The sequence below is a fragment of the Pan troglodytes genome, chromosome 3, assembly GCF_028858775.2.
Source record: "Pan troglodytes isolate AG18354 chromosome 3, NHGRI_mPanTro3-v2.0_pri, whole genome shotgun sequence".
Lineage (NCBI taxonomy): Eukaryota > Metazoa > Chordata > Mammalia > Primates > Hominidae > Pan > Pan troglodytes.
In genome coordinates, this window is record NC_072401.2 from 162598510 (window position 1) to 162742688 (window position 144179).

Below are 144179 nucleotides of genomic sequence, written 5' to 3' on the forward strand. Positions count from 1 at the left end.
GGTTCTCGCTCAGAATTGTCTTGATATTATGCCCTTATATGCATTTCAAACACAGTGCCCCATTGCAGACTCTCATCATCACTCACCTGGCCTCCCCATGTTTTCCTGGTCTTACATGTCTTCCATTTATACTAACTGATACTAATTCAAAATAATAGAAATAACTAATACATTCCTTTCCTCAAATATTTTTATTGGCTCTCATTTTGGTATCAAGTGCAAAACTGGTCAACTCTGGATTTAAAGGGCTTACAATCTAAGCACACCCTAAAACACTGGTAGTTCAGCCCCTACCAATTACAACGAACATTAGACATTATTTTTATCAAAGTTCTAAACTTTTAAAAATTTACTTAGCCTATTTCCAAATATTCTAAATTTTCTTCACCATTTCTATAATTCTATAAACAAAACACTGATTCATTTTTTTGTTGTGCTTTTGCATTTCTCCCATCTGCCAAATCCACTTTCATTTATGTAACCATTCCTTTCTTTCTTTCTTTCTTTCTTTTTTTTTTTTTTTTTGGCGTAGTCTCGCTCTGTCACTGGAGTGCAGTGGTGCGATCTCGGCTCACTGCAAGCTCCACCTCACAGGTTCATACCATTCTCCTGCCTCAGCCTCCTGAATAGCTTGGACTACAGGCACCCACCACCATGCCCCGCTAATTTTTTGTATTTTTAGTGGAGACGGTTTCACCGTGTTAGCCAGGATGGTCTCGATCTCCTGACCTCGTGATCCGCCCACCTCAGCCTCCCAAAGTGCTGGGATTACAGGCATGAGCCACCATGCCCAGCCCCAATCCTGTCTTATAGAGTCACTAGATAGCATTCCATTAGAAAAAAGTCAAATAGACTAAATATCTATATAATCATATATTCATATAGCTAATATGTATAAAATGATATCTAATCATAATGCCATTCATTGTCACTGATATTTAAAGACAGTGCCTTTAATTACACAATTACACTTGTGTTCAAGGTAGTTTAGCATCTCATTTTTACTTGTCTCCCTCTTGAACGTTTATTGTAGTGACAGTGAAGAAGTGTGAATATAAATAGACTGAAATGAGGAACCAGCAGTAGTTCCATGATTACAATAAATTTTGGAAGGTTGTTTCATGGTGGGATTATATAGATAGAAAAAATCACAGCAGAGAGTCACATCTTTGAGCATATACAGGAGAATGTTACAATAAGGAAGGGGCTGTTTTTAACTGAAGAATGCTTTCAGCATAGATCACACTGTAAAGGTATGCTGAGTTAAATGAAGTTACAGAAATCATGAGAATTAACTGAATACCTATGTATACATTTTCTTCAAGTATTTCCCACCTCTAAAATGGTGGCCAGGCGTGGTGGCTCACACCTGTAATCCCAGCACTTTAGGAGGCCGAGGTGGAGCTCAAGACCAGCCTGACCAACATGGTGAAACCCTGTCTCTACTAAAGAAACAAAAAGTAGCTGAGTGTGGTGGTGGGCACCTGTAATCCCAGCTACTTGGGAGGCTGAGGCAGGAGAATCCCTTGAACCCAGGAGGCAGAGGTTGCAGTGAGCCGAGATTGTGCCATTGCACTCCAGCCTGGGCTACAGAGTGAGACTCTGTTTCAAAATAAATAAATAACAGAAAATAAAATAAAATGGCATGTGTATGCTACAGTTGTACACAAGTAGACAATGGTCTCCAAAGTAAAGCTGCAGAAATACTGTGTTTTAAAAATCCTAATGGGCTATATGATCTATTTCCCTAGGAGATACCAGATCTTCAAAAATGGGATTTGGAGGCCAAATGTAGGAACTTTCTGTTATATCTTTTTTCTTTCTTTGTCCTTCCTTTTTCTTTGTTCATATTTTTTCTTCTTTTATTTAAATAGGACTAGTGCAGCCTACATGCCATTCTGCATGCAAAACTTAAATGAATCTTCCTATTTAAACACCACCATACTCATAATAAACAAGTATCAATCGGGGGTGATGCATTCCTGATGACCCACTAGGAGGCAGACAAATTCCTAGGCAGACCAGGATGAGTACCTGGTGACACTCGAACTCCAAGCAAGGACAGCCTGAAGTCTGAACACCAAACTACCAGTTCCCAATAGAATCCATGGACCATGGTGAGAACGTCCATTCCTGTTCACTGCCCTGTTTGGTCCCGGGCCAAGGTCAGAGGCCAAGCTTTCACTTCAGCCCCCAGCTGGTTCTTAACACTATCTTACCTCTTTGTGAATGGCAATTTTCCAAGCTTACCCATAAAACACATCAGCTCATATTTCCCCATTCTAATCCCATAAAATCCCCAGACTCAGCCTCACAGCTGGCAACCCACTTTCCGGTCTGTCCCCTTTTGCTGCTGAGAGCTTTATTTCTGTTGCTCAATAAAATTGTATTCTGCATTACTCCCCAGTGTCTGCACATCTAATTCCTGTTGGTCATGAGACAAGAATTTAGAACTTGCCCAACTGTGAGAGTGAAAGAGCTGTACCACTCCTTTCCACTCGCTGAACTATGGGAGTGAAGAAGCCTCCACGCTAATGGCAGTATAAAATCATTACCAGCAATGGGCAATAATCAACCTAATTTTTAAACTTAAAAGTAACCATGAACTAGTAGATATCAATAAATACTTATGCTAGATAATCTCAAGAAGAGAGAAGAACATCAAAAGAAAATAAAATTTCAATATTCTGAAAAATTTTTTTGTATATTTCAATTTTATGTGAAAAAAGATAGATAAATATTAAGAGAAACATAAATGTTCAATAATAAAAAATATATAGGTTTACAAATATGAGGATTTTAATACATAAAAGAGAATAAAAAGTATGAGGAATTTTCCTGCCTGTAGAACAAAAACAAAAAGATAAAAAGTAATAAATGGGAAGATACATGCAAGATCTGTCAAGGAGTGCTACAAAAGAAAATAGGAACATACAAAATTTATAAAAGCACATCAAGTACAGAGCTAAATGAGTCACAAAAAACAAACATTATGCCTACACAAAATCCTGCACAGGGATGTTTTTAGCAGCTTTGTGCATAATTGTCAGAACTTGGAAACAACCAAGTTGTCTTTTGGTAGGTGAATGAGTAAATTAACTGTGGTACATCCAGACAATGGCATGTTATTCAGAGCTGAAAAGAAATTAACTGATAGCCATGAAAACTCATGCAGGAACTTTAATTGCTTATTAGTAAGTGAGGGAAGCCAGACTAAAAGGCTGTATACTATATGATTCCAACTATATGACATTCTGGATAAGTCAAAACCATGGAGACAATACAAATATTCATGGTTGCCCAGGGTTAGAGGAGAAGGAGGAATGAATAGATGGAACACAGAATTTTTAGGACAGTGAAACTACTCTGTGTGATACTACAATGGTGAATACATGTCATTATATACTTGTTCAAACCCATAAAATGTACAACACTAAGCTTGAGGCCTAATAGAAGCTATGAACTTTTGGTGATTGTTATGTGTTAAAATAGATTCATCAATTGTAACAAATGTGTCACTCTGACAGGGCATGTTGACAATGAAAGAGGCTGTCAATGTGTGCTGGCAGGAGGTTTATGAAAAATCTCTGTAAATTTCTCTATTTTTTTGTTAGCCTTCAAAATACAAATCTATTAAAAACCACATTACTTTGGGAGGCCAAAGCAGGTACATCACTTGACATTCAGGTGTTGGAGACCAGCCCTGGCAACATGGCAAAACCCAATCTTTACTAAATATACAAAAATTAGCTGGGCGCGATGGCGGGCACCTGTAATCCCAGCTACTTAGGAAGCTGAAGCGCAAGAATCACTTGAGCCTGGGAGGCGGAGGTTGCAGTGAGCCAAGATCACACCACTGCAGTCCAGACTGGACGACAGAGCGTTACTGTCTCAAAATAAAAAACAACAACAAAAACACCACATCACATTAATACTTGGAAAAATTCACCAGTTATTAAAAGAAAATCATTAAAAATTATTCCAGAGATAGATAAGAGAGAGCAGATTTTTATGAAACTTACTCTCAAAATGTGATCGTAAAAAATATTTGGACTTTTGTTTTCAAAATTTTCAGAAAATAATACAGATATGGTGACATAGTGGAGAAAAATTTTAATGCCTAGGTTAGTGCTGCCAATTACTAATTGTACCTAATTTTGATCTAATACTGACTTTATCTGTTATTGAATTGTATCAAATACCAAATAAACTCATTGACAATGACCAGATTATATAGAATAAAATAACTGAATCTCAGCCTATGCCGCAACGAGCTCAGAAAACCAAACTATCATCTTCGCAAAAAATTGGCCCAGAACAGTCAAGACTTGGTCAGTGACTCCCCACTTTCCTATTTTTTGCTGCTTCCACTCAAGACCAACAAGAGAAAGCCAGATATGTTCCCCAAACCAATCATATACGATGCCCTGCCTCTAGCTAGCCTGCCTCAAGCTTCATCAAGTCAATAATCTCCAAATACGCCATATCTAAAGGCCTCCGTTTCCCCTTTAGGGGGAAAAACTTGCTTACCTGACTGCCTTTGAGCATCTGCCAAACGCAAGTGATGGTAGTAAGCTCTGAATAAATGGCTTCCGTTTTTTTCTCATTTGCATGGTCTTCATTTATTTGTATCCTTTTTTTTTTTCCACACAATTCTCTAGCAGAAACTACCCATTAAATTGAGAGCTGTTACATCTCTTAGGTTACCAAAAACACATTTTACAAATTTCCTTTTCCACTTTTATCTCACAATGTTGGACATATTTATATTGATTATATAATTGATTATATATTGATTATATTGTAATAAAGTAAAATCTTTACCTCTTGTACTCTTCCGTTTGCCCAAAACATTTTCTGATCTGCTAGATAGATCACATCTACTTACTTCTACGTCCTTACAGTAAGCACATACTGCATGTCTTTTAGAGAGATACAGCAAGTCATCACTTAACATTGTCCATAAGTTATTGGAAACTGCGACTTTAAGTGAAATAATGTACAGCAGGTTGGAGGCAGGAGGCCTTGCAGGACTTGTTTTCCACTCACTGCTATGCTGGTCTGGTCACAGCAGGGTCTGGTCAAAACAATGCAGTGAAGAGGCTGGCCAAAAACAGCAGATGGTGACAAAAGTGACCTCTAGCTGCCCTCACTGCTCATTAGCATAAAGATTCTCCCCTGGTACCATGACATTTTACAAATACCATGACAATGGGCCATGGCAATGGTCCAAACGTTACCTTATGTGATGTGGAAACTCCCCTCCCCTTTTCCAGAAAGTTCTGAAAAATCCAGCAGCCCTGCGGACTCTGGGCACACTATCTTTGGCTTGGCCCTGTTCTACAGGGAGCAAAATCACTTCAGTGAAAGTTGTTCTCCTTCACCATTAGCTCATTCTCGAATTCTTTCTGGGAAAACCTAGGATGCTCTAGGGCTAGGCCCCACCATTGGGCCTCATCTATTCTGCAGTGGGTCCTGAAATAAGGTTCTTTTCTTCAATGTTGCTTCATTATAATGTAGATGAAAAAAAAAATTGGTTTCATTATACATCTTTTCACTTAAATCTGCAGTTTTTAAGAACCTTTCTAGCATGTTAAGTGAGGACTTGCTGTACTAATGATAATGTTAAAATAATTTTCTTGCAACTACTCATGTAATCCATATGATTTATCAAATTCTTCCTTTCCTGATAGAAACTTAAGACTGGAATCTATGTTTCCCATCTTTAGATAAAAATTAAAATATAATTCCTACTACTATTGCCTTGTATTTTAGAGCAATGATGCGTGCTATTTCATTTAATATTATATTTTATTAGGAAAATATTTAATCATACATAATTCTAAATATTAAAGTAAAAAAATAAAAAGGTCTTTCTTAGGGGAAAACAGAAGCTATAATTGTAACTCAGTTGTACAAGAACATATTCAAAATATATTATTTTAGATTTTCTTATTTATGTTACATTTGCTTTTTAATGCAACCTTATATTTTGATACTGTTCTTTTTTAATCTTCCTGCTTTCACCTGGGTTTTATACAAGTACTAGAAATGATTATTTGATGACTCTTTCAAACCTTCTTTTTGTGCTTGCTGGTTGCTTTTGACAGTTAATTTTCTTGAAATTTCAAATTCTGTGCTACATCCTCTTTAAGTCACCTGCTTCTGTGATTTATTTTATACCACTGCCACAGTTTCTCTGGACACTCAGTGTTTCCCTAGAGTCAGGGTCTTGAAAATCGTATTTGTCACTGTGCCCCTGTGCCTAAAGAAGGATCTGATGCTACTGCTCAGAACCTCTTTGGTGAGTGAAATAATTATCTTCTTAGCATGCATTAATATCATATGTGTCCCATGTTGTCATTTTTATTTCCCTATGTTTTTTCATTTTTACTCTTATGTTTCTCCCAAAACTTCCCAAAATCTTTATTTTAAAATAGACCTGACTTTTTTTTGCAACATTACGTCACCTTTAATTTTTTTTCAACATCTCTACATATGTAATAGTTTACCTATTTTCTTTTGTTTTGCTTCTTAGTGTTATTTAGCTCCACACACCCCACCCTTTATTTCCCCAGGTAGTTTTAACGTACAGCTTTGTTCCTATCTGATCCTGTATTTCCTAAATCCTACTGATTGGACAAGTTGCACATTGTCTCACTTGTATATGGCATAATTTCAAATGTAGATAATTCCATGGCCCCACAGAAGTTATTTACATATCAAATTCTATTTGATAATTTTTATTTCAACATCAAATTTGATTATTTTTCATATGAATGATAACATTATAAGTATGGTGTTTCCTCAAAAAATTAAAAATAGAACTTCCCTGTGATCCAATGATCCCACTACTAGGTATGTCTCCAAAAGAAATGAAATCGTTAAGTTGAAGAGATACCGGCACATCTGTGCTTACATATTTGCAATAGCCAAGATACAGGATAAACCTAAGTGTCCATCAATGGATGAATGGATATAAAAAATGTGAGACATGCACACACACACACCCACAATGAAATAATATTCAGCCACAAAAAGAATAAAATTCTGTCATTTGCAGCAACATGGATGAGCCTAGAGGGCATTATGTTAAGTAAAATAAGCCAAATGCAGAAGGAAAAATACCACATGATCTCAATTACATGTGGAATTTGAAAAAGTTGAGGACAGAGAAGTCAAGAGCAGAATAGTGGTTACCAGAAGCAGGAGAGGGGAGGGAGGAGAGGTGAGTGGGGGAGAGGTATGGCAATGGGTACAATGTTACAGTTAGATAGGAAAGATTAGTTCTGGAGTTCTATTGCACAGTGCTGTGACTATGGTTAACAATAATGTATATTTCATAATAGCTAGGAGAGAGGATGTAAATGTTCTCACCACAAAGAAATGATAAATCTTTGAGGTGATGAGTGCTCTAATTTCCCTAATTTAATTGTTACGTGCTGAAAAAATGTATCAAAGTTGTACTAGGCTGTTCTCATAGTGCTATAAAGAAATACTTGAGACTGAATAATTTATAAAGAAAAGAGGTTTAATTGGCTCATGGTTCTGTGGGCTCTATGGGAAGAATAAGGTCAGCCATCTGCTCAGCTCCAGGAGAGACCTTAGGAAACTTAAAATCATTGCAGAAGGCAAACAGGGAGGGAGCACATCACAAAGCCTGAACAGGAGGAAGAGAGAGATGGAGGAAGAACTACACACTTTTAAACAACCAGATCTCATTTACTATCATGAGAGCAGCACCAAGTGGAAAATTCACCCCCATGATCCAATCACCTCCCATCAGGCCCCACCTCCAATATTGGGGATTACAATTCAATGTGAGACTTGGGTAGGCAAACAGATCCCAACCATATCAAAAACACCATGCTGTACCTCATAAATATTTACACTACTTATGTGTTGATTAAAAATAAAATAAAACAAAATATATATATATATAACCTTAATAAAGTGACTTATGTCCTGAATGGTATTGCCTAGATTTTCTTCTAGTGTTTTTATGGTTTTAGGTCTAACATTTAAGTCTTTAATCCATCTTGAATTAATTTTTGTATCAGGACATAGGCATGGGCAAGGACTTCATGTCTAAAACACCAAAAGCAATGGCAACAAAACCCAAAATTTACAAATGGGATCTAATTAAACTAAAGAGCTTCTGCACAGCAAAAGAAATTACCATCAGAGTGAACAGGCAACCTACAGAATGGGAGAAAATTTTTGCAATCTACTCATCTGACAAAGGGCTAATATCCAGAATCTACAAATTTACAAGAAAAAAACAAACAACCCCATCAAAAAGTGAGCGAAGGATATGAACAGATACTTCTCAAAAGAAGACATTTATGCAGCCAAAAAACACATGAAAAAATGCTTATCATCACTGGCCATCAGAGTAATGCAAATCAAAACCACAATGAGATACCATCTCACACCAGTTAGAATGATGATCATTAAAAAGTCAGGAAACAACAGGTGCTGGAGAGGATGTGGAGAAATAGGAATACTTTTACACTATTGGTGGGACAGTAAACTAGTTCAACCATTGTGGAAGACAGTGTGGTGATTCCTCAGGGATCTAGAAAGAGAAATACCATTTGACCCAGCCATCCCATTACTGGGTATATACCCAAAGGATTATAAATCATGCTGCTATAAAGACACATGCACATGTATGTTTATTGTGGCACTATTCACAATAGCAAAGACTTGGAACCAACTCAAATGACCATCAGTGATAGACTGGATTAAGAAAATGTGGCACATATACACCATGGAATACTATGCAGCCACAAAAAATGATGAGTTCATGTCCTTTGTAGGGACATGGATGAAACTGGAAACCATCATTCTCAGCAAACTATCGCAAGGACAAAAAACCAAACACCACATGTTCTCACTCATAGGTGGGAATTCAACAAGGAGAACACTTGGACACAGGAAGGGGAACATCACACACTGGGGCCTGCAGTGGGGTGGGGGGAGAGGGGAGGGATAGCATTAGGAGATATACCTAATGTAAATGACGAGTTAGTGGGTGCAGCACGCCAACATGGCACATGTATACATATGTAACAAACCTGCACTATGTGCTCATGTACCCTAGAACTTAAAGTATAAAAAATATATATATAAAATAAATAAATAAATAAAATGAGTTTTGTCTCTGATATTTTGTGGTTTCAGTAAGTAAACAAAAAACAGTGATTGACAATCTGATTAGCAGAGTTGCTACAAATTTCTTGCAGAAATCTCAGTCATTTTTATCAACTTATCTTCAGTTTGTATCAAGGTTTTGTTTTGAAGAATCTAAAATATGGAAACATATGTTCCTTGACTTGTATTGACAATAAAGCTGGCTTCCAAGTAATCTCTTTGTGGGCAATTACTTTGTTCTTTATGTAACAGCCTCATACAACAAACTTTCTGGAAAAGTTTTTTCCCTTGATTTTCTCCTCTCATATATGCTGCTTATGTTCCTCTTCCATTTTTCTTCCTCTCATCACTTTTGTAAATCATACATAAATCAACACTATTTGTTCTGTCTTTCTTCCTGTCTCCTAAATTTCATAATATTAATTCTTTCAAAAAACACACTAAAACAACAGCATGCATCTGGGACTATGTTAATTTCTAATTATGTAAAGATTAATAAAAGCATGTTCTCTGTTCTTAATAATCTCACTAGTGGGTACATAGGCAATTAAACAAAAACTGCAATAAATTTATTAATTGCTACAATAAAAATATTATGAAAATCCAGTAGAAATTCAGAGTCTCTAGAGAAACTGATTGCTCACAGGACAATTATAAACATTTGATAAATTTTTACAATTGGGTTGAATACTGAAAGTAAATATGTTTTGCTCAATACAAATTGACTAGAGCATCCAAAGCCAAAGAAAAATAATATATAAATACATCATAATGTGAAATAGCCTAGAAAGTGATAAGGAGTTTAGTGTAGCTGAAGTGTAGAGAAAAAACAGGAGACTGTTAGGATATGAGACCTCAGGAATTCTTTATAACCTTTCAAATTGGTGATTAAACTTTGATATAGCTATATTCAACAGATACATGTACAAATGAGCACAGTCATACACAGCTAGCCGGGATGTCAATTATTTTAACCTTTACAGAAAACAAATTTTCAAAAGACACAATAATTTCCTTAATTATTCATATTCATTAGATCAGACCCTCCACAATGATAGATTATATAAAAGTTAATGTGTATTTGCTCTAGCATTCAGTTGCAAGAATGTTTGGTTAAGTATTGAAGTGTTGGAAAGTAAACTGGTACTCCAAGAAAATGGGAGTACCAATATATTGGTACCCAGACAGCTTATGATGATTTGTATAGTATATTTAACAACATGGCAAGCTATTAATTATATATTGTTAAATAAAACCTGTAAATAATATGAGTATAAATGGTATATTTTAAATACTTTTATCTATACATCTATGTATATATTATATAGCAAGTAGGGATAGATATGTCAAAATATTAATTATGAATATTTTAGGTGGTATAGTATTGTGTCCGGAATTTATTCCCTCTGGTGGGTTCTTGGTCTTGCTGACTTAAAGAATGAAGCTGCAGACCTTGTGATGAGTGTTACAGCTCTTAAAGATGGCGCGTCCAGAGTTGTTTGTTCCTTCTGGTGGGTTCGTGATCTCACTGACTTCAGGAATGAAACCACAGACCCTCACAGTGAGTGTTACAGCTCTTAAAGGTGGTGTGGACACAGAGTGTGCAGCAGCAAGATTTATTGTGAAGAGCGAAACAACAAAGCTTCCACAGCCTGGAAGGTGACCCAAACAGGTTGCCACTGCTGGCTGGGGTGGCCAGCTTTTATTCCCTTATTTGTCCCCGTACACATCCTGCTGATTGGTCCATTTTACAGAGCACTGATTGGTCCATTTTACAGAGTGCTGATTGGTGCATTTACGATACTTTAGCTAGACACAGAGTTCTGATTGGTGCATTTTTACAGAGTGCTGATTGGTGCAGTTACAATCCTTTAGCTAGACACAGAGTGCTGATTGGTGCATTTACAACCTTTTAGCTAGACACAGAGCACTGATTAGTGCATTTACAATCCTCTAGCTAGACAGAAAAGTTCTCCAAGTCCCCACTTGACCCAGGAAGTCCACCTGGCTTCACCTCTCAGTATAAGGAATGTAAATATTTTTACATGTGTAATATTTCAAAAGAATACATTTTATTGTTTTAATAGCAAATACGAATACTACATTAAATAGACTCACCATCAAGTAATTGTTATTATCTTCATTGAAAGTATCCTTAACCATTTGAAATAGAGATTTTGATGCTAGAAGGCATTTTAAGATAATATAAGTAAAGAAAGGTATATGAAGTGGGATAAGTAGCCAAAGCAATCACCATGAATAACAACACCATGTCAATGACATGCCAAAGAAGAGGGACAGAAATGGACAATAAAAGGAAACAAGACAATAACAATAAGTCTGGGATCCATATACGTGTTTCAAAGATCCACTTTCATGAATCAATTCAAATGTTCTATAAAATAAATATATACTGAGGAGTAGAAATAGTTCCTTGAGCAATTATTTTCAAAATCTTTTGAAAAATAACGTTAGCTGACTTGATTCTAAAATCCATGTGAAGTAGATACGATTCTCATTTGTTTTAATTTTTCTTCTTTCACAAAATTCTCCTTCAGCCTTGAAAAACTTATGTGTCTTCTACTGACATAGCATCTTATATAGTTTAGAGTTTCATATTAATATCAACATATAAATGGTTCAAGTAGATAACAAAATATTCAAAAGATATGCTGATACAAATTTCCAGAAGCCTGCCATTGTTGATTTTTGAAGTGCCTTCTCTCTTACTCTGTCTGTGTGTGTGTGTGTGTGTGTGTGTCCGTGGGTGTGTTTGTGTGTAGTATGTATCTTCAATTAATTACAACAATAAAATCATTGACTCTTTTGGATTTAATTTCTTATAAATTTATCATTTTTATTTATTGATATTCATTTTCTATTTTTTAAACTTAATCTTGATAATTAACTGAGAGAAAATAGGAACATATTCTTTAAGATTATTGTTGCAGTGTGCTTAGTCCCTAGTTCAACTAGGTCCAAGTTCTTGTCCCATGACCAAGAAGAATGAGGCACCCAGGCACAAGAGGGTGAGTAGAGTAGGATTTGTTAAGCAAAATGAAAATTCTCAGCAAAGAGAGGGGCCTGAAATCAGGTTGCCAGAAATGTGGCTGAGTTCTGGGTCTTTTATGTGGCGAGAGCAAGGAAGTCTTCTGTGGGCTCTGCCCAAGTGGAAGGGATAAGGTTCTCTCCTAAGGGTGTTGCCTCTCTGCATGCCTGGGTTTGGCCAGAGTGACTCCATCTTGGCTATTACCCATGAGTGCCACAGAAGGGCTGAAACCACAATGCTAATGTCATGCTAATGATATTAAAAGGAGTTGGGTCAAGTTAAGGACATTTAGGTTGATTTGTTGCACCTGCACCTAGTTTGGGACACTACCTTTTGAGCAACATCCTGGCATTAGAGGAGGTTCTTAACCACATTTCTTCCTGCTAGCTACAGTGGTGGTGCAGGTGCAGTCCTGTGGGTATTTTTTCCACTATCAAGACCCTCCCTCTCCATCTGCCTAACCTCTAACTGCCAGCCTCTTACTGCCTCCTGTCTCATTACTATGTTTGATTTTTCTCTAAATGTGGGTACAGGAAATAATTTAATACTTTTCATTGGAGTTTGGCCCATTTTGAGAAACTCAGCTTAATAAGGAACTCTGTGTATTAATGCACTTTGAGCAGGCTAAGCCTTGATGTCAGAATCTTGGTGATTACTAACAGTAATTTTGTTCAGGCAATCCACTTTACCCTAATAGAACGTTGCTCAAATATTTATTATCTTAATAATTTAAATATTTGAAATATTCCTTACAGTATACTAGCCCCAACAATAAGTTACTTTGTTTTGTTACTTACTACATAAATAGTATATGTAGCTTTGTGTATGTATCTACATCTATATAGATACAGATACATACACATGATATAGTTCAATTTAGGTTGAAATATTTATTAAAACCAATTAAACTGTGAGTTACGTATGTTCAAAAGCTGTGTTATTTTCACCCTCTTAAAGAGCATCTATTTTCAGATTAATTAAGAAGCTTGGAGAAATAAAACATGCTATATAAACTCTAAATTAGAGTAAACAAATACACATTAAAAGGCAATCAGGAGAATTATTCTTCAATTTTAAATCAAAGAATAACCCTTTGAAAATGACAAAATAATGTGTGCTTTCAATCTGAAAGTTGAGTATTATCACTTTTGAAATTTTATCTTACATTTAATGAGATTAATATAAATATCAGTTTTCTGATACTGAATGCAATAAATTGAGCTCCTTTGCTTTGCACTGAACTCCTTTGCATATCATTGATGATCATCAATCATATAGACAATAGTTTCTTATTTTAGAATTAAAATTGGATACTGTTATCAACAGATTTCTGTGGAATAAACTGTATTATTTTTAATGAGGGGAACTTTTCATCAATAGCCCGAGGGAATGATGAAGTCTCACTAGTCACGAACAAACAGATTCTATTCCCTAAGAAAGCTATTAGTCAACCCGTGAATGTATCCATTTGCTGATACTGATGATTACACATATACACTTAGGAAAGTACAGATTTATTCTGAATTACTGGCACAATAGTGTTCATAAAATTTTTGCCCATGTTTATGGGACTCAACATTCATTATGTGTGCTCTATCACACCATTCAGGGTCAATAATTAATCAGGAGATGAAAATACATATCTATCTATATATACATATATATATTCTATTTCAGAACCATTATCATTTCAGGTATAAGTTTAATTACCATATGTTTTAAAATTAGAATGATAGCATATTAAAGCAAACACAATTATCAGAACAGTATTTCCTAATAGAAGATGCAAAATTGGAAAAAAGTGAAGAAAGTAAGCAAAGGTGACAATATGTAAGGTGAATTTTTTGTTTATCCTATTTTCAAGCACTCATATTCACTGGTGTATTTTACAGAAAAACTAATAATTTTAGATTAAAATGATTCTCAATTCTAACAAAACTTTTCTTATAAAATGGAAAATAAAATCCAAATATCTTACATAATCTAAAGGTTTTTCTCAAAATTTGAATTGGCATGCATTTATTATTCCATGCACAATTGGAACCACTCAAATGTTTGAATAAAAAAGAAACATGAGTTTATTTTAGATTTTATATAAATAAATCTCTCACCAGAATTAACTCTTAAATCTTCTTTTAACTTATGTGAGGGATCATCCTAATGCAAACACCATCTAATGTTTTTTAAAATAATAAGGAAAATATATGAGCTGGCTTGTGTTTCATAACCATGCAGCTTTATTATTAATCAAGTAGGAGGAAATGGAACCCAAACAGAACAGCAGAATTATTTGAGTATAAGAGAGGACCAAAACCAAGGCATATATAGAGTAAGACTGTAGGAAACCATGGTAAAAATATAACTGAGGTTTTACAAACCTAACTAGAAATATTATTACTCACATAGTGATGAAAAAACAAGTTGGGGTTAAGTCATAGTAAAAAAGAGAAATATGATAATCATCATTTGCATTTTATTTGAAATATAAAAATGTTCAAGCTTGAATTTTAAGGGAAAATGAAAATAATCTACTGCTTATAAAGTTTAAAACCAAGCCTATATATAATCAGGGTGATATGGCAACAAATTATCTACATGTTATAAGAAAATAATTCAGCCACTTTGAAGGAAGATATAATTTCAAAGCCTCAATATTTTTTCAGTGATAAAGCAGGACATCTCATTTTGAACTACAAAAAATGCAGAAGCAAGAGAAAGAAGGAAATAATACAAGAATAGCCTATAATTTCATTATTTTAGTGACAAGTAAATAAAACAATGAAGAAGTTGTGTAAAAACATAAAGAATTTAAACAGAAATTTCAGGAGATATAAAAATAATTCAGGTAATTCAAATCACAGAATTTCTGAAACTAAACGTTCTTTGGATAGCTCTAATAGCAGATCAGTCACGTCTTAATACAGAATTAATGACCTGGAAAATCACGCAAATAATACACTTTGAAAAACATTAAGAATAACAATGAAAGGAAGAAAATTAAGAAATAAGATAGTAAAAAAGGCTTGTTGAATATAGCCAGAGGCTTTAAAGTTGTAACTGTAGTTCAAAATGGAAATAAGGGGGTAGGAGAATATGATAAAATGAATATTAACATATGCAATGGCTGAGAGTTTTCTAAAACTGATTAAACACTTTACTAGAGATTAAAAAAATACATCATCTCAAATAGGATTAAAATAAAGAAAATAAAACTTAGACATCTTATAGTTAAGCAGACAAAGACAAAAATTTGAAAAGATATCTTAAAAACAACCAGAAGACAAATGAGTTTAAAGAGCAACAATAGGACTGAGAGCAGACATTTTAATATGAAATGTGAGAGCAAGAAGACAATGGATTATTTATTTTTATTTTTTAAGACACAGCCTTGCTCTATTGCCCAGGTTGGAGTGCAGTGTCATGATCTCGGCTCACTGTAACCTCTGCCTCCTGGGCTCAAGCGAGCACATGCGGCTAATTTTTTTTTTCATTTTTAGTAGAGACAGGGTTTCACCAGGTTGACCAAACTGGTCTTGAAATCCTGACCTCAAGTGATCCACCCGCCTCAGCCTCCCTAAGTGCTATGATCACAGGCATGAGCCACCATGCCCAGCCTGGACTAGTATTTTTAAAATGTGAAATATGTACCTGTGAATACTGCAACATAATATTCTACAATAAGAAAAAATAATGTCTTAAAATTAACAGGAAATTAATATGCGTTTTATGAAGAATTTTTTTTCTTTTCTTTTTTTAGTTTCCACCAGGACAACTTATAGAATGTTGGTGGGAATGTAAATTAGTTCAGCCACCTGGAAAGCAGTTTGGAGATTTCCCAAAGAATTTGAAACAGAACTACCATTCGACCCAGCAATCCCATTACTGGGTATATATCTAAAAGAAAATAAATCATTCTACCAAAAAGACACATGCATCTTACATTCATCGCAGCACTATTCACAATAGTAAACACATGGAATCAACCTAAGTGCCCATCAGTGATGGATTGGATAAAGAAAATGTGGTACATATATACCATGGAACACTACACAGCCATAAAAATGAATGAAATCATGTCCTTTGCAGCAACATGGTTACAGCAGGAGTCTATTATCCTAAGCAAATGAATGCAGGAAGAGAAAACCAAATACTGCGTGTTCTCACTTATACGTGTGAGCTAAACTTTGGTACTCATGGACATAAACGTTGGAACAATACACACTTGGGACTACTAGAGGGAGAGGAAGGAAGGAATAGGGGCAAGGGTTGAAAAACTACCTATTGGGACCTGGTACTATGCTCAGGACCTGGGTGGTGGAATCACACCTATCCCAAACCTCAGCATCACACAATATACCCATGTAACAAAACTGCACGTGTATACCCTGAATCTAAAACAAAAATTGAAATTATTTTAAAAAGTAAAAAAAAGAAGTACTTCATATATAACTAATAAATATGTGTTTTTATCTACTGTAATTCTTTAAAGACTTTATACAGTCCAAAAATTTAAAAAAATCTAAAATGTAAAACAATCGAACTCATGAAGATAGAGAGTAGAATGATGGTTACCCAGAAGGGTAATAGGGTGCTGGAGGGGAAGGGGGAGTGGATGGTTAGTAGCTACAAACTACAGTTAAATTGAATGAATAAGATGTAGTATTTGACAGCACAACAGGCTGACTACAGTCAACAATAATTAATTGTACATTTTAACAATTTAAAGAGTATAATTGGAATGTTATAGCATAAAGAAATAATAAATGCTTGAGGTGATGGATATTCCTTCCATTTACCCTAATGTGATTGCTACACATTGTATGCCTGTATCAAAATCTCCCATGTATCTCATATACACCTACTATGTACCCATTAAAATTATTATATTTATTTTTTGAGACGGTGTCTTGCTCTGTTGCCAGCCTGGAGTGCAGTGGCGCTATCTCTGCTCACCACAACCTCCGCCTCCCTGGTTCAAGCAATTCTCCTGCCTCAGCCTCCAGAGTAGCTGGGACTACAGGTGCCTGCTACCACGCCCGGCCAATTTTGGTATTTTTAGCAGAGACGGGGTTTCACCATGTTGGCCAGGATGGCCTCCATCTCTTGACCTCATGATCCACCCGCCTCGGACTCCCAAAGTGCTGGGATTACAGGCATAAGCCACCGCGCCCGGCCAAAAATTTTAAAAAAGAAATAATTGGCGTAAATAATTGGCATAAAAATTTGTCAGTATTTGAAGATGACATACTGTGTACATTATAAACATAAAATTTCCAGAACTGATAAATGATAATCTTAGCAAGCACTGAATAAAAAGACATGAAATCGCTTATATTTCAACAGTCATCCATAAAGCAGCTGTCAAAAAATATATTTGAAAGCACTTCAAAAGAATCAAATATCTATTAATTAATTTCATGAAAGTAGACAAAAATAACTACACTGAAACCTAGCAGTCTACTGTGTTATATAAAAGAGACTGGAAAAAATTAAAAGACATTAGAAGATTTAAGATTAAGATATCAAATCTTATTTAAATGCCAATGCTTACCAAATATATTAATAGAATTAATAAAATACTCAATGTGTGTGTATGCACTGATGCATTTGGACAAGCTGATTCTAAAATGTATATGATGATACAAAATATCTAGGAAAGTCAAGACAATCTTCAATAAGAATAACAAAGTTTAAGGATTCCAACTATCTGATTTTAATGTATTATATAATAGCAATAAAGTGTTATTAATAAAAAGATATAAGAACACAGAAGGTCTAGAAATAATCCCACCTATAAACAATCATTTTATTTACAACAAAGGCATTGCTGCAATTTAGTGAGGAAATCATCAACCTTCCATTAAATAAATGGTGTTAGAGACATTAGTTGAAAATATGGATCAAAATCATTCATTTCCTCAGTACAATTATTATAAATATACATTCTGGATTTTTTTTTTTTTTTTTTTTGAGACAGAGTCTTCTACTGTCACCCGGGCTGGAGTGCAGTGACATGATCTCAGCTCACTGCAACTTCCACCTCCTGGGTTCAAGCGATTCTCCTGCTTCAGCCACCCAAGTAGCTGGGATTACAGGAGTCTGGCACCATGCCTGGCTAATTTTTTGTATTTTTAGTAGGGACAGGGTTTCACTATGTTGGCCAGACTGGTCTCAAACGCCTGACCTCGTGATCCACCTACATCGGCCTCCCGAAGCGCTGGGATTACAGGCGTGATCCACCGCGCCCGGCCACATTTTGGAAATTTGTATGCAAAAATAAATTTAGTGGATTACAGGTATGTATCCATACGCCATACCAGTATATTTTTGGAAGAAACAACAAGAAAATATATTAGCAAGCAAACATTGCACAGGTAAGATTTGAAAAAGAACTAATCACTAAAAAAAGAATTGGAATTTATTAAAACTAAAGAAATTCCGTTATATTTTTATTAAGAACATGTGTTTTTCTGGGTTCTCTGAGAAGCAAACACTAAAATGAATTATACATGCAAGAAATTTATTAAGGAAAATGGCTGTTTAAAAAAAAGGGAAGGAAGGCTGGAGAAGCCCTGAGACCTTGATTTAAGTTTGACTCAGGGTGAACAAGAGAGAAAAGGAAAAAGAAAATGTTGAGGTTGAAATATCTTAAACTGCAGTGTGATTTTAATGAAAGTCAACGAGGTTGTCAAGGTGTCCTGAAGTCAGTTAGGAATCATAGGAGTCACACATCTCTCAGAAACTGACCTGCCTTAGTATCACTGCTATACTCAATTACTCAGTGGCTAGGAGCAGGTGATGAGAAGTGAGAGTTCATGGAAAATGAAGTAATGGATTTCCGAAGGTGGCAGCTGAGTTCTACAATCAATTATGTGCCTTGCAACCATAGATATGAGAAGTACATTCTCATAGCCAGCATAGGATGTGAAAACAATAGAAGTCGTATATACATCTATGTGTGTACATATACATACACACAATTACATAGACTACTCTGTATAATACATAGAATACGACATATATAATCAAAAGCAAAATAAAACTAAAACACAAGATATGAATTTATTGGTAATAAAAGATACATGCAAAATTGCAGAAATCTTGTCCATCTTTAAAAAATGATTTAAAGAATAAACAAATTAATGGATACATAGTCTTCAATTTTTGAATGGTACTGATTCCTATTAAGTAGATCATAGGGTAAAATAAATTCAATTAGAATCAATGAGAAACCCAAAATACCTTTAAGACAGTCTACAAATAAGCTAACTGCTAAGAATATCTATGGAACGTGGGGAAAAGAAACAAACGGGGTATTTCATGCTAAATGATAAGACTTATTACAAAGGCACAGTAATTCAATTAAGGTAGAAGGATGATGTTTCAAAGGATAGGCTGAAAAAAAAACAGACTTGTGCATACATAGAACATGATTTATGGCGACGTGATACTGCAGATTAATGGAGAGAGGACAAACCTTTCAGAATTTAGTGGTAGGACTATTCATTATCTTGTATTAATTATCTACTGCTGCATATAAAGCCCCCACACTGAGATGGGTTTAAAATAACAAATTGATTCAGATCTTTTTTTTGTAGATAACCTAATGTGGTTATGTTCTTAGCTGGTTTGGCTGATCATTGTGGTCATTTAGTAGCTTAGCTATAACTGAGGGGTCTAAAATGTCTGGTTAGAATAATTGATGTAGGGTACCTCTACTAAGCTCATTTTTGCTTACACAGGACAAATCTCCAGTAGGGCTACCCTGGGCTTCCAAGCATGACGGCAGAAGAGATTCAGCAGCATGAGCCAAAACCCACAACGACTAGTACTTTTTTAAAAAAAGCTAAAGTATATAGTTTATTTTTTTTTTTTATTTTTGCAACAGAGTCTCGCTCTGTAGCCCAGGCTGGACTGCAATGGTGTGATCTCACTCGCTGCAACATCTACCTCCCAAATTCAAGCAATTCTCGTGCCTCAGCCTTCTGAGTAGCTGGAACTACAGGTGTGTGCCACCATGCCTGGCTTTTTAAAAATTATTATTATACTTTAAGTTCTGGGATACATGTGCAGAACATGCAGGTTTGCTACATAGGTACACACGTGTCGTGGTGGTTTGCTGCACCCATCAACCTGTCATCTACATTAGCTATTTCTCCTAATGCTATCCCTCCTCTAGCCCCCCACTCCCCGACGGGCCCCTGTGGGTAATGTTCCCCTCCCTGTGTCCATGTGTTCTCATTGTTCAGCTCCCACTTATGACTGAGAACGTGCGGTGTTTGGTTTTCTGTTCCTGTGTTAGTTCGCTAAGAATGATGATTTCCATGTTGGCCTTGTTACAAAGTCTGACAAATAAAACAAAAAACTCATATGACAACAGCAGGGGTTTAATCAACCTCTGCTTATCTCTAACAATCAAAAGCAAAACAAAACAAAAAACACAAGATATGAATTTATTGGTAATAAAAGATACATGCAAAATTGTGGAAATCATGTCCATCTTTAAAAATGATTTAAAGAATAAATTAATGGATACATAGTCTTCAATTTTTGAATAGTACTGATTCCTATTAAGTAGATCATAGAGTAAAACAAAATCAATTAGAATAGTTTGTTACTCTTTATTTTTTGAACCTCTCCTTATCCCATGTAAGCTTTTTGTTTTATTGTCAGACTTTTAACAAGGCCAAGATCAGTGTTGATGTATGAGGAGAATATTGAAGAGCTTGCATAGAGGGAGTAAAGTTACTAGTTTTCCAAAAAAAAAAAAAAATCACATACACAGACATGCACACAGACACACATATTATAAGGGAAAATATGACATTTCAACCCAAGTAAAATTAATAAAAATAAAGGGTTTAAATTTGAACTCAAACCTTAAGAACTTTTAGTATGAAATATGGAAATATAGAAAAAATATTTTAACTCTAAAATGACCAATTCATTAGTGTCATTAAATTAAAAGTAAATTGTGATTCAAAAAGATGAAATAAGGAAAATGGAAGAGGAATACAGGAATTTGGAGGGCCTATTTAATACGCATAAGAGGCCATTGAGTTATATATTGTGAACTATTTAAAAATCTTAAAAATAAGTGTTTATTTCAGCAAAAGGAAAGGTCAGCGGACATTCTAACATAAATAATTAGAAAACTGAAAATCACAAATTTCTATCATGACAAACTGAGAAAAGTTAGAAATCTGGTAATTCTACTCACTTTGGTAAACATTTAGAGTGTAAGATTTTTTATGGGATAAATATGGTATTCATGAAACTTGAAAATGTTGATACCAGTGACCCAGCAGTTCTACTAATGGATATATCCAATAGTAAAATCTCTCATGCATGTGCACCAAGAAACGTGTAATTAAGTGTTCATAAAAATATCGTTTATAAGAAGTTGGGAAAAATTTGAATATTCATCACAGAAGATTGTATAATTGAATTAGTATATTCTTCATTCAGTGGAATACTACATTGCTATAAAAATGGTTTCTCTATAGCTGTCCAGCCACTTTCACATATCCACACATATAACTTTTAACAATCTCAATGTGGAGAAAAAAAAAAAACATTATGACTGTGGTTCCAATATATAAATGTTTAAGCAGAAAAACACCTGAAAATAAATTAATGTTCAGTAAAAGGTATAACGAGAAAAACTTGGGATTGTAAGTTCACCCAGCCCCATATCCCTTGACCCTACTTAACACCCTGAGAAGGTGCTAAGAAACCAAAGCGCAACTGGGACAAGTTCAGCTTGGCAGGTAGATTAGCTTATTAGGACTTAGATATGTGGCATTCCTGGACAGCATTGGGACGGCTCTAGAGATCCATGCCACCTCCGATCTCTAAGCTGCTTGTAAGTTAATTTTCTGGCTCTTTGCCTACTGTGTTTGTGTGACGGTACTATTTTCCTTTGTAGGTTCTCAGATACTCTCTAGGATGTTTGGGTTCTTAAAGTTGCCTGCTCTTTGGCTGGGCACCATGGCCTTGGCTCACCGCCCAGCCTCAGGGTTCTAATCGCAGACACACATTTAGCATGGGACTCATCACACTACAAAAGGTATGTGAATAATATTAATACAATACTCATGAACAGCATGGTATTTACCTTGTAAGAGGAGAAGTCTGCGATAGAGAAGTATGTAGGAGGCCTCAAAGAATGTAGCGGAATTATGATTCTCAAGCAATAGGTTGTACACAAGAGTGTTCATTTCATTTATCTTTACCTCATATACATATACGTTATATAAGATTAATGTACGTAAAATATTTTTATAATATAATATTTTTTAATAATGATAGCAAAACTGATCTAAAATTTATGCATTTAAATTGTATGTTATTTAAAAGTCAATGTAATTTAAAAGAGAATGAAGTATAAAAAAATTAAAAATCAATAGACCTAGTAGCTTGTACCAAATACTTTTTTTCCCTCATGAAGACGTTAAAGCTTTCTCATACTGTATAATCAATTATTAAGGCTGAAGGTTTCAGTACCATATAAACTATGGAGTCCAACTTATTTCTTAAATTATTGATTTTAAAAAATTTAGCTAATATTGCAAAGTCTCTCTTCTGTCATGTAAAAATGAGAGTATTAATGGTAAATTTCACCTGAATTAGTTTGGGGACATAAATATGAGAGTGAAAATGTTTGGTACAGTGCATTATAATCTAATAAGTGGTCAATAAGTACTCAATAGCTATAGTTAATAGTTATTAGTACTATTTATCTCACTGTTATACTGAATGATAGAATCACTCCATAATTAATGTAACTCAATTTTAATTGAATATCACATAAATGCATAGCAGATGAAGAATCAATTATTCTTTATAATCTTACTCAGATGCTCTTCAATTAACATTCATGAAATTTGAAATTTCATGAATATGACTGAAGTATGTTTTGGTATTTCTCTCTTATTAGAATATCAATGATATTCCTAATTTCTGTAAAAAAGTTGCATTTATTAATATGTGCATTTTTTGGTTACAGATTTTATAACTTTCTTTGGATTATCAAAGTGATCTATTACTCATTATCAAAAATGAGATACTCTTCTAATTAAAAATATAAATAGTTAATATTTCTATGTTCAAACTAAAATCCTTAGTACATTTTTGAAATAATACCTTACATGTTGAATAATACAAAGAAATCCAGAAAAAGGCATGACATTGAAGATGAACAATACATTTTATTTCTTTGAATGCAGATATAATAATTAGGATAAGTGACAAATATTTATCCTGGGGGTGAAAAAAATACTTTTGCTTATACTAAATTGTCATTCTTTTTATTTATTGAGTGACTAAATTATTTAATAAAAATAACATAGACTATGGGGAATATGCACGGGAGGTACAAACTGTAGGAGAGTAAAGTTTGAGTTTTATTCTGTGCCAGCATTAGTTGTGATAGTCAATTACAAAGTAAATACTGTTTTTGTTTTTTGACTGATATATCCATTTTAAAGATTATATCTTTATTGCCTGGACAACTCTCCATCGGGCTTCAATGTACAAACATTTTTTACCCTAGGAACATTCTTTTCAGCTTTAAAATAAAGGCATCACTTACAATATCTTGTTACACTGTGAAAAACTGAGAATTGAATAGAATCTCCTAATATTATGTTTTTCTAAATATAAATATTGGCGAGAAAAATCCAAATAAATGTATTAAAATCACATGAATGCACACAAATATCTCTCATCACTATCCCCACAATTTCATCCTCAAGCATTCATTGTATGATGAGTTTTCACAATTAACCCTAGGCCAAATGTTGATACTGGTATTGGCAAGCAATGTTCACAAACCATTTTGAGTGTATTATGTTTTTGACTTGATTTTAGTGTTTCAAAAGAGCAAAAATCTAGACACATAGTCATTATGCCATTTGCCAAGATTACCAAATATAAATTGTTTTTTTGAGGCTCACAGGTGAAAATAAGAAGGTTAAAGTTGCATATGATAAAATACTTTTCAAAAACAAAAAAAAAAATTTAAGCACATTAGAACACATTATGTACTCACATTATATTTTCAATGATAAGAGCAAGCAAACACTTCTGATTTTCTTTTCCTGCATACCAATGATTGTTTCAGGGGTGAATAAATAATAAGCCCCTAATTTTTATGTACTGTCTACCTCTGAGGAATTACTTCCAACTTTTTTTTACTATGCTTTCTCCTTTTGCGAGGAAAAATTATGTTCTTCTCATACTGTTTCTGGAGAAGTGCCACTTTAATGATGGGGGGGTAGATTGGAAATGGGAAGGTACATGAATTAAACATAACCTTAGTGTTCAGTGAAAATACATTTTTTAATGAACTTGAATAAGTACTGAGCTATGTTTAGAAAGATATGTATTAGAGCTGAGGGTTTTTTTTTAATTTTGGTGTTTGCATTATATATATAATCTTAGTACTATGATGTGAGTGACTGCTCGCAAGAAGGCAGCTGAAGTCGATATCAATTAATCTGTAAGTCTTATCAATATTTTTGTAGGCTGACAAAGAAGCACATGCTGAGATAGAGTTTTGACATGCATGGTGTTCACCAGGCATCAACAAGTGTGGCAGAGAGGGAGAAGTAGATTTGGGGAAAAGGTAAACGTCTACCTAAAATATAGGCCTAAAAAGTCTCAGCTAACCTAACAGAAAGCTTAGAAATATACATGGCTCAAGACCGATGACCTTGCTCTGCAGGAATGACCAGTCTTTCCATCTGCACCCAAATCAGTCAATAGTATGGGCTGCTCTGGGAGCACAAGGTAAGGGAATACTTAAAGAAACTGGCAGCTGCAGTATGTCTGCAGACAGCTAGGGAAACAGATATTTACTTAAAGGACCCTAATTGTTAATTATATTTTTAAATTTATCAGTTTGTATAATTTTTTGACATTTTTCTTTTGTCCAAATCTGATCTGTCACTATTTTTTAAATTTATAATTATACTGAATCTTTCAAACTTAACTATCATCTGCTTGAAATATTAAGCATAGTTTTAGAACAGTCTATGAGTCAAATTGTAAATCCTAGATTTCATTAAGTGCTAAATTTTCACAAATTATTTTTGGAAATTATTTGAGAATAAGCATGAAGATTTATTCATTCAGAAATGACCAATCAGATTTGGACCAAAAGTAGCCAAGAAAAATTATAAAAATTGATAAACACAGAAATAATCATTAACTAGTCAATGAATTTAACAGATTATATACAGTGGGAGAGAGAATTAATTGCCTGGAAGATAGGTCAAAACAACTGGTACAGGAAGGCCTCGGTGGCTCATGCCTGTAATCCCAGCACTTTTGGAGGCCGAGGCGGGTGGATCGCCTGAGCTCAGGAGTTCGAGATTACCCAGGACAACATGGTGACACCCTGTCTCTACTAAAAATACAAAAAAATTAACCACGTGTGGTGCTGCACACGTCTGTCCCAGCTACTTGGGAGGCTGAGCCAGGAAAATCACTTGAGCCCCAGAGGCGAAGGTTGCAGTGAGCTGAGATCACGCCACTGCACTGCAGCTTGGGCTACAGAGTGAGACTCCATCTCAAAAAAACAAACAAAACAAAACAAAAACAAACAAACAAAAAAACAACTGGTACAGAATGAGAAATAGAGAGATGAAGTAATGGAACATTCAGATCAGTAGAAAAAACATGTGGTGGATCCAGACTAACAAATATTTAATTGGAAACTTGGCCAGCAATAAAAGAGAGAATAGGGAAAAATTTGAATATTTAATGGAGATATGTGTATTTAATATTGAAGAATTTTCCAAAACATTTAAAAGTCATAAATCCAAGAAGCTGAAATGATTATAAATATGATAATCATAAAGAAGCTCAAAACCAATACATCACAACAAAACTGTAGAAATTCAAACAAAGAAGATTAAATGTTAATATCATTAGAAGAAAAGAGAGATTTTATTTCAAAATCTAAATTTAAAAAAAATCTGACTTCTTAGAAGAAGACAGAAGACAGTAGACTAACTACAAAATGCTCCATAAGTAAATCATTGACAGCCTATTAGGAAACATATACTTCAAGAATTCAGGTGAGCCAAAATATATTTTCTAACAGCTTAAAAGAAAAAATGTTCTACCAGCAGAATCAAACGAAGGCCATTCTAAAGGTGCTCTTCAAATTTAGGCAGAAAGAAGATGGCTGCAAATCAAAGATTATAAATGAAAAAATAAAAAACAGTACATATTACAAAAATGTTGGATAATCGAAGTGATTATTGGTTATAAAAAGCAATCAGAATATTATCCTTTGGGCTAAAACATTTTTTATATGATAAATTAAATCACATGCCAAAAATAGCAAAAACATTTGGGATGGAGATAAATAAAGTTAATATGCTCTAAGCTCATTTCATTGTCTGTGAGAAGAATGAATGTGTTTGTCGATTTCATTCAGTGAGAGATGTGTGCTGTATTTTTTAGTTAATCACTGCAAGAATGAAATAAATAAAATACAGTTTCTAAGCAAATATAGGTATATGTGGAATAGCAAATGCAGAATATTCAAGGTCAGCGTAACATAAACAAGCAGATAATATCACAAATAAAATAGACATTATGGAATACAAATATAAAACTGATCCAATCTAAGAATTGAAGAATATGTACTATTTTCAAGATCATATAAAATATTTATAAAAACTTATAATATCAAATAACAACTAATTGCAAACAACTGTACATCAATTGCAGTATGATCAACTACAGATATCTATTAAAGGTTTTTCAAAACAGCAAATTAGTACAAAAAAAGCATTTCCTTTCAGTGTATCCTTAAAAAACTTACAATAAAACTCGAGTTGAAAATAAGACATCCTTTGCAATGGTTAATATTGAGTGTCAACTTGACTGGATTGAAGGATGCAAAGTATTCTTCCTGGGTGTGTCTGTGAGGGTGTTGCCAAAGGAGATTAACATTTGAATCAGTGCACTGGGAGAGACAGTCCCACCCCCAGTCTGGGTGGGCACAATCTGATCAGCTTCCAGAGCACCTAGAATAAGGCAGGCAGAAGAACATGGAAAGAGTGGACTGGCTGAGTCTTCCAGCCTCCATCTTTCTCCCGTGCTGGATGCTTCCTGCCCTCAAACAGCGCACCCCAAGTTCCTCAGGTTTTGGACTCTCGGACCTACACCAGTGGGTTTGCCAGGGGCTCTCGGGCCTTTAGCCGCAGACTGAAGGCTGCACTGTCGGCTTCCCTACTTTTGAGGTTTTGGAACTCAGACTGGTTTCTTTGCTCCTCAGCTTGCCGACGGCCTATTATGGGACTTCACCTTGTGATCATGTGAGTCAGTACTACTTAGTAAACTCCCTTTTAATACATACATCTATCCTGTTAGTCCTGTCCCTCTAGAGAACCCTAATACATCTTTCATGTAAACTGAAGGAAAAAAAAAAAAAACTTACATTCCCATTATCACTCTTACTACTTCATGGTGTAGTACAGATCCTTTGGAGCACAGCAAGTCAAAATAAAAAAGTAAAAACTTCAAAGTATAAAAAGAAAACAAGTTCTTGCTATTTGCAAAGTTATGATTGTGTACATAAACAGTTATACAAATTACTAGAAATAGCATGGTTACTAGAAATATCATTAGATATAATTGAGAATTTAGCCAGGCAGCCAGATATAGAAAAATAATCTACTAAATTTTTGTACAGTGAAAATGAAAGTTCACTAGTTACATTCAACAACACCGGTGAATCTTTGTGAAGCTTTGTGTTAAGCTGACAATATGCATTTCATGGACATACAAACATATAGGAAATTTCAAGAAATATAAGAGAAAACTACACAGAAAATTTAGCATAGGTTTAAGGTGGAGAATCATAGTCAGGCCAGGGATGGCGTAAAGAAGAGAATCATTATTAAATGGTACATTTCGGAAAAATTATTTTTCATGGATTAGTAGATTCCCAGCTCTTCATTTTATCATTTTCATGTACATTATATTTACGTTTTATTTTCTTCTAAATTTGAAATTCCATAATAGGCATTAAGATAAAATAAGATTTGGAAGGTTGATAAAAGAAAACAACCTAAGATACAGTAACGGGAAATAAAGAGGGGAAAATCAACTAAATAAACAAAGCAAGCAATTACATAGTATGTAGATAAAACAGGAAGTCTCAACAAAGTCTACTTGGAATTTGACAGTATAAGGGAGAAGCTTTATCCAAAGCCATGATAGCGAATAGTTTTTATGACTAGAAAAAGAATTAAAAAAATACGTAAGAAAACCTTAATAAAAGCAGAGCTGGCTATTCAGAAACGTTGTGATAAAACCGGCAGTCATAAAATAAAAAGTAAACAGGCTTAAAGACACTCACAAAATATATATTACTTATGAGGAAAGAATATTGGACTGACAGATTTGTTTTCATCAGCAACAATATCCTAGGAGAAAAAGAATAATAACTCTAAAATATGAAAGAAATATTACTTTTATTCTATAATTTATCTAGCTAACAGAAAAAAATTATACTTACAGTTGACTTCTATCAACAGTAAATATTGGAAAAATTGAATAATGATATTAAAGTTCTGATGAAAAAATATCCTTCATGCTACAATTCTATACCCCGCTGTATTCTCATTCAAGCATAAGAATTGGATGGGATTGAGGTACGTGATATTTTTAGAATATAATAAAGCAGAAACATTACTACAGCAAAACATTCCTAACTACTTTTATGAATTATTTAACATTTATAAAACTCGGTCTTTGCACACATAAATTTGGAGGAGGAGGAGCTTACATTACACTTATATTGTGTACAAATTGCATGTTAAAATGTGAGTATTAAGAACAATGTCTAGGCCAGGTGTGGTGGCTCACACCTGTAATCCCAGCACTTTGGAAAACTTAGGCAGGCAGATCACTTGAGGTCAGGAGTGGGAGTCCAGCCTGGCCAACATGGTAAAACCCCGTCTCTACTAAAAATACAAAAATTAACCAGGCGTGGTGGCATACGCCTGTAATCCCAGCTACTTGGGAGGTTGAGGCACAAGAATCCCTTCGACCTGGGAAGCCGAGCTTTCAGTGAGCCGAGATCGTGCTACTGCACTCCATACTGGGCAACAGAGCAAGACTCCATCTCAAACAAAACAAAACAAAAATAGAACAATGACTTTGTTGGTCCACAATGAATATTACTTGTCTCTTTACTACTTTACTATCAGAAATAGTAGTATATATATTTACCTCTATTAAACAATAGAATTAAATCACTTATTTTACCTCCTCCAATCTTAGAATTGGCAAGAAATTAACACCAAAAATTTTACAAATAATACTATCATTTATCACATATTAATAATGATACAAATGCTGTAAAAAAGACTACTTCCTATAAACAGAAAATTGTACATAAAAATATTTTATTTATTCTCTCATTTCCCATGTGCTAATTCATATGATTTATTACATTTATCTTATGCTAACAGTATGTATTAACTTCTCAAATATTTTATTACCCACTTCTGAAAATAAATTAATAATCTGTATAAGTCATTTTAAAAGTACTGCAAATCACACTCATTGCTAGTGAAATATTTTAGGTGCATGACAACAGTTTTTATTTTCTCATCAAAATATATGTTTTTCCTTCTAGACCAACAAACTTCAACAATTTGGAAAAGGGAAAAATGCTGTTGGAGGGATTATTATATACAAAGGCTTAAACTAAATTTTCCTGATTTTGACCTGTGAAAAAGTAAAGAAAACCTGTAGAATCATTACAGTCAATAATGCAGCATTTGCAAATTATCCCTCTGATCCATACAGCTTTTAGTTGGCCTGCATGTTCTATTTGGACACACCATTTCCTCAGACCATTTGCGAAAGTTATTGTTAGCATTTAAGGGGAAATATGTCAGGGAAGGGGGAAGAGGAGCTAGTATAAACTATGGCTCATTATCAAAGGCTGTTGCAATATGGGGAGTTATGAGTAAAGCGAGGGTTATATTGGAGAGAAGAAAGATAATACAGCAAAGAAGGACAGTGAATGTGGTGAGAATAAGAAGTAAAAAAGAGAATCCAAAGAAATATTGTTCTGATGTCTTGGGTGGAAACCTTCATTCTTCTGCTTTCATCTACTTAGTTGTAAATTTTGGGAAAAGCTGTTTACCTTGTGGTATCGTCAGCTTCTGGAGGCTCTTGAGAGTTGTAGTTTAAGTTCTTCTACTGGAGTGCACTTCCATGAAGATTGGCTTTTTTACCTGTTTAGCTAAGAAACACTAATTTAAGGTCACACTGCCTGGGGTTTGGCAACAGCGTTGGTTGTGAAAGAACATGGATATGATAGTAAGAACATATTTATAATCATGGGAATTAGGAAGCTGAATAAAATCTAGCTGTCAATGAAGAAAAGTTCCTAAGCATCTGCATTTTCATAAAACTTTATAGGTAGTAATGTAAATCACTAATTGATTCTCCTTCATACAGAGAAGAACGAGGGAGAATCTATTTCTAAATCTGCCATAAGATAAGACTCACATCTCCTCTCCCTTAATTGCTACTCATTTTATTGCCTTTGTTCTAATTGAACACTGCACTAAAACCATTTTAAAGTAATATATTTAGAAAGAAATAAAAAGTAACGGACTTTGTTTCTAAATAATTATGTACAGAAGTTTTAACTGGCTTCAAAACCTTTTATTATTAAAATGACTAACTTATGCTATGATTCAATCTTCCTAAGTTTTGGCTACCATGTCCTACATCTTCTTCAAATGCACCAATCACACAATCTGATCATGCAAATGTATACAAATATTTAACTCTAAGAATTACATACTTAATAATATCAAAAAGAGCAATACATTTTAAATAAATAGTTTTAAGCCTTTCTTTTTAAGAAAGCTGGAAAGATGGAAACTGAATAACTTTGGAGAACAAGAAAAAATTACAAAATTAATATGATAAATCCTATGATAAACATATTCTCTTTCATAAAATTAATTGTATTTTCTCAGAATAAAAGATGATGCTTTAACTTCACATATATACCTAAATTACAATATGAAATGTAGCAATAATTTGCTGTCAGTGTTGACTTTTTCAATGAATAAACTGAAAAATTATATTTTTTAGAGTAAATAAATATTTTTAAGCAACTTCCTTTTGAAATCCATATTGTTTCTATTTGTAGGCTAAAGCACAAATGCTTTTCTTTGAACTTGTTTCATGGCCTATAAGAAAATTTATTGTTTGAGAAATTACTATTAATATATTACTTGCATTGATATTAATTTCTTGTATTATGATTCTTAGTATCTAAAGTTGCTGATAAATTATGTAATGAACATTTAAAACACCTGATATATTTTTGAGTGATGGCCAACATCCATGCTGCTGACAACCATAACTGCTATTTGTTCTAATGCACAATTAATGACATTAGAAAAATAAATATATTTTCAATAAATAAGAAGTTTTGCTAACTGACTCATTTGAACCACTTTCATAAATGCTGGAATTTTCTTCATAAGTTTTTATTTTTCAGGAATATTACAGATTTGAGTAGACAGTCATTATTATCATGCAGTATGATTTCATCTACTTATGAAAATTCACTTCACTGCAGTTCATTACACAGCTGATTTTCAACATTTTCTTCATTCTATTGATTCTTCAGGAAACCATATCATTGTCCAGTGGACAATGGAATAGAATAAATTATTTCATTTGGATTTTCTTCCATTACCATACTAATAATGTATTGTGCAAGTAGTATGATTAATTAGTTTTTAATATTATGTGGCTTACAAACTTTTTTCATCATTTATCTTATTTGACAAAAAAACGACAAAGCCATGAGATTTCTATCATGATTAAAAGACTTTTTAATTGTAGAAAAGGAAAATATCCTTTTAATATTTCTGATAAATATCAGAAATAATACATATGTAATATTTTTAAAGCTAATTTATTTATAAAATGTTCACTTAGCCTTTATGCATTGATTTTAACAGTAGTAGAGAATATGTATCAGCAGAGTAAGACATTAGTACATCACTTGGATGTATAGCTTTAAAGTTAAATTCCAAGGACTAAAATTAAGCTTTTGCCACTCTTACTCCAACCACTCAAGCTTTTACACTTTGTTACAAGACAAAAAGAAATATATAAATGATCCAGTGTGAACGCTAAAATACTACAGCTACACATGCATATGAAATACAATTTTGCTGTATTGGGTACTAAAATACCACAGGTGACTGCCATAGGTAACGCTGTTTCTGCAAAATAGGAGCTAATTCTTTTTTTTTTTCTTGAGATGGAGTCTTTCTCTGTCGCCCAGGCTGGAGTGCAGCGGCGCGATCTCGGCTCACTGCAAGCTCCGCCTCCCGGGTTCACGCCATTCTCCTGCCTCAGCTTCCCGAGTACTTGGGACTATAGGCGCCCGCCACCACGCCCAGATAATTTTTTGTATTTTTAGTAGAGATGGGGTTTCACCATGTTAACCAGGATGGTCTCGATCTCCTGACTTCGTGATCTGCCTGCCTCGGCCTCCCGAAGTGCTGGGATTACAGGTGTGAGCCACCCCACCCGGCCACAAACTTTTTTCACCATTTATCTTATTTGACAAAAACATGACAATGCCAAGAGATTTCTATCATGATTTAAAAACTTTTTAATTGTAGAAGAGGAAAATACTGCTTTAATATTTCTGATAAATATCAGAAATAATACATATGTAATATTTTAAAAGCTAATTTATTTATAAAATGTTCTCTTAGCCTTTATGCATTGATTTTAACAGTAATAGAGAATACGTATCAGCAGAGTAAGACATTAGTGCATCACTTGGATGTATAGCTTTAAAGTTAAATTCCAAGGACTAAAATTAAGCTTTTGCCACTCTTACTCCAACCACTCAAGCTTTTACACTTTGTTACAAGACAAAAAGAAATATATAAATGATCCAGTGTGAATGCTAAAATACTGCAGCTACACATGCATATGAAATACAATTTTGCTGTATTGGGTACTAAAATATCACAGGTGATTGCCATAGGTAATGCTGTTTCTGCAAAGTAGGAGCTAGTTCTTATAATTTTTTTTTTTTTTTGAGACAGAGTCTCGCTCTTGTTGCCCAGGCTGGAGTGCAGTGGCGTGATCTCGGCTCACTGTAACCTCTGCCTCCCGGGTTCAAGCGATTCTTCTGCCTCAGCCTCCTGAGTAGGTGGGATTACAGGCGTCCACCACCACGTGCTGCTAATTTTTGTATTTTTAGTAGAAACGAGGTTTCACCATGTTGGCCAGGCTGGTCTCGAACTCCTGACCTCAGGTGATCCGCCCAGCTCGGCCTCCCAAAGTGCTGGGATTACAGGCATGAGCCACTGCGCCTGGCTAGCCTTCTTAAAACTGACACCAATAGCAATAAATCTAGCCTTATCATATGATGGTAGAACAGTATTTGTAGATTCCATTCTGGCTACCCTTTACTGTTCCTAAATACTTTCTCTTTCCATAAAACATTTTTAAAGACAAAGACCTTTACTGTTCCTACTTTTTCTTTCCATGAAATATTTTTAAAGACAAACAAGTTTGCAAACTTATTTCTCAATATTTACCTTTTAATTAGTATTGTACAGGGACTGATAGTTACAAAATTGTATTTGTTTTTACTTGCCAAACAGTATATTTGAAGTTTCATTAATTTGTTTGAAAACCAGATAAACTTGTTTTCAGTTTCTAATTTTTATTTTTGTCCCACATTGCTAATCTGAACTAAATAATTAAATTTAAAATGAATATACATAGTACAATCTAATGAAAAAGGTATGGATAAAAATGTAGTTATTTTGTTATGGACTCTAAAACCCTTCCATATAAGTAGCAATCTTGCTACTGGTGAAAAGAGATGGGGTGGATTCACGACCATGGAAACTGATGAGAAGGAAAGATTCAATTTCACTACAAGAGTACAAAGTTTCAGAAACAAGTTTCTTTTAAATTAAAATAATGTTTGCACTGCTTAATAATTGATTTCTTGACAGGAGAGTCAACTCTATTCTCATTATGCATAAAGCAGGCAAGGAGATTGCACAGGCAGTGTTTCTATTTCCTTCATGTCACTTCTGGAATTAGCTCAAGGTTCACAAGTGAATAAAAATAAACTTTTTAATTAATACTGTAATTCTTTATTAGGCTTGTTAATGATTACTGGCCCTTCTGATTTTGACAAGGGGGTAATTTTTATTGGTCTAGTTGGCTAATAGACCTTTGCCTTTGGTGATGTTCTTGTCACACTCTCTTGCATGCTTCCTAGAAAATAACAATTAAATTTAATAGAATATTTATCATTATTTCAAAGCTGTAACCTTTTTTGTACTATACAACTGCTAAGATCTGAATGCAATATTTGCATTTAAATTAATTCAAAAGGATTAAATGGCAGTTTGTAAAGCACAATGAAGTAAATATAGAGATATACCTGACTTAATAAAATAGCTATTATTTATGTAGCCATTTATGCATTTCAAATACTGTTGAAATATTGCCTTAGTTTAACTCTTTACCAAAAAGGAAATATTAAGCCCAATTTAAAATTTACAAAACTGAGTTAACAGAAGTTATATATTTATACATATATATACACATACACACATATTATATATATGTAGAATAATATAAAATCGCCACTTTTGACTATTATTTTAACCTAGTAAATTTCACATGGTTTAGCTGGTGAGTGACTGAGGCATGCTTGGCACTCTGATCTTTCTGCTTTCAAGGCACTGCTCACCACATCGTGGCCTCTACTTCTCCCTGGCAATGTCTCCAGTGAAAACAGAAAATTTTGTATTATGTTATAGTTTAGATTTACCAGGAAAGCTAGATCTAAAAAATGTGGAGTGGACTTTGTTTGTCATGTAAACATACATATGCTTTAAGAGAACTTAAATTAAGCTTTTGGTCGTAATTTTTCTAAAGGTATAGCTATGCAACAAAAGCCAAAATTGACAAATGGGATTGAATTATACTAAAGAGCTTCTGCACAGCAAAATAAACTACCCTCGGAGTGAACAGGCAACCTACAGAATGGGAAATAATTTTTGCAATCTACTCATCTGACAAAGGGCTGATATCCAGTATCTACAAAGAACTTAAACAAATTTACAAGAAAAAAACAAACAACCCCATCAAAAAGTGGGCAAAGGATATGAACAGACATTTCTGAAAAGAAGACATTTGTGCATCCAACAGACACATGAAAAAATGCTCATCATCACTGGCCATCAGAGAAATGCAAATCAAAACCACAATGACATACCATCTCACACCAGAATGATGATCATTAAAAAGTCAGGAAACAACAGATGCTGGAGAGGTTGTGGAGAAATAGGAACACTTTTACACTGTTGGTGGGACTATAAACTAGTTCAACCATTGTGGAAGACAGGGTGGCAATTCCTCAAGGATCTAGAATTAGAAATATCATTTGACCCAGCCATCCCATTACTGGGTATATACCCAAAGGATTATAAATCATGCTGCTATAAAGACACATGAACACGTATGTTCATTGCAGCACTATTCACAATAGCAAAGACTTGGAACCAACCCAAATGTCCATCAATGATAGACTGGATTAAGAAAATGTGGCACATATACACCATGGAATACTATGCAGCCATAAAAAATGACGAGTTCATGTCCTTTGTAAGGACATGGATGAAGCTGGAAACCATCATTCTCAGCAAACTATCGCAAGGACAAAAAAATCAAACACCACATGTTCTCACTCATAGGTGGGAATTGAACAATGAGAACACTTGGACACAGGAAGGGGAACATCACACACCAGGGCCTGTGGTGGGGTGGGGGGAGGGGGGAGGGATAGCATTAGGAGATATACCTAATGTAAATGACCAGTTAATGGGTGCAGTACACCAACATGGCACATGTATACATATGTAACAAACCTGCACGTTGTGCACATGTACCCTAGAACTTAAAGTATAATAATAAAAAATAATTTAAAAAAGGTATAGCTTAAAGCTGCCTGATCCATCTCTTACATAAATTTCTATCTTTGTAATGCTATTGTTTTAACATCTTTACCTTTAGAAAGGAAACACAAAAAACATATAATAAGTATGAACTGATTAAATTCCACTTGTTAGACAGCTGAAGAACACAGAAATTATATCTCCGATTCTTGCTTAGATGTAATTGTTCAGATATGAGACAATTAACTTACTCAGGTCTAAGGAACTCACGTATAAAGAAACCTGGAAGAACACATGAAAACTTCTGTGTGACTTTTCATAAATAACTCATTATTATATATCTAGTAATTCTGGGGAAAATAAAGAATTGAGATATATCCAGATAACTTAAAATTTCATCCAGCTCTAAATTTGGTGACTCAATCCAGTTCAACAAAATTTAATGATTAGGATTACATGTGAGCACAGTGCTCCAGTTATTGCAGAATAATACAAAATCAAGGACAAGATTCCAATCTGCATGGGTTTCAATGAACATGATGCCATTCAAAATATTTAAAATATTTGAGATAACATGGCCATGCTGGTATATAACTTTTAGCTAGCACATTATTCTTTAAGTTAGGGGGCTTACAAATTCTTCCCTAACAATGTACAAAAACAGTGTTAGATAAGTTTTATGAATATTCTGAAACACTCATAATGACAGTAATGGCTGAATTAACTTAAAATATGTTAATTTCATGATTATAATAGCTAATGCTATGATCTCGACGTAATCATATTATTTAATTTTTAGAGCACACTTAGAATTAGTTACGTTTTGTATGTCCATTATACAGTCAAAGGAACAAATTATACTTGCACAGATTCCCTGCACTAGTTGCTGGCGAACTGAGCACTTTGAAGCACCTGGCTTCAAATTCCAAGTTCCTGAGCCTCAGGAATCACTGCTTTTTGTATAGATACTGTGATTTCTTCTATGTGGGAACTACTATGGAAAGCAGAAAGCATGAGTTTTAAAATTACTTTATCCTATGTTGAATCTCACATTTGAAATTTACTGTGATTTAGAAAACTATCAGTTAAACTGTTTGAGAGAGCTCTGTTATCTCCTAGCGATTCTCTAAGCACGGCTCCCACCACGCAGCACATTGTAATCTCACTATAAACATTCATTTTGTTCCTTTCACTCTATAATGAAAAGTAAGGTATTTTAAATGTACTTCTGGAAGTATCCACTGAAGTATCATAATTCAGAAATAGGTGGAAAGTAATTATTAAGGTAATCACAAACTTTATTAAAGAAATGCATTTGTATTCATTTGAATATATATTTTAATTTGAGCTGGATAGTAGATAAGATTTCCTAGTAGGAATTTGTTCAGATACAGTATCAAATTAGTACTATATGTCAGCACTATATATATATATGTATATATGTGTATATATGTATATATGTGTATATATAAACATATTAACTCATACTATTTTTATTTTTTATGTAAATAATACATATATAGAAATCATTCACAGGTATGGAACAATACTTGGGAGTTGCTAATTTATAGAGTAAAGGTCTCTAATATTATACATACATTATGCAGTTGCTTTTAGAATATATATTTTTTCAACAGTCTCCAGATAAAGCATATCTAAACTCTCTAAAAATTTCAAAAAGGGGTGAAATTCCAATATATTAATTTTGCTGTAAAAGAAACCACAATGTTAGCTCACGTATCTTTAATTTATCATATCCTTCTATGCCTTAAGTTGTAGGCAGAATACAGAAAATATAAATGTTTTCATGCTAGAAGCCTCTTACAATTATGGTATTGAAATTAGTCTTTTGTTAATGAACTAACTGCTGGGGTCAAGATTATTATTGGATGAGTCATGAATTTCTAAAAATATCAAGACGAATTTGAATTGTTCTTTATCTCTCAGAAGCTAAGTGGGGGAGACAAATGGTCAGTTCCTTGGAGAAGGAGATATCTTCAGTAAAATGTGGTGAATTATGAGAGTAACACAGGAAAAAAGAACATACTAAAATTCAGAGGTCAGTCAATGAGTCCAGTTGAGGTAGTCCTGGAAGGTCGAATTGTGGAGGGGTGTTATTTACCTGTGTAGTAAGCCAGAGACCACATAGTCAATAGATTGCACATATATTTAGATAGTTCTATGTCTGGTGATGCCTGATTAATGTTCTTAAAGAATCAAACAGAGCTAAATATTTGAGAAAAATAATATTTACATTATGAGTTGATGCACTACATTAATTATAGAAAAATATAGTGTTTATCTTTGGAAGGTGTGGCTTGTTACTCTATTTTTGTTGTTTTGAGACAGAGTTTTGCCTGTCACCCATTCTTTAATGTTGCCTAAGTTTTTTGTATTTTTAGTAGAGATGGGGTTTCACCATGTTGGCCAGGCTGATCTTGAACTCCTGACCTCATGATCCACCTCAGCCTCCCAAAGTGCCACTGCGCCTGGCCGGCTTGTTACTTTCTTCCTATCTTTAACATTTGCATTTTTCTCTGCTGTATTGTTCAGACATCTTCACTTTGTACTGCAGAACACAAGATGCTATGAGTATACATTTCTACTTTTTAAGATTATATACAATGACCTATAATATGTGATCTTATTCCTCTTTCTGTGACTTCAAAGAATCTCTCTCCTTCTCCCTCTTAGATTCTCTTCAGTATTTTTTATTATTCCCATTGCTGACTCCCTCTCGCCACTGCCATTGCTTTTGTCTAGGCATAATGTTATGATGTTTTATTTCAATAGCTTCCTTTCTGAACTTCCATCTTTCATTCTAAACCATTTTGAAACCATGTTTCATGCTTTTTTTAAAGCTGCAAATCCAATCACACCATCAGTGCTTTTAGGAATTACATTGTCTTTTTTATTTAATTCAAAATATTCTGTATCACTTACCTCTTTTTTTTTTTAAAAAAAATCCCTCTCTATTTTCCTTGATCAGCTATGGACAATTCTATTTATACTTCCCTCAATTAAAGCATGTTTATCTCTGCATGTTTTTCTTCTTGTTATTGTTTTTGCCTGAAATGGCCTCAATCTTCTCACTTTCGTTTTTTACTTAAATAATTTTTCTTTTACTATATGCTGCAAATGGCTTCTTCTCTATGAAAGCTTTTAATCCCAAGTCTTATTTGGATGTTTTTCGCCAATCATTTTTATCAGATTCACCATGATGCTTCATTAGCAGATGCTGTGATTAAGAATACTCCCAATGATACTAAATAATGTGAGACATTTCAAGTTCCATACATTTACCTATTTTTAATTAAACATTTCATTTTAAAATAACAGTGGATCCACATGCAGTTGTAAGAATAAATACAAAGAGACAAACATTTTATCCAATTTATTTTAATAATAGCATCTTACAAAACTATGGCAGAGATCTCAGCTAGAATATTGGCTTTGATCTTATTCAGATTTGTGCAGTTTTACATGCACAAATTTAAGTATGTGTATATTTAGTTCCATTTTTATCAAATGGAGTTTTATCAGATTTTATTAAAACTGGACATTGGGATATACCCCACCTTGAAAATACAGAGAATAATTTCATCACTACTAGGATATCTGATGTTACCCTTTTATAAAAGTGCACCCACTTCTTCCCCACCCTTATTTTCATCCGTATCACTTGCCAACCAATAATCATTTTTACATTTTATTTTTTTCATCTAAAAATGTTACAAAATGAATGAATGGAAAGACATAATGTGATGTGTATATACAATAAAATATTAGCCTTAAGAAAGAATGAAATCAATGACAAATTTAGCAACATGGATTAAGTTTGAGGACATTATGTCAAGAGAAATAACTTCATCACAAAAGAAAAAAATATTGTGATTCCACTTATATGAGGTATCTACAGGAGTCAAATACATAAAGACAGAAAACAGAATAGTGGTTGCCACAGGCTGGAGGAAGCAAGAATAAAGAATTCATCCTTAATAAGTACACAATTTCAGATGGGGAAGAGGAAAAAGTTTTGAATATGAATGGGGCTCATGATAGCACAATAATGTAATGTACTTAATGCTACAGAACTGCATGCTTAAAAATGCTATTTTTATGTTGTGCATATTTAACCACAATAAAAATGTCACATAAATGAAATTATGCAGTATGTTACCTATTGATAATAGGTTTTTTCAATTAGCCTAAACCTGTGGAGAGTCATTCAAGTTTTTGTGTGTATCAAAAGGTTATTTCTTGTTAATCTTTCTATTTTTTTCTCATCTATTTGTGTTTCCTTTCACCAGCACCACATTGCCTTTCTTACTACAGCTGTATAGTAAGCTTTGAAGTTGGATAATGTCAGTCTTCTGGCTTTATTTTTCTACTTTGATAGTGTCTTGACTATTCTGGGTCTTTTGCATTTCCATATAAACATTAAAATAAGTTTGTCAGTATGCCAAAAAATAAATTGGTCACATTTTGATTTAGAAGGCACTGATTCTATAGATCAAGTTGGGAACAGCAGATATCTTAATAATATTGAATCTTTCTATCCATGAACATGGAATAGCTCTGTAATTACTTTGTTCTTTGATTTCTTTTATCAGAGAATTTTTGTTAGCTTTCCTCATAGAAATTTCATACTATATTTTTTCTAAAATTTTAAAGTGCTAACGGTTTCGACATATTCCATAAAAACTTAAACCTATTTTGCGTTAATAAGTAAAATCTGAGACTTAATTCAAGATATGGTTCTCTATTTTTATCTATCTATCTATCTATCTATCTATCATCTATCTATCTATCAGGCCTATAAATGTACATGTAATGTGTAGCATTGCTAAAAATGAAAAATAGCAGATATAAGAAAGTATTAGATTGATTACACAAATATGTTCGGAATTGGTTGCTCCAGAACCAATTGTCAAAAAGGTTATCATACCTACATTGAATTGCTTTGGCACATTTATTCAAAAATTAGTTGTACCTGTTTGTTTGATTTTGTTTTGGGGGTTATCTATTCTGTTTCATTTATCTGTGTGTCTATCCCTACATTAACACCATATTAACTTAATTATTTTAGCTAGATATTATGACTTATTATTGAGTGGAGTGATTCTTTCCACTACATATTTATTTTACAAGATTACATTCAGTATTGCATTGTTCATATCTTCCAATATAAATTTTAGAATAATCTTTTCTATATCTACAAAAAACCCTTATTGACATTTTCATATAGATTTTCTAAAAAATATATGTACAAATTTGAGGAATATTAATGTCATGGGGTATGGGCGGGGGCTTTCTACAGCTTGGTAGGGAGTCAAAAGACCCCAGGTTTGATTCAGCTTCTGCCACTGCTTGGAAGGCCTAGAGGCAGTTATCCCAGATGACTTCTGCCATTGGGTAGAGGTTTAGAAAATGCCTAGAGTGATCTTGTTTTGTGTTTAAGTTGAGGACCGTAAGTCACTGTGTCTGAGTGGCTCGCTGTTTTTATGTGGGAACTTGGGAGGTGCAAACTCTATGTGGCTTTCAGCTGCTTAGTGGAGGCCCAGGAAACACAAGACCTGCCATGTTGATGTTTCTTTCTTATCAAAAACACCTTTCTGTACTCTTATTTCTGTCTATAATTAAACATAACATTTAAGACACTTTACTCTTGGTAGAATCCAAGACTGAAGGAAGAATATATTTATTTAGATGAAGTTATGAGTATTAACCCTGGTAACATTTTTGGTTATATTTGTTGTCATTTTTTTATGCTGTCTTTTGTCTTTACTTGGAGGATATTTCTTTGAACTGTGAGCCCAGTTTTACCGTGCTAGTTGTATTATTTAGTTCATTTATTTCGCTTACTTGTGCCTTTCATGCAGATATCCATGGAAATTAATAAAGAAACACAATAAAAATATGCTGTTGACATACCCAAAGTCTTCTGAAGGACAGTGAAAATTTCAACATTAAATAATATGAAAATAGGATAAATAAGCATAGAGAAAATCCAATAAAACTTTTATCAACTGAATTCAATAAAAAATACTGTTTGTAATGCATGTTGAATTGACCTAACTAAAATGTGATTGCTTCTGACTAGTTTGAAGCAAAAAGCTATGGATAAGCTATGCACTTTATAATTTGAAATAAATACTCTTCTGTCCCTATTTTTCAAATAAAGGTACACTTTTTTTCTTTAAATGTGAGTATATAACTTTTATGCTTCTTGATTTTTAAAGTAATTTTATTGTGCTACATAATTACTTGATAAATAATAAATATCATTAACAACTAATTCTGAACATGTTTGTGCAATCAAATATTTTCTATCTGCTATTTTTCATTTTTAACAGTGCTACACATTACACGTACAATATTCATATCAAATACAGTGCATATCTAAAGAAATGCTTTACACATTGTTTAATCTAAATCCTCTATGTGGCCAGTGTTCTCTGACCTTTTTACCCCCATTACTATGTATTAGGAAATCAGTGGAGTCGCCAGTTACAGAAAGCATAGAAATCCTCTCATTCTTCCCAGTCTCAGGTATCAAGGTCTTACCACCTCTAGGACCATTCTCCCCTACTGAAGTCAAAAACTTTCCCAAAGTAATTGTTAAACAATCTGGTTCAATTGTTCTATGCATTTGATGTAGAAACAGCTTCTTCTGATGAAGATGGACAAAGACATATTCAGACCTACACACCTTCATTATAAGCCTAAATTGCAAAGATTGACCATCACACCAAAAATAATGTTCTAACTGATGTTGAATTATAATCAGTTATAATAATTTTCAGTCCTCCCACATGCTCATATCCCTAACATATTATAACTCATTTTAATTTGGATATGTTCTCTACCCTATCAGTCAATGCTTATGTTATTTGTATCTTCTAATGATTAAAATTTTCTGTAACTACTTTCTAGAACAAATTAGACTATAAAATGACTGGATTGTTTTTATGTTTACTTCTAATATCAGGACTGAGTTTTTGCTTTGTTTCTCATTTAAATTAATTAGACTCTACTAGATTATATCATATGTGATGCATTCAATACCATTTTTGTATAAACATGAAGTATCGAACTAAACTACTTTTGTTTTGAATTCGTTTCTTGAACAATAGAATATCAATGTGTAGTTTATAGAATTGTTCTTATCCTTTGATTTCATATGCTAATAGTACAATTATAAATTAAATGTATAATGCCTCTTAATGACAGCAAAACAGACTTGTTGAGAAAACAAATTAAGATAAATATTTTGTAGGAAGAGACATTAACCAATAATATATGAAGCAATTTGGATCTATGAACAAAATGCATAATCCTCCAAATCCCCATATCGTTTCTAAAATAAACATAAGCAAATCCATAGCCAAACTATATTTAATTTTGACCAAGGGTTGATTAAAATGAATGGAAGTGGAAGATATTTTAATCTTCCCTGTAAGCAAACCCTTTTGACATTGTTTGCAAAAACCAAGCTAGAATATATTTTGTCATGATATGTTATTACAAATAGTTGTAAAGTAATAAAATTATACTTTTTCAAGATTTATGAAAAAATATAAATTTTTTAAATATAGAAATGGCTAAAAATTAATATTGACAACAAAAAGCATGGTAAGTTATATTTTAATGCGTATATTATCAGGTAATTATTAATCATTATAGTTTCATAACAAATTACCCCAAAATATTGTGAATTAAAACAACACACATTTGTTATCTTGAAGATTCTGTGGATCAGTAAATAGCACCATTTAGTTAGGTACCTTTAACTCAAGATCTTTCACAAGGTTGTAATGGAGATGTTAACCAGGGCAGGAGTCATCTTCAGACTTGACATATGAAAGCACCACTTCGAAATGCCATCATTGGACTGTTACCTGTTATCTACCTGCTTTCTTGCCATGTGGGCCTATTCCCAACAATGCTGCTTGTTTCTCTCAAAACAAGAACAGAGAGAGAGACAGACGCAAAATGAAAGTCACAGTTTTTTGTAATCTAATCTCAAATTAATCATTTTTGCCAGAGACACTAGAAGGAAGGTATTAGGTCCAACTCACATTCAAGACATAGAGATTACATAAGGATGTAAATTTTAGGAGGCATAGGCTATTGGGGGCCATTTTAGAAGCTGTCTACTAAAATTTATTTGTATATTTGGATATGGATAATTGTGTATCATTTTAAAAATGAGCAATCTCTAAGGCTGCATAGATTGAATTGTTTTATATATCAATATAACTTATGTGATAAAATGCACATGTTTACATTACACATTTAAATAATAATATGGACAAAATGATCACCTAATAAATGTTAGCTGAAGTTAAATTTATGTGATCTCTGCTCATACATAGGACCCAAATCTCTATTAGAAACTTACCTAAGTGGCAAAACAGTGTCCTGTTTTCCTGCATGCGTTACCAGCTGATTTGGCTTTCATAGTCAACTAGGGGAAAGCTACCACCACAAGAGATTTCTGCTTGTGGCTTATTCTTTAAGAAAGCATTCTATGCACACTTTTGAAAATTCTTTGAAAAGTTTCTGTTATGCTATTTTGCCACTTATGTTGCTAAATTAGGCAAGAAAAAAACTCCAGAGTGCCAACAGTGCATATGCAAATGTTCCTATTAACTTATTAAAATGAAGAGCATCCATAACACTGCACTAAACTTCGGAATTTGAATTTGCATTACATCAGGAATGCTAAAGGGTACATCTTTTGGATATTTTATATGTTTGTTCATTGTGCTTCCCACACTTATTTAAAAATCCTAAATTATAAACTATTAACAAAATTGAACTAATTACTATCCAAAACTCACCATGTATCTTATAAATAATATGAAACTCCACAGAACCTCAAAAAGTAATAAAAGTAAAGAATACGTTCCTCTTCTGAGGGACAAATAAAGATAATCTGTGAAGATAACAGGCTAAACACAGGTCTGCAATTCCCTCCCTCTTACAACTTCCTCTCTCAAATAATAACCATAAAAAGGTGCTGGAAGATTCTGTATGATGCATTTAACCAGAGCACAATTGACTAATACAAGAATCCCACACAAACTACCATTCATCTGGTAGTGTAAATTGTATTCAGACTTGTAAAGATCACCATTGGTAGTAATCATTAAGCTCATATGGAAAATACTTAGAGTCCCTTTACCAAAGTGTCGAGTGAATTAGCAAAAAGAACCCATGATTATAGTAAAAGGTAACAAAATAAGGCGAACACAATATTAAAATATCTAAGTGGAATGATGATAGTGTAACTGAAACGTAATGATATAAATATTTAATAAATATTTAATAAAGCTATTGAAATAGAGACGACAAAAGGAAATATGAGCCTGGATCCAAAATTCTAATAGAGATCAAACAAAGCTAGAATTGGTGTGGTTAGAGGAGAAAATAATTTCTGAATAGTGGAAAGAGTAAAGAAGCACACTAACCTCTTTGTAGGAACAAAAGACATCATAGATAAGGAGAAAATCATACAATGGACTCAGAAGCTTTTATTTTCAAAAAAATTGCATTTAAACTAAATGTCACCAACAATGATGAAAAATAGAATAATAAAATAATGTCAACTGAGTATTGAGAGAAAATAAATTTGTGCATTTATTTCTTTTTATCATTTAATGAGTAAGGAACATTTGTTTTCTGTTCAAATAAATATGAAGGAAAGTAATACCAGTGTATCCTTATTAAAGGAAATGCTGAAAGATGTACTTCTGAAAGAATATCTGACATCCAAAAAGATACAATATGTAAGATTTGACATCTAGGAAAAAAAGACCAAGGAAAGGATGAAATTTCATTAAATTGATTACATAAAATAAATATATATTTTTAAATTTGAATTATTAATAGTAAAAATAATATCAATTTAAAAAGCATCTAAATCAAAATATTACTGGAAACAAAATACTTTAAGATCATTATTGTACATAAAGTTAGTAAATGTTAAATTTCGGGTTCGATAATTTATTTTTAAATTCTCATGATGATCACTGAGTGTTTAACATCCTGCAAAGTAAATAAGAAATAGAGAGAAAAGCAAAACGTTACTTAATTCATGTGAAGTCAAGGGAAACAAAGACAAAATAAAATTTTTTTAAAATGCAGTACTAATAGCACAAAATAAAGACAATAGAATCAGCCCAAATAATATTTATACCCATGTTCAATGTTAGCAGAATAATCAAGATAGCTAAATGATAAAGGATGCCATTAGATTAGAACCAAACTACAAACCCCTTCAAAAGACAAAAAAAAAAAAAAAATCATAGGAACACAGATAAACTGAAATTCAAAGGTTGGAAAAATAACTTCAATGTATAGGCTTTTAGGAACTGAAGTACAGCTAGTATCAGCTAAATAAAGACTAATATGGCTGGGGGGAAAAACACAGAAGTAAGAGACTTATCTGTTTACATTAGTTTCCTGTAGCTGCTCTAGTAAGTTACCAGAAATTTCATGGCTTAAAAACAACAGAAATTTATTCACTCACAGCTTTGGAAGCCAGAAGTTTGAAATGAATTTGACTTGGCTGAAATCAAGGTGCCAGCAAGATCCCATTGCCTTTGGAGGCTCTCAGAAGCAATCAATTTCTTGCCTCTTCCAGCCTCTGGTGGCTGTCAGTATTCCTTGGCTTGTGGCTACATCACTCCAGTCTTCAAGGTCAGCCTCTTATCAATATTCTTAACTTTTTCTCATCTACCAAAGATCTTCATTTGCCCTTTTTTTTTCCAGATTCAGAAACATTCACAATTTCTAGAGTTAGGACATGTATATTTTTAGGGGAGGGGAAGCATTCTTCAGACTATGACAGTATCAGCATTTATTTATTTTAAAACATACACTTAAAATATAAAGAGTTCAAAGTTTCTACATATGATCAGTTATCTTCTAAACACATAAAAGTGCATTTGGCTGAATTGCAAAGAAGCTGAAAAATTCTCACATCCTAGTTCCTCACTTCAATAAACTTCTCAGTAATTGATTTGCCTAACAGTTAAAACAAGTAAGAAAGTAGTGCAAATTTTAATAACATAATTAACAAGTGTGGCTTTATAGACATAAGGTCTATAGATATGAAAAATAAGAAAGTTAATCTCTTTATAATAAAAATGGAACATTAACACAGACTGACCATGAAGCATGCATAAAAATGCAAAATTACATCCTCTGTTCATAGTAAATTTAAGATCTAAATAACAAAAAATATTTTGTTATATTATAGAGGTTAAAAATATTTTATAAAATGGGTTAATAATGGATTAAAACATTTAATTTAATAATTAAAATGATCACATTAAAATGTCCCCTTTTGCCTTTTTGTAGTCGAACACACAGCCAACCCTTAAGTATACCTGTTTTCTGCTGCTATAGTTTTGCTTTTTTTATCTTTTGTAGACTCCATATGATTCTCAGCTCTACATTGAATCATCCAGAGTGTACATTCCTTTTATTAGATCATAGTTTATTATTTATATTACAGTCTTATAACTGTACCACTCAACACACCCTTTGTATGAGTCTATTAAAGACTAATTATTGAAATTAGAGAGATTTATAATCTACACTTAGTCAGAAAACATTACCTTCTGATTTATGTTGACTACTATGCAATTATGTTTTACTCACTATGTTATTTTTGTATTCTTCCATGATAAGTAGTCATTAATTACTCACTCAACAAATCTATGCAGAGCCCTTCAAGAAATGCAGTAAAGCATGGTTTCATTGATTAACAGGGAAAACTACTTTCATATAGTTAATAGATTGGTGAGGGAGGCTGATGTTTATTTTTAAATTGGGATTGAAATGATTGTTTTAAAGGAGTAGTAGAGTTCTGTAAAGGTGTAAAGGTCTACACCAGGGGAAACATGATTAATATTATTGGCTATCACAATTCTCTGTGGAAGCGACATTTAAGCTGAAATCCAAATAGCTCGTGAGTGTTAGATTAAGAGTCTGTGAGATGTATCTGAAGGATCTGAACATTTGAACAATGAATAGGCATCCAATTATGAAGGGTATTGTATAGTTGTGCTCAACTTCTTCTAATACATTTTTTTGCTACAGTAACTAAAAGGGTAAAAACTGAGATCTTAAGTAAAGTTGAACCTAGGATTCTGTTGATTTTACTTATCTTTGTGAGTTAAACTCATCTATACCATAAATTTAGCAAAAATTAATTTAGGGGATGGAGAAACACTAAATAAAACATCCATATTGTGTATAGAGATTACGCTTCATACTGTCTGGTTTTGAGACAACTGCTGAAGGTGTGACTTCCTGATTTATCCTGTAGCAGCTTCTTTTTTCAATTTTATTCAGTTATAATATACATATCATAAAGTTAATGCATGAAATATTTACATATTCCCAGAAAATGTATGTGTCCTTTTGCAGTTAACTTCTCCTAGCCAGGCAATAATTTTTATCATTATACATGAGATTTCCTTGTTTCAGAAGAATTTCTCGTAAAATCCAGTTGAAAAGAACAGGGATTCTGTAGAGTGTAATGCTCTGAAAATGTCAATTGGGTCAAGTTGGTTGATTGTGTTGTTGGTTCTTCTATTTATTGATTTGTTGTTTATTTATTCTATCAATTCCTGAGAAACTGGTGACAAAATCTCCTCTGTGATTTTGGATTTTTCTATTTCTGTCACTTATTCTTACCTGAATTTTGATATTTTTATATTTTGATGTTCTGTATTTATACCTATACATATTTTGATTGTTTATTCCATATGAATAACAAATAACAACTTTATTATCATTACATTGGCTATCCCTTTGGTTTTTACTTTTTAATTGTTGCTATTGTTTCTTTGCTTCTTCTATGCTGAATACTTTTTGGTTGTTGTTTAATTTTCTGTCCATTACTCTTGTAGCTATACCTATTTTTTTATTTTTAGTTGTTGCTCTAATGCTAACAATACGAATCCTTAACTCATCTGTCTAATCAGGGTGGACATTATCCTTCTTCACATTTCAAGATTTCTACCTAAACTTTGGACTTGCTGCTTTGTTCTTTCCCCTTCACATTAGACATTTCACACTACACAATTCATGATGCATGCTTTCACTTCACAACTGTAATAAATGTACAGCAGTGTAATTTTGTCTACCTGTCTTTCTCATCCTTTGTGATTGTTGCCGTATCCTTCCCTCCTCAAATGTTACAACCTTATCTTATAGTACTGTTATTTCTGTTTGCACAGGTACTTTTAAATATACTATGAAATTTAAAAATACAAACTTTTATATTTCCTCTTTCTTACACTTGTTTTGATCTTTATTCCTATGTGTAGATCCAAATTTCAATCTGGTACCATTTTCCTTCATCCTTGTAGCACAAGCTTATTAGTGTCAAACTCTCCAAGCCTTTATTTGTCATAACGTCTTTCAAATTTACTGTTGTTTTTGAGAGTTATATTGATGGATATTTAATTCTAAATTGACAGAAATTATTTCTTGTTTTTTAGTTCCTTGTGGATATCTACTCATTAATTTTAGCCATTATTTTTGATGAGAAATGATAATTATTATCTTCATTTCTTATACATAATGTACCTCTTGTCCCTTCCCTAAACTTTGAATTCTTTCAGTTTTTTTTTTCTCGTCTGAGATTTTCAATAATTTGAGCACTATGTGTCTATTTACCCTGCTTGGATTTTGGTGAGCTACTTGTTTCAATAGTTCAAAATGTAAATTTTGTTAAATTTAGAAAATTTTTAGCTTTCACTTTTATAAAAATGTTTTTAACACATAACATTTGTCATCTCTTCTTTGGACTCCGATTACACATATGTTACATTGTTTGATATTGTCCTGAACATTCTAGATGCTCATTTTCCTTTAGCTAATTTTTATCCTTCTGTCTTAAGTTTCCTGGTGGTGCCATGAGAAAAATGCCTTTTGCATCTGAGACTTATGGTGTGATTTGGGACTCATTTCCAGAAATTTGTTTTCTTGAGAATCCCAAATGATTTTATAAGTTATCTTAAGTTCTGAAATAATTTCCCTTAAATTTATACAACCTACAGTAGATTAGATTTTCTGAAATCAAACATGTTCTGAAGTTGAACAATATTTAATTGAGATTAAAGCATAGTATATAAAGGAATTGGGATACAACTTAGACCTCATACAGAAGATATGTCATATGTGAGCTCTAAACAGTGATAGATATGATCGACAGTTTTCTTGGGCTATCATGCTGAGAATGGACTATCAGTAAAAGTGAGATGTCAAGAATGAAAGCAGTAAAGAGGTGATGATACTTGGAATAATATAGTATAACAGAGATAAAAATGTTCCTGATTGAAGATTTGTTTAAGAATATCATTAAATGTTCCTAATGTTCTATTTTATATCAATGTTTATGACTAAAAATTTCTTGATGCCTATGGAATTTTGCTCTATAGCTCATACATATATTCCATATTTTATATATATTTACATATAATATATATCATGTTATATTTAAGATGATATATATAGTTATAATACAAGGTATAATATAATAAGTAATAAAAACACTTCAGTAATAAAGATAATATTGTGTAAGTTTTATGTTTAAACTAATTTTCTTTAAACAATAGGTAACGTTTATAGTACTAATTCATAAGACCCAATCAGGCATCATAACATCCAAACATACTATGAATTAAAAATGTTTCTACAGGATCTGGAAAGGAAATTATCATGGCAGAAAAGAATAGTGTGCCACAAAATGTATAAGAGTTGAATTTTTCAAAAAATCGTCCATGTAATAGAAATGTCCTACTTTGATGGTTAAATGTCAATGTATTATTCAGATTGTATTTTATTGTTTCAAATTATTCTTATTTAAACAAGTCTCAGAGATACTTAGTTCATTAAGAATCAGACAGCAGTTTCAGCCTTTAAAGTTTCAATGTGTGCAAAAATAAGACATTGCTGATAAAGCAGTAATGTTATATTTCCATAATATATTCAGAAGTAAAAAAATGATATTTTTGTTTTTTTAAGCAGCCTCTGGTATAATAAAAATATTTGATTACTCATAAATAAATTCAGAAAACTTGAAGTGTCTTCATTTTGAAGTATCTCTCTTCCTTGTTCATGGAGAGATGGATGGATAAATTGATAGGTTCTTGGAGCAGGGTAAAATATGAAATTGGAGTTGATACTAAATTTATAATACTACACATTTCTGCTTATTTATTTATTTCTATTTATTTTTTCATACTACTAGTGATGAAGTTAGGGTCAAGTGGAGAGAGAAAAACTTAGTGTTTTATACAAGGATTAAAACTCTTTATTTAGATCACAAAACAATTGACCCAAACCTCTCACAAAATTATTCTCACAGAAGATAAAAATAACCAATCTAATTTTTACCATTATACTCTTGAACAGAGTGATTCTGAATGTTTGGAACAGTAACTATATATAGAATTTAAAGGATTTCCTAAGTATTTATTAAGATATAATAAACAACTTAGGTCTGTGTTTATAGAGTATGATGGCCTTTGAAGTAATTTGACATGGTTTACAGTAATTCATATGTTTAAATCTACCATGCTTTTTTACTGTCAGCTAATAAGGAAAGTAACATCAAAAATCTCCATTATAAACAAAAACAGTTCTTATAATGAGACTCTTCAATGAAACCCCAACACTCTGAACTGCTCTTGCCGTCATGAAATACTGAGTTGAAGTAGCAAGTAACAGTCTGAATGAGCTCATTGATTTAACATTCTACACAAGTAAACCTAAACAACATAGCATCTTTTACTCAAATTAGGCCTACGGTAAAAAGAGGGTGAATATTTGTACAACTAACTATTTTGTCTCTTTGTTCAATAGATCAGTGATCTAAACTTATTTTGGAACTCTCATGTTTTATTTACTTCTTAAGTCTGACATTTTAAGCTTTAATAAACAACCAGTTTGCCTTAAAGTGCTTAGCAGTCCTTGCTGAAATACAAGCTTAACACAAGAGGTGGCTCCATTTCGGAATTTTTTTCCCTTTCAATTTTTTTTATATTAAACTTAAAGATAGTATGTGCTATTTTTGTTATTAAAATAAAATTTTAAAGTATTTAAAGCGCAACATTGATGTAACTATACTTTTATACACATACAATTTGATAAATTTTTAATATTAAGCATGAATTTAGATCTCCATTCATAATTATTCACTAGATAACTTTTTGCTAATGAAACAAAATCAAATTTGAAATCTCCTATATAATTTTTGTCTTCTTGAAAATATCTGGGCTCCTCAAGATAGGTGTTTTAAACAAATCTATGCAATTGAATAGATTATCAACGGACATATAAAAATCAATGGCATAGCAACTGACCAAACTCACCTTTCTATGATCGTGGTTTTATTTTGTCCAAGGCATTTCAGAAGAAATCTCCTATTATATTTGAGTCCTTTCATTGCATTACCTATTGTATCATGTAATAAACATCCAGTCGATGAATAGAAATGATTGTAGATATTTTAGAAAGAGGACATTTAGCACAGGGAAGCAGTAAAAAAGTATTGAGATAACTGGAGTGGGAAAAAGAAAAATTGAGTAACCCAAAGATTAGTAATCGCAGGAAACATTGAATCTCCTTGGTTCTAGGGGAAGAAAAATGTTATTACCAAATCCCAGCAGCTCACTTTTTCCTGCCCTTCTAGAGGAATACCACGTTGAGTTGCTATGAATACCAAGGTGAAAAGAACCACATGATCATGACTGGAGCTCCTAAGAATGGATTTCCTGTGACTATACTGCCACCACAGAAGAAACATAACATGTATGAGGTTAAGACCAGCAGGGCCACACTGAGGCTTGTCACTGAGAAGAGATTCTGAGCTTGCAGTGTTAGAACTGGCAACAATCTCTTGGAAGCAGTTGTTATATGCTGCTGCTGGAGAGATACTGCCAAAAAAAAAAAAAAAAATCCACAGGGAGAGTGCTATTTCCTTCTCTTCCTTACATTCAGTGCCCTGAGAGTAGTTCTGTTTGTAGCTCAGAGCAAACCAAATGTTATGGAAGTCTGTGGATAGAAGATTGTGCAAGTTCCATTCCTCTTGTAACATGTAGCAGAAATAGAGGAGTAGAAACGGGGTCTCCAATTTTCCAAACATGAAATACTTGGGCCAGGCACGGTGGCTCACTCCTGTAATCCCAGCACTTTGGGAGGCCCAGGTGGGTGGATCACCTGAGGTCAGGAGTTCAAGACCAGCCTGGCCAACATGGTGAAATGCTGTCTCTACTAAAAATACAAAAATTAGCGAGTCATGGTGATGCATGCCTGCAACCCCAGCTACTTGGGATGCTGAGACAGGAGAATTGCTTGAACCTGGGAGGAAGAGGTTCCAGTGAGCCGAGATTGTGTCATCGCACTCCAGCTTGGGTGACAAGAGCAAAACTCCGTCTCAAAAAAAAAAAAAATGTAGCTGAATTTCTGGCATTTTTAACATGTTATTTTTGACAAATGATATAATAAAATTAGAAAAATGCTTTCAATAACATTCTATAAAATATTATTTTGTATATTACAAAGTCCTGTTTTTTAAAATAATGTGTGACAGGGTCTATAAAGATAAGCTTTTATGTATACTCTAATGTTTCAGACAATTACTACTCAACAAAAATGTATTCAATTCAGTGAAACAAATTTGCTTCTTTTGTAATTGCTGGAGGAAAAGCAAATTTATATCATTATTTGAATTATTGATAAAATGATATTGAATATTGGGTATTAAATTATTTCTACATGCTTAGAAAAGTATCAAAATAGTTGAAATTGATTGTTGTAAATAGAATAAACAAATTATGATTTCTTTTTAATTTATATATGTAAATGGAAAAAATGTTCATGGAAATATTTTACTTGACTATTGTTTTCAGCAAATTTCTATCATATACAGAACATGAAATCTTAAAGAGAAATGCCTCAGGAGTACGTCTGTTTGGAGGATGTTTAATAATACTATACAATAAGATATCCTTTTTTCAAATATGACTGCAGGCAGGAGGTGACTTCCCACCTATTGAGTTGTTTAATACTTTTCTCATTATTCACCATACGGAACACAGACACAGAACAGTCAGGCCAGAGAGAGCCAGAAGGCTCCTGTCTCATGTGGCTGTGGTCATTAACCAGTAACATGGGAAGCAAGAATTTCAGGGTGTATGCTGCAGAGGAGCAAATTTTTATTTAGGAGTCAATGTATGAAAACATTGAACATGAAAATTCTGCATGAGTTCATAAGAAAATATCAATGACTTCAAGTAATTAAGTAAAAGGATCAGGCAAGGAGGTACAAAATAAGTAGTTCCCAAAATAGAGGAAGCTCTAGACTTGTCCATAAAAGGTATTATTATTTTGGCCTCTAGGTAAAAACTATTCAGTGTCTTTTAAGTGAGAAATACAGATCTATATCAGAAGCCACTGTGTTTCCATTATACATAATTTATAATAGTATTTATATTCAGAGTTCTCACAAACACTATTATCAACTATAATCCCAACTTTGAAAATCATATAGGGTCTTTATCCAAACAAGTTTAAATTGGCTCTGATATTTGCCTTAGCTGGAGCTTATCTCAATATAGATATGGTCAATATATAAATGCACAGATATAAAAAATATATAGTTCACTTTCTTACAGGGATCTATAGCTTGTAGTGCTTCATGGCAAATACGAAAACAAAAGGTTTTACTTACAAAAGCTTTATCAATAATGCTTAAATCATTCATGTATATGCTAGGTTTCGTATCAATAGTGTTTTCTCATTATAAAGATTATAGCATACAAATTTAACTCACATATACAGAGGAGAGAAAACGCAGAATATTTTAAATTAATATCACCGTCAAACACAATTGCTGTAATCACTTCCACTTCTTTCCATGAGGTTAAGAGGGTACATATCCCAGCCCCAAAAAGAACTAGACATAAAATATGAGTGAAAAATTAACCTTTACTGTTCAAAGCTGCTGAGAGTCTAGAGTTGTTTATTAACTCAGCTTCATTTGTCTACTCCAAAGATTAAACACAGTATTACATGCTTTCTAAAAGGTATACTAAAATATCAATTTTATATATTAAATTTGAGGGACATAGGATAAAACATACTAGGAAAATAAAAACAAAAAAGGCAATATTAATATTAATGTCAAACATATGGAAATTTAAATCGATAGCAATAATAAAAGAGATACATGTGTGATGAAAAAGACAAAATGTATGTATAATGAAAATTTAATTATAATAAACCACAATCACAAAACGGTATGTAAAATAGACACCTACAGCAAATCAATTAAATATTTACAGATATCTTTATGAAATAAATTTTTAATATACAGTTGGAGATGTCACTGTATATTATCTTCACTGTATGTCTTGGACTAAACTGACCTAAACATAATAATAATCAAAAGTTAGGCTAAAAATAATTGTACAATGCATTTAAGAAAGTGATCAAATAGACATACAGAGAACTTTACAATACCTGAATCCAGTACAAATATAATATCAAAACCAGAAAAAAAGTAATATCATATTTATATTGGATTCAAATATTTCTTTTAGATTTATTGGCTACACCTTTAGATGATTTGCATTTATGTTCATGTATGTGCTTTATTTTTATGTACTTTTTATGTGAAAACTTTCCTGGTTATGATACCAAATGTATACTGGATTCAATATTGTCCAATGTGTGTGACTATTTGATCACTCTCCTAAATGTTTTGTCTTTGGTTGGAAAGACAATATTATAAAATATGAGTTTCAGGAAACTTATATCTATTATTCAAAAATATAATTTTAATCCCTCAAGATTATTAGTTATTTTATTTTTTGGATTTTATAAAGTAATCTCAAATTTCATCTAAAAGAACAAATTTCTGGCCTGGGCATAGTGGCTCACGCCTCTAATCCCAGCACTTGGGGAGGCCAAGGCAGGTGGATCATGAGGTCAGGAGATCGAGACAATCCTAAAACGGTGAAACCCCGTCTCTACTGAAAATACAAAAACTTAGCCCGGCATGGTGGCGGGCGCCTGTAGTCCCAGCTACTCGGGAGACTGAGGAAGGGGAATTGCTTGAACCCAGGAGGCAGAGGTTGCAGTGAGCCAAGATCCCACCACTGCACTCCAGCCTGGGTGACAGAGCAAGACTCCAAAAAAAAAAAAAAGAAAAATTTCTGAAAGTAGTTAAGAAAAGAATACTAAAGTATTTCAAATACGAGAGAATATTTATTTCATCAGTCACACGTTATAGACTCACTGTAATTACATCAATGTAATACTAGTAGATGTAGACAAAAGATTAGTAATCTAGTAGATTTCCTTATATAAGAGAAAATATCTTAAATATGACAAATCCACATAAAATATATTTATTTAATGGTTCTGGCATAACTATCTGAGTTTTTTTGTTTGTTTGTTTTTTGTTTGTTTGTTTTTCTTTGAGATAGAGTTTCACTCTTGTTTCCCAGGCTGGAATGCAATGGCATGATCTCGGCCCACAGCAACCTCCGTCTCCCTGGTTCAAGCATTTCTCCTGCCTCAGCCTCTTGAGTAGCTGGAATTACAGGCATGCATGACCACGCCCAGCTAATTTTGTATTTTTAGTAGAGACGGGGTTTTTCCATGTTGGTCAGGCTGGTCTTGAACTCCCGACCTCAGGTGATCCACCCGCCTTGGCCTACCAAAGTGCTGGGATTACAAGTGTGAGCCACCGCACCTGGCCCAAGATTTTTTTTTTTTCCAAGATACTAATCTCAGAGTATTTTATTTTATTTTATTTTTTTGAGACAAAGTCTTGCTCTGTCACCCAGGCTGCAGTAAGTAGTGCAGTAAGCAGCGCGATCTTGACTCAATGCAACCTTCACCTCCGGGTTCAAGCGATTCTCCAGCCTCAGCCATTCTCTATCCTCAGCCTCTTGAGTAGCTGGGATTACAGGCATGTGCCACCACAGCTGGATAATTTTTGTATTTTTACTAGAGATGAAGGTTCACCATGTTGGCCAGGCTTGTCTTGAACTCCTGACCTCCGGCGATCCACCCACCTCTGCCTCCCAAAGTGCTGGGGTTACAGGTGTGAGCCACCATGCCGGCCATCTCACAGAGTTTTAAAAATAAAACACAGAATTAAACTTTAAAAAACATTGATATATATCTTTTGAAAAAAGTCAACGAAAGTACATTTAAATTCTATAAGCAGACACTTACCTAATTAAGATTTTAAACTCCAGAACTCTAAACAACATTTGCATGAACAGGTAACAATTCCGAAGCAGAAAGTTAAATGCTACATGTTCTCACTCATAAGTGGAAGCTAAATAATCTATACACATGTACACAGAATGTGGAATCATAGACACTGGAGACTTGGAAGGGTTAGGGATGGGAAATGACTTAATGGATACAATTATTTAATGCACAACGCACATTATTCAGATGGTATAATAAATGCCATATAATTTAATATAATTTAATATATTTTAATATAATTAATATAAAGTAATATAATTCAGATGGTATAATAAATGGTATACTAAAAGCTCAGACTTCACCACTATGCAATATATTGATGTAAAATAACTGCAATGTTTTCCTTAAATTTATACGAACTCTAAAAATCTTCCATTACTAAATATAATATTTAAAAGTAATAAAATATTGAGTTTTGGCAGATGGTACTGAAATATATAATTTCTAATGTGCAAAAGTCTTATAACTGGCAAGAATGGAAAGAAAGTAACAGACGTTTTAATACAAAAATGGCTAAAGTCTATGGTACATAGAAAGTAGGTAGAATTTAGTAGACATTTGAAAATATACCTAAGTGCTCTGTTATATGATATGTAGGGATTTTCATTGTATGGTGTTATATGAGAAAAAAAGATACCTCAAGTTATGCATAATATGTAGTTTTTGGAAATAAACCATAATACAAATTTTTCTCATATATACTTACGCTTGTATACTTATTTAGAAATGTGTATGTCTCTACAGGGTTATCAGAACATACTAATCAAGTCCCAAAAGATATATTACTATGTTGTTAGGTAGGTGTTGAGGTATTGAGTTCTAATGTTCCTGAAGGGTCGAGGGTGGAAGGAACATGCGGATGGGAAATAAGAAATAAGGAAATCATTTAAAAATTAAAAATAACGTGTAAAATTATATAAGTAGAAGTATATTTATGCATTTCTTATAAAATCATAGATGTATATGTCTTTACATGAAATGTTTACAATTTAAGTAATTGAAGAAAAGTAAGTTTGGCTTTGAGATGTTTACATAGACACACTAAAATTGATCTGTTTAACAAAAACTGAGGTTTCTGGGTGCAAAACGCATGGGAATCATGACAGCAAAAATCACTCCTTCAGAGCACTTTGTGTCTATTTCTTTTCCACCACAGTGTTCATGCCTGCTGAATGCAGATTAGTCTAAAATTCCTCTCTATGCAGTGCTCAAGGAACCATTAACAATCTGCAGGTTCCATCTCTTTCAGCTCTCCTGGATTAAAGCTACTCTATTTCAAATGCCTCAGTTACCTGAAGCAAGCAGGCACGATCCGGGTCAAAAGATAAATTGGGAAAAACTTGATTTCAAATCTCATTTCTATTATTATTATTATTTTATTTTAGTTACAAAATTCTATATTTAACCTTGGAAGAGCTATTCCTATTCTATTCTCTATGCTTTGGTATTTATGAAATTTCAGGTCTCTGCTGTCACACTCTATCTTAAAGATATAAAAGTTAATTATTCTGCATAGAATATGTACTTATTTATGGCCATTAGCTGGGAGCACATTGAGAATACTCAGCAGGATTCTCATATTTAAGTAGAGATGTGGAGCACGTTCTCTCTCCTGATCATGTTATTTATGTGATTCAGCATATCATCTTTTCCACTCCTAACAGACCTATTTATCTTGTAGCCATTCCACAAAATTCAGTGTATGTTCATTAGAGCACTTGATTAAAAGTACACAAACCCTCATTAATCCCACTATGCCCTGTAGAGCCATGCAGTGTTCTACATCATTAGAGTTTAGGTCACAATCTCAAATTTTTATGACTCAAGGTAAACTCCAAGCTGTGAGAACCTGGTGTGAACAAGATAGTAAAAACCAAAGCAGCAACATGGCAAGGAACATTAAAAGCATTAATGAACAAACGTAACCATAGAAACTTTTAGGAACCAGAAATAGGTCTCCATAAAGTAAAATGAAGAACCATTGCATTTAAAGACAAAGCATTTTCACTGGAGTTAAAATAAGTACAAGTCAAGTCTGCTTTAGAAAGAAAATTTGGGTTTTTTAGACCTAGTAATAACCTCATAACAAAAGAGAAACGTGTGACATTTAGTACCTCTGTTGGTCTGAGACTTTGTTTTAATTTAAATTTATTTATTTAATGAAACTGGACACCTAGCTACATGTAAAATATTTGATATAATGAATTTTGACATTTAAGACAGAGTTAATGGATGAAAAAAATTGTAACTGCATGTTTTGACTTCTAACTTGATGTTTCCTCACTTATATGCAAATTATTCAAACGGCAGGCAAAGCAAGCAAATGGCCAACACTAATCATATAGCAGCAATTAACTACAGAATTCAAATTTTTAAATCTTAAGCAGAAATACAAATAAAATTCACAGGTGTCAGAAAATTTAATGACTAAAACTGGAATTTTAGAGGGAGGAATGGAGAAATTACTTAGTCAACATTACTTACTAAGAACGTATTTTATTCAAGCTTTTGTTATAAGTTAGGTTAACCCGGGACACTAAGTTTTATTTTATTTTTTGAAATATATTTCTTGACTAAAAATTGGTTTTAATAGATTGTTAGATTATTTCTTTTTAAAAACTATTTTTTAAAAAATAATTATTCTAAAAGTAAAATCATCCATACCCAATCACTGAAAACCAAAACAAAGCAAAACAAAACCAAACCCAAAAAGCATATCACATTTTATTTTGATTGTCTAAACATTTAAAAATAACATTGAGATAAGTCATTGTTTTTGGTACTATTCATATTTGATCAGATTCTTAACTATCATTAATAATCACTGGTATTTTTCTAAGAAATGTATATGTTTAATATTTTTGAATTTTTTTATAAAACTTACCAAAAATCGTCATTAAATTTTTAAAGATTACTATATCTTTCTATCAAGGTTAACTTATTAATATTAACTTATTGTTTGATTTATTAAGGTTAACATTTTAATCACTAGACAATTTTGTTTTTATTTTATAAAACATGTTTACACAAACCAAGCACTTAGGGCAAATTCATCTAAGTCAAAAATATTATTGATTCTAATAACATTTATATTGAAATATTTATAAATACTTCAGTACAAATAGTTTTAATACTGACTTTAGGCCCCCACTGTAGATATTTGTCTTTGATAAACATTTTACAGGATAAATTTAATAGAACAATTTGATTTTCTTTGAATTGAGATGATGGAACATCTTAGGCCTTCTAAACTACTTTCCATCCCATTATAGAATATGAACTGGCCTAACTAAAAGTTGATGTTCCATCAATAGATTGTTCCTACAATTCAAGATATTTCTAAGAACAATTATAGAATTAAAACGCAATCTGGAAAACAACTTCAAGTGCTCATCTTTGTATTTTTTGTTTTATTTTTAATTTTCTCCCTTGCATTTGAAGGAGAACAATGGAATTTCAACTTTTTTGCAAGTTTTGTTTTCAAAATTATAGTTTGTAACATAAAAACATCAAAAAATTTAGTTTTGACACTTACTTTAGTGTCACACAAATTTAGTTTTGACACTCTGATTTACAGTTTCCAACTGATTTTATTTAATGCAATAAACATTTAGAGTGCTCCTTTACAAAATTCTTTTAAAACTTAGTAGAATACTAAGATTGGTTTCACAAAATTTCTTCAAACATTCTAACATTTTTTAATTCAATTGGTATCAGGCAAGAGAGGGAACATATACTATTTTGCCAAAATATTATATAAGTAAATGTATATTTCACATTAGCTTTATTACAAATATATTGTGATTCTAATATTTTAAAGTATCTATAGGTAAAAATAGTTGCAAACTTTAGAAATAAGAATTTCCATTTGATTGCTAGATATCATAGTTTAGATGTGTTTTAAATTAAATATGTACCACAACCAAGTTCAAGCATAGATTTTTTTAATTGAGTAAAAATATTGTTCATATCATGATGGTGTGTTCCCTCAAACTCTGTATTCATATTATAATAACAAGCATAAGTAACTGGCCTTCGTATTACTTTTTAAAATTTAGATTGTACTAGATCAGCCATTTGATTTAAAAGAAAATTTACTTTTATGTTTTCCAGTTCCCCAGTTTTATTTCTTTTGGTCTCTATACAGTCACTGAGATAACTATGCCCTTGGATTGGATATCAAATGAATATTTTCTGTAAGTTACACGGTATTAATTCTTATTTGAAAAAACAGAAACTCAATACTTACATTTTAATTTGGCCTGCAATTTAGGGTGTGTGTATGTGTGTGTGTGTGTGTGTGTGTGTGTGTGTGTGTGCGCGCGCATGTGCTTTGTTTTAGTTTATGGCTGCTGAAATGTTTCATTTTAAACTTTAGAAAAAACAATTCATAAAATAATGAAATAAATTGCTGTAGATTTATTTCATGGAAGAAATTAGGCCATCACTATATCAAGAATATTTAGTTCTTAAGGGGAATGCTTTCAAGTTTTTTCCATTCAGTATGATGTAGGCTTTGGATTAGTCATGTATAGCTTTTAATATTTTGAGATATGTTCTCTTTTTGCCTAGTTTGATCCCTATCTCTCATCCTATACAAAAATTAATCCAAAATGTATTTAAGACTTAAATCTAAGACCCGAAACCATAAAAATTCTATGAGACTGGTACAAAAGTAATTGTGATTTTGCCATTGAAAGTAATGCAATGTGTTTGTAGTAAGTTAGATTAACTTGGGACAATATTTTTTCTTTTATTTTTGAAACACATTTATTGACCAAAAATTGGTTTTACTAGAATTGGTTTTAATAGAAAGTAATGCAATACTTTCAATGGCAAGTAGTACTTTCAATGGTAAGTAATACTTTCAATGTCAAAAACCACAATTACTTTTGCACCAACCTAATGGACGCGAACCTAAGAAAAACTCTTATGGACATTAGCCTAGGCAAAGAATTTATGACTAAGCCCCAACAGCAAATTCGACAGAACCAAAAATAAATAAATAGGACCTAATTAAACTAACAAGCTTCTGCACAGCAAAATAAATATTCATCAGAGTAAATGGATAACCTAAAGAATGTGAGAAAATATTTGCAAACTATGCATCTGAGAAAGGACTAATAATATCCAGAATCTACAAGGGAAACAAATCACCAAGGAGAAGAATCAAATACTCTCATGAAAAAGTGGGCAAATGACATGAATAGACAGCTCTCAAAAGAAGATACACAAATGGCCAACAAATATCAAGAAATGTTCAACATAGCGAATCATCAGGGAAATGCACGTTAAAACCACAATGAGACACGAGCTTACCTCTGCAAAGATGGCCATTAGTAAGAAGTCAAAAAACAAAATACGTTGCTGCAGACGTAGTGAAGAGAGAACACTTATAAACTGCTAGTGGGAATGTAAATTAGCACAACCTCTATGGAAAACAGTATGGAGATTTCTAAGAAACTAAGTATATCTACCATTTGATCAAGCAATCCCACAATGGGGTTTCTACCCAAATGAAAAGAAGTCATTACATCAAAAATACACCTGCATGCCTATGTTTATCACAGCCCAATTCACAATTGCAAAGATACGGAATCAACCTAAGTATGCAACAACTGATGAGTGGATAAAGAAAATGTAGTGTATGTGTGTGTATGTGTGTGGGAAGAATGGAGAAACTAGTTAGTCAACATTACATGTAGACACACACATATACACACATACACACACACACAGAATCCTACTCAGCCATAAGAAGAATGAAATAATATATTTGGCAAGCTGCTTGGATAGAACTGGAGGCTATTATTGTAAGTAAAGTAACTCGGGAACGAAAAACCAAATACCACATGTTGTCAATTTTAAGTTGGAGGTAAGCTATGGGCATGCAAAGATATACAGAGTGATACAATGGATATTGGAGGTTCGGAAGCAGAGAGCCTGGGAGAAGGATGAGAGATAAAAAACTACATATTAGGTACAATGTACGCTGCTTAGGTGAGGAGTACACTAAAATTCTGTACTTCATCGCTGCAGAATTCATCCATGTAACCAAAAACCACTTGTACCCCTAAGGCTATTGAAATTAAAAAAAAAAAAAAAAGACCAAAAGAGTTTTCAGAAAACTCCAAGCAATCTAATACAGGACTATCTAGCCTCTTATTTTCCACAAACATTCAACATATACTGAACCTATAAACTCACATATTTTCTCTCCAACCTCTATACTTGATGGCTTGGCTTTGCATGTGATGAGGCCTTTTGACAGAAGTAAAAGTACAAAATGGAAGTCTAATAAGCCCATTCTAGCTCCATTAATGCAACTAAAACTTATAATAACTGAGAAAATATGAAAAATCTGGGACCAAATATAAAAAAAAATTCAAAACCCACATATGTAAAACGGAATTTTCCCAGAAAAAAATCAGGACATGTAATCACTCTAATTATACATAAAGAACAAAAAAGCTAACTGCTGACACTAAAATTACAATGCTTAATTTAAGAAAAACCATACTATCTACAAAATGACTGAAAAACTTTAAAACTCATGGCAAACTTAATTTAAAATTAAGAATACAATTAATAGCACAAATCTAAAATGCAATACAGTGCAAACCAATACTTTCAAAAACTTCTGTGAATGAAAAATTAATTTTAAAATGATCTCATAATTAATGAAAGCTTTGTAATTCAAGTTGCAAATACAGCACATGAAGTAATGTGTATTATCAGTGAGGTTTTTACAATTTCACATGTGTTTCTAAGCACAAAATAACTGTATATCCTCATCTGTATATTTATCTTCTGGAATCAGTGTTACTAGTAAGATAGAATAGGAATCTAATGGAGAATCAATAAATGTAGTTATATATGTTTATTTTTTAAAGTGAGAATAAAATCTCTTTAAAATAAAGAGACAAAAATGTTAAGCCATAATATGATTATCATCTAAATACTTCCCTTCTTTTCAAATGTGTGAGAATTGGACTGGCTTTCTAAGAAGGGAATTATATACATTTCAAATGCTCTTCAATTCTTCCTTTAGAGGAATTTCACCTTAAAGACTTGAAAGCTAGGTTTAAATTGAAACCCCATTTATGTATCATTTTGTCATTTTTACATTTTCTTTATATCATTATTCTATTCATGTAGAATTAAAGTCTTCTTATAGTCATATTTCTAAACTATAGTTAGAAAAGTAAATTAATTTTGTATTAAATATGCCCACTTTGTCTTTAAAGTCAAATCTCTAATGCAAAGTAAATTTATATGTCTTCACTTACATTGGGATCTGTATTTTCTACATCAGAGTTCAGTGAATGAGGCTATTCTTACTTAAAAATTGCACACTGGGAATCTTATCCAGTGAAAGAAATTTTATTGTGAAAAACACTCCCGAGATTATACACTTTTAAAGGATTCAGAATCTAAATAATACTAAAACTTTATTGATTCTTAATGAAAATATTAACTTAATTGAGGGTAAAGACATGCACTAAACAATTGAAATAAAAATAATAAAAAATATTCCATATGGGACAGAAATTACAGGTAAAAAATTAAGAAAGTGGTATTAAATTATTTTTCTCATTAATTACAGTTTATTTAGCCTTGCTTATAACTTCTAGAATTTATTCTTTGGGGAGAAAGGACATGTTTTAAATCATATCCATATAATACATTTTCCTAAAATTTCAGAGATTTTTGAGAAAACATAACATGTCTTTCTTACTACAGGTGAGCAACAGTAATTCTTGATGTCATCTAGACTCCTCACCTACTCGTACACTTTAAGTTAAGCTCTGTAGAAGACCATAATATGCTGCCTAAAACAGAATGTCCATGTAATATAATATAGTCTCTATAATCTGAGATAAGAGATATTTAAAAACTACCTGAATCTTTAAGAATTATTAAAATAAAAGGTAGATTAAACCAGTGTGTCCAATCTTTGGCTTCCCTGGGCCTCATTAGAAAAAGAATTGTTGGCCAGTTGCGGTGGCTCACACCTGTAATCCCAGCCCTTTGGGAGGCCGAGGCGGGTGGATCACGTGAGGTCGGGAGATGGAGACCAGCCTGACCAACATGGAGAAACCCTGTCTCCACTAAAAATACAAAATTAGCCGGGCGTGGTTGCACATGCCTGTAATCCCAGCGACTAGGGAGGCTGAGGCAGGAGAATCACTTGAACCCAGGAGGTGGAGGTTGCACTGAGCCGAGATCACGGCGTTGCACTCCAGCCTGGGCAACAAGAGTGAAACTCCGTCTCAAACAAAAAGAAAGAAAAAAAATTGTCTTGGACCACACATGAAATACACTAACACTAACAATAGCTGATGAGCTTTTTAAAACTCTCAAAAAAATCTCATTATGTTTTAAGAAAATTTAAAAATTTGTATTGGGACCCATTCAAAACCGTCCTGGTCTGCATGCGGTTGGGATGGACCGCATGGAGATGCGGATGGACCATGGGATGGACAAGCTTGGCATAATCTTTTGGGAAATAAATTCTAAAACAATTTCAAAGCAATATAAATAAAATTGATTCATTTTAACATACTTAGATAATTTTTTCTTAATTATTTTATATGAATGGAACTTAAATTTTTAATTACTTAATATGATATGATCTCTACTTAGTCAGGTTAAGGGCATTATTGCACATAACTCATTTGTAACTTTATTATGAAAAGATTAAATATAAGTAATACAAAGATAATAATGTAATGAAACGTATGCTTACAACTAGCTTGTTCAATGATAATATCATAGACAATCATACTTTATCTTCATCCCTTTACAGTTCTTCTACTGAATTATGGAAGGATATCCCAGGCATCCTACTATTTTCTTCATAATAATTTAATACAGTATCCCCCAACCTTTTGGCACCAGGGATGAGTTTTCTGGAAGACAAGTTTTCCACAGATGGGGGTGGGGTGAGGATGGTTTCAGGAAGAAACTGTTCCACCTCAGATCATCAGGCGTTAGTTAGATTCTCATAAAAAGCATACAACTTATATCCCTCGCATGCATAATTCAGGATAGAGTCCACACTCCTATGAAAATCTAATGCCGAGCTGCTGAGCTGATAGGAGGCAGAGCTCAGGTGGTAATGCTCCCTCGCCCACCACTCAACTCCTTCTGTGAGGCCTGGTTCCTTACAGGCCATAGTCCAGTACTGCTCTGCAGTCTTGGCGTTTGGGGACCCATGATTTAATATATCTCATATATATATAGTTATATATGTTTATATAACACATGTGATATATGTTTATATAACATGTGATATATGTTTATATAACATGTAATATATGTTTATATAACGTGTGATGTGTTTATATAACATGTGTGATATATGTTTATATAACATGTAACATATTTTCTTGTAAACATAAACATACTGCTTTTAAGTCTGTTAAAATCTTTAATAAAATCATGTAATATCATCAAAATATTAGTTTTCTAATTTTCTTAATTTTCATTTCTCATTTGTTTGAATTAAGATCTAAGCAAAATCCACAAATTTGCTCTTCAGTCTCTCTTAATGTGTTGGTTAATCTTCTACTTAATTGCCTTAAGAAATTACCCTTGCAATGTAAGCGGTGGAGAGAGCAGGTTATTGTTCCTATAGGTTTTACAATCTGAATTTTACTGGTGGTATTTCCTTATTATTTTACACTTTCCTTGGTCTGCTATACCTTAAAAAATGATAATTTTTCTATTTAGATACTTGATCAGATAAGACTGAATTTATTTTAGCGAGACTACCATAGGTGTTGTTGAGTACTTCCATCAAATGGGATGTCCAGTTATCTTTATGTGATGTCAGCCACTACGTATGATCATTTCATAGATCCATTATTTCATTAGGGGCTTAAAAATACTGATATTCTATCATTAATTGTTTATTTATAAGTTAGTTAGGATACTTCTTTAAAGAAGCATTCACCTGATGTTTCTTGTTTCTTATTTGGTTACACTGTGGTACAGTTTCCAAAGAAAAGGAAAGGAAATTCCTGGATGTTTTAATTTATTTGACCAACATTCGGCCAAAATGAGTTGGTTTCCTAATATCTTCCAAAGGTATTCAAAGGAGTTTTTACATGATTATTTTAACAGTTCATCTCTCTTAATACATGTGTTGTGCGTTATCCATTAAGGTTATTTTTGCTGTTTATCAAATATTTCATCATGTTATTTTTCTGGTTCCTTCTGACATGGCACCAGTAATCATTGGTAGATTTCTTACTTTTTCACAGGACAAACTGTTGCAAACTCATTATTCACCACAACAAGAATGAGCTATTTCTCCTGGTACCTTTTAATGGGAGGTACTTAGAAACATGACTGGGATACTGGATTTACTCACTGTTGCAGGGTTATTTTCTTAGGTCTTTTCAGTGGAGAAAAATAGAAAGTATAATCTTATTATATGATACATCCTTCATTCTCCTTGAATTTGCCCAAATTAGTTCTAAATGTATGTACTTACAAAACTGACACATGAATATTTATTACAGCTTTATTCATAATTGCCAAAACATGAAAGTACTAATATGTCCTTTAGTAGGTGAATAAGAAAACTGTGGTATATCCATATTATAGAATATTATTCAGTGATAAAAAGAAATGAACTATCAAGACACAAAAAGACAGTTGAAACCTAAATGCATATTATCAATTGAAAGAAGCTAATCTGAAATTGCTACATGTTGTATGGTTACACTATAGCATTCTGAAATAGGCAAAACTATAGAGACAACAAAATGATCAGAGCTTGCTGGCGGTTCATGGGAAGGGGGAGATGAATAGTTAAACCACATGGAATTTTTAGAGTAGTGAAACTATTTTCTATGATACTGTAATAAGAGACATATGTCATTTTTAACACTTACCAAGTCCATAGAATGTACAACACAAAGAGTTAGTTCCACTTTAAACAATCGATGCCAGATATTAATAATAGCGGAACTAAGGTGGGATGGGTGGGATTTTGGGGAACTCTCTGTACTATCTGATTGATTTTTTGTAGACATAAAATTGTTCAAAATAGTCTATTAATTTATATTTGTATGTGCATATATGTATCTATATCTGACATTAATCTATCTCTATATAATTTTTCATATAATGTATGAATAGATTAGGATTAGTGAGCTGCCATTGTCTCATGTGACTTGAAAGTCCTGCTTTTTAATATACGTGAGAATTATATTAGGACCGTCAAAATGAGTCTTCATTATCAACAAATTGGTTATATTAAAATAATTATATTAAAACAATTTTTAAGCAGAATGTTGAAGAAAATCCACACAACTGATTTTTTTTTATTTTTTCTACATTTTACTAACTAATGACCTCAGAAATTGAGGCCCATGAAGAGTAAGTACATTTTCCTTTATCAACACCATTATTTGGTTTTAAAATTGCAATTAAAACATATTTATGTTTTCGGATTTCTGGTCTAGTAAAATTAATAGTAGGACTCTCCCTGGGAATGTATCACTTCATGTATAAAATATTGCATCACTTCTGGTTAGATATTATCTCTAGACTTGATGGCTTTGTTTTAGACTATTTTAGAAATAGGCCAAAAATATAATCCAGGTGTCATTGCTCTTCATAAATTCTTCTCATATAAACCAGTAGAACTATAGTTGTTAAGTCTACTGTGTATTACAATCATCTGGTGACTCAAAAAAAAAAACTTCATGTATTCTACTTATAATGATACTGACTTTTTATTTAAGGGAGGAAGCACTAAGTCCACCATTGTGAGTTCTCTTGCTGAAAACAGTGCAAATGTCTTCAATATTGAGAATACTTAATCAGAAACATTAGGAAGTTGAGCAATCTGATGAAACATTATGAGATTTTTTTTGCCATGTTTTGTTTTATTTTCATTGGGCTACATCTACTGGAAACTTGTCAAAAAACAATTGAAGTCAATAAGTACTTAAAATTTTAGTCAATAAAACTAATGATGTAAATATATATTTATACGTGTGTGTATGTGTGTGTTTGTTTTAAAATAATTTCGGTGAAGAAAAATGAAATGGCAAATATGACAACTGGAAATGAGGGTTACTACGTAAAACAAAAATTGAGGACTGGAGAGTGTAGATTTGTAACATTATGTAAGAGAGCAAGGGGAGGTCTTCTTGGTATCTGTAAACGTTTACTGATTTTTGATAGCAACCAGAAAGTTCTTCCATCATTCCTAAATCAATTTTCCATATTATGTTGACTGTAAATACAAGGATTATGTTGAACAATTTAAATTGTGATTTCTACTTGTTGCAAATGCAGTGTTTAAATTACTACATTTCTCTTGCTACCTCTGTGTTAATTTTGACTGCCAAGGCAGGAGCTGGGGGGAAGGGGTAAACAAAGGGTAAAATATTTCAGCTTTTGTGGTCTCAGTTGAATGCAAAAGGTGTTTAATGTGTTTTATCCAATACACATAATCAGAAGTCTAATGGCATAATATGAATAATTTCCATTCATTTCACAGCTCCATGGATGGGCAAATGCTCAAGGCAATGCCTATCTTGATCGCCTGAGCTTCTTCTCGGTTGATCCTCCGGCGGTTTCCTAGACTCCTAGATCCTAATGCATCATGGGCCTGTGTCACTCATTTCTGTTTCTTTCACTCAGTGAAATTGCTACTTTCCATTTAAAATCATGTATTTTTCTGTTTTAAGGATTAGAAAATCTCCCCAGAAAAAAGCAACTTAAAATTTAATATTTGCACCATCTTTTCCCTTCTCTCAAGACTGAGTGCTCCACTGTCAGTTGTCCAATTCTTGAAACAGGTACTTCTTGTTTTGTTCAATTTTACAATGAATATAAATAAATAATTTGGATTTGTTCTTTTTACATAGGCAATTTGTAAACTGAAAATTTATTTACATGAGAATAAATTATTTGGTAATCACGTTTGAAATTTTTATTCTCATGAACTTCTGACCTTTTATGTTAGTCATCTAATATTTTCAAGATGTGCTCTTGAAATTAAGTAGATAATTAGCTACAATAATATAATCAGTAATTTTCCAGTAAAAATTTAATATATGGCTGTCTCAGAAAAAATATGTAGTATTTGCTGAATTACATGATGTTAATATTACTGCCATGGCCAGTTTCAAGCTATTCACACAATGTCTACCAAATGTGGAGTTCAGAAGATATGCAAATGATTGTCTCTTTCAAGCCAGAAAAAGCCAGATCTTGTACAGATATGATTATAATTGTTAAAGAGTCTCCTATATTTCTTACTAGGCTTTTAAAGCTGTTAGTAATTTATGCGCTATTTAAGAACTTTACAATAATTAGTCTATTGTTCGTAAGTTTCTAGTTTTTTTGTGTGTTTTGTGCATGCATGTGTGCATATATATATACATGTGCATACACACATATACATACATACATACCTATGCATGTATACATTTATACATACATACATATATAATATGAAGTTTCAACAGGCTCTGCAATCATTAAAGTTGTTAGATGGAACTTCCCAAATATATATGTGTACACACACACGTGCATGAAAACACACACAAACACATATATATTTTTATTTAAGCAAGAGGAAAATTCATGTTGAAGTCATAAAAAATGAAATGTCCTAAAAGAGGTTCATAAAAATGACAGTTGACATCAAAAGTATTTATCTTCTTTCTTAATCCGGAGATGTAGTGTACTCCGATTTCTTTTTCCCTTCAATATGTTTGTCAAAGAATTACGTGGTACTATTTTTGAGATACATAGGTTTTGGTTTAGTGAGTAATAAAAATATGGCTCAGGATGCCATTTTATTCATTTTTAATGTGTTCTATTGTGACTTTTAAATCATATAAATATTCTCAGCATTTATTGTAATATATTATTTGTTTTTATATTTGGTACAAGGATATACATTATGAGATTTTTTTAATATTCAGTTAGTTCTAAAAGTAAAATGTTGTAGCAAAGTTCTTTTTTTCTTTTCTAGAAAAAAGATGAGTTCCTTGAAGATTTTAGAAAAGAAATTCTGTAATCTAGATATCATTTTGTTGTCTCAGGATATTGTTTTTTATAGACGGCTTGTTATAAGAAAATTTTTGTCTTGAGCTTAGAGGGAATAAAAAGCACGTGACTAATATTCCATTTGTAATGAACCCTTAAATATAATAGTGATTGTGTTAGTTTTGGCTTTTTCATCTTAAGTAAGTTTAATTTCACAATTTGTTTTCTAAGTCTAAATTTTAGTATTGTATAATTGCATTTAGTCACACTGTTATATCTAGGTAAATAGAAATTATCTTCCTAGGGGACAAATTTTAATTGCTAAAAATAACTGTGCTTTATTTCCTAGTTGTCCACAATATGGAATATAAGTCTTTCAACATAGGTTAACGCATTCAGGCACTGTGGAGGTCTTAAAATGCCCTCTCACCAAAATTTAATGTCCTAATCCCTGGAACTATCAAACATTTACCTATGTGGCAAATGCTTTGCAGATATGATTAAGTTAAAGATCCTGAGATGGAAAAATGATCCTACATTATTTATGTGAGCTCTAAATGCCATCAAAAATGTCTTTTAAGAGAGATGTTGAGGGAGATTTGACACAGACAGAAGAGGAAGAAACAATGTGAAGATAAAGGCAGAGAACAAGTCAAGAAGTGGCGGAAACAACCTCCTCTAGGGCCTCTGGAGGGAGCACAGCCCTACTGACACTTTGCTTTTGGCCCAGCGATACTGATTTCAGACTTCTGGCTTCCAGAACTTTGGAAGAATAAACTTCTGTTTTTTAAGTCACCAGGCATGTGGTGATTTGTTAGAGCAGCAAGAGCAAACTAATACAAATTCTCTCTAGACTTGATTTGAAAATAAGTGTTTCAAATAAAAATGTACTGGCAAGTGGTCTCAGCTATACTGGAATCTATAGTTTTCAATAAGAGCAAAAGCAGAAAGCCAATGATAGTGTGTAAAGATCACCCCTACCAATATGGATATCTTCCCAGGATTCATTTCTAGTAAGGTTTTGGATATGTTTCTGATACCAAGCTATAATACATTTCACTACCTATATTCCAAACCTGTTTCTTTTTTTTTTTACATTTTTATTAACTTTATGAAATCCTAAAATTGTTTAATTAAAATTTTTATTGATTTTTTCACCAAAGTCCATTTCTGTTTGCTGTAGTAATAATACACACGCACACACACACACACATGTTTTGCACTTTATACACCAATGATCTGACATATCTTTCAAATAAAGTAGATCTATTGCCCTCTGAACATAGGTAATAAGAGGAAACATATATTCTGAATGTTATGTACCAACGATTGAAATTATTAATTCCATGTACTTAATATAAATTTGACCACAATAACTATTAGCTGCTCTTATTTAGTATTAGTTATTAGAAATAAATCTCTGAAGTGCTGATTGTTATGTCCAATGTTAAAGTGATGGTAATTGGTAGATTTGGCATCTAAATTATTCCTAAGCCTTGTGGATTTTTATTTATGCCAGCACTATCTTAAGAGAAGAACATAAAAAAAAGTAAAAAAGTTTACATAATTAGAAACATGACCTCATAACCTGAACAAAGGATTTTTGTGCTATTTTTGATACTTTTTTTCCTTAATCCAAGTATCTTTGTAATTGCTTCAGTCACAACAATTAATTGTGTATATTTGTTGGACTTAAAATGGAACACACTAATCAGGTAAAATCATGTATATTTTTGTCTGAATTTGTTTTGTTAATTGAACAACGTCTTCTGAGATGAAGATAAGAGGAAGAAGTTTGGATTAGATGGAAAAGTTAATAAATTTTATTAAACAAAAAACTGATACCCTTTGGACTTGTTTATTGTTATATTTCTAGTAGCTTAGATTAGTGGACATACAAGAAAATCAAATTTAAATAGCAATTCCATCAGGTGATAATTATAAGATTACAATATGCCTTCACATACTGCTAATGTCATTTTTGAAAAATATTTCTACCCTCCTCCTCGTAATATTTTAGTTTGTGAGTTGTTCTCATATATAATATTCTTGGCTTCTCATAAGTGATTCAGGAAATCTGATTTCAGCTTCAACATACTTCAGGCAAAGAACTTGAAGTCATTATTCCCATGAGTGTAACATGAAAAGTCTAGATAAACGAACAATCAACACATTTTGTTGAACTCTTCAGAAAACTGAGGCCATGGGACAAAGAATCATTCCAAATCCAAGAAAGACAGATGCATTGAGACAGATACATTAACTGAGATTACTTTATTTGGAGCAGAAACTGCTAGAGCCACAGTGGTAATTTTGATGAATTGCTTGAAGCTGAGGGTGGTCTAGTGTCAGAGTGAGAAACACTAGGCTACAGTCCTTAAAAATGTATAGGAACCCCACTAGCTCTCATGATGAAGATTTGAAAAAAGATAAAAATCTAATAGAGAAAGGGAACATTAACCATTATAAAATATGCCCAGATCTTACTCAATGACAGAGGCCTAATCTCCAGGAGGAAAAAAAAAAGTCTTATCCCAACTGGGGATGGGCTGTCACTCCACTCTAGCCCACTCTAGCTTTCCTATCCTTCCTAACAGGAGAGGAGTGGGGCAGAAATACAGAGAAAACAGGAGTCAATACATTAAGAAGATAGATTGGAAACACTGTATCCAGGAAAGGGAGTAGGAGAGAGAAAAATACACACACACACACACACACACACACACACGCATATATATGTATATAAGCACAGATATATGTATACACACACACAGAGATATAACACTATATATATAGCTTGAAAAAGGCTTGTAAACGTCATAGTTCCAAAATACAGTCTCATTAATAGTTAAGAGACTGATATTTCATTGGAACATAATAAACCCAAATCTTACCATCATATGAATAGGGCTTCAGTATAATAAATTAGATTATGGATGAAAGTACTGCAATATGGCAGGGCATGGTGGCTCATGCCTGTAATCCCAGCACTTTGGGAGGTTGAGGTGGGCAGATCACAAGGTCAAGAGATTGAGACCATCCTGGCCAATATGGTGAAACCCGGTCTATACTAAAAATACAAAAATTAGCTGGGTGTGGTGGTGCATGCCTGTAGTCCCAGCTACTTGGGAGGCTGAGGCAGAAGAATCACTTGAACTCAGGAGGTGGAGGTTGCAGTGACCCGAGATCATGCCACTGCACTCCAGCCTGGAGACAGAGCAAGACTCTGTCTAAATAAATAAATAAATAAATAAAGTACTGCAATATACAGACGCTTTAGAAGGAAGAGTTAGTAGTGAAGCCCAGTGTCAAGGGAAGAGGCAGAAACAAACAAAGGAAACAAAGGACATTAGAGGATCTTGAAGGCTTTGGTACTCATAGCTAAAACACAAATTAAGCACAGTACAACTCTTAGCCAAATTAACAAAATCCCCACACCAAAGGTCTGCCTCAGTCATATAATCTAATAGAAAATGTCTTGATTTCAACAAAACAAAAAAATTAAAAAGGACAGAAAGCTCAAAAAATAACAACAGCCTGAAGAGGCAAAGCATCATCAGGACCAGACTCAGCTATGATACTGATACTGAATCATTAGATAGAGAATTTAAACATACTATGACTAGTATTTAAAGGTCTGTAATGAAACAGTGGAGGACATGTAAGAAACTGTAATAAATCAAAGTAGAGAAATGGAAACTCTAGGAATGACTCAAAATGAAATAGGCTTTCTATTCTCTTCCATAGATCTCTGCGTCTGTTTTTATACCATTACCATGTTGTTTTAGTTACTATAGCCTTGTAGTATAATTTGAAGTCAGGTAATGTGATGTCTCCAGCTTTGTTCTTTTTGCTTAGGATTTGTTTGGCTATTTGGGCTCTTTTTTTGTTCCAGATGAATTTTAGAATAGTTTTTTCTAATGCTGTGAAAAATAATGTTTGAAAGAGATTGCATTGAATCTATACACTATTTTGGGTACTGTGGTCATTTTAACTACATTTATTCTTCCAATCCATGAGCATGGGATGTTTTTCCATTTCTTTTTATCATGTATGATTTCTTTCATTAGTGTTTTATACTTGTCTTTGTAGAGATTTTTCACCCTTCTTAATTAGATGTGTTCTGTGATTTTTTTTTAGCTATTGTAAATGAGAGTTTTTGACTGAGTTATCAGTTTGATCATTATTTGTGTATAGAAATACTACTAACTTTTGTGTGATTTTGTACTCTGAAACTTTACTGAGGTCATTTATTAAATCTAGGAGACTTCTAGAGGAATCTTTAGGATTTTCCAGGTATAAGGTCACATTATCAATGAACAGAGATAGGTTGACATCCTCTTTTCCAATTTGGATGTCTTTGGTTGGTTGGTTGGTTGGTTTTGGAGATGGAGTTTCGCTCTGTCTCCCAGGCTGGAGTGCAGTGGTGCAATCTCTTCTCACTGTAACCTCTGCCTCCCGGGTTCCAGCAATTCTCCTGCCTCAGCCTCCTGAGCAGCTGGGACTACAGGCACTTGCCGCTAGGCATGGCTAATTTTTGTATTTTTAGTAGAGATGAGGTTTCACCATGTTGGCCAGACTGCTCGCGAACTCCTGGTCTCAGGTGATCTGCCTGCCTTGGCCTCCCAAAGTGCTGGGATTACAGGTGTGAGCCACTGCGCCCGGCCTGAATGACTTTTATTTTCATCTTTTGCTTGGTAGTGTCTTAAAAAACTATATGTAGTCCTAATATTATATCAAGGTAATGTAGTATGATCCAAATTATATATGAATATATGTGCATACACACAATTACTAAAACAAGTCCTGAGGGAAATACCTAAAAATTTAACAGCGACTTAGCTGAGTAGAAGAAAAGTGGTTGATTGTACTTTCCTTATTTATGTTTTTTCCCATGTTCAAAAACATCTAAGGACAATTATTATGTTCCTAATCAGAAAATTAATGAAGAAAATTAATGTCATCCTATTTCTTCATTTGTGAATTTGACTGTATTTGAATTTTTGATTTAAAGTCATAAAGTAAATAAGGGCTTTCTATAAGCTTATTTTGATTTATTTTAATGCATTCATTATATTTTTATAAAATTACTTGCTTCCCACAAAATATATATCAATGATCCTGATATATGCATAATGGTTATTTTGTGCATAAGGAATATGTCATGCCATTGACATGCCACAATTTTAAGAGTCATTAATAAATAACTTTATACACAAGCATATGTCAATAAACCAGAATTCTATATTCAAAATGAAAAAATGCTCTAGTTTAATATACATTTTAGCCCATCTCTCAAACCCTCTTTTGCATTTTTCTTCTGCCCTAAATTTTCTTTAGGCCAAGAAAATCGTGCTAAAACATGAGTTCAGTTCATAACAATGAAACTTGTGATTCTGAGTTCATCGTGAAAACCATGTTTGGAAATGGCCATCATGAAAGTGTTGAAAGGCTGGGCATGCAAAGAATTGAATTGCAAACATATACCACAAATCACACACACACACACACACACACTTACACACAATGAGTTGAGAGAAAATGTTTAGGTAATAATACTAAAATAAGAAGGTAAATTTGAATTCCAGGAGAGACTATAATAATCTCTATGGCGTATCAGCTTCTTTAATAGATAAGGGTCACATATTATCATTATTAATTTTAAATAATAATTTTATCCTGAATACTCATATGAAACATGTTCGATCAGACACGGATTTCTTATTAATACCTCACAGTCAATATCAAGTGTGAAGTGTGTAACTCCCCTCCCCTTACCCTAGTTACGCACTGATGACTTGGCCCTTTGGCCAAGTCAATGACCCTACAGGAGTAGCCAGCTACTCTTTAAGAGTAAGAAATAAAATATCTTTCCTTTGCTTATAAAAAGGATAGAAGTAATTCTTCCTTTTCTTGCCTGAAAGGGTTTCCTCCTTACTGTACTTCTTTGATTTGCTAATGTCTCTTCAGGAGCACCTTGGGAGCTTAATCTAGAGACTTTGTCTGGCACTGTAACCAATTTGCCCTCTCAAAGAGATAAGAGGAGTTTTATTACTCTTTAGGATCTGAGCAATTATCTGAAGCAATGACTACAGACCTAATTCTGGTGCTTATGTGAAGAATCTCAGGAGGCTGAGACTTTTACCTGAGCCTTGAAAAATCCGAGAACCTTTAATTTCTTACAATTATATTACTTATATCTATCTCATTTAACTCACAGCAATCATCTCTTTCAAATTCACTGCTTTTGAACTTTTGCAGCAATTTGGGTCATTTGTCCACTTCAAAGTCGTGTTATCTGAATTTGTCTCTGCTTCATTGATACTTCATATAGTCCTCATACTTCCCCTGAATAAAAGTGAGCTCTAGGGTATTGACAAGTTTTAGGTACAATGATGTTGCCAAAAATACCCAGATGGGATTGTGGTGCTTGTTTCACTTCAAAAAGCCCAAACCTTTCTTCTTATTTTTTATGATTTTAAGATTGATCAGTGTGCTCAGGTGGTGACAGTGAATGGATTCAACCATGAATAATCATTGTCTGAGTCAAGTATTCATTAGAGGTTGCAGCTGGTTACTTGACTAATTATGTTGTTTCTTCCACAGTTATCAGCTATACACACAAACATATAGGTATACATAAAATGAAAAAGTTTCTAAGGTCATTTGTTTCCTCAGAAATTCATGGCAATATTTGTGAGTGCCCTGGTTACTGCTCTGAGTGTCTGCAATAGCATCTGGGAGTGGTAGTAGGTGTGAGGCAGCACTGTTGAAGACCCAGAGAAAACAAGCAGAATTCACATGGTCTTTCTAGTGTTTACTCCTTGTGCTGCCAGTGACTCCTTTCCCATTCTGCTGCCCTTAGCCTTCAACGATCAATGAAAGACAAGTCTCCATACCTTTTTGTTTTATTTTCATAGTTTCCTCTGCTGTTTCTTGTATGCCATGATGTGTCCTTCTATAGAACTTTCAGAATTGACCTTTTTGAAGAAAGCCATAAACTTGTGCTGAGTCTCTTAGAAATAACAAATTTCAAATAACATAAGAAAATAAATTACTTAGATTACACAGCCACTAATGTTTGGGAAAGTCAAATCAGGCTGATGGATGGAACATCTGATAGATATTCTAAGACAGAAAATAGACTTAACAGTCAAGATTTAATTATTTGTGTTTTTGACACTTGACTGTGACAGGTATGTATAAAAATGTAAATTTTAAAAAATTTTTTAAATATAGGGATGGGAATGATATATGCAATTGATCATAATTGAAGCTGATTCCACAAGAGTAGGGATGCATAAACAGAGGAGAGAAAAAATGAGTGAAGAGCACAATCTCTGGTTGCCCTTATATCAGGGAGGAGGAAATGAAGCCGAGAGGGAATAATCATGAGGCAGGAAAATGTGAGGACACGTAAAAACTGCTGGTATGTTGTTGCAGTTGTGACACAGATTAAGAAGTAATGATATTCTGAATGACATTCAAGTTAGATTATATCCTTAATTACATAAACAGATTTGAAATTAATTTACTTGGAAACAACTAACAACAATAAACTATTATAATCAAATTTACAAAATACTATTAAATAGCTAATCATGTAGGCATAGTTATCTAAACATGTAGCACATTTTCAGTACAAAATTAACAACTCGAGGAAATGCTCTTCAATGATAATATAGCATAGTGTTTCAAAGCCTTCAAGTATACTCAGTTTGAAAGTATGGATAACTACATTCACTAAGAACTACCGTTAGATTTTACTAATTAGCAAGTATTGTGACAGGTATTATGCTACCAACTGTTTTGGGACATTCTTTGCTTTATGCTCCAGAAATTCTATTTAGCATGATGAATTCAAATAGTACCCTGAACTTGCATATTTTTTTTCCCTTTAAAGTTCATCTCATGAACTAAAAGCAGTGGGTATATTGTACAATCTAATTCGTTTTAAGTTTCTTGTCAGCTTTGTTTTTCTAGAAGTGGTGAGAAAATGTACTACATATAGTTAATATACTTCTCTTCAAGTTTTGTAAAAAACATTATAAAACTCCTAGTATTTAAGCTCAGTATTTTTAAAAGTACATTGACTCTTTTAAGTCATTAGGGGAACATTTAGTGCAGTAGAGCAGTAATTCACTGAATTTCAGGCACTAGTGACTTAATGTAGTTAGTACAATGTAATTTACACTCAGGGAGTAGTTTGTACACCTGGAAGGATCTAAGCCATTGCCTACTTAATTGACATGATTTTTTAAAGAGAGATGGAGCACCCTAATATTTACATGAAAAGAAAATTTGGATTAAATTACCTCTTCAAGGTCAGAGAAAAAATTAATTACTGAAGTAAGACTTGGAATTTTGTGCTCATTCTCAACATTCTACTTAGAAAAAATCCTGGTAGTATCATTATTGTGATGTGAACTTATTTGAGTATAACTATGGACTGCGTTTAGCAGGTACTTTCAAAGGACACAGGTTAATGTTATATACAACCCTAAAGTTACACAGTGTGTTTGCCATCTATGTAAGGGTCAAATGATAAAGTCAGCAAGTTATGCAAATATCACAGTCAAGGTAACCTTGAGCAAAGTCTTTGAGACCTACCACTAAAGATGTGCCTGTAGTATGATTCCTCTCAGGAATCCAACATAGTCATTTAGTTTTTCTTATTAAAATATGTTTTTCTTCTCTTGAACACAATCTCTGGTACACTCATGAGATGTAACATCAATCTCTTTAGTGGCACCCCTCAAAGAGATTATGCAATACCAGGTGAAAAACTGGGCTTAATTTTAGGAACTGTGAAAACACTAGCATCATCCTTAGTGTGGTATGTTCCAACTTTGAGATTCAAGGAGAACTACAATCAACTGAGGGTAAAGAGGTTTCAGATATCTTATTTAATATGCATAAAATGTAATCACCCATTTAAATTCATCTCTATCTTTGTGTCTTGACACATACACACGTGCACACACAAATATGCATACACACATACATTCCTAAGATAAATAGATTAAGCACATAATTAATTCCACGTATAATTAACTCCACTATGATACTATATGACAATATAATTCAGGATGCAAAATTGAGTACAACATAATTATTGAAAATAAGACTAACACAAAACTTTAAAACCCCAAACAACAAACAAAACTATAAATTCTGCTTTAACTTAAGACGTAAAAAACCATGAGAATGTCAGTCCTTCTACAACAAAGAGAAAAAGACAGAAATATCTTCAAAATAATAATATTTTCTGAGCCAAAGGATGATGATTGCAAGGATATCAATTGAACTAAATTTCAAGATCTGACAAGCCCCTCCAAGCACACATGGGCCAAATAAAATGTCTCACTTCTGCCAGAGTGGTACCAAGCTTTGCTACAAAAACTAAAAAGAAAACAGCTGAAGTTTTCCATATTCTTAAAACCTGAGCAGCCAGGCATGGTGGCTCAGGCCTATCATTCCAGCACTTTGGAAGGCTGAGCCAGGCATTTTATTTGAGGCCAGGAGTTTTAAACCAGCCTGGGCAACATGGTGAAAACCCATTTCTCAACAAAAAAAAAAAAAAAATTAGCTGGATGTGGTGGCAGACGTACATTTGTAGTAACAGTTATTCAGGAGGCTGAGATGGGAGATCAGTTGAGCCCAGGAGGTTGAGGCTGCAGTGAGCTGAGATTGTGCCACTCTACTCCAGCTGGGGTGGCAGAGTTGGACCCTGTATCAAAAACACACACAAAAACATCAAACAAATAAAAATCTGAGCATGAGTTGTAGAGACAGTATGGAATGCCCAGTGGTCACAGGCACACCTGGAGCCCACACTCACTCAGTTTCTCTTTCCTACAGGTCTTGATGATGGACTACCAAAAAAGGCCAAGAACAAAGCAGGCAGCCTGAGAAAGCCACCTCTTGTGGTACACTGAAACGAAACTGTCTGCTCCTCAGGCTCTTCTCATACAGTGGTAAAACTGAAAGCCACTTTGAGAGAAACATAAAATATGAGTGTTCTGGGTCTCTGACAAAGATACACAGCTGCTTAGGGAAAGGTAGTGGAAAAGCCACCTGCTCCTAAAGGTGGGGAAGAAAACACCCCTGCTCCACCACAAGCATTTCAACAAATAAAAGCAAGTAAGCTACTTCCCATGGAAGAAGGGACAGAAAACCCTATTCCCAAGCAAACGTTCATTGGGGGAGAATTTAAAGCAAAAGCTACCTGATCCAATGAAAGATGCAGTGAAATTAATCAGATCCAGGTTCCTGCACTGATGTAAATCAGAAGTCCTTTATCTCTAGAGGAAGGGCAGGACATTCAGTCCCACAGAAGATGCTCATAAACACTAGGAAATATAATACCCCAGGGTTCTGGAGAATGTACAGGATCAAAAGTCCCAGTCTCAACATCAGGCACACAGAACCTTCCAGTACCTGAGCTGGAGAAGGCAAATCAGAGCATTAATTCACCCAACAACAAGCTTTATGCTATATAACAAGAAATAGCAGTGTTCTACTGAGGAAAAGAAAAATGCATAAGAACACAGAGGTAAATCTCCTTGATTTTCAGACCCCCACAGAGATTACAAAATAGCACCAGAAATTACCCAGATGTTAGATCTATCAGAAAGGCATTGCTGTTTATGTAGGTATGATGAAGATGTTAAAGGATCTAGTGAAAAACTTGGAAACAGCTTTGGACAGATGGGAAATTTCAGTGAGACATTGGAAACTCTAACAAAAAAGGGCTAAATATGAAATCTGGATAATATACTCTATTATACAAAAAATGTTATCTAGAGGATATCACAGAAAAATAATTCCTTCAAAGAGTTTATAAACAGACTAAATTCCACAACTAAAATAATAAATCAATAGAAATTAATAGGTCAATAATAATGATATAAACTCAAAAACAAAGATGCAGAAGAATGAACAAAAGAGAAAAGAAAACCTAGGACCTTTGGGAACATATTGCATATATTTGGAATGCCAAACAGAGAAGAAAGGGAAAGAAGTGTAGAATAATTATTTGAAGAACTAATGACTATATATTTTTTCAAATTTAATATGAGACAGCAAAGCACAAATGAAAAAGGTCCAACGAACACCACGAAAAGAATATTTTTTAAAAATTACATCTTAGTTGAGTTGCTGAAAACTAAATATGAGGAAAATATCTTAAAAGCAATTGAAAGGAAAAAGGAAACTTTACATATAGAGAAACAGATATAAGAATATGACAGATTTTTCCTGTAAAGTTTTGGAAGCCAGAAGTAACTTTCTTCTTTAATGTATTGAAGAACTTCTTTAACATACTGAAAGTAAAAATTTTGAATCTAGAATTCTATATTTATCTAAAATATCTTTTTCAAAAGACATAGAAAAATATGGGCTTTCTGCAGAGAACAAAAGCTGAGAGATTCCATTGTCAGCAGACCTGCAATGCAAAGTGACTTAAACAATGTGGTTTAGGCCAAAGAAAAAAATGATACATGACGAAAATGTGGACCTATGCAAAGAAATGAAGAAAGCTACGTCTGGGGTCAAAATAAGGGAAGATATAAAATACCATTTATTGTATTTCTTGTATCTTTAAGTGATAATACACTCTCTGAAATATAATAGTCGTGACATATTGTGGGGTTAAAAAAACATTTTAATAACACACTTTGGGAATTATATGTGAAAGCAAACCGTATGATAATAATGTCACAAAGAATGAAGGGTGGAAATGGTAGTACAATGTTTTATACTATAGTTCAAATGGCATAATATTATTTTTAGATAGGCTGTGATATGTTACAGAGATGTAACACAGAGCAAACACTTAAAAAATAAAATAAATTGATTTAAATACTAATTCACTAGTGGAGATAAAATATAGCAATTAAACCAAAAATATGCAGAAGAGAAAAAAAAGAACAGGTAGTATATTTAATCTCAATAATATTGATAATTAAATTAAATGTTCATGGATTAAAGACCACTTTTAAGAGGCAAAAGTTGTCAAGTTAGATTAGGCAAACAAACAAAAAAAGACCCAGTCCTCAGGAAAACCTTTTTAAATTATTTCATGTGTGTATTTTTTATGTATGTATTTTCTTTTTTGTCTTGTCTGCCAAAAATTACCAGAAACTAGCCTTCAGCATTATTAAGTTCATATATGTAACTATGTACATTTAACTCTTTTTAAGTTATACATTCAGGGGGGTACATGTACAGGTTTGTAACATGAATACAGTTTGTATTGGTGAGGTTTGGGCTTCTAGTATGTTCATCATCCTAACATTAAACAGTGTATCCAGTAGGTAATTTTTTAACACGACCCCACTTCCTACCCGTTCTCCTCCCCCCTTGTATATTATTTCCATCTTTACAGTCCATGTGTACTCATTGTTGAGCTCCCACTTACAAGGGAGAATTTTAGTAAAAGCAACAAGTTGGAATGTATCTGTTATTATGATGATTTTTTCCTAGGAACCGCATCCTTCACTATTATCACTGTGTACCAAATCATAAATAACTTGTTAAAATGCTTATCAAATTAAGAATAAGTCCTTCTTCATTTTTTGTCAGTTAATGTAGACCAAACTCCCTTGAACATAGTAGCTGTTCAAAAATGGCTATTATACATTATTAGTCTTGGTTTACATTCAAGGAAACTAAAGTTTAATACGTACATAATACCTAAGGTCAAACAATAAAGATGGTATAACTCTGAACTTCTCTTTTTATTAGACCAAAATGTTACTTCACTTGGGTGGAAGGCCAGGTACAGTACAGATTTTAAAATAGAGGCATGATAAAGTTTACAATTTCTAATTTTTTAAAAAGAATGTCTTTCTTAAGACAAGACGAACATTTTTACAAGTGCCAATTGTTTGTCTTATGCCCGTAAATTACTAGAGTTGAACTTAAACAGAGTCATGAAAGTTTTTCTGAAAAGTTAACATTTATAAGTAGTAAATAGTATGAAGTATGATACAGAACATCAAAAATAGGGCAGAATATTCTTCCCAGGTGTGATGGTTAATTTTAAATGTCAACTTGACTGGATTAAGGAGTACTTAGAGAACTGGTAAAGCATTGATTCTGGGTGTGTCTGTGAGAGTGTTTCTAAGGGAGATTGGCATGTGAATCAGTGGATGGATTGGAGACGATCCACCTCCAATGTGGGTGGGCACCATTCAATAGACTAGGGGCCCAGCTAGAAAAAAAAAAAAAAAAAAAGCAAAGGAAAGGATTTTTTCTCCTTGAGCTGGAACACACTCTTCTTCTCCTGCCCTTGCATATCATGAACCCAGGCTCTTCAGCCTTGAGACTCCAGGAATTACAATAGAACCACCCTCCATGTTCACTCCCACCCCCTGTGGTTTTTAGGCCTTTAGCTTTGGACTGAGTGTTGTACCATTGGTTACCCTTGTTCTAAGGCTTTCTGACTTGGACTGAGCCAAACCACCAGCATTCCAGAGTCTCCAGCTTGGTGATGGCCTGTTTTGGGACTTCTCTGCCACCACGATCATGTGACCCAATTTCCCTAACAAATCCCCTCTCATCTATCTCTGTCTCTATCTATCTCTGTCTCTATCTATCTATCTACCTATCAATCATCTATGTATCCTATTGGTTCTTTGTATGTGAGAAACCTTGACTAATATACAAAAAAAAGTGTCTTTATAAGTTCTATATTAAATTACTATACTGATTTACCTCTCTCAATAACCCTCTGCCATTGTTTTGAGAAATAATTTCTTTTACACACTTTTCTATTAATGATAATCTTGCAGCTACTAAATAAATTTAACAGTAGTAATATTTGACTCTTTTCTACTGAATTAGGCTTCACATAGACTCTTTATCCTTTAAAGTATTCTATTTCCAGGATTTCCAATTAGACATTCCAGTCTATGACCACAGCTTTCAATTGTCTTATGTCCCCTCCCATCTCCCCAACACCTAGTGACCTAATGCTGTACCTAAAATGATCTCTGCTTCAAATATCCTGCTTAACAGAATCTAAAACCATTTATTTGATTCTGATACACTCTGAAAATAAACTCTCTTAATTCATTATAAAACCACTTAAAATGTCATTCTCCACATTCTTCTATTTATCAACTACTTTGCAATTTTCAACTCATTACATTCTAGTTTCCACTTCGCTACATTATTGAAATTAACTTTCTGAGGGTACTCATTTATTTCTTAATTATTTCTACATTGTCCATTCTCAAGGCATTGTGGAAAAAAAAGAATGTGATGTCACCAATTAATATAGATCTAAATATTGGGGTTCTGAAGATAGATGGGGAATCTCTTATAAAAAATAGTTTTTTTAAAATGGTGTTTCCAAATGAGTCACTATATAAATAAAATTTTAATTACTATTGAACTAAATGTTTTTTATTACTTATAAGGGGAGAAAAAATAGGTGGTAGTGCAGATTCAATTATCTTTGAGAAGATTCAGAATCAAATGTGTTAAATTTAATTAAAAGGTTAAATAATACATGAATTAAACAAATTCAAAGATACCTAGACATGGTTTAAGTGAATTAAATTTTACCTTGGAGAAATATTTGCCAACAAAGGAGCTAAGGAATATACAAGTAGTTGCCTCAAATGTGCAAATGAATAGATAGATTATACAGTCATCCCTCAGTACACATGGAGTATTGGTTCCAGGACCCCCACATATGCCAAACCTGTGCCTACTCAATTCCTAGAGGAAGCCCTGATAAACCTGCATATAAGAAAAGTCTGCCCTCCGTGTCTGTGGGTTTCACATCCCACAAATACTGTCATCACATAAGGTAAACAATACGAAATTTAGGTATGGCAACCAGCAAAAAGAGTAGTCCCTAAGTGTAGTTGTATGCCCTCAGGGGTGAAAAAGATGATCCAATGGAGAAGTGAAAACATTTATTAGAAATTATATGCTTTTATGTATAAATTTAAAAGAAAATAAGTCCAGCATCCTACATTACAAGTATTAGCAATACAAGATACTTAACAGATACACACATCTGTACCTATCTATACCTATATGTACTGATATCCATATCTATTTATCTAGCAACTATCTTTCTATAAATATAACTTTAGTTTCTTACTAGATAGTGGTTGTCAATATCGTCTTTATTTTCTCATAAACGTCAGAGTTTTCTAAAAAATTGCAATTTATCTGTGACTGACACATAGTTATATAATGTTATTATATTATTTGTATATTAGCTTAAAATGATTTCAAAAAATAATTATTAAGAAAATTAAGAATGAAAACCCATTAAGCAAATGGAGACCCCTGCTTCTATAATTTATATGCATTCTTTCTGTTAGATCATGGCAGGGGAAAAAATTGTGATTATATATTTGAAATAGAGCAATCAAAATTTAATATTAGAAGAGAGATTATTTTAAACATTTTCATTCTTTGTAATAATTATGGACCTCTCTTCTGGTATATATAGTGTTGAAGTATTTGCGGACATGAAAATATCATTACTTATTATTGTTATTTTGTGTATGGTTTTAAAGATACATGAAATTTTGCCATAATAACACAGGCATATTAGTTACAAGTGTTTCATATATGTTACTAATGCAGAAAACATTACAAAAATAATATAAAGTGATATAAAAATAGGGGGATCTTTTTGTTTAAAATTATTATTATTGACAAATATATAAGGTTTATTGAGACACACAAAGGCAGCAGATAAGAAGGTCAATGAAAGTTTAGCCTCATTCTTCACTGTTGAAAGAACTTGGAACCAGTGAGTAATATAATTACACATATTGTAGATTTAATTATCCAACTATATGTTTATATATTATGGAGACTTTCTGGCACTGAAAAGAATGTTTAAATAACTTAATTCAAATTGAATGCCTGTTGTCCTAAATGTACAGCCTGTCATTTATAATGCATGCCAAGCTGAAGGATGGACAATTCAAAAATATCCTGTGTCTATAATAAGAGATTCAACATGAATCCTCTGAATTACAGAGTGGTGAGGCTCACATATTAGGCAAACGGCTGTAATCTATAAGTGAGAGAAGACCCATGTAGTCAAAAGGAAGCATTCATTAAAAGATAAGGAAATGGGGTTATTGAAAGCAAACCATGTCTAGTATTTTTAGCAAGCTCATAGATTTGTCAGCAAGAATTAGAGCATAGCATGGCAATTCTTATCCAATATCCGCTGCCTTTTCTTCCAATCCTTTCTAGGGCATTAATGTGTCTAGCCAGATAATGATTTACCCAGGCTCCTTGCAGCTAAGCATGGCTATTCTGTTTTAACCAGTGAGATGTAAGTGGAATGATGCTGCATAATTTTGGGAAGGCATTTGTATGATAAGTTAGGGCTGGGACAACAGTGATTGTTCTAAACCAAAGGCAGGGGAGAATAAAATAAGAATACTTTACCAATAACCATGTTGTATAAAAGGTTATATTTGGGTCTATTGCTGTTCTTATGTTGTTTTTTTTTTTCTTAGAATTGGAATGTATAGCAGTAGCAGACATCAGTATATTCACAAAACAACACAAATGAGAAAGAAAGTCAACATGCTAAGATTGCTGGAGTAGAAAGACAGAAACTGGTTTATTAAAAGAATTTGTGATAGCAACTGATTCCAGCCTCTGTATAAGTATAGCTTATAAAATAAACTATCTGTTTAGCCCAGTAAAAGTTTTGTTTCCATTACTTGCAACTGATTATATTCTTGTATATAATTAAAGATTGGTTTGGGAAACATTAACATATTCAAGGAATATTTAATCTGGTTCCAGATTTACAATTTCTATATATTCTTATAAAACATGTGCACTGGTAACACCAAATTGTTTTTCTCTTGTCACTTAATATCTTATTTATCATTTAAGATGTAGAATAAATGTCATATTCAATATAAATTGTTTTTTTATGTTATGTTCCAAGGCACAAAACATTTTTATTTTTGGCTATTCGTTGATCACATTTTTTGTTTCATGTTTGTCATATTATGTTCCAGTTTATTCTTTTCTCCTAGAAATTTCTAAAAGAGAATATATTGTATTTACATAAAATTTTATTACATGCTCATAGTATTAAGAAAACATTAAATAAATAAATGAATAACATTCCATAATTTTTATAACAAGGAGAGCTTTCAGTTAAATTTTCCTTAACTGTGAATGTATTTAATTGAAAGTAAGAGTTAGAAAAGCATCCAGAAAAAATGTGAGATCGAAAGGACAAAGAAAAAAATCAACTACTCAAAGGCTCTATATAATTGATAAATTTTTGTTTAGCCAACTTTTCCATAGCAATAGTATCACTGGTACTTTCTCAGAGCATTGCAAATATTAATGTATTCAATTATTATAATACTCTTGTGATATACATACTAATATCACCAATTTTCAGAAGTCAGGATGAAGGAATGAGAAGGGAGAGATATAATTTTTGATGTGGCCACTTTATCAGCATGAGTCCATCTATCAGAAATGCTGACTCAATATGTTATTTGTAAGAGTTTAGTTGACTAAAACATGGACTCTATAATGGAATTCTCTAGAGAAGCGGGGGTATCAAAAATTACCTCTTTTAATGTAGACAAATGAATAAAATGATTTAGGGATACAGGAATGTTGGATGGGATTTATAATATGATCCTCTTATTCACTGTTAAACATATCCCCAAAGATGACCTGGCTCATGCTACTGAGAAAGTTTATGAGGGAAGCACTAGCATCCTTGAAAAGCATTGCACTTTCTATCTCCTAACAGATGGAATCATGTAAGAGAGACTCCATTGATATTCCCTCCTTGATTTTAATGGAAATAATGCATTATCAGACTTGAAGAAGCCAAATAGAAGCCTATAATCTCCAGAGATAAATTAGACCTCAGGTTAAATAACATTTATGTCTGTGATTCAATAATACTGAAGTCCCTGTAACTAAATTATTCAGGTAGCTCACTAAGGGACCACTTTATTTATGAAGTAACTAGAGGTTTTTCAAGCAGAGATATATAGTTTGAACGCTATGAAGATCAACAGCCCCTCTTTCAATTTGCAACTATGAATAAGTTTACAGATCCAGCACTTCTTAAATGGGAGGGAATTTATGTTATTTCCAGAAAAAATTTCCAATCATACCACAAAAAATGCACTTCTTGTAAGTCTTATTCCTAACCGTTCCCTAAAGGACGAAGAGAATGTACCAGGGTAACAGGACTCTAAGGAGAAGGAAGTGAATCAGTCTTAGAACTTTTCATACATTGCTCTGATATAATAATTTTTCCTCAGAATACATGGTGCCATTGAGGTCTATTGGTTAGTTTAGAGTACCTGGGGATCAGGCAATAAGTGCAATTTATCCAAAGAATGCCTTTTCCCCCAATTTTATTGAGGTATGCTTGATGAATACAAATCGTATATATTTAAGATGCACAACTTGCTGTTTTGATCTGTGTATATATTATGAAATGATTACTGCAACCGAACTAACATATCTATCACCACATCTATTTATTTTTGCGTGATTGTGTGGTCAGGATGCTTGAGTTCTACCTCTGTGCAAACTTTAAGTATAGAGTTATTACTAACTACAGTCATCATGCTGCACATTAGTTCTCTAGAACTAATTCACCTTATAACTGAAAGTCTGTACACCTTGACCAACATTTCCACATTTCCTCTACCTCCCAACCCATGCTAGCCATGGGTTTCTACCAGTTCAACATTTTTAGATTCCATATACAAGTATACAAGTGAAATTAGATCGTATTTGTCTTTCTGTGTCTGGCTAATTTTACTTAGCATAATGTCCTTTAGGTTCATACATGTTGTTGCAAAAGGCAAATTCCTTTTTAAGCTGAATCATATCCTATTGTATATTATACCACATTTTCTTTATGCATTCATCCACTGATGGGCACTTACATTGTTTCCATATTTTGGGTATCGTGAGCAATGCTGCAGTGAACATGGGAGTGCAGATACCTTTTCAAGATAGTAAGTTTATTTTCATTACATATATACCCAGAAGTAGGATTGCTGGATCATATGGTAGTTCTACTCAATTTTTTTAAAGAAGCTTCATGCTGTTTTTCATAATGGCTGTACTAACATATATTCCCATTGATAGTGTGCAAAGGGTCTCTTTTCTCTACATCCTTGCCAACACTTGTTATTTTTTTGACTTTTTGGAAATAGCCATCCTAACAGGTATAAGGTGATGGCTCATCGTGGTTTTGATTTGCATTTTGCTGACAATTAATGATGTTGAGCACCTTTTAATATACCTGTTGGCCATCTGTATGTTCTCCTTACAAGTGTCTGTTCAGGTCCTTTGCCATTTTTTATCCATTGGATTTATTTTTCTTTGTTAAGGTGCATGAGTTCCTTATATATTTTGAATATGATTCTCTTATTAGATATTTGGTTTGAAAACTTTTTTGCTTAGTCCATAGGTTGCTTTTTAATGTTGTTGACTGTTTTCACTGCTGTGCAGAAATGTCTTTGTTGTTCCACTTTATTTTTGCTTTTGCTTCCTATGCTTTTGGTGTCATATCCAAAACTGAGATCTCCAAGTCTAATGTTAAGGAGCTTTTCCTCCATGTTTTCTTTTAGCAGTTTTACAGTTTTAGGTCTTACGTTTAAGTCTATAATGAATTATGTGTTACAGTTGTTTACAGTATAAGATAAGGGTTCAATTTCATTCTTTGGTACTTGAAACTTGGTTTTCCTAACTCCATTTATTGAAGAGACTGCCTTCTTTCATTGTGTATTCTTGGAACCATATTAGTTGAACTTACATGTGTGGGTTTATTTACGGATTCTCTGGTTGCACTGTTCTATGCTCCTGTATTTATGCCAGTACCATAATGTCTTAATTACTAGATCTTTATAATATAATTGGAAACCAGGAAGTGTGATACCTCCAGTTTTCTTCTTCTTGCTCAACATTGTTTTAGCTATCTGGAATCTTTTGTGGTGTCATATAAATTATAGGATTTTTTTATATTGTCAAAAATGTCATTGGAATTGTGATGGGTATTGCATTGAATCTGCAAATTGCTTTGGGTAGTATGGACATTTTACAATATTAATTTTTTCCAAACCATTAAAATGGGATGGCTCTTTATTTGTTTGTGTCTTCTTCAATTTCTTTCATCAGTATTTTATAGCTTTTGCTATCAGATCTTTCATCTCCTAGGTTGAATTTATTCAGAAATATTTTATTCTTTTTAATCTTACTATAAATCAAATTTTTTAAAGTTGCTTTTCAGATAGTTAATTGTCAGTGTGGAGAAATGTAACTGATTCTGTGTGTTGATATTATATTCTTCAAATTTACTGAATTTGTTTATGAGTTCTAACAGTTTTTTGAGGGGTAAAGTCTAGGATTTTTTATATAATATTGTTATCTGCCAACAGAGACAGTTCTATTTCTTACTTTTTAGTTTGGATGCCTTTAATTTATTTCTCTTGTTTAAGCACTCTGGTTATGACTTCCAGCTTATGGTGAATAGAGCGGGTATCCTTAACTTTTTCCTGACCATATAGGAATGACGTTGATATTTTTACCATTGAGTTTGATGTTAGCTGTGAGCTTGTCTTATATAGATAGCCTTTATTATGTTGAGGTAATTTCCTTGTAATACTAGTGTGTTGAGAATTTTTATCATGAAAGGGTTTTGAATTTTGTCAAGTGATTTTTCTGCATCTATTGGTATGATCATGTTGATATTTGTCTTTATTCTGTTAATGTGACATATCACATTTATTGATTTCCATAAGTTGAAACATACTTTCATCCCAGGGATACATTTCACCCTATAATGATGTATAATCTTTTTAATGAACTATTGAATTCAGTTTGCTAGTATTTTATATAGAATTTTATCCAACCACATATGAGATTAACAATATTGTTATTTTTTGGTCCGACTGAGGCATTTAATTCTGAGTTAGGCCACTGTGTATCAAAGTTTTTTAAACCAAAAAATGAATAGACTCTGAAGTACTTGCCAGGATGTTTAAAGCTAGTACACACAGATAATTATCATGCTAATAAAATTGAGACAGTGTTAGAGTCAGATGATTCAGGCTTCAATATCAGAGTTAGCACGTACTAACATTGTAAGCTTTATTAAATCTCTATGAGCCCCAATTCCTAATTGCATAGTCAGAAAAATATCACAGTTGAAATATTTATAAGCAGCAAATAGGATAATGTATATAAAAAATCAACAGAGTGGCCAGCTTATCATAACCATCTAGTGATCATTTCTTGTCTTATATGTCCCAACTCCAGGCACTGAATTGGAACATAACACTTGTAATTCAACTAAATTGCATGGTAAATACTTTCAATGTGCTAGATTACACAATATGATGGCACAGCTTCCGTATCATGTTTAAACATGGATCTTAGGATAATATATCACACTTTTTGAAACACTTTTTAAACCGAGGATTATTTTGCTAATAAGGTTGAGTCACAGATTCTTCTTACCCTAATGCTTTTGCCAGTATTTGTATTGAAAATTATAAACAGTTTGATAACTTGATAACTGTGGTGATGCAAAATTATTCCAACCTAATGCTGATGCAGAGGTAATGTTAAAAAAGTAATCATCTTACATACCTCTTGCCCATACTACTACTACTGTGTACCCATAAAGAAGGAATTAGTTATATTTATATATGTGTATATATATACACATATATATTTTTTGTCAGAAACTCTGTTCTTTATCAAAATAGTCATTTTATATCATGTGCCAACGGTAAAGCTTCATGTAATTTTTTAGAAAAAATGGTAAAACTGGCTAGGTCTTCCCAAAAGTTGAATCTTTTCTATGTGAAATGACTGGATGGTTATTTGGGAAAAAACCTCAGGGCCAAATGCCATCTGTTACATTCAAGTGACATGATGTTTGCAAAAATTTCCAGCTTTGGAGATATACAATTTTGATTTAATCAATAGTCACCTGCAGAGTAAAATGTAAGAATACTGTAAAGAAAATAGAAGAATACTGTACTTAGTTAAAGATTTGCACAATAAATAGATAAGATAGAAGCATTTATATGAATGTGGAAATATTTTCCCCATAACTTAAGCCAAGACCATAATATGCAATGGACTTCACCCTGCAGATGTACTTCTGCATTGTGAAGATATATTTTATGTGAAGTAGTATTTGTAATGATAATTGCAATTACCCAACATTCTCTACATTACATAAATGATCGTATAGTTAATTATCAAATAGAGCTCTTTTCTTCCTGTGAGGCATTTTCAAAAATGTTCTTTTGAATAGTGTAGAGTTTCTAAAGAGTGGATATTAAATCATAAAATGATGATATAACAAATTAAAGTCTTAGAAGAATGCATAAATAAACCAGAGATGTTATTACATTGTTTCAAATACCATTTCATCATTTGTTCATTCACAAAACATATATTTTGGCATTTATTTGCAGGGTAGATAGTCTATAATGTCAGAGATGTAAAAATACATGAACACTTTTCATTTTTAAATGGGGAGAAAAATCTCCACTAAATAAAACATTTTTTCATGGTAGAATAATACACTAGGCTACACTTTAAGCAGTTTCAAAATATAAAGGAAATAAAATGTCGTAGCACAGGAACTGAGCATATTGAAACTAGTCTAAAATTTAAGATACTACTTTACATTAGTTCCTATGAGTGTGGCACGATACTCTGGTTATTTTCTCCACTTGTGTGATTCTTGAAGTTGTAAGCAGTTTTTCAATATTACTAATTACTAATTTTATTATTTCAGTAATTGTATTTTATTTATTAGGTTCTGTTACTAGTTAACACGAAAATGTTTTCCTTTTTATTGGCATTTTGGCAGCTTACTTTAGTAGGACTACTCATCATGACAAAAGCATAAATGTCAGCTCTGCAGCTCCCTGCTACAGTTTGCTTCAACAAGAATGTCAGGAGAAGTGACAAGGCAGAAAGTGATTCTGAGTGATGACATTCTTGTTGGTAATAGATGGGCTCCCGTGTATGCTGCTTCAGCTTTGATCTCTGAAACCTTTCATTTCTTAAAAAAAATTTGAGATGTCTACTAGCCTGTGGAAATTTCAATTTTCTACCAAACATTGTCAGAATTATCTTTAAATGATTTAAATGTCAAGCTCACTCTATTTGTTGGATCGTTTTGCAATAAAAGACCAGAGATTAACTACCATCTATAGAATTGAGAACCACTGTCATCATTTATTTCTAAATATATTCTGGGGCGTGTAAATAGTAAGTATTCATGAGTAGCATGGTATTTTGAACTAAAATGTCATGAAGAAAGGAGATAAACATTTCCTGAATATGCCACAGATTTTTTTATACATCGTAGTCTTAGATTTCTTGTTCATGATGAGAACACTCAGCACTACCTATTTGCAAAGAAACCTGTATTCATTGGTTTTCGTCATGAACTTTAAAAGAAAGTAAAGACTGCCACTTACGGCATATAGATATCTCTTTGTCCGTTCTCTCAACATATTCTTTATTTAATTTAATTAAATAAATAATTTTTAAAAAACAACAATATTAACTAACTCTTCCAAATTCTAATATTAAAGCCAATCTCTGTAATCTATAATGCTGAAAATATTTTCATGTATCCTGAAAATAAAAAATTACTTAAGAATAAAAAAGGTCGGGCGCGGTGGTTCACGCCTGTAATCCCAGCACTTCGGGAGGCTGAGGCGGGTGGATCACGAGGTCAGGAGATCAAGACCATCCTAGCTAACATGGTGAAACCGTGTCTCTACTAAAAATGCAAAAAAATTAGCCAGGCGTGGTGGCGGGCGCCTGTAGTCCCAGCTACTTGGGAGGCTGAGGCAGGAGAATGGCGTGAACCCGGGAGGTAGAGCTTGCAGTGAGCCAAGATCGTGCCACTGCACTCCAGCCTGGGCAACGGAGCGAGACCCCGTCTCAAAAAAAAAAATTCTTCAAGACCAGAAGCGGTGGCTTACGCCTGCAATCCCAGCACTTTGGGAGGCTGAGGCAAGTGGATCAAGAAGTCAGTAGTGCAAGACCAGCCTGACCAACATGGTGAAACCCTGTCTCTACCAAAAATACAAAAATTAGCCAGGCGTAGTGGCACGCACCTGTTATCCCAGCTACTCAGGAGGCTGAGGCAGAAGAATCACTTGAAACTGGGAGGCGGAAGTTGCAGTGAGCCGAGATCGCACCACTGCACTCCAGCATGGGTGACAGAGCGAGACTCTGTCTCAAAAAAAAAAAAAAGAAAAAAAGACTTCAAGAATGAAGGAAAAATGAAGAACATGCCAGACAAACAAAAGCTGAGGAATTTCATCAACACCAGACCTGTCCTACACGAAATGCTAAAGGGAGTTCTTCAATCTGAAAAAAGACAATGTTACCGAGCAAAAAAAATCATCTAGATGTACATAACTCATGGGTAATCGTAAGCATACTGGAAAAATACAGAATATAATAACATTGTAATTGTGGTTTATAAAATGTTCTTAAGTAGAAAGACTAGGTGATGAATCAATCAAATGCAATAACTAAAACAACTTTCTAGGACATAGTACAATAAGACATAAAGAGAAAGAACAGAAAGTTAAAAATCAGCAGGATGAAGTTAAAGTGTAGATTTTGTATTAGTTTTCTTTTTGCATGTTTGTTTATGCAATGTGTTAAGTTGTCCTCAGTTTAAACTAATGGGTTATAAGATAGATGGTATTTGCAAGCCTCATGGTAATATCAAATTGAAAAACATACAATAGAAACAGAAAAAATAAAAAGGAAGAAATTAAATTGTACTACCAGAGAAAATCACCTTCACTAAAAAGAAGACAGGAAGGAAAAAATGAAAAAAAGACCACAACACAACCAAGAAACAAATAACAAAACAGCAGTAGTAAGTCCCTACTTATCAGTAAGAGCATTGGATGTACATGGACTAAACTCACTAATAAAAACACATAGAGTGTCTGAATGGATGAAAAAAAAACTAGTTTTAATTATCTGCTGCCTACAAGAAACACACTTCACTTATTAAGATACATATGGACTGAAAATAGAATAATGAAAAAAGATAGTTTGCAGGGACATGAATGGAGCTGGAAGCCATTATTCTCAGCAAACTAACACAGGAAGAGAAAACCATGTTCCCACTTATAAGTGGGAGTTGAACAGTAAGAACACATGGACACAGAAAGGGTAACAACACACACTGGGGCCTGTTGGGGGCAGAAGGGGGAGGGAGAGCGTCAGGATAAATAGCTAAAGCATGTGGGGCTTAGTATCTAGGCGATGGGCTGATAGGTGCAGGTAACCACCATGGCACATGTTTACCTGCATAACAAACCTGCATGTCCTGCACATGTATCCCAGAACTTACAATAAAATAAAATTAAAAATTAAAAAAGTAATATTATCTTGAAATATATAACATTAAAAAATATAAATCATGAAGATAAAAGTGGCGAGGAAAGAGAAAGTAAAGAAAAAAAAAGATATTTTATGCCAATGGAAACCAAAAAGAACAGGCGTAGATTTCATGCCGGACTAAATTGGTTTCAAGACAAAAATTGTAAGAAGAGACAAAGACAATAATTTATTCATTTATAATGGTAAAGGGGTCAATTCAGCAAGAGTATATAATGATTTTAAATACATATGTGCTCAACACTGGAGAACCAGATATACAAAGTAAATATTAGAGGTAAAGAAATAGACCTCAATGCAATAATAGCTACGGACTTCAACACCCCACTTTCAGCATTGAAAAAATTTCCCACACGGAAAATCCAGAAAGAAACATGAGACTTAATATGCAATATAGATCAAAGGGAAATAATAGATATTTTCAGAATATTTTATGCAATGGCTACAGAATACACATTCTTCTCCTCAGCACATGGATCATGTTCAAGGATATATTAGGTAACAAAACAAGTCTTAAAAGATTCAAAAATTGAAGTAATATGAAGCATGTCCTCTGACCACAAAGAAATAAAACTAGAAATTAATAACAAGAGGAATTTGGAAAACTACACATACATGGAAATCCAACAATATGCTCCAGAATGACCAGTGGATCAATGAATAAATCAAGAAGGAAATTGAAAAATATCTTGAAACAAATGATAATGGATAAACAACATACCAAAACCCATAGGACACAGCAAAAGCAATACTAAGAAGGAAACCTATAGTTGAAAGTGCCTATGTCAGAAACGAAGAATTTTAAATAAATACTCTAACAATGCATCTTAAAGAATTAGAAAAGCAAGAGCAATCCAAACTCAAAATTAGTAGAAGAAAATAAAAATTAAATATCAGAGCAGGAATAAATGAATTTGAAATGAAGAAAAAAATACAAAAGATCTATTAAACAAAAAGTTGTCTTTTTTTTAAAAAGATAAATACAATTTCCAAACCTTTTGCCAGACTAATGAAGAAAAAAAAGACAGACGAACCCAAAATAAACAAAATCAGGGATGAAAACAGACATTACAACTGACATTCAGTTGTAATGTTTTTGAACAGAAATTCAAAGGATCAGTTGTGTCTACTATGAGCAACTATATGCCAATAACTTGGAAAATCTAGAGGAAATGGATAAATTCATAGACACATACAATCCACCAAGATCAAATTATGAAAAAATCCAAAACCAGAAGTAATGAGATTGAAGCTGTAACAAAAATTCTCCCAGTAAAGAAAAGCCCAGAACCCAAAGATTTCACTGCTGAATTATACTAAACATTCAAACAACTAATAACAACCCTGCTCAAACTGTTCCAAAAAAAAATAGAGGAAGAGGGAATCCTTTCAAACTCATTCTACAAGGCCAGTATTACCCTGATACAAAAACCAGGCAAAGACACATCAAAAAAAGAAAACTACAAGCCAATATCTCTGATGACTATTGATGTAAAAATCCTCAGCAGAATACTAGAAACTGAATTCGACAATACATTAAAAAGATCATTCATTATGACTAAGTGAGATTTATCACAGGGATGTAAGGATGGTTCAACATATGTAAATCAATCAATGTGATACACCATATCAATAGAATGGAGGACAAAAATCATGATCATTTTGATTGATGCTGAAAAAGCATTAGATAAAATTCAACATCCCTTCATGATAAAAACCCTCAGAACACTGGGTATAGAAGGAACATACCTCAACATAATATAAGCCATGTATAATATAAGCCATGTATAACAGACCCACAACTATTATCATACTGAATAGGGAAAAACTGAAAACCTTGCCACTAAGATCTGGAACATGACAAGGATGTCCACTGTCACCACTGTTATTTACATAATGCTGGAAGTCCGAGCTAGAGCAATCCCACAAGAGGAAGAAATAAAGGGCATCCAAATTGGAAAGGAGGAAGTCAAATTATTCTTATTTGCAGATGATATGATCTTATATTTGGAAAAGCCTAAGACTCCAAAAAACTATTAGAACTGATAAACAATTTCAGTAAAGTTACAGAATATGAAATCAACTTACAAAAATCAGTAGCATTTCTATATGCCATCAGTGAACAATCTGAAAAAGAAATAAAAATATAATTGCATTTACAATAACCACACATAAAATTAAATATCTAGATATTGACTTAACCAAGAATTGAAAGATCTTTACAGAGAAAACCATGAAATGCTGTTGAAAAAAATTGAAGAGGACACAAAAATTGGAAAGATAATCCATGTTCATGGGTTGAAAGGATCAGTATGGTTAAGATGTCCTTACAACCTAAAGCAATCTACAGCTTCAGTGAAATTCCTATCAAACTTCCAATGACATTCCTCACAGGAATTAAAAAAAAAACTATCCTAAAATTCATATGGAACTACACAAGACCCACAATAGCCAAAGTTATTTTGAACAAAATTAACAAAACTGGAGAAATCACATCACTTGACTTCAAAACTGCAGAGCTAGAATAACCAAAAAAAAGCATGGCACTGGCATAAAGACAGACACAGACCCAAAAGAAAGGAAATAAGTATAGTGAAGAGTTATCTGTACTCCTATGTTTGTTGCAGCACTGCTCGTAATAGCCAAGCTTTGGAAGTAACCTCAGTGTCCATCAACATATAAATGCATTTAAAAATGTGGTACCTATACACAATGGAGTACTATTCAGACATAAGAAAAAAATAAAATCCTGTCACGTGCAACAACATGGGTAGAACTAGAGGTCATTATATTAAGTGAAATAAGCCAAGTATAGAAAGATAAACATAGTATGTTCTCACCTGTGGGATCTAAAAATCAAAACAATTGATTTCACATAGGTAGAGAGTACAAATAGTTATCAGAGACTGGGAAGAGTACTGAGAGTCGGAGGTGGTGGGGGGAGGTGGAGATAGTTAATGGGTACAAAAATAAATAAAATTTGATAGCACAACAGGGCGACCATAGTCAATAATAATTAATAATTTAATTGTACATTTAACAATAACCAATAGAGTATAATTTGCTTGTTTGTAACACAGAGAAAAAATGCTTGAGGGAATAGACATCCCATTTTCCATGTTGTGATTATTACACATTGCATACTTATATAAAAAGATCTCATGTTCTTGATAAATATATACACCTAGCATATTATTTAATCAACTGAGCCATTACATTACATCCACAAAAATTAAACATTAAAAAAAAATTAGTGATATGGGCACCAGCACTTTTAGGTAGCTTTTTAAATTGGGAATAATGATAGGAAATGTCACCATTGAGATGGGGTTTTCTTTTTTCAACAGGAATGATGGCATACTGGAGTGGCAGAGATCAGGTAACTGTGTTAAATAGCAGAAGCAACATAGGTGAAATTATTATTACTTGGTGGCATGGATGAAATGTTAAACATTGACACTAAGTGATCTGTAGTTGCTAGTTGTCCACAGCACCTTTAAATGTGAAATAGGTGGTAGTTTAATAAAATATTATCTTAAAATAATACTTTATTTATTGAAGAATTGGACTGGTGCATAGATGCTTGATATGAATTGCTCTCATAGGAAGTCATGGCCACTAAACTATTTCCTACATTAAACCAATAAACTGACCCACATCCACATAAGGAAGAACCTCCACATCTCCATGTGTAAATGCTGTAAATTTTCTGCAAGCCTTCTGCAAGGGGACCTGGAGACATACACCATGGTGACTACTCCAGTGACCAAGAATTATCAGGAATAAATAACTCTACATAGATTCTAAGCCCTGAGTATAGAGAATATTGTGTTTGTTTTATTAGTCAGAGTAAATGTTGGTAGAGTCTAAATGATAAATAAAGTTTTGACCCATGTAATAGAGATTCTCAGGATGGGACGATGAGACTGCAGTATTTGCGCAGATCTAATTATGCACAGAGCTAATGTTTTTGTGCCAGACACTTGCAGAATCCCTGCATTTGGCTCCTGGACAGCTACGATACATTATGGTAAAAAACGGAAGAGTTAAGTAAAAGACCCTCAGAATTTTCCTTTAACTATTCCTAAAAAAAAAAAAAAAAGTAAATTATAATCAATACTTCATTCATTCCCAGAGGAATTGAATAAATTAGTGGTAATATATAAGATATGAGTAATACAAGCATTTCCATTTAACTGACATTTTTGGCTTGTGCAAATACCACATGGATTTTGCTATTTCAAATTTAAGCAGGTAATGACTAAATCCAGCTACTGTTTTACATGTTGTTCTTTAACTAGATTAACTCAATCCCTAGTGAGTGCTGGCAATTATATATTTCTCCAAAACAATGAACAGGGATGAAGAGATGCAATTTACTTTCATCAGGTAGGAACAAAGGTAAACCTACCCTTTCTCTCCCCAGGACTGTGTCAGCTCTCATAGTCTCTATAGTAAACTAGTTGTAATGGAATAAATCATCTAAATATTCTACTGAATATCATGCTGTTCCATTACTGATAACACCAAATGATGGGATCTGGTGAGCAGAAGTAGCTACTAATCAGATACCCTAGTAAAATACTTGCTTGCTAATTGTAAGAGATAAACCTACTGAGAATTCTAGGTCCTAACACAAAACTAAAGTTTCTAGAGGCCCAACAATTTTAAACAGGTTGGGAAATTCCCTCTATAGTGAGAGACACTGCACTAACACACACTAAAATAAAGAAGCAAAATTAATTTTGGGCCTTTTCAGGTTTTAGAGGCAAAATAAACCAAATTGGGTTACCTGTTCTGACCCATTATCAATTAACTCATGAAGCTGCAAATTTTTGAGTAGAGCTCAGAGCAAAATTAGTCTCTGTAGCAGGTTCAGACTAAAGTGAAAGTTTCCTGCAAACTGGGCATCATTAACCAGTAGATAAAATGGTGCTCATAGTGCCATTCATAAATAAGTGATGTTTGATGGATTCCTCTGGTTAAGCCCACTACAATAATCAGAGTGCAGATTGTGAAGAAGATTTTGCAACAATGTAATGCCCTCCTTTAGTGACAAGTACAGGTATGTGTTGCTTAATGACAGAGATATGTTCTGATAAATACGTCACCTGGCAATTTCCTCATGCGAGCCTTACAAAGTATACTTACATTATCTAGATGGTATAGCCTACTACACACGTAGGCTATATGGTACAGCTTATTGCTTCTAGGCTACAAAACTGCACAGCATGTTACTGTAGTGAATCCTGTAGGCAATTGTAAAACAGTAAGTACTTGTATATCTAAACATATCTAAACACATAAAAGGAGCACTAAAATTGCAGGATTATAATCTTATGGGTCCACTATCTTATATGCGGTCTGTTGCTGAGCAAAACATTGTCATGAAGCACTTGACTATGTTCTCTTTTTGAAGAGCAATATCTGTCTTTCTACTGAGACTTTACAGAGGTGTTATGACCGAACTTGTACCCCATGACTATGATAGGTGAACTGACATCTTGAATGAGTGAAATTTGATAAACTGAGCCATTACAATTGATTTACAGCTTTCCTTTTCTGCTACAAATTTAGAACAGGAAAAAATATATTTGGAAAATGTAACATTCTGTGGGATGTCTCTTACTACTTTCCTCACCAAGTTTAATGAAGGCATACAGAAGCCAAATAAATCCAGGATCACTGAGGACTCAGATTCTTCAAAATGAAAGTTTGGATCACCTCACCAGGTAAAGAAACCTGATTAGATGCTGGCTGTGTGCAAGGCGATAGAAGAAAACCTAATAAATGCTAACCACAGCCTCAGAGTCAGCACAGATATGAGAACTATAGCAGCTAGGTATACTTTTGTTACTTGTACGTTAACTAGCATTTTATTTTTGCTCTTTCTCTCCCTTGACGTAGTATGCTAAGCTATACAATTTAGATCTGATGGAGGAAAAGTGGAGTTTGAATGACATATTGGTTTGGATATGATAAATGACTAAGTAGAGTTTGGATTTACTCTTCTTGGAGAAAAGATGACATCATTTGTAAATGATAGGTATTTGCCTAAAGTTAAGCATAAAAGGCTAAACAAAGATTTGTATAACATAGTCACAATTCCTGAACCTCACCTCATTTTTGAGTGTCACACCTTAGTGTGTGAGGTTATTTGACTATGAGAGTAGTATCTGTTTGTTATCTGTTGATTATTAACAGTTAAGTTTCTTGGTGACACAAACTCTGTCTTGTTCACTATTAGAGGTATCTCAGTGCAATTCTACATGATTTTAGATTTTAAATCTCATTTCTCTTGTTGGTAGGCTGTTGACATAAAGATCCTCTTGATATATTATAGTCCATTTATTGTAAATATTTTTAGTTTTATCTTTCTAAATTATACATATTCTGGATTTCTCATAATGAATATATAGGTTTGTCAAAACCTGTAACGTGTAATAAAACCTAGCTACCAACATTTTGCTGGGATTACAGGCGTGAACCACCGCGCCTGGCCTTGAAGAATATTTTTACTGAATATACTATACTAGGGTAGAGTATTTTTTTTCCCTCAGCACTTTATGTATGTCATGTCACTCTCTCTTGACCTGTAGGGTTTTCATTGAAAAGTCTGCTGTCAGATTTATTAGTGCTCCATTGTATGTTATTTGTTTCTTTTCTCTTGCTGCTTTTATCCTTTCTTCATCCTTGACTTTTGGGTGTTTGATTATCAAATGCCTTGAGGTAATCTTATTTGGGTTAATTCTGCTTTGTGTTCTATAATCTTCTTGTATTTGAATGTTGATATCTTACTCTAGGTTTGGGAAGTTCTCTGTTATTATCCCTTTGAATAAACTTTCCACCCCTATTTTTTTTTCTCGACCTCCCCTTTAAGGCAAGTAACTATTGGATTTGTTCTTTTGAAGCTATTTTTTAGATCTTGTAGTCATGCTTCATAGTTTTTCGCTGCTTTTTTTAAATAATTTTATCTCCTCTGACTGTGTATTTTCAGGTAGCCTGTCTTCAAGCTCACTAATTCTTCCTTCTGCTTGATCAATTCTGCTATTAAGGGACTCTGATGCATTCTTCAGTATGTCAGTTAGTTACGTTTTTAGCTCCAGAATTTCTGCTTGAGTCTTTTTAATTATTTCTATCTCTTTGTTAAATTTATCTGATAGAATTCTGAATTTCCTCTCTGTGTTTTCTTGAATTTGAGTTTCCTCAAAACAGCTATTTTGAATTAGCTGTCTGAAAGGTCATATATCTGTTTCTCCAGAATTGTTCCCTGGTGCCAGTTTATTTAGTGAGGTCATGTTTTTCTTGATGATCTTGATGCTTGTAGATGTTCATCAGTGTCTAGGTCTTGAAGAGTAAGGTATTTATCATAGTCTTCACAGTCTGGACATGTTTTTTTTTTTTTTTCCCCCTTCTTGATAAGGCTTTCCAGGTATTCAAAGGGACTTGGGCCCGCACACTCCAAAATGCTATGGTTTTTGCAGACTTGCAGAGATACCACCTTGGTGGTTTTGAACAATATCCAGAAGAATTCTCTCAATTACCAGGCAGAGACTCATGTTCTTTTCCCTTACTTTCCCCCAAACAAATGGAATCTCTCTGTCTGTGCTGAGCCACTTGGAACTAGGGGTGCGGTGATGCCAGCACCCCTGTGGCCACCACCACTGGAACTGCACTGGGTTTTGCCCAAGGCCCATTATAGTCACTACCTGGTTACCACCCACGTTCACTCAAGGCCCTATGGCTCTACAACCAGCAAGTGGTGAAGTCAACCAGCTTTGTGTTCTTCCCTTAAGGACAGCAAGTTTCCTCACTCCCTAGGAGGGTCTAGGGGTACTATTTGGGAACCAGGAATTGGAGTCAAAAACCTTGAATTTATCTGGTGTTCTAAGTGGCTAACCTGGTACTTGGCCCACAATACAAAGTCCTTCCCATTCTTCCCTCCCCTTTCCACAGGAAGAGGCACCTCTCCCTATGACCACCACCACCAGCAGCCAATGGAGGATTGTGCCAGGACACTTCCAATGTTCACTTAAAGCCTAAGGGCCCTTTCAGCAGCTTGTAGTATATGCTGCTAGACCTGGGACTCACTCTTCAGGGTAGTAGGCTCTCCTCTGGCCCAGGAAAGATCTAGAAATGCGGGACTCAGGGACCCCCTAGAGCCTTCTTGTTGCTTTACTCCACTGTGGCCAAACTGATATCTAAGGTGCAAGACAAGGTCCCCTTTACTTTTCTCTCTGTTTTTCTCAAACACAAGAAGTCTCTCCCTGTAGCCACCATTGCTGGGAATGTGCTGGATCACATGTGAAGCCAGCATGTCTCAGAGCCCAAGGCCCACAGCATACTACCTAGGTATTACTTCTGTTTATTTAGAGCCCAAGGATTCTTTAGCCGGCAGGTGATGAATCCTGCCAGGACTGGGTCCTTCCCTTCAAGGCAGCAGGATCTCTTGTGGCCCAGGGTTGATCTAGAACTATCTGTGAGTTAGGGCCTAGAATGGTGGCCTCATGACTCTGCCTGGTGCTCTATCCTACTGTGGTTGAGCTGTTATTCAACATGCAAGACAAAGTCATTTTTACTCTTTGTTCTTCTTCCCTTAAGCAGAAGGAAGGAGTCACTTTTATTTCTGTGAGATGCACTGCCTGGGTTTGGGGGACAGGAGGTGCAAGCACTCCATTAACCACCATGGCTGGTATCTGCCTAGATCATGTTCCACCCTAGTCCACTGGCTCTTAGCCTAGCCCAGCACTAATTGCTTTCCAGGAATTTCAGTCCTTGCGTCCTGGACTGCCTTTCAAGTTTACTGAGGACCCCAGAGTACTTTGGTCTGTGGTGGCATGTCTTGTTGAGAAACTCAAGTTCCAACTGCTAGGATGGGCGATTTCCCTCTGGCTAGGTCTGGTCTAATGCTCCCTCCATGTGTGTACTGGCTGAGTCCAGCATGGCTGTGCTCTGCACTGCAACAAGGCAGCACTCAGTTCAACGTAAAGTCCCCCAGTCTCTGTGCTCTGCCTCTCTAAGTGCACAGATTCTCTCTCCACGTAGCACAGACACTGACAGGGGAAAAAGAAGACATGGCATCAGCAATTCAAGACTATCTCTCCTCCACTCTTCAATGACTCCTTCAGTGATATGAAGTTAAAACTGAATACTGTGATTGCTTACCTAATTTTTGGTTCTTGTGATGATGCTTTTCATTGTGTATATAGCTGTTAGAATTTGGTGTTTCTGTGGGCATTGGGGGTGTAGAGAACAAACTGTGTAGGCTTCTTTTTTGTCATTTTGCTCCTTCCCCTTCTAATATGTATTTTTTGCAATGTTTTGTAGGAAGGAGTATCCTCTGGCCCTTTCTGTGAACACCTATGGGTGAAAGGCAAATTAGTTTTACATAATAAATTGAATACACTAATTGCATCTCCATATTTTTTTCTCTATATTAGACTGAGTTCTGGCCTCTTACATCATTTAATGTAAATTGCACTCTTAAATCCTGACTTCATTTATTGAACCAGGCAAAGTGTTAAGGTTACTTCCATCTGCCTGAGCTAGTACATTACATTGCTAAATATAATTAACTGCCTTTGTATAGATAATTTTACTCAAATTCAGCCTCATCCTCCAGCCTATCTCTCCTAAAGTATATTCCCTCACAAACTCACACCGTTTTTGCTATTAAGACTTACAAGATCTTGCAATTCATTTAGCATATACGCAATTTCTTCCTGGACAAGACTGTATATAATTCTCCTCTAGGAATCAGACTTATTTTATAGGCTTGGAGGTCATAAAGATGAGTGATTTGTGTTTCAAAGATCTTCTACTCATCTTATTTACATTAATGTCTGCAAATCAAGCCTATGTTACCCCCACTTACTCCATAGTGCCAAAATCTTAGCTTAATAAATTTGGCAGTTTTATGTATTATATTTGAATTTTAATTCAGCAATTACCACAATCAAATTGGAGCATGAGTCTCAAGTATGTATGCCTTGAATATATAGAAAGTAAGAAGTTGTTTTAAAATCTGCATAAAGTGTTCTGTATTTCCATTACTCTTTTAAGCAGAGAATTTAAAGCCCTAGGCTTATTTAATTTCTTAAAATTCTGTAAAGTAAGCCCATTCTACAGCCTTTGTAGTCACAATTTCTGCTGCATCAGTTTTATGCAGCAGTTATTAGTTGTATGTAGCAGTTTTACTTGATTTTCCTAAACCTTTTCTTCATCTACGATGTCACCTGTGCAACAATATGTAATAATCATACTCACATACAGATTTTTTCTGTCATATTATCCACAAGGAAGTCATTACTTGCTAATGCTCAGAGTGGAGTAACCTAGTCCCAGAATTCTGTGTTATGGTTTGTTTTCTGGGACTACTCATAGTAAAAAGAAGTGCATTAGTAACATCAATTCTGCAGAACAAAAGCCACTGTAAGTATTTAATACAGGTTGAACAGATAACGTAAGGTGCAGTCTTACTACACTCAGGACGTGGGTCATTTAGTGGAAAGTAAAACAACAGCAAGTCTTTCTGATGGGAGTTAAAGAACACAGAGGAAGATAGGGGTCCTCAAGCCCCAGCTGTGGACCTGTACCAGTCCATGGCCTGTTAGGAGCCAACCCACGGAGTAGCAGGTGAGCAGCCAGCAAGCGAGCATTACCGCCTGAGCTCCGCCTCCTGTCAGATCAGTGAAGGCAATAGAATCTCATAGGAGCTTGAACCCTATTGTGAACTGCACATGCGAGGGACGTAGGTTGTGCACTCCTTGTGAGAATCTAGCTAATACCTGATTATCTGGGGTGAAATGGTCCCATCCCAAAGCCATGCACCCCCTTCCACCCTCAACCCTAACCCATGGAAAAATTGTCTTCCACGAAGCCAGTCCCTGGTGCCACAAAGGTTGGGGACCTCTCCTCTAATAGTCAACCACTATTCAATTCCAGATAGGAGCCAGCTTACACAGGGGCTCGTGTAATTGATAATCCTGAGTCAGAGTAAGTTAGGAGAATGAAAATTGAATAGAGCCAAATGGTACATAATTAAAATGTATATTTTAAAGAGAAACATCAGAAAATATTCTATCCCTATTATGGACAAAAAGCAGTAAAATAATATGGAGGGTTTTTTCGTAAATCAGAGTCTATGTGAATAGCTAAATAAAATATTAATTTTATAAATATTTAGATTGCACACTTTTATTACATGCTACAAAATACATGTAAAGTAAGACTTTATTTAAATTTCATTTTTAACCTTGGAGTTATCCTACTTAAGATAAGAAACTTGTGCATTCGCTAACTTCCTACAAGTTCTATTATTTTAACTATAATCGATGTCTGACTTTAAACATTGTTTTTCTCTTAAAAGAAATGTCATATTTCTACTATAAGCAAAATGGAGTAACAGGGAATAAATTCATCTTTCTTCATTTGACAAACAAATGGACAATGATTATGAATAAACTCCACAAAAAGGGAGGATCTGCAATGATCCCTGAAAGATGGTACATAATGTATGCAATTTCCATGATTGTATCAACATCCTGCTGAAGTTACCAATTCTCTCACATCATTCTTATTCATTACAAGTTCTAGCCAAAGTAAAAAGCCAAGAAAAATAAATAAAATCATGTAGATTGTAAAGAAGGGCCTAAAGCTATCCTTATTTTCAAATGACATGATTGATTTTGTAAGACTCCAAAGAACCTACAAAACAACTCTTAGAAAAATAAGTCAGTTTAGCAATGTTTTAATATAAAATATCAATTAAAAATGTCAATTATATTTTATATTTTAGCAATGAAACAATGAAATATGAAATTAATAATTAATTTATATTACTATGCACACATACACATACATATGCACACTGCCCACAAACATAGTACTTATGTTTAAATCAAAAACATATATGTAAGATCTCTATGCTGAAAAACAGAAATCACTGATGAACAAACCAAAAAAATAAATTACATATTTACATATTTATATAATTTATATATATGATGCTCTTGAATTGCAAAACAATATTGTTTAGGTGTCAGTCTCCCCCAAATAGATTTAAAACATTAATATTCAAATCTCAGCAAGTGTATTTGTAGATGTCAACAAGCTAATTCTAAAGACTAGGCAGAAAGGCAAAGGGACTTCAATAGTCAAATCCATTCAGAAAAAGAATGAAGCTTGTTGAACCCACACAACCCAATATCAAGACTTACTAGGCAACTACTTTAATGAACAAAATAATAGTGTTAATCAAGGCTAGACACAGATTAATGAATCACAATAGATACTCTATAAATAGACCAATGTAAATATAACCAACTAATTCTTGACAAAAGTGTAAAGGCAATTCAAGGGATCAGTGGTAATCTTTTCAGCAAATGGTTCTCAGAGAACTGAATTTCCGTATGCAAACAATAAATACCTTAGTATACCCCACATGTTACACAAAAATCAAGGATTATAAACCCATTGTAAAAGGCAATACCATAGGAGTTCTAGAAGAAAATATTGAGTATGAAGATGAGATTTCACATATAACCATAAGCACAATCAACCAAATAATAATGTACTAATTGGATTTTGATAAAATAAAAATACTTAGCTCTTTGAAACACACTGTTAAAATCATGGAAAGTTATATCACAGACAGAGAAATTATGTATGATTTGCATACATATATGCTAAAGGACGTTTATCTGGAATACATACAGATTTAAAAAAACAGTTATAATTCAATAATAAAGAAACAGCAAGACCAATAAATATTGGGTTAAAGGGAATCTGAAAAGATATTTTACCAAAAAAGGATATGTGAAAAGGGAGTAATTGAATAAAATTTTGTTCAACATTAGTAGTTATTAGTTAAAAAATAAAAGAAATAGTGCCATGGAACACACTGTGTATCTATCAAAATGTGAAATAGGAACAATAATTCCTTGCTAAAGGGAATGCAAAATGTCATTGCCACTTTGGAAGACAGTTTGCAGCTTCTCATAATATTAACTAGAACCATAAGACCCAGAAATACGATTCCTAGGTATTCATTCAACTGAATTAAATACTTATTTTCACAGTAAACTGTACAAGAATGTTTGCAGTACATTTATTCATAATTACTCAAACTTAAAATAACCAAGTTTGCCCTGAACTGATGAACAGGCAAACAAACTGTGGTGTATCCACATGGTAGAATATCACTCACCAATAAAAAGGAAGGAGCTACTGATTTTGGCAACAAAATGGATGAATATCAAATGAATTTTGCAGGATCTGAGGCTTGCTCCTAATCAACAGGAATATGGCTAAAGTTATGGTAGGTTAAGATTTCTGAGCTGACGTTACATAATTATGGCTTTCATTCTATTAGATCATTCCCTCCCAAGCAAGTTGCCAGACTGGGGAGGATTATGTGGAACTGAACTGAGGATGACCTCCCACCATCAAAAAGTCCAACAATCCAAAAGACTAAGTCAAAATCCATGTATGTGGTGTGGAAGCAGGTCCTTCCCCCAGTCAGACTCTCAGACAAAGTGTTGGTCCTGGCCAACCCCTTGATTAAGCCCCATGAGAGAGACCCTGAAGCAGCAGAGTCGCCAATCAATGCCCAAATTCCTGAACCATACGTATATACATGTTGCTAAGCTACTAAAATTGTAGTAATTTGTTACGCTGTTAGAGATAAGTAGTATAGATTGTAATTATATAAGTGTTTCCTTTCAGGCATCTAAGATGATGTTTTAAATGACCCTTAAACATGATCAGGATGCCAACAGCATTTGACAGCTTCATTGTCCCCTTAACATTTCCGGTCACTAATTTTCTCATTTCAATGATCTATGTTGCTAAGCTAAGACACCTTCACCAAATGTTCAAATAAAGGGGAGAAACTATGATTTTACAACTTTGTATTTAGTGCAGGGTATTGTTTTGCAACTTATTAATAAGATTATCATGAACAAGTTACCCTTCAGAACCACCAAGTCCACTTCAGAATTGCTAAGAGAGATTTCACTCCACAGCTTCAAGTAGAACTCATCAGAATAGTTACTACTTCTAGCATTCTGGTATCTAAGAATAAATAAATGAAATGTGGATCATGTGCAACATAACATCTTTAACCATCACGAAATATAAATTGTATGCTCAGAGAATAAACAATGTGGTTTAAGAAATAATTAAAATAAAGCAATTGTGCCTGCCAAGAAACCAACAATGACAGCAGACGTGGCCACACAGGACTACATTCCTTAAGTTCACTATAGTTTCTAGGATTCCAAAAGTATTTAATGCACGAGCAAGAGAAACTGGCTGCTTTGTGATTTATTTTTCTTCTCTGGTTCATGTGCACATTTGCATCAGTGACTCTGTTGCATCAGTCTAGACAATCTAAAAATATTTTAAGGCTTGGGCATTTTTGACATAATTTTGAAATGTATTTTATAATTTTTAATTACAAAGGCAAGTCACTGATTTTGAAAACCACATAGTACAAAAAAAGTAAATTGTAAAATGGACTCTCTATTCTCACTAGAATATTCCGAATCTATATGTCTGTCTGTCTATCTATCTACATACATATAATACAAATTCCTCCACTCACACAGCCATGTTTCCTAGCGTCTTGGAAAAAGACTCTGTATTATCATATATAGGTCTTCTTCATAATTATGTATATAATTTTAAAATAATTTACTGTATTTTTATAAAAACAGTTATTGCTCCGAAATTTTTCCCATTTTCCAGCCATTCTTTTTCAATATTTTAGATTCTTGAACAAACTCCTGGGGCTTATTTATAAAACATTTTGTTAAATGTTTTATTATAACATTGATATATAATGTTTACAATACAGTGGCTGCAGATGTTTGGCTTATAGGATTGAAAGGAGTAAGATGAGAAGATTAAAGTCTTCTAAAAGACTTTTTGTCTCTTGCCAACTATCAGGAAATTGTCCAACAACAGTATGGACAAATGACTTGCTCACATAGGTCATTCAGCTTCTGTCATTTAGGTCATTCCAATCTTTGTGCAATGGCCCTTTGAAAATGGCAGCTATTGAAGCAGAGACAGAGTAGGGCATGAACCTGACTCTGTGCTACATCTTCTTCTAAACCTATTTAAGATCTATTTTAAAAATCTTTGGTGAATTCCCACTCAATGAGCAGCCAAGACTAATGCTGTGTCTTCGATGTGATACAATTCATCTACTTGGTAACAAGTTAATTGTTTTTACGTTCCTTATATCCTAGAGAAAACACAATCCATCCCTACTATTAATATATTTAATGTTTATTCAAGGTATGACTTTGACTTTCCTGACTCTAGTGTCTCAGCAAACAACAGTATCTAAAAGTATATGAAGTATCTGGTATATGGTTATGGCATCATACCTAGCATTGCCTTAGACCAAGAGGCCCATTTAATAGTTAAAAAAAAAATGCTAGAGGCGAGGGGACTTGGGTCATACCTGTAATCTCAGCTTTTTGGGAGGCTCAGGTAGGGGGATTGCTTGAGGTTAGGAGTACAAGACCAGCCTGGGCCTCATAGAGAGATCTTATCTGTACCAAAAATAATTTAAAAATATAGCTCGACATGATCGCCAGCACCTGTAGGCCTAGTTACTGAGGAGGCTGAGGAGGGATGATTGCTTGATTCCAGGACTTCAAGGTTACTACAGTGATCTAAGATCATGCCAGTGTACTCCAGCCTTGGTGAAATAAACAAAACAAAGCAAAACAAAAACCCGGTCACAGTGACTTATATCTGTAATCCAGCACTTTGGAAGGCCAAGGCAGGTAGATAACTTGAGCCTAGGAGTTTGAGACCAGTTCCGGCAACATGGCAAAACTCATCTCTACAAAAAAAAATTACCCAGGGGTGGTTGCAGCACCTGTCGTCCCAGCTACTCAGGAGGCTGAGGTGGAGGATCACCTTAACCCAGGAGGTTGAGGCTGCAGTGAGCCTATGATTGCACCTCTGCCCTCCAGCCTGGGTGACAGAGCAAGGCCCTGTCTCAAAAAATGAAAAAAAAAAAGAAAAAAAAAGAGAAAAAGAAAAAGAAAAAAGAAAAAAGAATTGCTAGAATTGACATATAAACATGGAATTGCTTGATACTACCATTTATTTCTGGATGCTACTGATTTATTAGAATGTTAGAATGGCTTTTGAAGATGCCACTAATATGCCAATTTGTGAATGATATTCTGTAGACTTGAGTGCTCTTCTTCACGATGTGACATATGTTTTGAACCAAAAGACTAAGCATAGCTGCATTCCTCCTTGCTAAATATATGGATCTGGAAAGCAATGAGCACTAGTAGAATTGGCCCAGTTACCATCATTTCTAGAACCCATTTGGGAAATGTTGCTTCCTACATCTACAACTTTAACCTCTATCAGCCTAGAGACTGCAGTTACTGTGGAAGGATACTTCTAGCAAATGACCTGGCCTAATTTCTAATAAACCTAAAGCTGTAACAGCTTTCTAGCCATCTTGACACCTCATGATAATAAAGCAGCTGTAAAAAAAAATTCCTACTACCAGGTTTAATGGATACTGTTTATCATAAGGAGAAGAGGAGTACTACTAAATAATTAAGACACAGAAGACCTTGTTGAAGCTTGAAGGGACTTACTGAAGTGATTTTTGGTGCTCATATGCTTCGTGGTGTCTGTGAGTGAATATTTGCAGCAAATAGTTTCTGATAAGGGCACAGGAATCAGGGGCTCACCTTTCCAGTTTGAATATCTGGATCACACCAATGGACAAGTTAACTATACCAGCAGAATTGCTGACTGGGGGGCAAGGAAATGTGAAATGTGTTGTGCAGGGGAAAAAATGTACAGTATCAGTTAGGATCCTCAGACCAATTTTATTAACACTTCCTCTAATCTCCCTCTTCCATGTAATTTTAAAGTTTATTATTATTATTGTAGAAAGTACAAATAGCCACCATCTTGAAGAGTGATTCATGAATTTGAGTGGAATTAATATGAAACAGTTTTCAGATGAGTGTATCTGAGTGTTAAAAGTTGTTTACTGTTGTTGACAGTAGAATTCTCTGCTCATATCATCCAAACACTCACCTATACAAAATTAAGATTGCTTTTATGATTACTTGCATCTCTCTGCCTGAGGATTTTTTCTGGTCATTATATTACACTTGGTCTAGGTGCATAACAAGCCAAAGTTGTCACATATTTAAAGTCCCTGAAGTCAGCCCTTAACCAATGATGAGCAGAAGGTTGTTAGACATAACCTATCTACCTTACTTCTCAGTTGACATAATTCTGAGGCACAATTTTACCCTTTCCCAGAGTCTCCTAGCCTGGCCTGGATTTTGGAAAAGTTTAGTTGCTAAATAGTACATACGTTAATACCTTCCTTTTTTTTTTTTGAGACAGAGTCTTACTCTGTCACCTAGGCTGGAGTGCAGTGGCACTACCATGGCTCACTGACACCTTGACCTCCCAGGTTCAAGCAATCCTCTCACCTCAACATTCTGAGTAGCTTGGACTACAGGCGTGCACCACCATTTCCAGTCAATTTTTGTAATTTTTGTAGATAATAAATATATTTATTTCATAGGGAATAAATATATTTATGTATAGAGTAAATCTATACATAGATTTCGCTGTTTGCCCAGCAAAACCTTGTCCCTATAAAAATACAAAACTATTTTTTGAACTCCTGGGCTCAAGTGATTTACCTGCCTTGGCCTCTCAAAGTGCTGGGATTATAGGCATGAGCCACTGCACCCAGCCATTATCTTACTTCCATATTCCCTGATGATGTTTATTGAAAGCCTTTCCAAAACAAGTTCCTTGCACATGTGTTCTTTTTTCAGGCCATGTTCCTGGGTAAACTTCAATTATGACATATGTGGTTATGTATAATACTGGACAAGCAGTAGGAACAATGAATATTTTTGGTATGAAAGTTCCTTCAATTATGAGAAATGTGCTAGAATAATTTATCTGATAGTTCTTCCTCTCAATTTTATCTCTTCTCTTCCTGTAACTCACTTTATTCTTACATCGAGTCTCTTGGCTGATCTATTTTTTAATCTATTTTATATCTTTCTCTTGTTTTTTCTATATTCTGGGATAGTTCCACAAACTTACCTTTTGAACATTTCTGTTGTATTTTTGTCTCTGAAAGTATATTTTTAATACATAAGAGGTTATATTTTGTTTTCATAATATTCCTTTCATATACATTTATGTCCCTTTTTGATAGACCCATTATTTTCTCTTAATACTCAGAAGATATTAATATTAATAACAGTGTTTAAAGTTGCCATCTCTCTAAAAATCCATGTTTCTTCCAGTTTTTAAATGTGTTTCAGTCTTTCCTATCAAGGGTTTAATTCAGATGTCTAATGATTCCATTTTTTCTGTTAATACTTGAGAATGAGATTCCAAGTATTGATTAGATTTCGTGAGTATGGATGATGCTTGTTTACTAACAGCTTCTGTTAGAATAAGATATATAGACTCTTTCACTGGGAAATCTCGAAGCCAATTTTTAATTTGGATCTTTTTTATCCTCCTTGGGGCAGTAAGTAAGATCTCCAGAAAAATACATTTTTATCTTCTATACGTTTTCTAGTAGTACATTGCCTGGAAGTCTTACATTTTATTGTGAACACTCTTGCTAAACATCTTGTTTTCAGCAAATGTTTCATATCCCTCAATTCTACCACTTTAATATACTTTCTTATACCTTTCTTAAGAATAGCCCTATATAATTGTACCAAGGTGGGATGAAATGTTTACTGGCTATTTAGGGTTAGGTAGAGGATCTGCTGTCCTATCTCCTTCTTAAACAGATTTTCATCCAATACTTCCAATTTAATTCCCCCCTTCACCCTCAATTTGAAGGTCTTTGGATTTCTTTGAGGTTCTGTAGTTCAAATCAATTTGCTTCCAGGGTTTCTCATTGCTGGTTTAATACACAGTTTTTTCAGAACTTAGAAAATCAATGCTGTTCTTTATTCTGTTTTCCAGTTTCTATTGTTTTGCAATATACTGTCCTCTTTGAACTTACAGATGCATGCCATGTTTGAAAGATAGTTTTATAGTTATCTTAGTGATGTTAGAAGAAGGAGGACAGACACATCAATGTTTTCAATTTATCCTCATTTACTAGAACAAATATCAAGTATTTCTTTTACTTAAGAGTCAAATAATACAAAAAGTTAAAATTTATCCCTACGTGCATGCCTTTGCGGTTTTAAAAATTGATTTTTTTCAGTGACTACATATCATATTGTATAAATTTGATATGTTTTCTGGTTAATATACAGCAACTTAGTTTATCTTTTCAATAACAATAAAAATTGTTCTTGACTAAACTGTTTCTGTTATGATAAATATTCACTGCTTAAAGAAAAAGATACAAAAATGAGTGCTTGAAAAATTCCATCTTTGAGTTACTATGTTTACTTTTAGTTATACTATCCAGCTCTTGATCTTGCCTATTTTTCTTGCTCTTGTAAAAGCCTACAACTCATCTCTTATTCAGTTTAAATCAGAAGACAGTTATTCCATTTAAATTTGATATTATTAGATAAGTTAGAATGCTACAGTTTGTTTAAAAGTGATGAGCAAAAGATACTGACTGAATAAATAAACTCACTGAAGATACTATTAAATATTCTAAGATTAAAGAGTATATCAAATTGAAGTGATAAGAAACTTCTAAGAAAACCTTAAAAAATTATTTGACCCAACTTTAAAAGGAAAAAAACAAATATTATCTTTTGTGATTTAAGTACAAAACTAAGGTTCTTTCTTATAAGATTACTTTATTTTGAAATTTGGAGTAGGGGACTTAGATTCGGTTATGGATGTGTATTGAGTTAACATACAACCATTTTTAAATTGTTGGTCTCATTCAAATGTATTTATGTAAAGAGAACAAGGTGAGAAGGGAAAGGTTATTGATACACTATTGATACAATGAATCAACATTGGTACAAGGAATGTGAACTAAATAATAAAACACTCCGGATGTTTCAATCCACTAAGTCTATATGACAACAAATGGACATCATAGTCTTTAAATTTAATTCACTTTTTAAACAGTTCAGACATGTCAACTTTCATATGTCTTAATATTTTCTTATATATAAATAAGAATTTGAAATATTGAGGCAGATTACTTAAGAAGTGTTTTCCATTTCATAGTGTGAGTTGTAATCTTACCATTTGTATTATGACCAATATTACCACAAATATTAACAAATTATATTCAATTATTTATAAATAGAAATAAAGCAAGTACGTGGATAAGTGAATAGAAAGGTATAAAAATATGATGAATAATATCAAATGCAAGACATAACCTTTAATTATACTTAAAAGATTATGGTTAGTACTAAATTCAGTTAATTTTATTCAACATAATGTATTGAGAAATGAAATATTAACTACCTTTTAAATTTATATACTTAACACAAACTGCTACCCTAGCTAACATCCATATAATACAACTTCTGTTAAATAATTAATAATTAAGTGCATTTCATAACTTTAATAGTTTCAGTATTATCCAAGTTATTTCCCTCTATCACACAGGCATATATTTGTTTAAAGAGCCGTATGTCTTGAATATGTGTTTGTATTAGTCTGTTCTCACACTGCTATGAAGAAATACCTGAGACTGGGTAATTTATAAAAAAAAAAAAAAAAAAAAGAGGCTTAATTGACTCACAGTTCCACATGGCTAGGGAGACCTCAGGAAACATAGAATCATAGTGGAAGGCACCTCTTCACAGAGTGGCAGGAGTGAGAATGACTGACAGCAGGGGAAATGCCAGGTGCTTATAAAACCATCAGATCTCGTGAGAATTCACTCACTATGACAAGAACAGCATGGAGAAAACTGCCCCATGATTCAATTCCCTCCCACCCGGTCCTTCCCACATGTGGGGATTATGGGATTCAAGATGATATTTGAATACAATTAAAAATGATCTTTGGATTGGGAAACAAAGCCAAACCATATCAGTGTTCCAAGTAAAGGAACAATTTTAATAATTACTTTAGTAGAAGGAAGAATTTAATTAATAACAACATATAAAATTAAAAACCCTTTCTCTTCACTGGTACTTAGTTACATGTTGAATATATAATATTGAATTTTAAAATAAATCAAAATATTTTCCACAGGAAAAAAAAGACAATAATTTTTTGAAAGGCAGGTTAATCACTTTCTCTTAATATTTTCTGGTCAAAGTAATGAGATTAACTATTTATTGGCATTATCTCTTTTATTTTTTAATTTATTAGCTTTAGAGTTCTAAGAAATGGCTAAGATTTCCATCAAGAAATAATTACATTTGAAGCCTAATTTATAAAAATATATTATCTAGGTTAGTATTCACAGTATAGACTTTTTAAATTTTGTTTTCCAACACTCATAAATATTTACTGATCTGTCTGAGAAAGGAAGAATTTCTGATTAAAACAAAGTTTCCTATAACTTTATTGATAATTAGGTCTAATTGAAAATTTTGCAAAGGAAAACCTATATGGTTGTCATATTATTGTTCTCCTTTAAATAAAAGAATACAGTAACATATCTACCAATTTTTTTATATAGACCACATCCATTGTGCATAAACCCTGGTAGTAAATTGATTTCATCACTGAATTTCATTTTTAAAATCCTTTTCTCAGATCTCTTACCTTGAATCAATACACCAGCCTTTGCTGTCAAAACATCAGAATGTCAATCAAATAAAGTTATATTTTATCAACTAAGAGAAAATAATTGTTAATTTATATCATCAAATAGAAGTCAAATAAGAGAACAGTATGAGATTGAAAGTTGTACTGTCACTTTTATACCATAAAATCTGATATTGATTTTCTTACTGCAATATCTGATTCACAACTTGTTAAATAGATTTTCATATGGGTTTTATTCATCACTGCATATGAATGAAGGACAGTTCTGAAATAATGAAAGTACATTTCACTATTCACTAAACGGACATTTAGTCACTTTGATTTGTGATGTGAGACTGTGTGTGTTTGCTTATATATGAACAAAATGTTAGCAGTTAGCTTGTCTTAGGTTCAGCTATTAGAATCAATAATCAGAATTGCTTTCCTGATGCCAAAACTGCAATGCTAACAAAATTATATAGACAAAAATCAATATGTAGACAAATGTTGTTTTTCATAATTTCTGACTCTGGGAATTATCCTGAAAAGCCAGATATCTTTTTTTTTTTTTTTTTTACTTTCTACTTTTATTTTCAATTCAGGGGTACATTTGCAGCTTTGTTACATGGCTGTATTGTGTAATACTGAGACTTGGGATAGGAATGATCTTGTCACACAGATAGTGAACATAGTACTCAATAGGAAGTTTTGCAGCCATTCCATCCCTTATCCCCGCACCGCTGTAGTAGTCCCGTGTCTATTGTTCCCAACTTTATGTCTATGTGCACCCAATGTTCAGCTCCCACTCATAAAATGAGAACATGAGATGTTTGGTTTTCTGTTCCTGCATCAATTTGCTTAGGATAATGGCCTCTAATTACATATATGTTGCTGCGAAGGACATGATTTTGTTCTTTTTTATGACTGCATAGTTTTTCATGGTGTATATTTTCTTTATTCAATCCACCATTGATGAGAAACTAGGTTGACTCCATGTCTTTGTTATTGTCAATAGTGCTATGATGAACATGCAGGGTGTATGTGTCTGTTTGGTAGAACAATTTTTTTTCCTTTGGTAGTTCTGTTTTAAGTTATTTGAGAAATCTCTAAACTGCTTTCCACAGTGGCTGAACTAATTCACATTTCCACCAACAGTGTATAAGTATCCTCTTTTCTCTGCAGCCTCTTCAGCATCTGTTATTTTTTGACTTTTTAAAAACGGCCATTCTGACTGGCATGAGATAGCATCTCAATGTGGGTTTCATTTGCATTTCTCTGATAATTAATGATGTTGAAGACCTTTTAAAATATTTGTTGGCTGCTTGTATGTCTTCTTTTGAGAAGTTTCCATTCATGTCCTTTGCATACTTTTTAATGGGGTGTTTGTTTTTTGCTTGTTGAATTAAGTTTCTTATAAATTCTGGATATTAGACCTTTTTCAGATGCATAGCTTGTGAAAATTTTTCTCCCATTCTGCTGGTTGTCTGTTTACTCTGTTGATTGTTTATTTTGCTGTGCGGAGCTCTGCAGTTTAACTAAGTCCCACTTTTCATTTTTGTTTTTCTTGCAATTGTCTTTGAGGACTTAACTATAAATTCTTTGCCAAGGTCAATGTCCAGAATGGTATTACTTAGGTCTTCAAAATATCTTTCACATCTCAATTCAATTCAACTGAACAATATAAAATAGTCATATCCGATAAATAATTTTTTTCCTTTTGAAAAAATTTTATATAATTTCATATACCTACAGAAAAGTTGTAAAATAGTACAAAATAATGATAGATAAACATTCATATATTATTTTCTAAACTGTTAAAGAATAAACTGCACATCTGATAACCATTTACAAGTAAATATTTTGGTTTCTATTTGCTATAAATGAAGTACACGGTGACGTGTCCATAAACACATGTATTTATATACCCGTATGCCAATTACACTAATGCAGAAAAAATATTTTATCTAATTTACAGCCTTTTTGAGATTCTATAAATTGTTTTGATAATATTATTGATAGTCCTATAAAATTCAATATTATTTATTGTATTATTTGTCGCATCTCTTTTTTCTTTTTTTTAATCTGGAAGAATTTCTGTGTCCCTCTTTTGTATATATGACTTTGATATTTTTGACAGGATGTTTACCTTGTAGAATGTCCCATCTTGTGATGTACCCTTTGATTCTTGATGTGAGTAATTCAGGTTTTACTGTTTTTGTTTATCAATGTCCAGTTTTGCCAGATTTTTGTTGATTCAATAGTCTTTCCACAAAGCCAACTATTGGTCTTACTTATTGTGTTCTGCATTTGATTTTCATTTCAATGATTTCTACTATTTCCTTACTGTTTTTTCTACTTAGGATTAATTTGCTCTTTCTCTTTCACACAATTACAGATTTAATTTTATCTTATTTGTATTAATTGATCATTGGCTTTATTGTATTTTATCTAGTCATCTAGCATCAGAAAAAATAATGTTTTTGTTTATAGGCTTCTTCTATGGTCCATCATATTTTTTTTGATGTGGTATTCAATAAATATAAATTAGTTCAAGTTTATTGACTGGGCTTTTCAAATCATCTAATTTCTTTGAGAATCAGTTCAAATAATTTTTCTATTCCAACAATTACAGCAATGTTTTAATACAACCATATTCTAGTACAACAGTGTTACTGAGAAAGGTTTGTTAACATCTGTAGTAAGAGATAAAATGTTGACACATGATAAAATAACACATAATATTTTTCATTTTAGTTTTGCTCTATGTATTTATGAGATAGGTTTACTTTTTCTCTATGTATTTATGTTATAGGTTTATTGATATGTACATTTAAAATGTAGACTTTGTATATCTACTTGATGAAGTTAATGTTTTCAATCCACTGACACTTTATCTTACATTGTACTTTTCAGGATTTGCTATAGCCTTACCACTCTATTTGTTTTTTGTTTATTTAATACATCTTTTATATACTTTACCTTTCAACATTTTTCGTTACATTTAAAATGTGTATTTTATACATTTCATGTAACTATGATTTATGTTATTTCTGGTTGCCAAATTTATTTAGAGCATTTAGTCTAAAGTAAGGTTTTCGTTTATATATACCACATTACTTTTTTATTTTATTTGCTGTATCAATTTTATGCTCCATTTCTCTTCTTTCTTGCTGCATTTTGAGTTGTCAACATTTTTAAAGTTATAATTTACTGAAACATAAGTGTTCACTATAAATGAGTAATTTTACATATTCCCATACAGTGTAAACAACATGGAAAATTTTAATTCTATTAACTTATCCTGCAATAAACCATTTTGTCATGCATTATAACATTTTTCACTTAACATTTCTTAAAAACTAATATTATTGTTATATGTAGTTGATGTTAATTCAGATTTCCTTCAAATTTAGTCATTCTTGTGGTCTTGATTTTAATTTTTTTCTATCTGTATCTCTGATATTCTAGCTAGGACCATTTTTCTTTAGGAAAAACAATTATTTAAAATATTTTCCTTGGTTAAGTACTGCTGACAAATCGGAAATTTTGATTCTCTGAAAAATATTCAGTATGCCTTCATTTGTATTTGTAATTAATTCATGTATTTCCTTTTAAGATAGGTTTTCACTCTTCATAGAATTCCAGTTAGTCAATAATTTTTTAGAACTTTGATCACATTATTCCATTTTATCTTCCATTATTTCTGTGTAGATGCCAGCCATAAGTTTAGGTCTTTTGACAAATTTCTGTATCCTTTATATACATCCTGCTTGGGATTTTTAATAATCTTTTAATCGGTGGTTTAATTTCTTTTACTAGTTTTGGAAACATTATACGTATTATGTCTATATATTGCTCCTTCATATTATTTTCTCTGTGACATTTAAATTGTGCATGTATTAAATAAATGTAGAATATTTATTTATTTATTTCATTACTGTTCTTTTTATTTCTAATTTTTTTGCCTTTGTTCTGAAAATTTTCTTTTGAGTAATAATTCAGTTCACTATTTCTCTTTCATTTGTGACTAATATACTGCCAATCTCATTTAGCTGATTTCTAATTTTATATAATGTGGTTTTATTTTTTAGTTTTAGAATTTTTATTGGTGTTATTTTTATATTTTACAGTTCTATGCCAAAAGTATACTTTTTTCCCTTTATTTTACGATTTAATCATATATATTTTAAATATGGTGCTTCGTATCTTCTAATATTTGGATAATTTTTTAGTTTTTTTATTTGACATGTTTTCAATGGGTTATAAATAACATCTTATTTCTATTTCTAGCTATATTTCATCAAATGCTTGGTATTATAAATACAGCTTGTGTAAACTGTTTGTTTCTGCTAATAATATTTTTCTCCAAAACAATTTTTTGCAAGTTTTAGTTTAAAAGCAAATAGATTCATGTGGGGGTAGGGATAATTTAATGTTCAGCCCTAATTTGAAGGTTGGTCTTTCTTTGTTCAGTGATAATTTTTAGGGTTTAGACCTTCTAGATTCAAACAAACAAACAAACCAAAAAGCAAATTGCTTAAGCAATGGAGGGATGAAAGAAGGTTCTTGAGATTCCGAGCTTATTGAGTATATTTTCTCAGTATCAAATCTGCAGAAACATCCTTTCAATTTTCTAACATTTCTTTCCCTAATTTTGCAACTAGTAATTGTTCATTGGAAAATATTTTAATTTTTGCTGCTTTCCTTTTCTTAACTTCTAAAATCTCTTTAACTCTCTAGCTCTCTGATGTTTTCAATCCAATTTTCAACATATTTTGTATAATTTTTATATGTGTTCATATTGGGAAGACTACCTAGCAATAGTAAATAGCACATTGGAATAAACAATCTAGCAATAGTAAAACTTTGGAAAGTAAAACTTTCATCAAGTGTTTGTAATGTACAGTTTTTATCTATATTTTATAATCACAATGTATAATATGTAGATATTATAATGTCATATATAACACATGGAAACCCTAAAGCAGAAACTTTATAAATACCTTTACTTCTTTCAATGCAATTTCTAGATGAAACATAAAACTTTGATCAATTTTATTGTGACAAATAATTTTGAATAACAGCACCATGTGCCAGAAATAAGCTTACAAATGATTTAAATATGCAATATACATATTTTTCTTTTTTCACTATGAACTCTACATTCTGCTTTTTCTCACAAGACTTCTAAAGATAATCATTATTCAAAATATGTATTAATTACAATTTTAAGTATAAAATATTCTATTTGAAATTACCAACCTAACATAATACAACTGAAAATTGATACATATTGTTAAAGGTCAAAGTACATTTAGTTTACAATAATTTCGTTGACATGCATAATCCATAATCTGAAAAAAGATAATAGGCTATTATAACTCTTCTTTAATGAAGCTACTAAAGCAAAGAGAGTTTTATGTTCGAACTCTTCAAACATGCATCACTCATAAGCATATGCCTTTTCCCAGATGTGCAATTCATGCTGAAGAGCAGTTCTTGGAATGCTTTTGCAATAAGGTCCTTCAACTTCACAAAGAATCATTCAAATAAATACTCTGGGATTATTTTATTTATTTTTTTTAATTATACTTTAAGTTCTAGGGTACATGTGCACAATGTGCAGGTTTGTTACATATGTATACATATGCCATGTTGGTGTGCTGCACCCATTAACTCGTCATTTACATTAGGTATATCTCCTAATGCTATCCCTTCTCCCTCCCCCCACTCCACTACAGGCCCCAGTGTTTGATGTTCCCCACATCTGGGATTATTTTTGTGTGTGCGTGCGTGCGTGCATGCGTGTGTGTGTGTGTGCGTTTCTTCCCAAAATGGTATCTATTCATTCTAATTATTTGCTTTTACATGAACAGTTTTTAAAACAGATACATCACTGCAGATAACTAAAAATGTGGATGTGTAAATGTCAGATGCTCCATCTAAGTACAATTTTGTTTTATGATTAATTTTATGTTGATATCATTATTTTTATCAATTACATAAAAATATGTTGTGCTTTTGATATGAAAATATGGTTTTATTTTCAGTGACATGAAATCTGGAAGTCAACAAAGAATCATTATTTTAATGATGTAATTTTTTTAGTTTATTTTACTATTTTCTTTCATTCTTGTTTTCATTATCAAAAATAGGAGATATATAAATGAACTTTAAACACAGATTAGCGTAAAAATCAGCATCTTAATATGTATTTGAATTATTTTCTCATTTTTAAATCCCCACACGTTTTAGTACCTTTTGTCATTTCCATTGCATATGTTTCTATTTATAAAACACTTAAGTGGAGAAAATAATGCTACTTGTTTATCTGAAAACTGTCTTTCTACATAAAATAAAGGTCAAGGTAAATTTAACCAAAAAACTGTAAAAGCATCTATATTTTTTAAGTTGTAAAATTTTGCTTTTGTCTCCTTCCCAATAACAATAATCTCTAACAATACTATTCTGAGAGTTGTTTATCAAAATGGGTAAATTATTATAGAGAAAAACAGAGCATGCACAGTTCAACTAAACAACATAAAATGAAACTATATAATAAAAATGTATATGAATGACAACGGTACTGAGTCATCAATAAGGACAAAACGTATTCTTCCATGACAGATGCAACTGGTATCATTTAATCAGTATTCATGGGTAAATATGAGACAAATATTATTGTGATCAAACATTTTCTAAATAAAGTTTAATATTTCGTATTATTAAAAAGTTCCTCATTCTGATTTGTTATTAAATTTTGTGTACTCAATACCAAACTCAATATCTTGAATATAGTAGACACAGCTGCATGCTTCAGATATTTTATTCCATTGTATTTTGTTCCATCATATTTAATTATATTTACTTTCCGAGATAAAGGGATCAGAAATATTATTAAATGTTAAGTATAGATGCCCATTTTTTTATACCAATAGAAAGACTTCTAGGTAAGCATAGAAACATGAACACATTTTTTTTCTTCGATGAAACCTCAATAAAATAACTGTAAGGGGATTTTTTTGATGATGCACTAACCTACAAAGAATAAAGTTGTGGATGAGCAAATTTAAGCATTAGAGATACATAATGAAAAGAGCTACAAACATAAAACTTATATGGATATGTGTTAACTGCCATTTTGGACCTGAGAAACCAAAACATAAATGCCTAATAGGAGAAAGAAGTAAAGAGTCTAGAAATAAACTGTATCACACAATGGAACTCTGAATGGTTTCAGCAGTTTTGGTCACTATACCCATTTAAAAGTGTGGTTAAAAGTGTATCTGAAAACAGGGGCATTGTTTAAATCCTACAAAGAAAATTACTAGGTGCCTTTTCTCTACCTGCTAGAACTTTGGAGTCTTGCTCTTTGCAGGTGTTCAAACAGCAATACAGTAGATTAAGGGCATGGAACTTGGTGAAGACAGAGATGTTATATAGGAAATACAGGGAATCATGTGAAAGTCTAGGTGATCAATTTCTCCAATTTCTTTCCCTTGGCTACAGTAAACACACAATCAGATTACTCCTGGTTCGCTGATACTCCACCCTCACCTCCACTCCTACTACTACCAGTAACTAGACAAAGATACCTCTCTGTTACAACCAAGGAGAACAATAAACCAATGATTGCACTCATCAAGTGAAATGACTGAGTGCCTACCTAGTAACTTAAACTTAAGTCCTCTAGTCTATAAGCCCCAGCAATGCTCACAGATTCCCTGAAAACTTTTAATATCTTTCTATTAAATATTTTTTAAAATGCCAAATGTAACCAGATGTGTGCAGAAATCCTCTAATATGAAAAACAAACCCAAGCATGCATCAGGTAATGAAGAACCAATAAAACACAAAACAAACAAACATAAATTTAAAGGAACCAGAGATACAAAATAGTGCATGTACCAGGAAAGAAAAATGACAACAAATCTGATCATTGATATCCTAAATAAAGGTAAGTAAACGAAGATACAACTTTCGTGAAAAACAGAGCACTATACTATACAAACGTACGTTTAGAAAGCATAGAATGGTCTTAAGATACATATTTCAGAAAGCGTCACAGGATCCTTAGGTTGTCACTTGACCAGCCAGAAATATCTGTGGCCAGCAGTGCCTCTGCTTGGGTTTTGCTTGTGCCTGCTGGGCTGATTTTGCCCACTCGGCCTGGCAGACTACACTCCACTAGTGCTACTGGCCTGGATCCCATGCCTGCCAAGGGCGATCCAGGTGCAGAGTGAGGAGGGGTGTGTGAGTGAGCGAGCATGGGGTCTGGTCACTGCACACAGCCAGGCATGCTAACTGCAGCGGGGTGGGCAGCTCTTAATGCCAGCACAGGCGCCGGCTTCATGCGAGGCTGCAGCTCAGCCAGAAGGTTTCTAATGTGGGCACCAGCATATGGACAAGGGGAATGCAGCGGCACCTGAAAGCTTGGAGACACCAAAAACCTAAAGAGGGTGTTACAGTGTGTCACAGCCCTGGCTCAGGGAGCACCTAGGGCTCCAAAAGGCACAGCAGCTCTTCACTCCTTTTTATCACCTGCAACATGGCAAGCAGGGGGAATGTTTCAGCTCTGTTTGTTACAACTCTTTCAGTCTTGCCATTGGGCGGGTACCCAGTTCGTGTCCCACAACCAGGAAGAATTAGGTACTTGGACAACTGGAGAGTGAGCAAGGAAGAAAGGAGCTTTATTGAGTGAAAGAACAGATTTCATGAGGCCAGAAGTGAAAGTGAGTAGCTCCTTTCCACAGGTATGTGGTTCTGACGAGTGTACAGTTCCTCAGGGGAGAGGCGATGCAGAGTGTGTAGGTTCTTTCTGCAGGGAGGTTGTCCTGGTGAGTGGAGGAGACCCAAAGTGGGTTCTCCTTCCCTCAAGCAGTAGTCCCAAGGTCTAAGTCTCACTGAGTCTGGGATTTTATGGGCTCAGAAGAGAATAAGCCATGTTGATTGGTCCATGGATGGCAATGGAAGGGCCCGGAAAAAGCACCATCTGAGTGGCCGAAAAGTCATCAATGAAGTTTTCACTCCAGGCTGTGGACTTTGCCTGGAACTGGCAGCCTGGACCCCAGGCTTCAGGCCATTCCTAGCTTGAAGGTGGAGTTTCACTGGGGATCTGACCATTTCCACCCAGGAACCTGTCTGCCTTCCATCATCAACATGCCAACTATGGCACCCAGACTGTTTGTGGTGAGGGGCGCCTGTAGGATCCCATCGAGCTGCCCTCATTGCCCCCGGTCTCCCTCCCATGCCCGTTGGTGCCCAAAGTCTGTAGGGGTCCGAGGTGTTAGAGGACTGACATGTAAGTGTCACCCCAAGCGTGTGCACACCCAGCTGGGTCGCAACAGCAGCTGGGCTCGGCCACAGCTTTGCTCCGCACAGGATTGGGTGCTGGGATCAGGAAGAGGCCAGGGAGAAGGAACAGCCACTTCTGAGCCTGCAGGGGCAGGGTGAGGCTTCCCGAGCCCCCGAGAGCTCAGGATTACCTAGGTCCAGAGCCGTCGCTGGGCGGCTGCAACTGTGGTATGAGAGCGCAGAGCTCTTGCCCTGCTAACTATGTAGGACTGGGGCTCCCACTTGTTCTCAGCTCCTGCGGGCTCCATGGAGCTCTTAGCCTTAGCCATGCCTCCCCCACTGCAGGTGGCATCACTGCAGCAGCTGCTCCAGACAGGCCATTGCCGCCAGCAAAAGTAAAACATAGAATAATATCGTTAGAAAATAAAACTGAAAAGGATTTTAAAAATTTAGAAAAATATACTGACTATTTAAAAATACAGAATCCTACAGTAGAGGAAATGGAAGGAGAAAATGATCAAGGAGCTAACACAAGAATATTTCCCAGAAATAAAGAACATAGGTATGAAAATAGAAGTATCTTAAAAAATGGATAAAAAGAAGGTTCATGCCAATACATTATTATTGCATTTTTTGAACGCAGAAAAATGAAAGATGTGTGAAGAGAAAGAGTGTGTACAGAAGGATCAGGAATGGCATAGGACCTACATATCTAGAAGTTCTTCATGCTTCACAGAGAAAATACTTTTTAATCTAGATAGCTGTATCCAACAAATCATCATTTGAGGGTCAAAGTAAACCAAAAACATCTTCAGAAGGGCCCTTTTAAAATATTTACTTTTCTAGTTACAGAAAGCAACTATATCAAGAAAAATAATAAGGTACAAAAAGATGAAGAGGGACATGGGAGAAAGAAAGAAGAGGTTGACCTTCGAAGAGGGGGATGAGAATTTCCAGGGTCAAGAGAAAGGCTATAACTTTTTAAAGCTGGAAAGTAGGTTTTGAGTGAAAGTAGGTTCCAGATGAGGGTCAGAGGACTGAGCAGGTCAGGGAGGTATAGTCATTTAAAAAGTAAAATACACATTTTTCAATATTTGTTAATTATTAAAAGTATAATTACGATTTTTTCCTAGAATTTAAGTTTGAATCTATGTTAATTATGGAAAATGTAAGAGAATGTTATGAACTCCTGGATCAAACATGATTGAACTAGAAAGGAAATATATTGCATACTTTTGGTTTGGGGAAAAATGTACTATTCGTAAACACTGAATACTGATTTAATCTAAAGTTATATGATAGCAATGGGGACATGATGGAAAGAGAAGAACATTGACATACGTTTATGTTGAGTTATGACAGATGTACACCTGCTGTAAGAGAGCTACATCTTTAAAATCTGTGATAGAAAATAAATTGATAGTATGTAGAACTTTAAAAAAAGTGTTATTAATATAAAGATGTCATTAAAATATGTAGAAAAAAGCAGAATAAGCTACTGAATGAGTTTAAAATGTTTACTTCTCTAAGAAGGAAACAGGAGAGGTGAGATGTGGAAAGCGAATATTAGCTTTTGGTTTGAGCCCTGTAAAACTAACTGACTTTTATATGTATGTAGTGGTGTCATAAAATTTAAATTAAATGAACATAAAGTGTATTATTCTATACTTGAGTCTCATGTTGTCTCATACTACAAATGCAAACACTTATTTAGAAAAAAAAAACACAAAAATTACATGCCAAAGTAAAAAAAATTTGGTGACATTCATGGAATAATATATTTTATTTGGGTTAAGCTTCTTTATAAGACTGATTTTATGCATTTATTTTATGTCAGAACTTCATTGCTATGATATATTCCTCTTAATAGGTTTATTTCAGTATATATTTATTGTATCTCCTTTCTTCCTGGTGTAAAATAAATTAGGATTGATAAATACGGAATCACTTGCTTTGATCCAAATATATATAAATAACAATTTTAAGCATTTTTGGTATAATTAGGAGGAAAACGGGAGTTTGATTGCTACATTTGACTGAATATTTCATGAAATATTTTTCTTGATTATTGTTTACATATTAAATATAACAATATGATTAGTCCTGTGATCTCTGCACTTCCTGCTAAAATATGATGAAAATATTTCTCCAGTCTCCTCAGGAGCCGGGGAGAAAAAAAAAATCTACCAAGCTTGGAATTATGCCACTGATATTTTATTAAAATGATATCTATGTTTTTAACCCAATTACCATTTAATGAGCATCTACTGTAAGAGTTGTAGGCGCTCCTCTGGGCAAAGAAGACAGAGATTTTTAAGTCATAATCTCTGTCTAACAGAGCCTAAGGCATTTCAATTGTGTCAGGAATTCAAATGTAATGAAGACATCTGTTGTTGGCAGAAAGCAAGTGAGACTTTGTAAAGGAGGGGTCTGAGGTTTAGAAATATATCATGAGACTGCTTCATGTTTGATTTTTCATTAGCAGATGAGGATTTCCTAGAGAGAAAATATGACATCCTGAAAGAAGATATATTATATATATCATTTATTATTCTTGTAAAGGGAGATACTTAGCAGAAAAGATGGTTTTATTCTTACTCAATCTGTATTTTCATCAAATACTTTGTATTTCACTAGTTTTAATCATGCATTTGCATTTGTGTGTATATATAAATGTGTTCATGTGTGAATGCTGCCAGATCTGTTAATTTTTTATTTTCTTTGAAGTCAAGGAGAACTCTAATCTTTTCCTCTGCTTCTTTTTCACTTATATGTCATTTGTCTTACATTCTTCATCAACTTTTTTTTTACCTTATCTTTCTCTTCTAATAGCTGTCATAGTTTTATCTTTGTTCTGTTAACATACAATGGGTCCAAGCAGCTTACTACTAATAATTTTAGTACTACATAGAAAATAGGATTTAATTGGAGTAACCAAAGGCTTCAAATGCTTTACACCCTCTTAAAAAAACTTTATATTTTTTTTCCAGAGGCACTTTTCAGTTCAAGTTTTTAATGCAAAGGAGAGTTTGATTAAAAATGAAGCATTTTAAGACACAATTTCTTGGTGGTGTAATTTGGTAATCATTGCTTTTCATTTCTTCATTTCGACAGTCTTGTTTTCATCAAAGACCGATTTATAGGAAATAAGAGCCACATGTTAATCTGCTTTCTATCCTTCATGTGTTCATTTTGTGCCCTTCTAACTTTAGAATTGGAAGACTGAGTAAACAGTCTTCATTTCTTCTATGGCTACCCACAGACCTAGGACCTTATCACATAAAGCAGAGAATCAGAGTGGGCTGTTGAGTAACACTTTATTTTACATAACTTTTTATTTATTTCCAAAGTCTGAAAAAGTTTACTTCAAACTGTGGCAATCATCTTTATTTTGGTTTAAATTATGTTGAATATGAGAGATGATCTCCACACTTTCGGAGTTGAAGTTGTAATTTTCTTTACTTTATTGCTGCAATTGCAGAACCTAGCATGTTCCTTGCATACACTAGCATTCAATAAATATGTGTTAAATGGATGAATTAATGAATCTATATTCTTTAAATTACCAAGAAAAATTAATAAAATAACAGTTGCCACATAAAATGCTAAACTATATCAAATACTGTGGGTTTTTTTTTTGTTGTGACACATACATTATTTAAAGCATCTTAGCAATAATATTTCCACTGAAAATACCAGAAACAAAATTCAAAGATAAAGATGTAGAATAATTTTGTTTCTTTTTCTTCCACTTAGTTTTGCTTGACTGTACCGTTATGTTTAGTAAGGAAAAAAGGCCAATGAATAGCCTGAGTGTTTCCAGCCAGAAAAGAGATAGCATTAGGCAACAAGAGGAAAGACACATGCTTGAGTCATGTGTCCAACTGAGTATATGCCATCATGTTCAGATAAAATGGTACTACTATTACACACGCCTGTATCAAGGGACTATCCCTGAGACCAATATACTATTAATCTTTTTTGTATTTTATTACTGTTTACATACAGATAATAAATATTTAACATTTGGAATTTTGTGTGGTTCATTGAAAAAGGGATTAATCTCTTCAAGCTTAATGATTGAATGATATGTTGACTTTATGCATGTGAACGCATTTTTAGAACTCTCAAGCTGGAAACTACTATGTTTCTTTGTCAATCATCCCTTGTAGGATTCCTTTATAGATTGGGAGGTAGAAAGTTGAGTCAGACTCATTAGAGGCCCGAGAGTACTGTATTTTGCTGCTTATCTTGTATAATAGTCGAAAGCTGTGGCAGGAGAGGAATTTCTATAGGCTTCAATGCTGTCACTAACAGTGGGGAACAATGATAGCCTTGGAGAGAGACATTGTTAAAAAAGTTGTCAAAGAAAAACCTAACCAAACTTCATAGCATTAACAAGGAACCGTCTTTTTTGTTTACTCTGAGTTAAAGAAAAAAAAGGATATCCTACATTCAACGAGTATGTTATTTACTTTTATCTAAACAGATTTACATTAACCAGCCTATATTAACTGGAGACAATATTTCTAATAGGTGATTTTTTAAAAGCTAGATCACAATATTTTAATTCAGAGATAATAGCCACCCAATACAGAGAACAAAATGTTTATTATTATCATATTACTTTAATTGCTTTCTGTCATAAAGTTAGTATCACTAAGTTTTTAAGAAGCAATCGGTAGGAAAAAGTGTTTTTTTGGATAGATTGAATTTCATAAAACAGAAATCTGAAAAGAACTTCTGAAAAAAAAGACTCTTCAATATAATACAAAACTTAGCCAAGAAAACAAGAAAATATGTACTTCCAAACTAGGCAGGAGATGTAAATATCTTCTTTCAAAAGATATATGTAACAGAATGTTTAATATGGATTTTTCAATTAACATTTGATCTTTTTGTTTGTTAGTCACTAAAATTAAACATTTAAGTATTATTAAAAGCAGGAACCTTCTTTACTATCACTTCCAGAAATCATATGGAAATTTTGGCATATTTTGAATGACTATATATAGATGAGACTTTTTTGCCTCAATTTTAAGGCAAACAGATCAAAGCCTATGAGGGTGTAATTACTACTGGTTGAGAACGTTTTTCTAAGTGTTAGCATAGGCATATTTTGCTACAGTTATACCAGCATCTGCTCTAACTCTTTAAAAACACCCTAGGGCATGTGAAGCAACAGATCATATCAAAGGAGGATAACTGTTTTCAGATAACTGCTGTGACATAAAATTTCTTCCTAAGAATCATCAATGCTGGTATTTAAAACTTGGCGTACTCCACTACCTCAATTTAAAACATGACAGATGTGTCTTGTTAAAAGGTTTAGACATTAATGGTTAAAGATAGACAAAGAAGACTTACTCATAAACTATAAAATTAGAAGATTGTTGATTACACTCATTTCTCTTAACTTTAGTGAGGCATATATTGCATAATATTAAAATTCAAACATTTTAAGTGCACACTTTTATGTACTCACTGATGTAACCACTACTCTAATGAGTTACAGAACCTGTGTATCAATCCCCTAAGCCAGCTTCCTGGTTCCCTTTTGCAGTCAGTCTCTCCTACTGTGGCACCAGGAAACCATGGATGTGGTTTTTAACAACAGAGTAGTATTACCAATTCTAAAGCTCCGTGTATATGAAATATTACAATGTGTACTCTTTTACTTTTTTCAATATTTTTTGAGATCTATTTATGTCAGTCTATCTTTTGATTACTTCATTTCCTTTAATTTGTTGATCTTATTTTCCATTAGTAATATGAGTACATTCAAACTTAATGTTTTAAGTCTTTGTTTTCTTGTTTTTGTTTGTTTGTTTGTTTTTGAGAAGAAGTCTTGCTCTGTTGCTCAGGTTGGAGTACAGTGGCACGATCTCTACTCACTGCACCCTCCCCCTCAGCCTCCCGAGTAGCTGGTGGATTACAGGTGCCCGCCACCACGCTCAGGTAATTTTCTGTATTTTTGTTAGAGATGAGGTTTCACCATGTTGGCCAGGCTGGTCTCGAACTCTTGAATTCAAATTATCCACCCCCAACTCGGCCTCTCGAAGTACTGGGATTATGTTTGTGAGCCACTGCACCTGGTCCGTTTTAAGTCTTTGTTTTCAATATCCAAGATCAGGGTCATTGGGTTTAGGTCTGTATTATCAATTTTTTAATTTCTTGAGAAAGTGTATTTTTTGTTTGTGTTTTCCTGCATTTCATAGTTTTTGTTTTGGACAATAATGTTGTTGATGATACATTGAAAACCCTTTGAATTGTTATATTATTTAAAGAGCATTATTTTTCAACATCTATTAAAAGCTGCCTGAGCACAGGCATATCTATCTGTAAAAAATCTAAGGGGGTCTTCCAAGTCCCTTGAACACAATAGGACTTAACCTTCAGTTTTCTCCATCCTGAGGATTTTGCAGGAGACTTAATCTCAAAATAGGTTTAGAGTGATCCAAGACCTAAGGCGTGGTTGTTATTTCTAAGTTATAGCCTTTCTTTTGGGGCAGTTGAATGCTAGGGGTGGTAATAAGATCTGTACATTATGACAGTTCTGGAGATCCTACATTTCCCCAGCAATTATTGATGTCTGGTGTTTCTGTTCTGTTTTCAATCTCATGGCAACTTCTCTCTGGTAAGTCTCATGTGATGTTGGTCTGAGCATGTATTGCCCAGCTCTTGACCAAGAAATCCCAGAGAACCCCCCTACTCAAGCTTCTAGGGTTCCCCTCTGGGAAATACCCTTTTCCCTAGTGCTTTACTCTGCTCAGATCAGCTGCTTAATCTGCTCTGAACTCTAATCTTGGCCTCAGCTCAGCAAGATCATAACATTCCACTCAAATTAGAGCTTGCCCTGCAGTCAGGAGAGATGGAATGTTTTGGGGGCTTGCATCATTTGTTTCCTGCCTTTCTGAAATTGCAGTCTTGCATTACTGAATGCTGAAAAGCATTTGTCGTGTATATTTTGTCTCACATATGTTGCTCAGATTTGCATTATTTTAAATAATTAAGAATAATCTGATGTTATTCTTTCAATATCAGAGCAGAAGTTCATTCAAATATTTTAATCATATTATTTCCCACAACTTGCACAAAATTAGGATATGGTTCATTTAGAAAGATGATCGCATTTGCTCATGTCTTTTCCTTCAAGTAGAGTTTTGAATTTTGTTGTGTTTGGGGTTTTTAATCATCATCTTAAATAATTTCATTCTTCAAGTATACAGAATGTGTTGGGATCAGAGAAAGATTGTTATTGTTTATTTAAAAAACAAATAATGACAACCCACACATCAATTTTTACCACATTGGCAATTACATGAAAGTCCCAAATGTCCCCCACAAAAAAATTCTATGATATGAAGAATAGAGAAAAATAAATTGTATATGATTACATACATTAGAGATGCAGCTGTCATCTTTTTCCCCACTTTAAGGTGATTGAAAACCCTTTCTATTTGGATACAAGATGGAAAGAATTCTGAGTTCACTTACTCAAATGTTGAAATGTAGATAGATGTCTCCAAGGACCAGATACCACCTGGTGGCTCAGGGTTATCCAACATATTGATGTCTCCATGGTCTTGGTTTTCATTTTTCACTGTAACACACACATGCACACACATCGTCTGAGTTAATTCCTCTGAAGTTCTCCATAGATAGATAGATAGGTATAAATAAACTTCCTAAGACTTGTTCTTAACCCGGAATCCCAAGTTCTTAACAAAATTAATGCAGAATGTCCCTGTTCTGCAGAAACACACAGATATTTTCACACCCTCATAATATGCCACAAAAATAAAAATTAAGAGGAAATACGGAACCATTGCAGAAGAGAAGATTTTCTAAGAATTTTACACTATGAGACATTGTTCATTTAAAACAAACAAACAAACAAAAACAGTTATAAGACTTTTGATATTTTACTTGGAAGCAAATTATTATTAATAGATCTCTAACATATACACTAATGTATAGCTCAATCTGCACTATGAAGACACTTCTTGGGTAATGAGACTATTTTAAAATTGATTGCAAACATGCAAATTCACACAAATGTACAGTTTAAATGGGGTAATTTTTATTATATGTAAATTACAGCTCAGTAAAGAAATATGAACTTCATGATAAAAATATTTGTTGCACTTTAAGATTTTTTTGCCAACTAATCCCTCTGTTGTGTTATCATTAAACAGTATCTTAATGGCAATCTTTTGAAATCACAGAGTGTAATATAAATGCTCTTTAGAATATCTATTTGTTAATTATTAAGTAATTTCAAAGTAGTAACAATAGTTATAAGAGTAGCACCCCCCAAAATTTGAATGGGGACTTCAAATTAATATTAAATTATTGATGGAACTATTAAGTAACCGAAAGAATAAAAACAGTGCCTAAGAATTTGTAGTTAATACTTGCTTACTGACAATTCTAAAATTATTTTAGGATAAGGAGTAATTATTCTCCACTAAAGATTAATCTCATCCTTTAAAGATTAGCCAGATCATATTTTAGTTATAAACATAAATTGTAAACATTCTATTTATAATGGCATAAATGAAATAGCAGAGGGCTAAGTGCAGCGGCTCACGCCTGTAATCACAGCACTTTGGGAGGCTGAGGCAGGCAAATCACGAGGTCTGGAGTTCGAGACTAGTCTGATCAGTATGGTGAAACCCTGTCTCTACTGAAAATACAAAAATCAGCCAAGTGTGGTGGTGCGCACCTGTAGTCCCAGCTACTCAGGAGGCTGAGGCAGAAGAATCTGTTGAACCCTAGAGATGGAGGTTGCAGTGAACCCAGATCATGCCGCTGCACTCCAGCCTGGGTGACAGAGTGAGACTCCATCTCAAAAAAAATAAAAAGTAACAGAGGTATGTATTATGGTTTTTTGGGGGGGTTTTCTGGCCAAAAAAAAAAATACGAGGAGTGTGATCCACCTTTCCTTAAGGAGCTAAATGAGAATTAATTTTTGTATTTAAAGACAAATAATTTTTGACCATTTGCTTTGACTTTATCAAAGGTCTGAAACCACAATCTCTAGATATTTGTCATTTATACTGATATATAAACTCTGCATTATATATCAGCTGTGGTAAAACTTTGATCCTTTCCAGTTCCTGGATCTTCTTTTGATTAATCAAACTTGATTGACTAATACATTGTCATTATGTGAAGATTGAGTTATACCATTCACATAAAGATCCATTACTAAAGACTTATTTTTGTGTGTTGTACAATATAAAGGGGCAATTTTATGTCTTTTTAAACTTGGATTTTAAAAAATCTAACATCAGCTATTAAAAAATACAGATTTTCCCAGTAAATATTTTTCTACCTCTATCATACGTGTGTCCATAGATATGTGAGGGTCTTTCTTATGATCTCTTGTCCACTTGTCTATCACCAATATTACTGTTTTAATTACTATAATTTGAATTAATCTTATGCCTGATATAACTAGACCATAAGGAAGCACATCTGGATCTGATGAAGAGGACTTTGTGTCATCACTATGGAATATATTTTCAAATGGATGAAGTGATTAGACAGTTTTTTGTGGTTATAATTTTTGGTGAGAGAGTTTGTGTGATAGCTGCACATGGATAATGTACATGGACACATGAATAAAGTGGGAGAATGTTCTAGAAACTTTATTTTCCCACAATATTTCCCTCCTCCCACCCTATCTCTCTCATTCCATCTCTTGCAGTTCATCTGTAGTATTGAAACTCCTGATCTTCATCAGGATACACAACCACCTAGAAACAATTATACATTTCCCAATTATCCATAATGTTAGTTGTGAGCATGTTTATATTTCGTAGCTTACAGATCCTAAGGACAGTATTGTGTATAACTTTCAGAGCATGGTTTTTGTCGTTGTTGTTGTTGCTTTATTTTTGTTTTTATTTATTTATTTTTTTGAGACGGAGTCTCACTCTGTTGCAAGGCTGAAGTGCAGTGGCACAATCTTGGCTCACTGAAACCTCCACTTCCCGGGTTCAAGCAATTCTCCTGCCTCAGCCTCCTGAGTAGCTGGGACTACAGGCACGTGTCACCAAGCCCAGCTAATTTTTTGTATTTTTAGTAGAAACAGGGTTTCCCCCTGTTGGCCAGGATGGTTTTGATCTCTTGGCCTCATGATCTGCCTGCCTCAAAGTGCTGGGATTACAGGCATGAGCCACTGTGCCCGGTCGTTTTATTTTTATTTGTTTTAAGTGATGTGATTTCTTTCCTAACCTGGTCTCCTTTCTTTTTAGCTAAAATGCAGACTCTAGGCCTGCAGCTCCCGACATCATTTTAGTCAGAGACATTACTTTGGGAATTAATATCGTGAAAGACAAAGCAAATAATAAATGTAACTTTGTCTCTAACAAGAAACATCATTTTAGTTCTAGACCAACTATGTGAAGTTTTCTTGCAATTGAAAGGAAAAGCAGCATCCTTCTTTTTTTAAGCAACTGTGACTTGAGGTGTTATGTTACTACTTCGTGAGCTTAATCCCAACTAATGAAGATGACCAGTAAGAACTCAGATTATTAAAAAAAAAGTGTACTCTTTGTATTCAGAGAGAATATATTGATTGTGGAGCATGATAAGAAGTAATGGTGGCAACGGTGTTTCATCCAATATAATCAAAAGTTTTTATTTCAGAAATTTTTTAAAAATAACTTTAAAAGAGAGGTACAAAATATTTTACACAAAAGAATTATAGTTCAACGCATACAAATATATGCAACATAAATAAAAGTGTGTGCATTTTTGAACAAATACTTCTAGTAGGAAGAAAAAAAGGAATTTCAATTGTGTGTCAAAGGCTATAATGATTTCATTTTAAAATATCTTGTATTATAGGTTATATTTTGTAAGAATTACTTTATATTATACTACTTAGGAAAAACAATACAATGATAAAATCAATTACCTTTCTATTTAAATATAATATTACAGCTGCATGATAATGGGTTAATAATGTATTTAGAAAGCTTAGAACTTCTTTAGTTTCCAAGGCAACTAATTTTTCCATTTTGTATTCAAAGTTTAAGGGCTTTTTGAAAATTAAAGATATTGTAACACTACTTTCATTTAAGGATCAAAAACAAGAAAGTTGATTTTAAATTGTAGCATTTTGCAAAAAGTGTCATGAAAATTTTTATTTTTTCAACTCGTGTTTTATATAGACCCTTTAAACTATGTATACACAGAACTAAAAAACAAAACACTCTCACATAATCAGGCGAGCAAGACAAAAATATCAAAAACAAAATTACAAAAAATATTTTCTAATTGTCATCATTTTTTCAAATCATGATTTATACTAAAGTATCCATGAAAGCAAAAATACTTTGGTAACTCAATTCCTAATGTAGTTTCATGTTCACTGAGGAGGTTGTACATTTTCCATAACGTCTTGTATAATGTTGGCTATTTAGGCAAATTGAGCCTATCATCAGCCTTCAAGTTTTCTGCTTTCCTTTTTAGATCTATCATAAATCTGTTCTAGATTTCCCAGTTTAACACCAAGTAATTAAATAAGTCCCCTTTTTGCATGAATTATGTGCTGTTCTTTTTATGAAATAAACATGCTGTCACCCAGGCTGGAGTGTAGTGGCGTGATCTCGACTCACTGCAAGCTCCACCTGCTGGGTTCAAGGGATTCTCTTGCCTCAGCCTCCCGAGTAGCTGGGACTACAGGAGCCCGCCGCCACACCCGGCTAATTTTGTGTACTTTTAGTAGAGACGGGGTTTCACCGTGTTAGCCAGGATGGTCTCGATCTCCTGACCTCGTGATCAGCCCACCTCGGCCTCCCAAAGTGTTGGAATTATGGGCGTGAGCCACCGCACCCGGCCTATAATGTGTATTTTTAATTCTTTAGTAACAAATTGAATTTAGCTTGCTGTAATTTTTTCTTTTTCTTTCTTTTTTTTTTTTTTTTTTTTTTGAGACGGAGTTCCGCTCTTCTTGCCCAGGCTGGGGTGCAATGGGGCCATCTCAGCTAACTGCAATCTCTGCCTCCCAGGTACAAGCGATTCTCCTGTCTCAGCCTCCCAAGTAGCTTGGATTACAGGCATGCATCAACAACACCGGCTACTTTTTTTGTATTTAGTAGAGAGGAGGTTTCACCACGTTAGGCTGGTCGCGAACTCCTGACCTCAGGCAATCCACCACCTCGGCCTCTCAAAGTGCTGAGATTACAGGTGTGTGCCACCATGCCATGCCAGCTTGCTGTAATTTTTAATAAACTTTCTAATTGTTTTAACTTTGTCTTTTATAACACTTAATTTAAAACACAACCGCTTTATACATCAACACAGTTTTTTTCTTTATATTCTTATTTTATAAGCTTTTTATATTTTTAAACTATTTATTTTACTTTTGAAACTTTTTTCTTAAAAACTAAAACACAAACACACATATTAGTAGATGTCAATACAGGGTGAGAATCATCAAGATGTTACTAAGCAAAATTAAGTTTCAGCTTTAATATTATGGGACCACTGTTGCATATGCAGACCATCATTGACCAAAATGTTGTTATGTGGTGCACGACTGCATTTATGTGTATACTACGAGAAAAATGTAAGTGCCCTTCTCAGAGTGTAATAAAACCATACCGTCATATACAATGAAATGGTTTAAATAAAATATAGTGTGAACAAGACAGTAAGTTTCTGTTTATTATTTTATAATGTTTCAGTCTTTAAAGTAGAAATTAATGCATGTCAAAAAAATTAACAATTTAGATCCTTGTTAATATTTGCCACACTTCAAGGCATCATACTTGCATGTAGGCAGTGGGAAGTGTATCGAATAAGACAATGTTAGTGGGTTCTCTAGCATTTCTTAGTCCTGAAGTAGGTTTAATGACATCTCTTTACATTTTAAGTCCTAAGTGCAGATATAATGCTGCAATTTTCAATTGAAGATACCTTATCAAATTCCATTTCAAAATAACTGCTGTCTAAATAACTAAAGGCCACAGGCATCCTAGGGTAAGTAACCCTGGTACCTTTTTAATTATTTATATGGCAGGTTTGGAATTGATTTTTTTCTTAGTCAGAAATAATGGCACACAGGGCATGTAAATTTTGATGGAGTAAATGCAATTATGATGAAAGGTGAGAAAGGTCCAGAACAAGGCATTTTTTGAGAGAAACAGGCAGAATCAGAGTGTTATAGCTAATGCATCATGCAACATGAGGGCCATGAGTTTCTGTGGAGGTTAAATGAACAAGAATCAGAGGGAAATTTTAAAAGACAAAACAATCCTGGGTAAAACTTAAAAACAGAGTGTAGAAATGTATGTGATCATGCCAGGCGCGGTGGCTCACGCCTGTAATCCCAGCAGTTTGGGAGGCCGAGGTGGGCGGATCACGAGGTCAGGAAATCGAGACCATCCTGGCTAACATGGTGAAACCCCATCTAGACTAAGAATACAAAAAATTAGCCAGGTGTGGTGGTGGGTGCCTGTAGTCCCAGCTACTTGGGAGGCTGAGGCAAGAGAATGGTGTGAACCCGGGAGGCGGAGCTTGCAGTGAGTCGAGATCATGCCACTGCACTCCAGCCTGAGCCTGGGCGACAGAGCGAGACCCCGTCTCAAAAAAAAAAAAAAAAAAAAAAGAAAGAAAGAAATGTACGTGATCCACAGTCAAAACTCAGGTGTTCACAGAAGAGAAGCACCTTATTTGTGGTTACATAATAAACTTAATTCATGCTCAGTTCTCTAGCAAGATAACTTAATCTAGCAATTTCAATGTATTTCCTTACTCCGATTCTGAAATTTAAAAAATTATTTCAAGGTTAAAATTGATTTGTTTGGCATTAATCTTTAGTTCATTCAGTATTTGTTCTCTCCCCCTTATCCTTCTAACCCTAAGTCTTAGGGTTAACTAATTTCTTAGAATTTTATATTTAGATTATCCTTGTCTTCCCTTGTCTGCACTGATATCTTTAGGACACTGGCCTCTATATTTCTTTTACCTAGACTAGAGAACCTGCTAATCCCACTTTGGCCTTCACTTGCTAGACATCTTCCTCATCTGTACCATGGGATCCATTGGGAAGTGCAGCCAAGTTCTGACTGATATTTTGGTATGGACGGCTCAAATGTAGACCCTGGAAATATTTGAATTATGTCTAATCTCCAGCTCTCTCTGAAGCTACAGGAAGCTACCAATGGAGGGGCCAATTTCACATTTTCTTTTGATAACATGAACTTTTTCTGCTTTTATTTGGAGTTACTCCATTATGGCATGGTGTGCTTTGTGAGACTTAACTTTTTCTTGATTTTCAAAATGTATAAGGGAAATACATATCTACATTGTGCTCAGATCTCTAATCCTATCGCCTACAACCACCTTCAAGAGGACTCAGATACCAAAAATATTTTCTGTTTTATAAACTCTGATGTACTCATGTTTTTGGAGGTTCTCCTTGAGCTGTGTAATTCTTACATCATTCACCAATCCAAAGGTTTCCTGGCCCCAAGGACTTCTGGTGCAAAAATAAGCATGCAAAAGATTTAGGGTCGTGTGGCTGACTGAAACTTCTAGAACAGCAATTATCATTTCAAGAATCTTCCCTGTTACAGTGAGTAGATATAGAAATTTCTTGGTTATTAACATCTAGAGAAATAGAATAGTAGTGATGAAAACATTGCTCTCCATCTTGTACTTCAAAACTGGCTTAGTTTCATTCTTTCCCCCATGTCTCCCTTCCCACAAAACAAATTTGATACATACCTTAGCTTTCCTCGAGAATAGGATCTATAGAGGATTGTTGACCCACAAATGCTAACATTCAAATTAACTTAAGATTTTACCCCACTACTGAGAATTTCAGTGTGGGAAATCTGGGAAACTAGACATGGTTTGTGAACCACAGGGTTGATAAAATAAATTTCATATCTCATTCCACAGTTATTTGAGTTCAGCAATGTGAGGCACGAAAAGCTTATGGGTTCAGTAATTTTACAGATGAGGGTGTCATTTCTCCTTTGATGTCAAAAAGTGCATAATAGAGAGAATAAAATATAATAAGTTCAAATTTATCTTCAAAGGAAAATTACCTAAATTTAACAATTAGATGTGACAGAGTAGGAGTCAACAAGGAAAATATTCTTAGATTTTTTTGAAAAATAAAAGCACTTCTGGTTATGTGAATAAATAACTAGCAAACAGTTAAAAATCAGTAGTCAAACTATACAAAAAATAACAGGTACCTGGAAATACCTGTATGAGAACGCAGCAATTCAGTGACATCTTCAGGCTTTACTTCTAATTCTAGTTCTCTTGCTACTTTCACCACATCTAGTTACTTCCTTCACCGAAGCCTTGAATCCCTTAAAGTCATCCAGGAGGATGAGAAACAACTTTCGCCAAACTCCTATTAATGTTATTATGTTGACCTCCTCCCATAAATCATGAATGATCTTAGCGGCATCAAAACTGGTGAAATCTTTCCAGAAGGTTTTTAATTTGCTTTGTGCCATCCTATAGAAGAATCACTATCAGTGGCAACTATGGACTTACAAAAGTATTCCTTAAATAATAAGACTTGGATGTCAAAACTGCTCCTTCATACATGGGCTACAGAATTTATATTCTGTTATCAGGCATAAGAGCCCTAAAAGAGCTCCTGAAGGAAGCACTAAACATAGAAAGGAACAATCAGTACCAGCCGCTGCAAAATCATGCCAAAATGTAAAGACCATCAAGACTAGGAAGAAACTGCATCAACTAACGAGCAAAATAACCAGCTAAAATCATAATGACAGGATCAAATTCACACATAACAATATTAATTTTAAATGTAAATGGACTAAATGCTCCAATTAAAAGACACAGACTGGCAAATTGGATAAAGAGTCAAGACCCATCAGTGTGCTGTATTCAGGAAACCCATCTCACATGCAGAGACACACATAGGCTCAAAATAAAAGGATGGAGGAAGATCTACCAAGCAAATGGAAAACAAAACAATGCAGGGGTTGCAATCCCAGTCTCTGATAAAACAGACTTTAAACCAACAAAGATCAAAAGAGACAAAGAAGGCCATTACATAATGGTAAAGGGATCAATTCAACAAGAAGAGCTAACTATCCTAAATATATATGCACCCAATACAGGAGCACCCAGATTCATAAAGCAAGTCCTGAGTGACCTACAAAGAGACT